The 144,179-nt window shown below is 39.4% G+C and overlaps 4 protein-coding genes across 14 annotated transcripts in view; 1 reads left to right on the top strand and 3 right to left on the bottom strand.

The window, feature by feature from the left end:
- Nucleotides 1-40,069: 40,069 nt before the first annotated feature.
- Nucleotides 40,070-83,479, bottom strand: satb1b (SATB homeobox 1b). Of its 4 annotated transcripts, none has more exons than XM_079470076.1 (13): nucleotides 83,280-83,479; nucleotides 73,363-73,601; nucleotides 71,429-71,605; nucleotides 68,693-68,819; nucleotides 67,316-67,439; nucleotides 62,794-62,905; nucleotides 62,276-62,353; nucleotides 59,756-60,207; nucleotides 57,632-57,844; nucleotides 55,625-55,714; nucleotides 54,830-54,985; nucleotides 43,180-43,386; nucleotides 40,070-40,839 (listed from the first exon to the last, which is right to left on the bottom strand). In XM_079470076.1, the coding sequence occupies exons 2-13, from the start codon at nucleotides 73,571-73,573 to the stop codon at nucleotides 40,279-40,281; spliced, it is 2,508 nt and encodes an 835-aa protein (XP_079326202.1). In that variant the 5' UTR covers nucleotides 73,574-73,601; nucleotides 83,280-83,479; the 3' UTR covers nucleotides 40,070-40,278. The 4 variants fall into 4 exon arrangements, with proteins under 4 accessions (XP_079326202.1, XP_079326203.1, XP_079326204.1 ...); XM_079470077.1 differs by having other exon boundaries at nucleotides 40,146-40,839; nucleotides 67,391-67,439; nucleotides 83,280-83,462; XM_079470078.1 differs by lacking the exon at nucleotides 62,276-62,353 and having other exon boundaries at nucleotides 40,146-40,839.
- Nucleotides 83,480-113,559: 30,080 nt separating this feature from the next.
- efhb (EF-hand domain family, member B) lies at nucleotides 113,560-131,045 on the bottom strand. Of its 6 annotated transcripts, none has more exons than XM_079468941.1 (13): nucleotides 120,782-120,956; nucleotides 120,638-120,700; nucleotides 120,391-120,510; nucleotides 119,775-119,955; nucleotides 119,223-119,333; nucleotides 119,003-119,132; nucleotides 118,674-118,757; nucleotides 118,201-118,268; nucleotides 117,920-118,074; nucleotides 117,476-117,683; nucleotides 116,505-116,723; nucleotides 116,088-116,269; nucleotides 113,560-114,633 (listed from the first exon to the last, which is right to left on the bottom strand). In XM_079468941.1, exons 1-13 carry the CDS (start codon nucleotides 120,854-120,856, stop codon nucleotides 114,487-114,489), a joined length of 1,743 nt encoding a protein of 580 aa, XP_079325067.1. In that variant the 5' UTR covers nucleotides 120,857-120,956; the 3' UTR covers nucleotides 113,560-114,486. The 6 variants fall into 6 exon arrangements, with proteins under 6 accessions (XP_079325067.1, XP_079325069.1, XP_079325071.1 ...); XM_079468943.1 differs by lacking the exon at nucleotides 120,782-120,956 and adding an exon at nucleotides 130,857-131,045 and having other exon boundaries at nucleotides 114,418-114,633; XM_079468945.1 differs by lacking the exon at nucleotides 120,782-120,956 and adding an exon at nucleotides 130,857-130,902 and having other exon boundaries at nucleotides 114,418-114,633; nucleotides 120,415-120,510.
- On the top strand, nucleotides 122,374-129,764 carry rab5ab (RAB5A, member RAS oncogene family, b). Its single transcript, XM_079468881.1, has 6 exons — nucleotides 122,374-122,477; nucleotides 126,348-126,578; nucleotides 126,697-126,848; nucleotides 127,069-127,191; nucleotides 127,349-127,442; nucleotides 127,535-129,764. Exons 2-6 carry the CDS (start codon nucleotides 126,413-126,415, stop codon nucleotides 127,642-127,644), a joined length of 645 nt encoding a protein of 214 aa, XP_079325007.1. The 5' UTR covers nucleotides 122,374-122,477; nucleotides 126,348-126,412; the 3' UTR covers nucleotides 127,645-129,764.
- Nucleotides 131,046-137,067: 6,022 nt separating the features above from the next.
- The window catches only part of znf385d (zinc finger protein 385D), a gene marked incomplete at its 5' end in the record, with an annotated part of 44,075 nt that continues 36,963 nt past the window's right edge, over nucleotides 137,068-144,179 (bottom strand). The window contains 4 exons of one of the 3 annotated variants that reach the window (XM_079468917.1): nucleotides 137,068-139,906; nucleotides 140,010-140,111; nucleotides 140,698-140,879; nucleotides 141,515-141,775. In XM_079468917.1, the coding sequence (XP_079325043.1) occupies nucleotides 139,673-139,906; nucleotides 140,010-140,111; nucleotides 140,698-140,879; nucleotides 141,515-141,775 (779 nt within the window). In that variant the 3' untranslated portion in view covers nucleotides 137,068-139,672. The remainder of the gene's footprint in view (nucleotides 139,907-140,009; nucleotides 140,112-140,697; nucleotides 140,880-141,514; nucleotides 141,776-144,179) is intronic. The other 2 variants (XM_079468918.1, XM_079468919.1) reach the window with 2 other exon arrangements.

The raw sequence follows: 144,179 nt of genomic DNA, 5'->3' as shown, positions 1-144,179 counted from the left end.
CTTTCGTGATCCAGCAAATGAAGATGTAGAACAACACTTTCAAAGCGTTTCGATTTACGCCACTTCTGGCGCTCGTGTCAGGCTGATTTACTGCAAATGACAGAAATCTCACGTTGCTGTGCGATGGGATTTGATCTTTTTTTGTGTGTCATGTTATCTGCGAAATCTCTGGCGTGAATGCATTATCTATTCTACGCGGTTTCCCTTCCTAGGTCGCAGCGCGTGTTGTCAGACACACGGTTCGAGACTTTCAGAGAAAGGGAGGTCAGGACGAGGCTACGCATGCCAGCAGTGGCAACTATGCCCCAGTTCTCCCCTCCTGAGACCGCCGCCACCATCTGGCTGCCATTCTCTGCTTGCATGCACATGCGCGCTCACACGGGCAACATTACTGTCAGGTGCCACGGCAACCGGCCCACCATTCTCTGCTGTAACCATAAAGCTTTACTGGTTATGAGGGAAAGACTGTTTTGTTAAATAACACGGGGAGGGAAATAATAAATAATTCAAGTTTTCAATTGACCGAGATTACATGGGTTACATTCTTACTTTGTAGTACATTTTCATATCATATTGCAGGAAGCATACATTTATATTTATAAGTCAACATTTTTAAAGATGATCAACATATATAATGTACCTTTTATTCATCGAAAAATGAAAATTCTGTCATCGTTTACTTACAGTCTTGTCATTTCAAACCCGCACGACTTTCTTTCTTTCTTTAGCAGAACACAACTGAAGATCCTTTGAAGAATGTTGGTAACCAAACAGCACATTCACTTCTAATGTATGGACACAAAACCAATGCAAGTGTATGAGGCCAGATAACAACATTTCTCAAATATAGAAAATTTTGCATTGGTCATACAGGTTTGAAATGACAAGAGGGTTAGTAAATGATGACAGCATTTTTATTTTTGGGTGAACGATCACTTTAAGAACAACAGAAAACTGTATTATTATATGCTATTACTCTGAAACATTTTCCTTCTGCCTGGTGGATAAACTAACATAAATCTACGTGATAATATCAAAAGATTAAAAAATGAAGTTGAGCTGATGTGCCTGTGTCAACTCGCATTCCCTACCAAAGCAATGCCTAACTTTAGCTCTTTATTTTTATCCTGTTAATTATGTAAATAATTAAGTTACAACTGGTTTAATTGCAACTGGCTAAAGCTTGACCAGAACAGATATTTTCTAAAGTTTGGTCAGCACGTTTATAAAAACACTTCTTAAAATAACAACACAAACATATTCATGATTTAAGAAATCAAAGGATACTGAATAACAGGAACGACTCTCTTTGCCACCGCCTAATCCGTTGTGTGTTCAAGAGCAAAACCGCTTTGAAATAATCCATCATCTCAACATTTGTGTTGTATCCGACAGGATAGTGGAAACAAAAGTAAACACTGATATGATTTATAAATCCTATCCCAGGAAAGCACTCCTTTTTCTACCTCATGCCTCTCCAAATGATCACAAAAAGCAGCCCGGCAGAAAAAACTAAAACATAACAAATAAACACGGGACACAAAGATTAATTAAAAAACAAATGTACAATGGCCACACGAATCGTTTCATTAGCAGCCAGTTTGAGCAGATGCGGAAATGCCAGGGAAATATTTATGAGGCTCCAGGATGGACAGCGCTTAAGATAAAACAGTCAAAAAATGTGCAACAGACAAAACCGGCAGATCTGGGATGGCGAGGAGTCTAATGAAGCCAGCTGGGTCGGATCCAGACAGGCAGAGGAGAGGAGGCGAATGGATGGATGGAAGAGGGGACCCAAGGGGGTGGGTGTAGAGACGGAGAAAGACATGAAGGATGTATGGCTGCCTCCGCTGCTGTATTGTATCAGGGTGCAGCAGTAGCTAGACGTCTTCCAAACTCCAGGAAAGCCCGTTCCATGCCAAACACTCACATCTGCTAATCACACCGCAATTACTTGACTAATAGATGTTTTTTTTCTTGCCGCCATGTTGCGAGGACAGAATTTAGAGTGATTTTCAGGACTGCTTTCAGGGGATGTGGCGACTACCGACTGATGTTCTGTCTGCTGATCTTCACGTTTTTATGGATCATGCTTAAAAAAAAGAGCAACACTCTTAATCTGAACAAATTTAGCCGATATATGATAACATCATATTAGATGATCGTTTCTAATGATTTACATTTATCCAAAGCGACTTACTGTGCAGTGCATTCAAGATATACTGTACCTACATTATTATCAGTATTTGTGGGCAAACGACCCAACAACCTTGAAGCGACGCTTCAACAACCGAGCTACAGGAGGATAATACAGGTAAATAACGGATCTTGGTGGTGTCCACAGGATAAAAATGTAACTAAATTTATGGCAGAAAGCTGAAAATCACTTCATTTACCTACGTAGTCGACATCAGAACATTGTTATTCCTCCCTTCTACTCTTCTACCTCTAAATCTTACACCACAGTGGTCATAATTCAAAAGGTTTGCCTGGAAAAACATCACCTAATGTCTCAAAAGGGCTACAGACACTGACTAAAACGGCCCTCTAAAGGTTGAGGAAATTGAAAATTTTATTTCCCAAAGCCACAGTACATTCTTCAGTTTATTGGGCCGACTGTGAATTTAACTGCCACGTCTAGAACACATCGACACGAAGAAAATGTAAAATCTTGCTGAACAAAATGGTGAAATGTTGTACATGTGTTGAAACACAAAATAATGAATTGGAAACAAATCACGGTCGTTCCTCGGCTGCGAGTCGGGTTTTTGAAAGACTTTTGTACGCCTGCTCGCTTCGCGCAGTCTCAGAATAACACGTCACGCGTCTCTCTTCTTTCTCTTTTAAACTCCCAGAAACATTAACATATGGGCCCGTGTTTTAAAACTCTGATTGGTAAATCAATACAGACGTGTTTTTCATCAATTTATTTGGTGAAGACTGTTCTCTGCGGATTTCATGATAAACATTTGGAAATCAGTATTGGTTTCTCTCATCCAGTTTGTGTGCAGTAAAGTAATACTCAACTTTCTCTTTTCCACCTTCCCTCCACACCCATCATGACTTGTCACTCATCCCAGCTTTGGTCTCCACCGCAGACCTTTTAACACAAGAGGTCTTTAAGATCTGCAGCAGGTCGTTCGTGGACAAACCAGAGCAGGTCAGATTCTAATGACTTTGAGACCATAGAAAGCATTCAATTATGCAAGACATGAAAATACTGACTTTAAACAAAATGTTTCGATCAAGTTCACATGAAAACATCCAGCTATAGGGCAAAATGAGAAAATGCTTTGGCGGCATCACAAATACAATGGCCAATAAAATATTTCCACATGAAGAGTTTGCTTCCAAAATGAGATAACTCCATCATGTTTTTTATTATGTTATCATGTTTTTATTGTGTTAGTTAGCTGTATTTTTTGTTATTATGACTTAAAACAAAACAAACCAACTGCAGTTTGATTGATATTAATTGGAACGCACAATGAAAAACATGATTTATGAAAAAAAGTCATCTCATTTTGAAACCAAACTCTTCACATTTACACCACACTTAAAAATGTCTGAGAGTTCAGAAAGACAAATATTAAAGCAAGTGCAGACATCCAGCTAACATAACTCAAATTATAAAAAATAAATGACTATTAAAGTCAACGGATTTATTTGATTATTATTTGATTAGTATTATTACGTTTATTGTTTTATAAAGACTTGGTGAGCAACCACTAGTGTCCATTTTTTTATAATCCGATGCACACAATATAATTCATATAAACATTAGAAAAAATGTTTCATTAGTATTTCTTACAAGTTAATAAACAGTGCTGCATGTCCGCCGAACAACCAACTAACAAATTAAGTTCTCTCTTAATTCCTTGGAATAAAGAAATGTTTTATTATGAACATTTCTTTTTTGTGCACATTTAAGATGACTTTTAAAATTACAACACACATTCTTTTAGTTTTTTTAAATGCTTAAAAAAGCCATAGTGTAGTAATGCCCACTTACATTTAGCAGATGCTTTTATAACTTAAAGTGCATTCAGGGGTATACTTTTTTTTATCAGAATCAAAACTTTTGCATTGCTAACACATGGAGGTTAAGGAAAACCCAGTTGATTTAGAAAAACGTCATGTTGACTTTAAATCAAATGATGTTATTTTATGATCAGCTCCTCCGATATGTGGCGGCATCATAAAGTAAGTTTTACCAACTGGGTCACTATTGATGTTTTCATGGTGTTCTACTGCAGAACTCGAGCAAGTATAACTATTTCTATTAAAACTTCAGCAAACACTAACAAATCGTGTAAAATAAATAACAATTACATATCTGTTCATCAGCATTTTACTTGTACATATGACACACTGGAAATGTAAGGCAAAGTGAAGCACAAAGCATTGTGGGATGCTCAATTTATATAATGTTTGCTAGGTCAATTCAACAACCAACAAACATTATGAGCTTAATACACATACTGCAGAAATAGTGAAAGTGTACAGTAACGTTATTGTGAATATAGCCATACCAAAACACCCTAAATCTTAGTTTCAAGATGTCAAACATGATTTTCTTAAAAACAGTATCAACGCATTTTCTTTATATTACTTTAAAACAAGCTATGATATTTTTAAAGGCATTCGTTTGAAAGCGTACTGGCAGTTTAACACAATGTTATTTTTATTTTTACAAAAAAGCTTTCAAAAACGTCTTTTGAAAACGTTACTGAGGATGATAATATCAGTCCTTGACACATCATTCTTCATTTGTATTATGAATGAATATTCTGTCAATCTTATTTTTTGTCATTTGAGAACGTCTAATCTAGTATAACAAATTGTTTATATTGTTTAAATTACAACATATAAAGCACAAATCAGGACGCGTAACAGTTTTACAGTGGAGAATTTCCGCAGAAAAAGCAATAAAATACATTTAGTCATTTAGAAGACGCTTTTATCCACAGCGACTTACATAAATACATAAATAATTAGCTCCTTCGTCTAAAAAATTTTCTGTCTTAGGTAGAGAACACAATTATCTTTATTATGATCATTTTTTTGTGTTATCAAACTGTATGTTTTATAATTCAAATCTTTACTGCCATGATGTTTTAGTTGTTTCGTGAGAATGACCATATTATTCTACAAATTACTCGATAACTTGAGGGCCCAGACAGTACTGTTCTCCCCAATGTTGCTGTGCCAGACCGCTCAGGTCACTAAAAACAAACAGAAAAAGTTTGTGTCTACACTAAACTACAAAACTGTTATCTTTGTATATTAAACTGGGATGGCAGAAAGTGTATTAACACATAAAAGTGGCAACCATCAAACTAAACCACTGGTGAATTTCCAGAAAACGTTGATGCAGGATTTCGAATGTACGGTACCGTTTTGCCTCTTCATTAAGTCCGTTTAACTGGCCTCAGAGAGCGAGCTAAATAAACAAAATGCCACCATACTTTATTAAGTGATGTTATTCCCTTTGTCAATAAGTTCCTTGAAAATGTCTCTCTACCTCACCCTAGGTTTCTCCATCTCGTGTCATCAGAGACGCAGAGAGCTCGTTCGACAAAATGATAGCCGCCTCTCTCGGCTGTTTGAACATACGGTAATGACACCCAGCCGTCCATCACACTGTCAGATGGGCATTACCGTTCGTGAGGAGATCTCACATCTATGGCATGTGAAGAAACCCACCGCTGAGAAACCAATGGGCTTCAATGGAGCCATTACTCCATTTTAATCATCACGCTCAACAGAAACAATGTGGGCATAAGACGCTGCGATACGCATATTTGCAGATAGTTAAGAAGGCATTTAGCAGTTATCCCTGCACTTCATTATTTAAATGCAGCACAGGTGTATACTATTGCACGCGTGACAAGAGTAAATGCAGCGGCCTGAGATCAAAGATCATGTGGGAACCGATAAGAACAATCTCCATTTTTTCCATATAATATGCTACAATGCTGCTTTTGCAATGTAATGTATACATTATAAAACGCCTCTAAAAAACCTCCATGACGCTTGAAGACACACAAAAATACCCGAAAAACTATGTGCTTATTGAGAAATACAAATATTGATTTGGTTCATTTAAGCGAATTGATCAAACCAATTGACACTATTTTAGACAGCATACTTTATTTAGTATGTAAGTATGTACTGCACATTGCCGTCTCGTAACCGTATTGCCTCACTGTCATTCTTCACCTGAGGCTGAAAACGTACTAGTTGTAAACCCACGAAACCAATAAAAAGCATCAGACATTGCCGTCTTGGTTTCAGGCTGAACGTCCTATAACGCATAAGCTTTTTGTTGTGTTACAACAGCTCATATCCCGATTTAAATCATCACACTTTTCATCTTTTGTGTTGTCAAATTTATTTAATCTTGTTAGACAAAACAAATTTATGGGGTAAAATGGAAAAACGCTCCCTGCAAAATTGCGCTCCCGCAGAAAACAGTTAGATGAACAAATTACCGCTCTGAATTTCCAGAAGACAACAGCACAAACAATGGCCTTTTCTGAGCGATGTTTCTGTGAAGACAGGCAAACAAAAGAAGAAGGCAGCGACACAGAATACGGAAGGGCTTTATATGATTGTGTGGGGGTGTTAGGATGTATCACAGGTGTCTGTGTGTTTTGAGTGCAAGTACATTAAGACATCAATGACTAAATATCATTGTGAGGTTGAAGGGCTGGAAGGAGAGAATCAAGTCTAGAGGGAGCAACCACAGGTTGCTTTGTGTCAGCTTGGCCCTGGAGACAAAGAACATGTTAGGCCATCGATGATGGGTGAGAGACAGACGCAAGAGGATAGCACACCCGAAAATTCCCTTTGTAGTGTCACCAAAAATATAAAACAAGCACATGAAACTCTGTATTAGATAAAAAAAATCGAACCACAAAGCATCTGTTTTAAAGAATCAACATTTTAATGGTTTCAAATGATACACGGTTTACTGTTCAAAATCCGAGACACGTTCTGGGAAATATAGTGATTTATTATTGTTTTTGAAATAGCAATGTATCGTACATTTATTTATCACTTCCTAATATTATTTTAAATGAGATATTTTTAACAATGAAAGTGATTATAAAAATTGAGGTTTGAGGACTTATGCTTGCATATTGTATTATATGTATTGCATATCACTGCTGTCTTTCTGAAACCTTGAATCTCCATTTTTAGTAGTCACCTTTATGTTTGTCAGGTGTATTTTTGCAAATTACAAAGTAATGTGAAAAAAAGAGAATTTGGACCTCCAAGGTTTTCGGAAAGACGGCGACAACGATTTATTAAAAAGTAAATGCATTAAAACAAGTACTGTGTCCAAAACCTTGCGGGACCCGTCTATACGGAATGTCGAGTGGGGTCCAAATACATAAAAGCACATTAAAATGACTAGATTACCCTTCATTTAAACCTGAATAACAACACAGAATTCGCAAGATTTTGCAGTAACTCTACAGAAAGTCTCGAGTACACGCCGTAGGAAAAAAGAAATTCTGGAACTTTCCAAATTCCACATCACTTAATTTCTTATGCAATTAAGTCTGTCCTATTTTAACATTTAGTATTCAATTCAAAAAGCATTTTCACTAGTTGTCTCAGACCTTTGGAATCCACTGAATATGCAAGACAGAGAGAGAGACAGACAACCATCTCCCAAAAGGTTTGGATGACATATCACACAGAGTTCCACTGCACATATCCAGTATGTTTCATGTACTACTTAACATGCTCAGATATTATATAACAGGAGCTGAAAGCGTCAAAGATGTTCTTCTGCTGTGTAACAACATCTCTATCAGCTCTCCCGCGGGAACGGGGGCCTGTCAGTGTTCGGCTCCGGGGACACAGATCCCTACACAGCCTCTGAGAGAAAGCACTTTATTTGCTTAGTGTAACCAACTCAAATTACACAGTGAGACAGACAGACACGTGTGATACAAAGATCTTCAACCCCTAATAATGTCCAGGACTATTCAACCTGTCGGAGGCAACACAACTACACCCCTCCCCACGCACCCCGGCCGAACGAACGTGTCTAAAACTAAATGATCCCCATTGTTGAGCTGAATACAGTAGCAGGTGTTCGCTTCTCCCGCCCGCCTCCACCCTCTGCATGGTGAGCTCGCATCACGTGCAGATGCTCCCATCAAAGGGCAACTTGGCTCTGCCGCCAGATAACGCCAAACCAAGATAACAGCTTACGGAGTTTGAGGACTGCCTGCATAGGTGTGGCGCCCCGCTGCATTTCCTCACAGCTCTGAACAATGCGCGCTCGAAGAGGAAGTGTTTTTAGGTCACATATGGCCGGCGCGTTCGTCTTGCGAGAGGCGTTCGCGAATTGACAACAAAAAACGATAATGCCATAGCAGGGATGGAGGGAGAGAAAGGGGGGCGGAGGACGAAAAAAAGGGAGTGATTGAATAACAGTAATTAAAGCGGTTATTCGTTCGGCGAACACCTGCGTGAGGGATGATATTACTCCTAAATTCAGCTCAGTTTAACTTCCCTCAACCGCTGCTTTTCAACTACACCTCATTAATCGCTGATTGGCATCGAGCTGTTTGCCGCCACCAAATGTTTACTCTCCTGAAACCTCGTTCGAGAGGGCAACATTCTCTTTATTCTTTACCTTACGCATTATTTAAGGGCCGGAATGATTTTTCCACCCGTTCCTTTAGTTAAAAACGGGACGGAAATCGTTGAAAGTTTCCCAGCGCTGCGTTTGAAACGAAGACGGCAAGATTTGCAGATTTGATTCGGTTGTAGCCATTGATTTTCAATGTGGAACGGAGGCTGGGAGAAATCGTGTTTATTTAGATTATCTTAATAGCGAGAAATGGATCGCATCCTACAACGGAACAGATTTCATAGCGAAAGGCAAAAACGCACTTTTCAAACAAAAAGGAGCACACAGGCCGTGCGTTAAGCTGAAATAATATCAGAAACAATAACAATATCCTGTTCACAACAGACATTTATCTTGACTTTCTTTACACATCACACTGTCATGTTTAATCTCAATTTGACGCCGTTGTCTCCTTGGTAGCTACACTACACTAAGTCTGCCAGGTTTTTAACAATTGAGGAAACGGCTGTGTACAAATCGTTTAACCAACATTAAATTCTCCCCTGGGAAATAAAAGTGTCCTTTACTGAATAACTATTTGAAGAAACACTATAACACCCAGTTTTTTGAGGGCCGGGTACCACAAAATGCTACCATGACGCAAGTATATCACCCGACACAATAATACATACACGGGTGTGTTTGTTAAAGTGACACAGAAACCGAGCCGAAGAGAGAGCAGCTGCACCTTAAACGCTCAGTATTTACTCCTAACCAGCACATGCAGAAACCCCTTAACATGGCATTGAAACGCCTTCAGATAAGAAAAAGACTTCGTTTTCAAATGACACACTTCTTATTTGCGAAAGAATACCTTGTGTCTATTGGATTTTCAGCCTTTTCATTGAGCTCGGTGCGCTTTTAAGGGTGAAAATGAAAAATGGTATTGAGCGGCGCCGGCTCGTGCATCACATTGTGCTTGATGCAATGTAGGTCAGTGTTCTGCAGCGCCGCAGATAAGACACGGGGAACAAGTGTTGTGTGTACTTACAAACAAATATCTGTCAAAATAGCAATTGACAGATCTACAAGAGCGCTTTTGGCTTGGGACGTGTTCCTTCGTCATTAGCATTTTCAAAAAAAAGGGCCAGAGATTTGGGCCTATCAGGCTTGACTCGCTGCAGAGCCGGGCTGGTCCTGCCTGTTATCTGTTCAGCACAGAGGTGCAGCTGTTTAGCGAATGGATTTGCAGATTTTTAAAGGGAGATGAAGGGAAAAAACGAAACAAGAAGAAGAATCAGGTGCTAACAACAAGCATACTGAAACAAACATTCACAATGAATGTGTGTGTGTGTGTGTGTGTGCGCAAATTCTTGCAAACCTTACCTTCTGTCCCTGAAGCCCACAATATGCTTGGAAAAGGCATTAGGGACAAAAAGCATGAAAAATGTTTCCTTTTATTCACTCTCCAGTCTCCTGAGGGGCCACTCCAGCGCTGAGGCCGACACGGGGTCTGGGTGGACTGACGAGGCAGAGGAAGGGGAACAAATGTGTCGCTTTAGGTGGGATAGGCATGTGGCTGGCAAGTGTGCCACCTTTGTCTGAAGCAATCCCAGCGTGGCTTGCACACACACCCGTGGAGGAATTCTGGCCCTAGCCGGGCCAAGGGGGCGGGACGGTAGCCCCTGGCCAGAATGAAAGAGAGGGCGCCTGCCTCTACTGAAGCTTTAAACATGCAAAGACGCATAATCACACTCACCAGTGTGTTCTGCATCAGTATTCATGAGCGAGACTGTGTTACAGATAGATATGTGTGTATTATAGGCCAGGAGGAATTTTCTCTTATAGCTCAGGAGTTTGCTCGAGTTCTCAGCTATGTTGCGTTGAAGTATAAGCTCAGATGTTTCTCCTAAATGCCTGGAAAATTTTAAATAGACAGAGAAACATCATGCGTAAAAAACCTAAATGTATATGTATATTGATTTTAAATTGAAATCTGAAATGTGACTATAAGTGATTACATTTGTAGTTTTCAACATGGCCATTTTTATGACAAATTTGGACGATTATTAAAACTTAATCCAGACTAGATAATCATTTAACAATGTGTGGTTTAACATACCATTTTAAATATATGGATTGTAATAAAAAAACGGTAACACAAAGCATATATGTATAATGCAATATAAAAGTAGTTTTAAAGTTTAATAATGCAACTTATAATGCATTGTAACGTCTCATGAATTAATGCAACTACTGTTAATACATTATAACACTAATCAATACATTGTTACATTTTGCATTTTTTAATTGGTTATAATTCTTCACAACAACATGTATTATGCATAATTTCCTCTAATAACCCTTTATAATGCATTATACATGAGGGATTTAAGTAAAGTGTTACCAAAAAAACATTTGACAGTTATAACAACTCAAAATCAAACGTCGGTTCCTGATTGAACCGGGTCGCTGTAAAAAATAATGTCGTTGATCAAAACATATTTCATTTAAAAATTGAGTGATGTGCTTTTGCTTTTTAAAGTACAGGTGCTTTTTAAATGTATTCATTTTATGCCATTCCCACATAATTCATTTCCATTACTGCTCTTCATTTTGCCTGTCCATCGAGTGGGTGTCCAAACTAACAATTAAACTATTGTTACGAGAACAGAACGCCTGAGGAGTCGCCATTTCAGGAGATAATAATCAAATATCACTCCACTGTAATCACTGTTAAATGGCTTAACCCTCGACTGAACGCACGCACACGCCGCATAAAACCAATGACGAGATCATTCAGAAAGAACTGAAAACTCCTTCAAATCTATTCAAAGTTTGCTGTGAGGACTTCCCGTCATTTTTAAAAGCGTTTAAAAAGTCGATTAAAACAAAGCTCATCACCTGCAGCGCTGGTGGCCCACCGTCGCAACATTCGAGCTTAACAGTTGTAGTTTTTTTTATGCATAGAGCTCGGTGGGAAATGTTTTCTTGGCCTGTGTCGAGGTCTGACAGATGCCGCCCATCCAAAGACTCTTGACTCTTGCCAAAAATATCGGGCAGGAAATTAAGGGAGGCAATCTATTATTTAAAATAACAAGCGACAGTTCATATGCTTCTGCGACTCAGAAGTGCATCGCCGTGTTCGACGGCAGGCGAGCCCGGAGCCATCTGACTTCGCTCAAAGTGGCGAGGAAAAACAACAAACTCGCCTCGCCGCGTTCAGCTCGGCGTAAGCCCCCTTCAACCGCCTAATGACATCTGCGCCGAGACATTTTATAAAATAAACACCTTCAAGCCGGCCTATTAGACAACACTTAAAATCATTCCTCCTTTTTTCGGTCGGGAAGGGGGAAGGGGTGCCGTCTTAATTACTTCCTTGTTGGAGTGAGCTTGAACGCTAACGAGGGATGCTCCTTTCTACTCTCAGGCGAGTGTGTGTAGTTTATTCGTATAATCAGCTAGCTGTCGGAGACTGGATTAGCCCCTCCACGGCGAGTGAAGTGTTTAACATGGCACGCACGATGGGCTCAAACAAGCTCGCTGCCTGCCTTCTCTCCACAAACACTCATTGTCATTAATTTGATTTGCTTATCGCCCCCTTCCCCCCCCCCCCGCCTTAAAAGCTCTCCATTTCGCATTTCCACAGCCTCTCCTTTCAAACACCGAAGCAAATGATCGCACCCGCTGCTAAGAATTACCTGGCAAAAAAAACAGAAGTTAAATTAAGATGAAGAATTGTAAAATGTTTCCAGTTGGATGTGCATTGATTATAAGGGCCCCAGTCCTGCAGGATTACCTGTGATTTATCCTCAAATTTCAGGATGCCTCGCCCTCCGTGTTCGGCGCGTCTCTCCGGGGGCCCGGGAAGCAGCTTGCGTCTACCTCTGCCAAAAGAGTTTATTAGAGCAAATGGTATTGTAAGCCCTATGGAAGGCATACCTTATGTGAAGATTTAAAAGATATTAAGAAGATTGCGGGGCCCAGAACGCAGGTGTGTGGGGTAATAGTCATTGTCTTGTGCGTGTGTGCGCGGGGAAAGGTGCCAGCGAGAGAGGGTAGAGCACACCCCAGGCGGCTCTGTATTTCACACCCAAGTGGAGAGATTCCTCGACATTGCTTTGTGCTGTCGAATCTTTACAACACCCGCTCGGAATCAAAACAGTAACCGACATACTCGTTCATACCTGGAGCGAGAGGTCCGTCCAATATCTCTGAATGCAGCAACTTGCAAAATGAAAAAGTTTTTTAAGGCCTCACCGCCAAGAAAATGAGATCGTTGGTATTCCGCACGGCGTCTAAAATAGAGAGCTTCTAAGTACGGTACAATATCAACATCTTACCCTCATTATGCTAAAACATTATTCCATGTGCAACACCTGCGGAATAAATTTGCCATTCAGATTTGCTAGGGATGATCAAACAAGTCCGAAACACTGTCATTATTTCTACCTCAAACCCGCCGGTGAAAATGACTAGCTTTCCCTAGATTTACGGCATTATCAATTCAACTGGAAGTAAACTTCATTTTATCGGTTTAATTTACTTCAACTCCAAAAAAAACCCCCACCCACATTAGCGAAATCACACCTGAACAAATCCATATTAGCCATTACCTGATTGAGGTGCTCAAATGAGTTTTAAAACAAAGAGAGACACGTTTATTGCGCCCCGAGGAACACAATACTTCTCTAATGTGTCATTGTTGTAGTCCTTTTAACAGAACTTGAAGATCACCGGGAGAGCTTGCCGCTGATCTTGGAAACGAGGAGGGCAAAACCGTCTACGGGATTCAGCCATCTGGAAGGCGAGAACAAACAATATTTATCTCGCTCTGCACCACCGCGCTAACCTTGAACTCAAAAGCTAGATAAAAAGAAATGAGAGCTAATGAACTAAACCTCCACAGATATATTCTGTAATGGCGGTAATCAGGCGCTTGTGAATACACACGCCCAGCCTCAGCCGAAATCCTGTCGGTGGTCAATATTCTTGAAGCCCAGCCAGCGTGGGAATGTTCCGGCTTGGTTCTCCTCCGCTTTAATGTTATCAGGTAACACACACTGGCATTAAATCCACAACATAATAAAAGCCCTTTCTGGAAGCCTTCAGAGCAGACAATGCGGCTCTCACCGAAAGCCCTTTAAGTGTTCCTGTTTAATGTCATTACAGAAGCACGAAGCAAGCGGGCTTCCCAAAGCTCGGCTTGAAAAGGGAAACCCTACACAGGACCTCAAGGTACGTTCGCTCGGAGGAAAGACAAAACGAAAGGAAGAAAGCGAACGGAGGAAACAAACAAGTCGCTTTATTACCACGGGGAGATGAATGGCAAACGACAACTCCAGCCATCTCCTCTGACAGCTTTTAAACCCGCAGATTTCTGCACATTAGTCACACATTTTAGGGAGAAGGTGCTTTAGCGAGCGCATTGATCTGGATTACAGTTCTATCTGTTCCTGTCTTTATTTCCTTCTAAGACCTGTCGTGGATTTCAGGCTTGCCAAGCGCTTCCTTAAGAAAAATAAAATGTGTTTTGCATTAGTAGGTGTAATGGACGATTAATATTTTAATGATTCTAATAAGGACGCCGTTCGGAAGTTGTGCTGTTTATCAGGTTATTAATATGTTCATTTGCATGTCTGAAACGGGAAATAAATGGCACAGACGATTGGGATTACATGCGGGGAGGATTTAAATAAATTTGCTTCATTGTGAAGTGATACAAAAGTGTCAAAGGCAGAAGCATTAATAAAGCACATGTGCATTTAAATTAGATAACCAACCCCTCAATGCTTCGCTGTTGTCTAGAGGACACTCGATATCTCCATTAAATGGACATTTGAACTATTAAATCAACTGGACTTAATAACATAAGAAAATAATACATCTGCCCTTCTGTGACTTCAATACTCAATTTGTTTCTAATGACTATTATCATTACGACAGCTCGCATTATTAGCAAATGTTAATCTGGGACAAATTTCCTCTTCAAACTGCTCTGCAGCTTTAGCCTGAATAATTCATATTAGCGGTCAATTCATTTTAGAGAAAATGACAAAACTATAATCCTGCTTGTTTTTATATTTGCCTTAATCTCCTGAGCCTTGTTTTGTAAAGACGGATGCTGACTTTTGTGGATGGTGAAAATCAATAGTTCTGCCGTAGGGCAGGATCCCATTTATGTCAGAAATGCCAAGAGGCTAATATTAGAATCATAAACAAAAGCTTTGTCTTTTATTCCCTATGAAGCATTCATCGCAGCAGCGGATTAAAGTGTGGATGAAATACTATATACACGAGATTCCCTCGGGACCGGTTCCTCCTCTTCTCCATTCTCTCAGAGGGGAACGAAAGAGAAGCCACTGCACCTAAGTGTTGAAAAAGAGGAGGAGGAATTAATTTCTGCCCTCTGGGAATAACACACGCGGAATCTCGAGAGTTTGAATGAATCTACACATCTAGCTCCGACTGCCACTGAACAGATAAAATAAATAAGTGGGGGAAATAAAGAGAGAGAGTGGAAACTTATCAATGTGCATTGAGGAGCGGTGGTCCCTTCTGTTCATCTTCCCTGGAACGGCCACTAAGGACGTACAGCGGCACGCCAACCTTCACCAGTGATTTTAAAGCTGGCAAATTCATGCATTTAATTCTATCAAGCTGTTCACATCATATACAGTAAAACTGAAACTCATTAGCATTTCATTAAACAACACACACAAAAAAAGTTTCACGAACGGAAATGGAAATTAAAGCGTGGGCGACTGGTAATATATCATCACTTTATACGGTTCAATAGTCGTGACAATCTTAAGAACAATTGCGAACGGGCCTACAGATAACCTGCTTGGCTTTGCCAAAACATCCAACAATAAAACACAGCACACATCTACTCAGGAACAATATACCTGGAAATAAAAGACAAGAGTATGAAATAGGTGATCGCAGAAAGACTTCAGTAATCCACTCTCATTCGCCGGTGTGCGGAGGGAAGCCAGTGGGGTGCGAGATCGTGCGAAGGGATCAGAGAAAATGAGCGACTGTATTGACACACGAATTTCCGCACAAAGTCGTGTGCAACTGCTCGGTTCATGTGTCAACAGCGTTCATTCCACTTAGTCCCTGCACTCACAACGCTTATCTCGCTCATGATCTCATTTCAGCAGTCTGGCCATGTTCCCCAAGAGTCAAGCTGTCACCCAACGCATCCAATTTAATGAAACGGTTGATTCTCAAACCGCTCCAAAGCAGCCTTTAGAACCAGTGACAGGTTACGTCGTTTATGCACACGGTCATTTCTCCGCACCTTACAAAGCAAAGAAAAAGGGGAGCGATTACCTTTCGCATCTTACCTGCTGGACCTCTTCTTGCTCTCCCCTACATCTTCTTCCAACTCCAGAATTGTTGGCTGAAGTGCGCCCAGGTCTCAAACAAAAGCAGAAGAAGAACATTTGACGTAAACCACTATCATCTGTCCTCTCCCTGGCCAATCTACTCCCACCAGGCCATTGTGGGAAGAGTACAACTGTTGCGAGTGGGTGGCACATCTGTTCTCGGAGACATCCCATGCCCTAGGGGTCAACCTGTACCACAGCTATCATTTAACATCCGCCTTTAATAACCGCTCTGATATTCCTGTCGGCTTGAAGACAAAGGCCTCACATAGGGTTGCCTATTGTCTGATCAGAGGCATAGCATTTTTAATAGTGGGTGTATTAAGAGTCATGTTTGTCATGCACTGTTCTATCTTTCCATCTGGTGTGCGTAAGGGGTTACGTGCATTTCAAATGTGCATAAGAATATGTTAAGCGTCGCTATCGTCTTGTTAGAAGCACCATATGTGCATTATTAGCATAACATGCAGCTTATTGTCTAACAGTGTTCAGAAATATTTACACACTATAACTGCATTCAGGCCAGTGGGTGGTGAAAAAAACCAGGAGAAACTTTCTTGAAAACTTACAAGCTTTTCTCCACGCGAATCTGGCCAGTGCAGGCCGGCACATGCGCCGCCGATAACACAAATTCTCTTTCGTAACTGCCCTATATAGACTCCCTTCTGCTTCCACTGCTGCCAAATGAACTTCTTACAGCAGCGTAAGTGCGGATGAGCTGAAGCGAGGAAGCCGAGGTAAGTTCGGGAGCTGAAGGTGCGAACACGCGTAGGGCTTGCGCATCCTGAGTCAAGGCGTTAGCATCAAGGGGGAGCCGGTGGGCTTGGGCAGAAGAGGGTGAGTGAGAGCGTGGAGGATGAAAGATGGAGTCTAATCCTCCACATGTGGCTGCTTTTTTCCCTTTTATTTAAAAGGAAAGCCAACTGGAGCCATTCTTTGGACTGTAGGCCAAGGGCTCCAGGAAAGCACTGCCCCGAGCCAAAGCACACAGTGTGAAATGAGGAGCTGAAGCTTGAATGTGCTTTTGTTTATCAGAAAAATGCACTCTAAGTGGAATTGGCAGTATAAGGCCCAAACTCCATTAGTCATATAGACTGGCATGGGCCGAGACTGGGAATGTTGCAGGATGCAAAAACAACCACGAACGAGGCTTCGCCCGTCAGCTTGCAGAGCGGTTGGCAGCCCCGCTGACGCTTCCTAATCTTTACTCCGGCACAAAGGAGGATCAGCAGGGTCAATCTGAAGTTAAGACGACGTGGTCAAAAGTTGAGTTGGGGAAAATCTACAAATGGGAGAGAAACAGATCTGTTGAAGGATGCTGGATGGCACAAGGCCCCTCCAGAAGTGGGCCAAAGACTGATCAATCTCAAACAAAAGCTGCGTTCCTCCACTCCATGAAGAGATTCCCGCTCCGTGTTCACATCCTCAGCAATCGCTTCTGTGGCATGGGCAGAAATGCGAAGTCAAAAGAAAGTTAGTGAAGCAAGCGGCTTACAAATTGGCCACTCGGTGCGGCACATTATTTTCAATAACATGATTTGGGTATGTCAGATTGAAATACTTTAAGCAATATCCATTATGCAGATGGAATGCCTGGAAAGCCGGAAAAAGCGCCGCTGTGGTTGGTAATGCTTTAAAGGGACCGCGCGCCCCCGAGCATTCGAAGCTATGCTGCATCTGAGAAACAGAGACCATCAATGCATACGTTTTGTTTTTGGTGTTTATACATTCAGAGCAAATACGTTTTTTTAAAAACCCCAACACTTCTGTTCATCGGAACGTAAGAAGCATCCCAACAACCAGTTCAAGTGAATGCTGAAATAATACACGTCGTGGCTGCTGGAGAAACTTCAAGCAGATTGTTAATTTGTCATTCCTCGGCCCTCTGTAGGATCTGGTTCTTTATAAATAAGTATGTGTAAACAATGCAGACACACAAACACACACTCAATGCCTCTCAATGCATCGTTCCATGAAGAGTAGCAGGGCACACTGACAGATGTATGTCTAGACATCGATCTGCACCGCATCAGGGAAGAAGCAGTAAAGTGTTGTGAGACGCTGATCTCTGGTGCCAGCTGCTTGTTTAAATTGCCTTGTTTTACAAACAAACTGACTCTAAGAAGTTTCTCGCAGCTAAATACGAGGCAAGTCCTGCACGGCTGACACGTACAAAGAGACTTTAAATTGGAAGGCAGTGGAATGTGATGCGTTTCGTAAAACAAAGCTGAACAGAAAGGAACGCTTAAACGCAACACACCCTCCGAAAAACACAAATAAGGTCGATGTCGCTGACTGCATCGCCGCAAAACGCATGTGCCAGAGAAAGCGAAAACTCAACTAAGCGACACCAACAAAGTTTCAACTAATGCAGAAAAAATCTACTTCAAAATGATTTAATGAAAGTATGAAAGAATAGTTCTAGAACTGAATGCTATGAAAAGAAACAAGGTATTTTAAAACATTAGGCTTTATAGGCTAATTAACAGAAATCTAATGAGCCAATTATGGCGAACTGATGAGAGAAGTTTGATGGGAAATGTGGAGGGGACTGCAGAGAAAAACATACTTCAGGTTGTATGATGAAAGATAAATGAGAGTTCCAAATTGACAGGGGTGATTAAAAGCAATGCCAAGAAAACGACAATAACGGATATAATCAGGCAAATCTAGTCTCTATTTTAATGACAATTGGAAGTTAAATTTCGGTAAAGATCTATTACCAAAACAAAAAAGATAGTAATGTGTCATTACACTCATGTTGCTATTATGGAGTCATGGGTAATCGGCTGTCTTAAGACCATCGCATTCATTTCAGAGGCTTTGCCCAAGGTAAGCATTTCGGTTTGGTTGGTAACAGCAATGATGGCTTGTGTTGCAATATCAGTCAGTCCAAATGTCTAATCCTTAACTTCCTTAAATTTTCAAACAACTTACTGTATGCCACAGAAAACTAAATCCAAACATTACTTACAGATTTGCATTAAAGGAATTCACAGAAATGAGAAAATTCTCTAATGATTCACTATAATAATAATGTCATTCCAGTGAATATAACTTCATTTCTTTAGATAAACACAATTAGAGGTATATTAAATAAAATCCTGTTTTTATATTTTGGTGAATGATTACCTGAATACGCCCCGGCCAACATGGGTTAGTAAAAACCAGGGGTGGATTCACAAAACATTGGAAAACGTGTGCAAAATGACCCACAGTTCGTGCAGGTCTGAAAAGTTGAAATATTTCCATCTCAGTGTGGCTCGGACGCGGCTAGAAAAATCTGCGAGCCACACCGCACCCTCAAATTGGTCCAAATCTGTATAAATGTATTTGTTCGATAAACACTGAGAAAGACATTGGAAAGATGCGTGTAACCAAACAGTTCTCGGTCACCATTGACTACCATAGTAGGAAAAATAACTTTATAAATTTCTTCTACCTATGACTACCATTGTAATTTTCTTACTTTGACTACCATTGTAATTTTCTTATTTTGAGTCAATTCTTTCAAATATCTGTATGAAAACATTTATGTAAATCCAAATATGCAAAAGTACACTTACTTCTACAAAAATCTGTAAATGTAACCATATTCCCACAATTAATGAAAGAAAGAAACAAATAGCCAAACATTTTAAGTTTTACTCTATGCAAGAACAACTTACAGTATAAATCCATCTGATTAAATAGTCTAGAGCAGAGCAAAACTAAATATATTTCACCATAGCAATTTCCATGACTTCTTAAGATTCTCCCAATTTCAGCGATATTTCAATGCATTGCACATACAGAACGAGAGCACAAATGTACACACACGTACACACAGTAAACGTCATGCATAGAGTGGCCTGCTGGCCAGTTGTGTGCTGGGTCGCCTCCACCTCTCTCTAACTAAGTGCAGCTTTACCCGGCAGGGGGTGGCCATGCGGAGAGCAGGCGGCCCGGGGCAAGACTCTGTGTCAGCAGATAGTGTGGAGGGGCAGGGGGGTGCGCAGGCCGCGGGGAAGATTCAGGAGTGCCGGCCTTCGCCAAGACCCACACTCTCTTGGCATTTTGGCAGGGTGGAGCGGCACAATAATATGATCCAATTTAAGCTGGTTTAGGAGCGCATATTCAAATATGTATTTTTGTCAGAGCACAAAAGAGTTTGCTGCTCTGACGATCACTGCAGATCCAGGTTCCTGCAAGCCTCCGAGACTTCGTGTAGGTAGCCAACTGGCGGACATGTTCTGACCAGTGTGCTGCTGGTTTTGGGTCCCTTTTGGCTTCTCTGTTTAACTTCTCTGAACTTGTACCTTCGCTGTTGTTATCGAACTTCTGATAAACACAACGCCCCTGAGGGTTTTAAGACTGCTGTGAGAATAAAGAAACTGTGTAATGGTGTTTATGACCATTTAAATAAACGGCCAGCTGCATTCCCACATTCGTAAGGGGCAGGAGGCGTCGGGAAGCAACAGCGGGGATGACCACCAGCACCCGATGACTCTGAAATTATAATGAACCACCATGAAAACACAATAATCGTGTCCTTTTTAGTGTCAATTTAACCCAATTCGTAATTTGTGCCCCAGGACTTCATTTCCAGGGGCAATTTTCTCTTTATGGAGCCTTTTCTCCTTATAAAAACACAATTTTTATATCAAATACTTCAATCAACTTAATGTACTAAATGCATAATCTAGAAATAAGACATTAAGAATAAAAAAAAACGTAACTGTAGGACGAATATGCTTTTTTTGTCCAGTGACAGCTAAACACAAGGTTACGTCAAAAGACGACTTAAATTTAAATTCTGTATTTAATTTTGGGGTCATCTTCTAAGTTACTGTGCAGTCCAATTCATCAGACACTAATTTGCTTTGAAGGAAACAAGCATTATTCTATTAAAAAGCAGCTAAATATAACCGGGCCTTAAAATTTTTTTATTGATGTTCCATGTTGTGTTCTTCACAAACACTTTAAAAACTGTAATAATCAATAAATGACTAAAATGGACAACAATAGTTTGAGATCAAAAAATTTGCGATATAAAGATAGCTGGGGTCAGACTGACCCCATTACTACATTGCTAAACATAAATATAAAAACACAGAGCATGAGTGTTAAAAACCCTAAAAAGCCAACAACCATTTGAAACACAGATACATAAACCAACCATTAAAAACTAGTTCAGACTAATGCCCGATCATCTGTTGAGGTCTGGACAAAAATGTCCATATTTAACCAACAGTGCAGCGATCAATAACGGTAAAGAAGACCTCTCATTTCTCAAGCCTTTTCTCCTGTTTACCCCCATCCACAATTCTCCTCCAATTTAATTCACTCTATAAATGACTAATGCCCAGTGTGCTGTACACTTTGACATTATTGATGTAGATGATGATGAGGATCACTGTAATAATTGCCTTTAATGCGGTTATTGCTATTACTGTTATTATTACGGCTAATGAAGGAAACGCTGGCCCACATCGCCTCAGCAGAAATTTCACCATGGAAATAAATGAAAAAATGTCTTTATTGGATTACACTAAAAGCAATTCCAAATAAATGGGCCTTGAATACGTCTCTGTGAGATGAACATCACAAACATGTAATTTCATTGCGGTGGGAGCAGGGGCACAGATCTCAGCAAGACACGACGAGACGGTTCAGCTTGGAACGCGGCTGCCGTCACGTAACGCCTGGCAGAAAGCCACGTCGCCCGCATGCATGATCACACACATATGCTAGACGCCGCGTTATTTCCCCTTTTTCATTGTGTAAGTACAGTTAACGTGTTGTCAATAAATAAGAGCTTGACAAGTGGAACAAACCCCGGTAGACGATGCTTATCGGACAGTGACGGAGTGGCTCGTCAACTAGACTTGACATACTTCTGCGACATTGATGGAAATGAATTGATGTATGAGCTTTATTTTCAGGTCTATAAAAACTTGTGTGGCCTAATTTATTGCTATTCACAGGTGGTCTATGGGACTAATTTTGTTGTGTTAGTCATTTCACTTATAAAGAAGAGAATCTCAGCCCCTAGATATCACAGTAATAACTGAAATTGAGTTCTGCGAGATAGGAATAAACAAGCCGACATGAGTGAACGAAGGATATTATCTACAAAGGTGGAAAAAATACCAAGAGTTAACAGCCATCAGCCTGCTTTTATAGAGCTCCATACAACATCGTTTAAAGGCAATTTCCAATTCTGTACATTTCAAGTTTCTATCTATATAGGCTAGTTGTACAAGATGGCGGCGTTGATTTTTTTAGGATCTGCCGCCTGCACTTGATTTTTAAATTCTAGGTATTACCAACTGACCGGATGCCTGAGAGCGTAGTGCACGTGAAGGAATATAATTTAAGAAGTTCTCTCAAGTAGCGAGGAGCTAAACCATGTAGGGCTTTATAGGCAATAAGCAAGATTTTATAGTTAATGCGATGCTTTATAGGTAACCAGTGCAAGGTTTACAGAACCGGGCTAGTATGCTCATACTTTTATGTATGTGTAAGAACTCAAGCTACCACCTTCTAGACCAGTTGGAGTTTTTGTAATAAGCATGCAGCGCAACCACCTAGTAGTGCATTACAGTTATCTGGTCTTGATGTCATGAATGCATGAATTAACTTCTCTGATATATTTATAAGTCGGAAAACGCAATTTTATAGGTGTTGGCGACATGGTTCTCAAATGACAGAGTACTATCGTGTAAAACGCCAAGATTATTTGCTGATGAGGAGGGTTTTTTTTTTTGGAATATCCGTCAATAGTTAAGCAATATGTTTGGTTGTTACGTATATCGGTTTTTGGTCCAATAAGTAACACTTCTGTTTTGTCTGAGTTCAGTAATTAAAATTGTTACTCATCCATTTATTTATATCGACTATGCATTCTATTATTCAATGGAATTGTTGTGTGTCATGAGGCTTCGAGGAAATATAAAGTTGCGTATCATCTACATAACAGTGAAAGCTAACTCTGTGTTGCTTTATAATATCTCCTATAGGTAGCATGTATAATGTGAAGAGCATAGGCCCTAAGACTGAGCCCTGTGGTACACCAAACTGGACTTGCGATTTGCGTGACGCCTCGTTTATTGTTACATATTGGAAACAGTCGGATTAATAAGATCTAAACCATTTCAAAAGCTATTCCCTTAATGCCGACATAATTTTCGAGTCTTTGTAGGAGCGTGCTGTGGTCAATGGTGTCGAATGCAGCACTAAGATCTAGCAGCACCAATAAGGAGATACAACCTCGGTCAGACGCCAAAAGCTCTAAATCCAGACTGGAAATCTTCATCGATGTCATTCCTTTGGAGAATAATTGAGTTGAGACTACTTTTTCCAGAGCTTTAGATATGTGTGTTTGTTTGAGCTAATCAGTCACCTGATCTAAAAATGCCTTTTCACAGATCACTATATAAGTACACTTACAGTAGCAGCCAACGGTTAAAACACATTTCAAAGTAAAGTTTAAAACAAATTAAAAAAAAGAAAGAAAAATGTTATTTGTCTGCTCTCCAATGAGAACATATATAAGGTTTATTAGAATAGAAAAATCCCAGAATAAGAAAATAATATAAAAAAATTGAGGTAGCTTTACTGCGTGGCAACTACATAAAACAAAGACATCATCTGCTATAATCTACACAATGAATTATGCTTATAGCGCTGTCAATTTATACAACATGCAAAGCTATTTTTCCCACTCATCTAACAGAAAGTGAATGGTGAATCATACATTAATTTACAATTAACAGTCAGTAAATAGGAACATGGTAATGACATTAATGTTGCACAATAGATGTAAAAATAGAGAACTTTTGATGTCACTGCTCAATAGACAGATTCAGCTAGACAAATGATAATAAATTAACCCGCAGGTTATTCAGCTCACAGTTGTTTAAATTTATATATATATTTAATTAAATGCCTAATATGTGCATTATTTCATATATAACTTACGGTTACTGTTTTGTGGATTTAAGACAAGAAACAGAATTTAAGACAATGTTTTCCAAATCTGTTCTATGTCACTGATTATAAAAACCTTCAAATTTACCAATTATAAAAGTCAATCATACGTTATTGTGAAAAATATAGATAAGGTAGTTCAAATATGGTAACAAAATATTTAAGGAAAGGTTGCAGAAAATTCCAATTTCGATTGAAATGGCTGCAGTCCTTCAACTTGGTCAACTTTGGGTCTGATTTAATCTAGCAGTTGCATATAGTTTGATCAAATATGAAGACTAACTTGTTTCCTAGTGACAAAATAAACTAGCATTGTTTACAAATAAGCATGACTCATAAGATAATGTGCAGTTTTGGTCAATATAACGGGTCATTTCTGTCACGGGTTCGAAACACCACAGTCAGGAAACCTTTTTCTTTGAAAATCTCTCACATGCTCGGTGTGTTGATATGTTCTCATCCAGTCAAAATGTTATTCTGTCAGAAATCTCATAATTCAGTTCGTACAATCTAGACTGTCCTGACATATGAGCAATTACCGACTTTCACAGCATATCTTCATAAAAAATGAGTGAAGTAGGTGTCTGTTTATGAGGATGTGTCAAAAAAAATCTGTGGATTTGCCATAACATCATGCCATTCCATTTGCACGTGTACACATACCAATCACACATTTTAACATGCAAATCACATGAACGATGCCAACAAATGTGTTTGCGGCCTATAATAAGTTTCTTTGCAGTTTACCTGTCTTTTGTAATGACGCTGGTACTCTCGTGCAATTAAACTAAAGGCAAAGAAAATTTTAGAAAAGCATTTTAGTAAGCATCTGTTGTTAGGGACATCCTCTCTTAAACAGTGCATTCTTAACACCAATGAGTGTTTCTGTGTTGTATAAATGATAATAAGTCAAGTCAAGTCAGCTTTATTTATATAGCGCTTTTTAAAATTTTCATTGTTACAAAGCAGCTGTACAAGAAAACATTGACTATAAATAAAACATAAAAGGTTATGGAAGTCAAAACACAGGTCAAATATCAGACACACAATAAATTCCTATATGCAGTGTTAATTAAATAAGACTATCAAATTCTAGCAGCCCCCCGGCCAGGCAAACGGTATGCAAATCGTGGCGAGGAACCCAAAACTCCATTGGAGGAGAAAAAAAACCTCAGAGGGAAACCAGGCCTAACCAGGGGATTCCAGTTCCCCTCTGACAAAAACTGCTGCCTCTGCACAAGCTCGACAGTGAGCTAGTCTTGATGTCATAAAGGCATGTATAAGCTTCTCTGCATCTGATGGTGACAGCATATGACGTAGTTTAGATATATTTTTAAGATGGAAAAAACGCAATTTTACAGGTGTTGGCGACCTGGTTCTCAAATGACAGGGTACTATCGAATATAAAGCCAAGATTCTTAGCTGAAGATGAGGGTTTTATGGAAGATCCATCAATAGTTAAGCAGTATTCTTGGTTGTTACGTAGGGCGGTTTTCGGTCCGATAAGTAACACTTCAGTTTTGTCCGAGTTCAGTAATAAAAAATTGCTACTCATCCACTTTTTTATATCGACTATGCATTCCACTATTCGATGGAATTGCTGTGTTTCATGAGGCTTTGAGGAAATATAAAGTTGAGTATTATCAGAATAACAGTGAAAGCTTACTCCGTGATGCTTTATTATATCTCCTCGAGGTAGCATGTATAATGCAAAGAGCATAGGCCCTAAATCTGAGCCCTGTGGTACACCGTACTGGACTTGCGATTTGCGTGATACCTCATTGTTTATTGCTACATATTGAAAACGGTCGCATAAATAAGATCTAAGCCATTTCAAAGCTATTTCCTTAATACCGACATCATTTTCGAGACTATGTAGGAGCGTGCTGTGGTCAATGGTGTCGAATGCAGCACTAAGATCTAGCAGCACCAATAAGGAGATACAACCTCGGTCGGACGCCATAAGCTGATCATTTGTAACTCTAATCAGAGCAGTCTCTGTACTGTGATGTGCTCTAAATCCAGACTGGAAATCTTCATTAATCTCATTCCTATGGAGGAAGGAGCATATTTGAATTGAGACTACTTTTTCCAGAACTTTAGATAAGAAAGGTAGATTCGAAATAGGTCTGTAGTTAACTAGTTCTCCAGGGTCCAGATGGGGTTTTTTGACATGGGGCCTTATAACAGCCACCTTATATGCTTTAGGCACATGTCCTAATGTCAGAGATGAGTTAATAATGCTAAGTAGAGGATCTTTAATTTCTGGGAGCATCTCTTTCAGTAGATTTGTAGGTATAGGGTCTAAAAATTTCTCCTCGTAATTTCTCCTTATAGGCGCTGTAGTTAGTCGTTTGTTCAGCGGGATTCACTTCTGGTTGCATAGTTATAATTTTTTTAACAACTAGAGCCTTTAGATAAGTTTAGAGATTTTAATTTATGCTTTTATTAATACCACTGTACAATGGAAGTACAGTAAGTAAAGCATTTTTGCGCAGAAAGAAGATTTACATAGAAAGATTTACATAGAAAAAAAGTGCAAATGAGATCTTTTTAATATCAGAGTGATTTCTACTAGACAGCAATGAGTAGAGAGCACATTAGCTCTCATGCTGCTTAAAATGATTTTCCAAAGAAAAAGACTCACAATTTCTGCTCTAGAATTTCAAGAAAGTCCTCAACAATGTCTCAAAGTGTGGTGAATTTAAAGTCCCCCTGAACCGGAAGTTGCAATCATTTTTACTTTCATATTTTGATGCATTTCTGAGTGAAATTGAATTTCTAATGAGAAAATAATGGACATTTTTGAGGTATAAAAACCGCCGTTGCATTTTGAAATGGAACTGGCAGCAGACTGACAGTTGAAGGGGAGGAGTAAACGGATGCTCCGCCCAATCCATCTAACATAATTAGTCATTACAGGACGGAGGAACATTATCAGATTTAAACTAAAGATTATGAGGGCACACACATTTTAAAACGAGAATGACACACATTGATAAACTATTTACAAAAAACGTCGCAATATTTCATTAATAAATATTTTTCATTTAACTTTTTGCAGAAAACACATTTCAACGAGTTCTCCGCTATGCTATCCAGGATACGTCTTCTATTTTTTTAAAGAAACATCCGAGACAAAGTTCTGTTTCATGAAACGCAACTCACGATATCATTCATTACGCTTTGGAGCTATAAAAGAGCAACTGCAATCCCTCACACCACACAGGTGCACGCAATATTTTCTATATAAAAAATTCAAAATATATATATGCAAACAATATATGCAAACTACATTTCATCTGATTATACAAAGTAAAATCTTTAAAAGCAGCGCGACACGCATCACCTGCAGCATAAATCAAGCTGTTAAAAGAAACTTTTTCCCTCTTTTGGAGATTCTTTTAACAAACATCCGAACACCAAACCCCTTCATCTCCATTAATGGTGCTCTTAGAATCCATTTGCTACCTGAGAATCTGGCACGGCGTAACACCTGTGTGTTAGTGAAACAAGAGGCCTCGTCACCCCCCCATTCACCGGCACAAAGATAACAGCAAGTTGCGTGTCTGCGACGATTCAGGGAGCGTTAACTATGAGGAATGATGTCGATTTATCATGATATTACAGCCCTGACAGGGAAACACACCTGTACTTTTTTGATGTAATTTATTGACTGGTTGTGGATGCTGAGCGAGAGAGGAAAAAATTAGCGCCGCTTTAATTACTGCTGCTGCTGGTTAAAATATTAATGGGGCACAGAGTGTTGCATGCTCATTTCTGTTGATTTTTAATTAGCAGTAATTCATTTCGCACAAAGCATGTTGATGCCTGTGCTGTAGACATTAGTGAGGAGGCTGAATAAAGATGTTTTTCAGGAGAGGCCGGGTGCATGCTGGGAGACATGAGCGTGCTGGAGGGCTCTCAGGACAGGGGAAGCGAGGACAGCCAGCCACCAGCTCCACACCTCTCTGTAACCACCAGGGGTCCTGGCTCTGAAACGGCACGCTACCTCACACATGGCCAAAAAAACAGCCTATGAGAAATGCAATGCAATGGAAAACAACATTGACATAAGCAGATATGCAAGTTTAGTTAAGGCATTGGTCTGATTAGGTCAATGTTGTTTCACATCAAGAATAGGGATGCACAGTATATTATCCGCCATATCGGTATTGGCTAATAAATGGTCAATTTTATTGTTATCTGTACTGATACGATTATACAATAAGGCCAATTTATTAAAACCGATAAATTACGAATCACTTCTTTTGGTTAAAATACAGTACATTACTGTCTTTCTGTCCTGATCATTCACTTTGGGTTTCACTGGAAGAACATCTATAATCAAAGAAACATTGTAACTGAAAAGTTAACGTTTGTGCAATCAATGTTTAAAAATAAAACCAGTTGCCCACTATATTTTTTTTATTAATATTTAGATACTGTATATCGGTACAGTATATTGGTCACCGGCTTCCAACTTTAAATAATGAGCACTTATAGAAATGTATATACTGGTGCATCTCCAACCAAGAATGATAAATATGAAGAAACTATTTTTTAAAGAATATTGAAACCTAAAACCATCTATAATGATAACTACTGTATAGGTATAGAGCAATTTTGTCATTATCCAGGAAGGGCTGTCCAATTAATCGAAAATTAATTTGTAATCGTCAAAAAATCGTGTAATTTTGGCAATTACAAAAACAAAATAATAGAGGCGAACGATTATTGTGCCGCAATCCATTTTGCAAGGATCCTCTCTGTTCTTGAAGTATAACTCCCCAGCAAACCCTTTTCTGTACAGTGGTTTAGCAGTGCTATTTTTAAAATTTTCACAGTTTAAAAGCAAAGTTGTTTTATTTTCTACGTTGTTTTAAGGGTTAATGAGATATCGTGTTAAATAATCGGGCTCTCAATATTGGCAAAAATAATCGCGATTATGTTTTTATGTAAACTTATGGCGCACCACTATTTATTTTGGTTTATATTTAGTTTTTGCGATTACAACTTATTTTCCGGCTGCATTTTCTAGAGTCCTGATCTGCGCAAGTGAAATTCTACTACTTAAATATGTCATCTGCTTGTTCTGCGTGTGTAGGAGTGAATGAGTTGCACAGTTTAAAAATGCAAGCTTGACAGAACAACTTTGGGGATGAAGTTAAAGTGTTCATAATGAGATACATACTGAGTTCATTTTATAAACGTTTCACTGTTTGAGGTGAAGCCACTGTCAAACAGACTGAATCTCAGTTGTCGTCGCGACGACCTGCCAAAATAAAAGTCAGCTTAATTTGAACCAAATGAAAAAAAGATTTACTTTAATATTTACTATAATAAGGTTAAACAATACTGTAGTTCCCAAGAAATTCACTTTAGGAAAATATTTATTTTATTATTAATACTACAGTATACTTCAGTAAAAAAAAATATTTGGGAAAAACTCAAAATGATCTATATGCACCTATATGAGTTATGGTGCTTCCTCTGTGGTCTATATTTGGAGTCTCTGTGTGAGAGCGCCCAGTGTTTAACCGTACTTCACTGCCAAATCTGGTGCAGGTTTTTTCGCTTTATCGTGCACTAGTCATTAGTCGAATCATTTTAAAACTACAGAATGAAGCTAAACAATCTGATATACATATATAATTTAGTTTATCATGAATTATTGGCCATTATAACATTTACATTAAATTGATATCAGAATGAACCTCATATCATAGTTGATATCAGGCAGAACATCTATGCTGGTGCATCCTTACTTAAAAGCTCAAAAGTTTTGTGCTTTCATTTGGCAGATTTTTCGTAGAGAACTGCTCCTTTCGGGGGCTGCGTTAACTGTATGTGCCTCGGAGAGAAGCAATTTGCGTCTTAGCGACAGATGTGGGCATGTACAGTAGGCCTATTATAACTCTGCCGCGATTATAGTGCCTCTGGAATAAACAGCACAAATCAATAATGGGTTTTTCCATAAGCTGGATAACAGTCCTTGGATTCCACACCAATACTGTTTGTGCAGGTGTCATCGATGGCATAACACGGGCACACGCTGCCAAAACCGAGGCACTACACCCCTGGTTATATCCATACCATACACACGCCCCCTCCCCCTGTGCACGCTCCTCGGCGGCGTCCGGGTGGCATCTGGGATGCTGTGATTGAGAAGTGTAAATAAATAATAATCCCTGGAAAGAGAACCGGCACACCAGCATCTGCCGACTCCCCTGCTAATAGTTTTATTGTGGCACCATCAATTTAACACTCTTTTGTTTCAATGGATCCCTCATTCAGGAAGAGATATTTCCTCTTTTAATTGAACCGAACAGCTTTGTTTGAGAATCTTTTTCCTCCGGCCCTAAACATTTGACGTGAAAACAAAAGGATGGCGCAGCCACATGTCAGAGCGCCTTTTGGGTTTAGAAAACACAAAACCGCACCTTTGTAAGACCATGTGCCACGTACCTTTATTGTCTTTTAAACTATACAATACAGCGTTCCAGGATGTACTCGGATGACATGCTGTTTTAGCTGAAGTACACTCGGTGTTTGGTCAGGAAACCAGATATGAAGTCAAATATTTCAGGGGAACGTGTCAGGGTTTGTGAACACACGGGGGCTTAGAAACAATGACACAATTTCACACCTGTCAATCGCCGTGTATAACATCTTCAACATCAGACTTTCTAAAAAGAAAGAGAAGTTGCTCTGACAACTTTCCCAACAACTGTTTACCAGCTCAAAGTTTGTTCAAATTCTTTAATCAAAGGTAGCGGTGACCACAGACTATACTTAACAATACACTGTTTTTACATTAGTATCCAACCACGTCGGGGTTATGCATTCGTCAATAAGACTGCTAACAAAACACAAAGAATTACAGGACGTGTTCCACGTGTTAAAATAGACTCAGCGTGGAAAGAAAATTGTGAAAAGTGTTTTCGTGGACATCATAAGATAGCTGATGGCAGTATAAATAAAGCATGCCGGAACATCTGGTCTTTGTTGTGCGTTCAGCTTTTTAATGCCTTCAAAGAGCACCTCTGACGCTTCACTGACTACCACTCCTGCTCCCTGCTTCATTTTAGCATGGAATAATAAACCATCTTTGGGGAATTGAGGCAGCCCGCGCCACTCGTTCAGCTATGCCACTTCCATGTTCCCTCCTCGTTTATAGAAACTTTCTTTTTTACTTAGTAGATTTTAAATTTGTATACCTCTGGGAATGCAAGCGTGTCACTATGTGGTTTTGAGCGCAATTAAAATTAATATAGCTTTGTCCTCTTCTACCGTGCCGCCTCTGTAGATGGTTCTGGCATAGAAAGTTATGCATCTCTACGCAGGATTTGTGACGCGTTGGAAGAACTTTCTAAAACTCGATGGGACTGTGCAGTAAACACACAAGTTTAAACATCTGAATGATTAGAGCGGATTTGCTTGGCCGGATGGCCATGTTCAACAGCCAGCGTTGACATCGGTGCCGGAAACAGAAAAAGACAGGCGACGCAATTTTAGTACCAGTGTTCAGGGATAGATGACACAACATCTCTACAGACTTCAACTTAAAATCAATATCAAGCCTCCAAGCCAACATTTATTTGGTCCTGTAAAACTGGTCTTTAGATTTGACAGTTTCCATTGTAAAACATATTTTCTTTAATCAACTTCATTTATGATACCTCTTATACAATCAGTAAAGGGTAAACGGTTGTTCGGTTATTTTTGCTGGAAAACAAAGCAAAAAAAACCCTGATCAAGAGAGAATTACATCTTGCGGTGTATAGTGTGTTTTAGTAAACGCTTAAAAGCAAACAAAAAACATGGTCTCTTGAATAATGAGGTCATAAAAACGTCATGTATACTAATTATAAAAGAATGAGTCAGAAATTGTTCAAAGTGGACTAAAGCATCTCACACAGCAAGAAATAAAAACTGGCATGTAAACTACCCATAACTCTCAAAGACGTTGAAACATGATGGTGTGTATAAAGCGCATTATTTTGGGAGTTTATTGACTTTCACAAAAAGTATTTGTAAAAACATGACAGATCCTGTTCCCATGAGAATGATCATTTTGCTTAGGTTGAATTGTGGGAAACGCTGGGGAACAAAGGGCATTTTACAGTCCCGTAGAAATCAACACTGTGAATATCTCTGATAGGTTTGTGACAGACTTTTATTATTAAAGCACTTCCTCTCTATTTGTATCGCTCAGCTATTTTCATGCGAATTTCAGCGTGTGAGAATTACTCGGAAATGACGTGTGTGAGAAATGAGAGAATGCACTTTGGATGAATTGTGGTGCTGTCTGGTTGGGGAAATGATGATGTTGTATAGCATCATTTAACAATTCGGTGGGACGAGAGACTGATGAGTGTGTTAGTGGCATTTAATGACTGTGAGCTTTTGTGCTGTCAGTCTCAACGCTGAGCATGAACTATTGGTCGAGGATGGATATAAACTTACACATACATCAAAAAACAAATACAACTTAACGTTAGACTTCCTGTGACGACGCTGAAGCAGTGCTCAGATTTCCAGAACCACACATAAGACCATAGCACCTGTACGAACAGAGTGTAATGTCACGTCAACAAGTTAGTAGCTAGAGAAGAATTATTTTTACAGCAAATATTTAGACATCTTTTTAAAAAATTATTACTGTAATATTAGGACTTACATATTCATTTGTTTGTAGGAAATGGAGATGTGAGTCAATTCCAACGTCGCTAGATTGAAGCTCGTCTGTTGAATGTCCTTGAATCCCGTCGCTGAGAGAACGTTTGTTATCGCGATAAAAAAAGAGATCAATGTTATTTTATTTTTTGAGGGCATTGGTGTGCTAAAAGTATAATCATTAAAAAAAATAACACCGATTGGATTTAAAAGTCAGCCTCAGATGTGCTGTTTAAAACCCAGATTATTTTTCGGAAACGACTGTGTTTGGCTAATCTTGAATAGGAGGAAAGTATTACTTTTACTTTTAAATTACCTTTAAAAACTACAACCTTTTTTAGATAACTTATTTCAATATGTTAAAAAGGAAATACTTTCCATCACATATCAAAAATAAATCTCACTGGATATTTGCTGATCAAAATATTTTTCTAATGACACACAACGCTTTTTCATTGTTGAAGTAATTTAATATGGATCAAATGTATCCACATTTAAATAATAAAATCGGTATGTGCGTATATGTAAATTTTGGCCGATAACAATAAACGATATTTCTTAAACATCCTAAACCGATAATGGATATATTGGCCGATAAACATTATAATACAAACAACATTTTCTGAGACTTAAACAAAAGGCAAAAAGTGGCCAATTGCTTTATTTGAAAACATTCACTGCAGAAAACAAAGTATTCATTCATTCTCTTTTTTTTACCTGAAAATCATGTACCAAGCTTACTTTGCACTAGTTCAAGAACTTTTATAATGTTTATTTAATAAACAAATTAAAGATGTTCTTCCGGAGTAACCCAGAAAACAGTTCTTAATAGCCACACGCAGATCTCAAGACAGAAAGCATATAGACAGCAATCTGCCTTAAACAAAACGCGTTTGTTCATAAATATCTACATACTGTACATACATCAACAATGTTTTGCTAATAATAGTAAGTGAATGATCATGACAGAAAGACAGAACTGTACTGGGTTTTAACTGTGAGCATCGTGAAGCTGAAGTGGTTTAACCAGAGGAAATTATTCACAATTTATCAGCTTTAATTTATCGGCTTAAATTGTATTATCGGCAACATAAAAATGACCATATATCGGCCGATGATTTATCGTGCATCCCTATTATAGTGTTTATTGCAACAATGACGCAATAATCAAACGCGAACTGAAATGCATTATTATGGCTATAATCCTACTTTAAAGCCACTCAAGTTTTAAGGCAGAATATCGAGCAAAGTGGACATGTATTTCATAACAACTCTTAGATGAGCGAAATACTTTTTAAAGCAAGAACGAGTCCACCACTTCCCGAGCAATTATTTCAAATTGAGCTGGAAACAAATCAAGGTAAATCAGTGGCAAAATAGAGATGCGTTCCGTTAGCATCCGTTAGCTGGCGTTCAATTAATGCAACAGCCCCACCCATAGCTGGTGAATTAGTCCTATTCATCTCAGTTAAAGCGTTGAGAGGTGATGCTTCACTTTAACTGCACCACACCATGGTTCATTTTCCTGCTAATCAGCATTTAGTGCTGTGAACATCCAGGTGTGAGACTACTGTTGCAAGTTAAAGCTGTTCCAAGTTTTCTACTTTCTCCCCTGAAATCAACCATTAATTAGTCACAAACATTTCCCCTCCATTTCTAATTGGCTTGTATTTGTCAAGATACAGTTAAAGACAACGTTTAATTAATTAAACATGAAAGTCACACCTTTCGGAGTGCTGAAGAATACAGATGTAACAGATTCTTTTATCCCTCCCAAATCCTGCGCCACCATCGGATTTGCTCAACTCTTTATCACATTAATTAGCACCTCAATCCTGTCCTTTTTGCAAATGAGGGTTAGGTGAGAGGTGCGAGTATAATGGCTTAAAATGCACACAGCTAACGAGTTATTCATCCTTCCACAGCTGTTTGCCTCATTCGCACACTTTTTTTGCTCTTTATTTATTTCATTTTGGGGGGGGGGCTTCCCGCTTTTACGTTCTTTTTCAATGTGGTTAGCTAGGTGTAAGTCGCTTACGGTCGGACCAAAACTGGTTCGCAGGCCGAAGTTGATTCAGGTGGGAGTTTGATTTGCTAAAACAGGTGCGAGATGCCTTGAAGTGTTACTTCAGTTGTCACATTAACCGAGTTAAAGAAGCAGAAAGAGTCGTTGGGCTTAAATGCTGTTTGATGCTATCGGCTTGCCTGTCGAGTTCCTCATTGTGTTAAAACACAGATCAGCGAATGTTTTTCTTAAGTAAAGCACTAATAAACAATCTCTAATGATTATTGAAGAGAATTAACTCACTTTTTTGGTGTAAGCTAAACGGGATTTTGACATAGACTTTAAAACGTATACCAGACGGTTGCATACATGGGAGCAAAAATGTTGAATGTACAAGAACGGCCAATATGTCTCTTGAATTTGAATGATTTCGCCTCCTTGAAAGGCAAACTCACTGGCAAGTTAACCAATGCAGTGCTAGTGCCGTTTAACCTGAAATTTTTGTCTTTAAAAACTGAGATCATCTCACAGGAATTCGTAAAAATTTTACGAGGTGGCTTATTCCTCGGAATTGTAACGTTGTGAATCGTACAAAAGTGTACGATTACTAGAAAACAAATCTGAAGCCCCGCCCCTGACACCAAATGGCACTAAATGTACAAATGACATCGTACAAATTCACGTCGTAAACTAGTAACGTTGTTGCCGTGATATTGTTTTGCATGTATCGTGTCCATGTCTAATGTGGCTGCATTTGATTTTTTTCAAGCGTTTGGAGGAAAACGGCACTTCACAACAGTGCTGACGGTAATTCAATTGTGTAACATGTCAGATTGTTGGAGGCGCTGCTGTTTTGGTCAAAAATAAGTGGAACCATCGATGTAAGTGCTTGCCAATGAGTGGTGTTGTTCATCCACGAGTTATTGCTTTAAAATGAATGCAGGTAGACAGGTATAGAAAAGGAAAATCAGTTCAATTAGTACTCCAGATAATAAGAGGCCCCTTCAGCTAAATTTCGTGAAAAGGAATAAGTGGACGCCTAGTGTTGTTTGGAGTATTTTACACGGCCTGAACCATTCCTGCTGAAAAATAATAAACCCGCGTTGGATCTTCGCCTTTGCTGAACGCACATGCTTTTGCACAGAGGGGTGCAGAATTGTCAGAGGAAGGAAAGATCGGATTTTTAACAAACTTCAAAAACTCACTAACACTTTCTACAGACATTTGTCTTTTTGGTTTTATTCGTCTGTGTAAAACACGCTGCCATAATGCCTGACGGGTGTTTGCTAGGGTGTTGCTATGCAGGACTTTTTTAAATCTCTAACCTTGAGCATGAGATACAGTGACGCTTGCTTTATCTAACACACCGAAACAACACTGCACACTTCTGTCATCTCAATGGACAGCATCATACATTCAGTTATTCACAGGAAAAGGCAAAGACAGCGTACAGTGTTTCTGAGAGATTAAAGACACAACTGGGGACACTGTAAAGCGGCTCCTGGCACTATACCATGCGGTTGCTTGGCAACATCTCAATTTAGCCGCAAAGTGGAGGTGTTTGAGATTGGCACTGATAAACATTGTGCATGATGATATCTTGATCTGCACCGACCTGCTTTGTAGAGGGTCATCTGCGCTTTGTTCCTGTTTTAATCCATCACCGAGGTTTACCACGGGATAAAACGCTGCCTTGCTGTACAATGACACCATTAAATTCAATTATTTTTTGTAAGGCGCTGAGTCTGGCCTGTGTTCATTGACCTGAGCAATGCTTGTTCAGTTAAGAGACCACAGGCTTGGAAATACAGAACCTGATCAGGAAACTACAGATATTATTTAGACATCAGACCACGGACTTGAATCTGTTTCACAGTGTTCATCTGAATCTGTTAAACGTCACATCTATCAACTTTGTTTGGCTTACAAATATTAATGTGCTTGCTGCATTGTGTGTGTAATAGTTTTATTGTGTCTATAATTACAAGTCAATTCAACGACTAAACTACCTTAGACATCTGGGAATACAGTGTCAAATAAAAAGCTTCAGAAGAACAAAAATCAATACTTTCATACAGGATTTAACAAAAGTGATGGTAACATCTCCTTCAGAGCTCATAAAATGAAGATCTGCGTTTCATTCTTTCAAATGTTATCTGGGGTAAAGTCAATGCATCATTCTTGAACGTCACTGAAAATGAGTTTAACAATGATACCGGAGAGATAACTTTACATAACGTAAGATAGAAAGCCACGTTTAAAGAATGAGGAAAGAAAAGAGGAAAACATGATTATCCATAAGGTCGTTCAAAGAAGTCACAGCCGAACCTGTAGACGGATGATTTCAGAATGTCTCATTCCCACACATTTTGATGCCAACAATTGATAACAACAGGGTTCATTTATGTAGCATTATAGCAGTCTTCTCAAGATGGAGTTTACGCTGACAGCTAAATGGCACAGAAAGGATTTTACCACGTTCCCGGTCAGGTTGACATTCTATGGCTCTGTTCCAAAATCTAGTAAGCTCCTGATTTAGCAGTGGTTCTCAACGGGGGGCTGTGGCCCAAAGGGGCCCCCGCTGACTTCCAAGGGGGCCTCAAAATGACTAATATTTTAAAATGAGACAAAATGAGCATTGAAAATCAAATAAAACAATATTTTTTATAATGAATACACATTTTCCGGTTAATGTCAAGCTCTAACATATTTTATCGAGTAGAAATTTTGAATTTTTACCAGTGGGAGGGGCGTTTGAAAACTGTTGAATACAATGAGGGCCTTTTAAGACAATTTTAAGACAAACGCAGTCCCTTAAGAAGATTTTGCTATTAAGGTCATTAATGATTATAAATAGGTTCAATATAAAACTCACGACCCCGTCCGAGGTCAGTTTTCGAAGAGATCGCTGTCATAATACAAATGTATTAGTGGTTCGACTGCGTTTTCGAGTCCTGAGTTATTCTTTAAGTACTAAATGAAGTATTCTTAAGTGTGACTTTGTTTAGAATGGCATACTACCCACATCTGTGTATCTATTCATTCAGCAGATGCTTTAATTCAAAGCGACCTACTAATAAGGGTTCATTGAATATTTACCTGAAAGCATATGTAAAGCAAACTCTTTCAATGCCGTATCCCACAATGCAATGCGCTCGACTTGCTCTTCAAAGGGCAGCAAATGACTCCGGACACCACCTGATAGCAAACATTCGAGTCGAGGGCCTGGATGTTATAAGGAATTTTATTAAACATTTTCATGAAGTTTTGATACCTGTCTGTGTACACATTGAAATATTAAACATCACAAACGTCTAAAGAAAAAAAACGTTTCACGTTATTTTCCGTCTCGACCGCCGTCAGTGCGACAGCAAAAGGTTGTGCTTAAATCAGCAAACAAATGGCAGAATTACATTAATGTATTTTAATGTGTTTCATATTTTACAGTTATGTACATGCTTGCAGTCTCTCTCCTGTCTCACTGTACAGCGTCTGCTTGAAAAGCAATGGCCTTTGTAGAAAACACAATTGATCTGCTTTTAAACAAAAGATGTCATACAACTTACCCTCATCCTGACGTCGGCTGTTTCGTCCCTTAAAATATTATTTTATCATCAGGCCTAAAAAACGCCCGTGGGATGATTCGGGTCACTAACGTTCTGCCTCCATATGGGCTTAAAGTCTGCGAGACGGATTTCCACATGTGGCTCTGAGCATCACCTGGAGTTCACCGAGAAGTCAACACACCTTCACAGCTTTGCACCTCCAATCCCTGCAGATCAGCTCGGCATCAGAGCATTAACACCTGCTGTCTATTTACCCTTAAACACGCTTATAATATGACTCCATCCAGCCTGGCACCCAGGAGAGATTCACTTATTAAGTACGTGAAGAAGCTCCCGGGTCGCCACGCCGTCATATTAACGCCAAGATTCCAGAGTACAATACAAACAGTTTAATTGTGTCATTAACAATCAGTAACCACTCCTAGTTAGAACATTTCTGCATAAAGAAACCAAGAAACACTTATAAAACAGTCAGTCGTAACAAAATATCTGGTGTTCTCATTGCAATAAACTCATAAAAAAAGAAACACTTCTTTTTATACATCATCTTTTTACAGGAATAGCTTTGAGTTGGATTGTTAACCGAAGGAAGACACATCGCAAACATCGATTTCACACAAATTGCATATGTTTTCATCTCTCTAAGGTGGTCTATAGGTTAGTCGCTTATTTGCATGATAGTAAAAATTGCATACAACATTAATTGTGAAGCTTGTAGCGTGAGTTGCTCGACAGAACAGCACTTTTTTAGGCAACTGTTAAAGCACATTTTTCCATTTAAAACGTTAAGACACTTCTGATTTTACTGCCCATCAAAATGACATTTATAAATAGAAAAAGATCGGTAAAATGAAAAGCGCCCCGTGACGGAACGCCATTCCATCAGGACCCCAAATAAATAATGCAGGACGATGGGCGTGATTCACATTTTCAGCTGTGGAAATCCGAGATATTACAGTGACCAAAGTTCTGCAAAGTAATCTAACATCGGCAGTGCCATATATAGTACAAGGCATTTGTTGGCATAGTTTCTTTAAGACTGTATAATTTTTTACAATTAATATATGTCTATATATATATATTTATATTTCCTCAAACCAAATAATAAGCTTGAGCCGCTTTTCCGGGTTCTACCTGGAGGTTATAGACATCCGGAGACGGAGCGAATCCTCTTTATTTCTGAGAGAATCTCTCATTAGCCAGCAGTGCTCGACTCGCTGCTTCACCATTAAGGCCTTTGTCATCTCCTCTTCCCAAATTCATGCATTTATAACAAAATCCAGTTAACATCACATACGTAAACATCAAAGTCTATCAAACGCCATTGACTTTCCTTTTTTTTTTAAATCAGTAGCTCGAAATCAGTGTAAAAACAACAGACAAGAAGTGCAGTCAGCAATGGTCCACAGCAACGTACTGCTGATTTAAAGGAATAGTTACCAAAATAAAATTCACTCACGATTTACTGACCTTCGTGTCATTCTAAACACTCTCTTCTTCTACAACAAAAGGTAATTTTTAAAGAATATCGTGGCTGTTTTTTGTACACTTAAAGTGAATGGGGACTGGGGCTGTCATGCTGCAAATAGAAAAGACTATAAACTAATCATGAAACAGTCAACGCAGCTTGTGTGCTATAAACTTACAAAAGCTTTTATGGACCGCCTTTGATGTCTTTTGGGGTTTCCAGTAGAGGTCGTTGTCCCCGGTCCCCATTCACTTTCATTATATGAAAAAACAGCTATTTTCTATGTTGCTCCACAAAAGAAAGCAAGTCTGGTTTAGAAAAACAAGGGTGAGTAAATGATGAGGAAATTTTCATGTTTCTGTAAACTGTTCCTTCTGCAAAGTTTTTTTTACATGGTTTAGTTGTGCAGATTATTGAAATGATGCATGAGTCTTTACAGTGAAATAATACACGCTTTACAAAACTGTGGGAGTGAATTACCTTTGTATTATTCAGTCTTGTGTAAAAAGTCTTACAGTTTCGCCCATGGCACACACACAGAGTCAAAGAGAACAAGAGAGAGATACTAGAATCAAATTCGAAGGTCCGCGAGGCCAGTTTTACTCTTTAGCCTCCTGCTCAGTTTGGGCCTGACAGGGAACGTGCGCTTGGGCCGCCATGTGCTCTTCGATTTTAATGGAGAACATGGTGCTGTTGGTCTGCACGCTTTCATCCAGCTCCGTGAGAAGCTCGCCCTCTTTGAAGTCCGTTAGGCCCTCGTCCTTGTTGTTGTTGTTGGAGGGGAAGCCGATGGGCGGCTCTTTCAGCTTGCCGGCGTGGTTGACGTAGAAACGCTGGTTCTGGAAGAACTTAATGATGGTGTGTTTGGGCAGGTCGAGCTGTGCGGAGAGAGTGTGGATGGCCTCCTCGTCCGGATACATCCCAACGTCCTGGATGAAGCTCTGCAGGATGCCCAGCGCCTCCATGGAGATGCGGTTGCCCTGGCGACTCTTGCTCCGGTTGTCGTCCTCGGTCTCTGCGGGCGAGGCTGTGGAGGGCTGTCTCGGGGGCAGCCGTGGTCCTGTCTGCTGCTGTTGCAAGGGCTGCTGGGATAGAGGAGTCTGAGAGAGGTGTGGAAGGGACAGAGGAGTCTGGAGCTGAGAGGTGGGCTGTTGATGAGTCTGACAGAAGCAGAAAAAGAGAAACATACTGCATGTCAAAAATATATCAAAGCTTAATATTCAGAAATATTCAGTTCCTCTGAAAAGCTATAAAAATACTGATTAGTAAATTTGACTGATGCTATAAATTTGCTCAGGACCATCAGTTTGTCCAACTGAGGAAAGATGCTAATAGCCTTGCAATTAAAAGTCAATTTTAAGTTTGAATGTATATGTCATTTTTATAATCAAGACTTGTGTCTCTGATGTTTGTTTTAATACATATTAACTGTATCGCAAAACATCTGTAAAATATTTATACAGAAATGCATTTGAATTGAATTAATTTCCAGATTAGGGCTGTCAAATGAATAATAGTGATAAATCGCATCCAGAATAAAAGTTTGTGTTTACATAATACAAGTCTGTGTACTGTGCATATTATTTTCTATTTATGAAAAACATACACGTGCATGCATATGTTTAAGAAAAATATAAAACTGAATAAACATTTATATAGTGCATCATTTGAATGAGTGGTAAATATAAATAAATACATGCAAATATTTCCTAAATGTGTGTTTATGAATATAAAATCAATATGCACAGCTCACAGACGTACTGTTTATTATATAAACACAAACTTTTATCCTGGAAGCCATTAATCACGATTATTCATTTGACAGCTTGTAGTTAATATGATATTTTACATATGTTTCACCATTTAAGATTTTAACTTGCATGTAAGAGAATGTAAAGTGGCTTTGGCACTGAAGCCAGACTTATTTCTAGTTTTTTGTTTGTGCCCATCAAGTTTCAAAAAGAGGAAAATAAATCATTCAAAAATAAAAAGACAACCATTCAATCTGCTTTAATAATTTGCAAATATAATCTCATGTATATAACTAAATAGGCATATCATATTTTATTTATTCATTAACTTATTACAATCAAGATGAGTCGCAGTACTTGGATGAGCGGTGTGTTATCAGTTTCCGGGGGTTGTTATTGACGAACAACATTCCTCACAGTGTTGCCCGATCAGAATCAAGTATTCCAGAGTGTATTTAATTCACTGAATTACCCACCAACAATAAGTACCATATGACTATTTGCAATTGAGTTCTTTGCTAAATAACTAGTGTGATAAATTTCGTTACGAAATTAAAAGCGATGCATATAATATCATTTATAAAAAAGATTTGGGGTTATCCGGAGACGTCAGAGCCTCACCTGCTTAATGCAGGAAGGTTTCATCAGAATATTCGCACAGAAAACACAGGTCTGATGATTGCTTATCAAGCTCTATTCAAATACCATCACTCGACGGAGTAAATAAAAACTGCGAGAGATTCATTCTGAGCGCTATCGGTGTCTGCGTGCCGACCACTTTCACATCGCTGTAAACATAGGACACATTAGCTCTGAAATGTGCCATTGTTTGTGAGTTTAGGGCATTGTAGCAAACGCAATGTTTTTTCCTGGGACATTCCCAATAGAACCAGCATCTCATGATAACATTTCAGCATTCGGTTTCCAGATAACATTTCAAAGACGCTGGAACACAATAGACAGACTGAAACCAAACATGAGCATGTTATTTATGTGTGCTTTAAATGAAAATGAACTACACTTATTGATTTAAAGGGTTGACCCTGAATCTGTTCCCGTCAAAACATTGATGTTGAACGCTGAACATTGATGTTGAACGCTCACAAGGTTTTTAAAAACATAACAGTTTAACTCTGATGTTCATGCTAGCCTTTAACCATAGTAAAGTGACTGTATGGCAAGGCTTCCTTTGGCAATTGCTTTATTATTCCAAACTAGTTCGCGTTTGAGACTCAGATCTTTCAAGCGTCCCCAGCCGTGAGCAGATCTCATTGCCTTAAGTGGTGAAAATATAAGCGACACAATGTTTTTCCTCACCGCATGCTATTTTCTTGGATTGACCATATGTTTGCGAGTAAACAAAATAATATACGATCAAATATGCATCTGTAACCGGAAGAACTTGGGGGATTTTTATGATTAAATATGGATTCTGAATAGTGACGAATTTATCGAAATAGCCAGATGTCCGTAATATCTAAACACAGACGAATGATGCTGCTAATGACTGTTTCGCTCACGCAGCGAGAGACAGAGGCGTTAAGAGAGACATTTACAAAGTCACACAACGCCCCAAAACCTCAAATGATCGAGATTTCGTTTGCGAAAAACAATTGCACAAGTTTGATAATTTTAACTGTGTTTAAAAGATCAGAGTCGTTACTATTCATTACATGATTAGTTTGAAAGGTTTTTGTTTTTAATCATTCCGTTCGTTCATATTTTTATGGTCGTGTGTGCGACACTGACCTGCAGAGGGTCCGTGGGCACGTGCATCAGGTGCGGGGGTCTGTCCATGTGATGCTGGTGTCCTCCGTTGCTTTCCTGCTCGTATATGGTGTCACGTTCCGACTGCGACAAACTGAGGAATCGGCGGATCATGGAGAGGTTCTCCCAGAGCGTCCGGTTCTCCGGAGATGGATCTTCTTTCCAGCGCAGGAGTTCACAAAGCCAACCCTGCAAGACACATGCTAGTCAGATAAAGAACGTACACTGTACAAAACCGGTTTTAGAGTACATTCAGTCTAATACACCGGTCACTGTTATAAACATTTTGTCATCGTTTGATCATCCTGAAGTCATTTATAAACGGAACATAAATGGACTCTTTTATCAGAAGAAGATATTTTGAGAAATGTCCCGGTGGTTTAGTGTTCATACAATAGAAATCGAGTCAACGTTCTTCAGAATATCTTCTTTTGTGTTCTGCAGACGAAGTCATTCGTACAGGTTTCGGAATGACATGAGGATGAATGAATGATGAAACCATTTCTATTTCTGGGTAAACTATCCCTTTAATTTACTGTTTGCTGGAATAATTATATGTAAATTTGTAAAATAACATAAATTGAAATTTTTGAGAAATACTTGAATGCCAGCATATTAAAGGTTTTAAATAAAGCAGGGCGTTTTACAGATCCTACCGCATACGGTCTTCACGAGAAGCGCGAAACCAAAAACAGACTTTATTTCTCAAGATAGGTGTCTGCCTGAACATCTCGCAGCTTTTTCACAGCTCTTTACCAATGATCTCATTGTCAGGTAGATCATTAAAACCTTACCACAATCATTTAACTAACTTGCCTTCCCTTCTTAAAACAGGGCTTCCCACAGTAGGGCTCAGGACCCCCCAGGCCACGAGGGTGGGGTCCCAAGATGATTTCCAGAAATCGTTTTTTTAATTAGGAATAGCGTGTTTAATCAATAAGTTTAACAAAAATGCGATCATTTAAAAATAAAAACATGCAAATAAAAAGCCATTGAAATGTCCTCCCCCTCGATTGTGACCCCTGAGGTGATTACATCACATTGGCAACCGCATTAGGTTAGATGCAGAAAGTCAATGTTTGTATACTTTACCCACCTCCGAGGATAGCGGGGTCCAATAATGTGGGAGGTCTTGTCTCAACAGAACGGGCTTCAATGATCAAAATATTTCATAAATGCACCATATATGAAGAAATGCTATATAAAAACACCATAACACTATACAGTAATGCTGTAGTATCAAAATTGGCAACACTAGTATGAAACTTAACTTGTATTGGTGTTTTTAGACATTACAGGAAAGTTTTCGGGGAAAAAACAGACAGAAAGAGTCAATAAAGCCGAGCTGTGAGCTCTACTGTGTGTTCCTGGCACACTTACAAAAGAGATGCTGTAATCTCCAGACCAGTGTGTGGCAGCACCTTTCCACAGGATTACACAACACACACGCACACAAAACACACACACACACAGAGCAGGAGCCAGAGCGCTGCATGACAGAGATAACTCAGCGTTTCTCTCGTCCCTCGTCTCTGCTCCTCCCAAAAGCCACGTAAAGCCCAGGAGAGAGAGAGAGACAGACAAACTCATCACAGCTCACCTTGTTCTTCTGCCACCTTTATTGTCGCTCTGTTTTATTTGCATGTGTGGGGATTTGAGTCTCGCTCCCGCTATGATGTCTGCAGTTCAAACACACACACACACATACACCTTATCATAGCCATTAACCACACTATCACAAAATAATCCTCAATCAAACATCTGCAAACGCAGAGCGGATAAAACCACAAACAAATCCCACCGCACGCCAAACACACGCATCCACAACACAACGTCAACGTGCGGCCCAACTCGTATGAAGTCAACAGAGGTATTAGCGTTAATGCATTATACAACAAAATAAAACAATAAACTATTTTGGGTTGCTCACGAAGCGCATCAGAAACAATGTTCTCAGACAGTGCAATGCTCTCTGGGCCTGGAGGACCTGAAAACGCATTTGTCCAATTGCATTTCTTCCACTGTCTTGTCATGCACAGAACGCGTTAGGAGACTGTCGGCCGGGATGTGAGGATGCTCCTGGATTCTTTAGACAAATTTACTACACAAGGATCGTACCGATGTTCATAAAACCTACGCAGTACTGTTACAGTAACGTAACGTTTTATTGCTTTTTATTCATTTTCTCATGTAGGTTTCATCATTATTGGTAAATTAAGTGCAATTTGTTTCACTTAAAAAAACTCTTCTTTAGGTACTATTATACATCTTAAAAATAAATGTTATTGTCAAGAATGAGTCACGTTGTAGCGTTTTTTAAAAGATGAAAGCCATAACTTTTGCCTCTCTATGGGCATCTCCGTGAAACATTTATATACATGAAAATACTTACAGAGCAATAATATTGACATTGACAGCCATATGATTATATCGGGCTTAAAAAGACACTGATTGTTTATGTACTCGCTCGAGTATATCTTTAACCAAAAGTTTACAGATTGCAACTTTGTCTCATTTCTTTTCTTTTGATGTTAAGATGAAATCCGCCCCAACCATGTAAGATTCACCCTGATTCAAGTCCAACAAGGCAATCAAACCCATTTGTTTGGTCGGTGGCCGGGTCGAAAGGTCCCGGACGAGAGTGCCCACCAGAGCATCATTGTGTCACGAGTATTAATAGCGTTGGGCATTCTGATAAAAATATTTCTCTTGCGCACAATGCCTGAATTCATGCGTGAGATGCGCTCAAGTAAGCTGGACAGCGTGTGTCTATGAGCGCGAGGGCCGAACGGTCACAAGCTGCCAATGAGAGCATCACAGGACGTTACTGTGAGAGAACAGTGTGTTGTTTATGCCCCTCGCCCTGACCGAGATGCCAGCAAGCACATTCATAAACTTGAGATTGAGTTCACATACAAGCAATCACGTGGCACCTTCTACACCTCTCGTTCGGTTCTTTAGGGCCCTCTGGTCACCATCATAACATACGGCTTCATTACCTTACAGTTCACTTTTAAGATAAAACATTTTTTAATAAAAGGTTGAACGAGAAGTGCCCCAACTTTCACAGATCATAGGATGTGGGCAGTGTTGCAGTAACGAAAATCCATCTACGTCATTCGAACACTTGACAGACTTGATTTTCTTAATCTTGCATGTAAAGTGAGACGCAGAATGTTATCAGATGAGCCGCCGCGGTTTCCAGGTCAGCGCTCTGCCCTCTACACAACGCCTGTTTGCTTATCAGTCATCACATCACCGGCTGCGTGTCTCAAACAAGTCAGCAAGTTTCTCGACAGATACGGCCCTCATAGACCTGCATAAAACCAACACGCAAACTCTCGGTCCGTCGCTCGCCCGTCAAAACCCAAGCCTGGGGTCAGCTGTTAATGCACGATTCTTTCCATTTCCCCCTTTTGGATTGTGTTTACATAAAGATGCTAATCCATTGTTATGGCTTCGGTCTTGAGCGAATCGAAGTGTAACACAAAAGCTAGAAACAAACATCTTGATGTCAGGCAGAGGGCTGCGGCGTTTCACAAACAAAAGCATCATTGTTCGCCGCTCCACCGCCCCTTCTGAAACTGGCACGGAGTCAGCTCTGGCAGACAGTGTCACGCAGATCAATTCAAAAGATAATACAGTATGTTCAAACCTGTTTTTCGCCTGCGAGCGGGGCCTTCGAACAAACGTGTGTGGATGTACGAGCAAAGGAATTGGAGCCGCCACGTGCGCGTCAAGTCCATCTGTCGGCTGAAATATATTAATGCGCTCGTGCAGCATATGTGAATCTTCTGCAACAATAAGCAAAAAAAAAAAAGGGGGCCAAAAATAGGCAGAGAACGGACTGCCTTTTTGGATATCTTGCTATGCAAATAAAGCAGCTCCCAGTATTATTCAAATGCTCTTGGCAGGCCAGAAGAGAAAAGCAGGCCAGTGCCCCAGATGAACCTTTCCCAAACATGTGAGAGACCCACAGATGCCGTCAAGCAAACAAAAATCTACCGCCTCAACCAGCATCATCTGATAGACATGACGGCCGATCTTCCATCCTTACTAGAGCATTAAAACAAGATTCTCTGCTGAAGCTTATTTTTGTACTTACCAACTATTTGAGTAAATTGATTCCTAAATGATTAAACAATTACTTTGCATCATTATTTGAAATATTAATAGAAATCTCTCTGACATGCCTACAGTATTTTATAAACATAACAAAGTATTTCTTCCATGTACAAATATGTATCTACTTGACATCCTGTATATTTTATGAAAACATTTTAACGAATGAAAGACTTCTATTAACATGTCTGAGTGATGCTGCAAATTAATCGTTGAAGCAATTTATCAGCCTTTAAATGCCTTAGAAAAGTCTAATTCGGTAAAAAGGAAGAATGATATAAGGACGAATATTAGGTGTTCGATATTGTGAATATTAGATCAGTCCTATAGAGAGGGAAGTTATAAATATTGCTTACGTGTGTGATGTGTTTGGTCTTGTCTCGTGTCATTGCAACGTGAATGTACATCGCTGTTTAGGCCTCAGGGACTAATAACGTCTGTCTGTTATCTATTTATCTATCTATGTAGAAATCTCGCTGTTCAGAGAGCTGCTCTGCGTAGAACCTGATAAGCAACATAAATGATTCACACCATCTCTATGTGGCCTGTGAACATTTCGGTCATCAGACAATGGCGTCAACAAGTAAAGTAAAGTTTAAATAGAGCAAACCACTGCTTGTATAACAAACACATTTGGTACATCACCTAAAAATAGGACTTAGTTTGAATTGTCACGGTGAAATATTAAAAAATATTATAGATATTTACTAAATATCTTTATCAGAGCTTAACCGACAACATCTGTGGCAAAACAAAACACATCGTTGTATGACATCAACTCTAGAAAGAAGCGGAAGAACCGGATTTATTTCATGGCCTGTAGCTGGGTCAACATTTTCAATAAAGCTGAGAAAAGAAACGGGATGCAACGGAGCAGAATGCAGTAAGGTTTAAGTAGGTTGATCCTAACATAATTCAAACAATGAGCAGCGAGACTGCGAGGGGCCCGGCGCACACGCGCAAACCTATGAGAAGCGCTAGTCCATCAATTACAAGCGTGTGATTGAGATTTAATTCAAAGCTGGGGTTTAATTGCTAATATCAGAGAGTAATTAAGCAGATAAATCATGCCTGATCTTATTGAATTATAGATTAAAACTGCATAAAACCTGCAAATTGTACATGTCAGCTCCAACAGCACTCCGAATTAACACACAAGTTTGTTTTGAAACGGTGAAAATATATCAAGTCATTAACTTTAATGACAGAGACTTTCACGCAGGGAGAAAAGTTTTGACGGATGTTCGGCGAATGCAACGCAGGGGTCAGAGTTTGATTCAGGTTGATTCTAATAACTGAAGAGTGGGCGGATGTTATTTTTGGGATACAAAACCATTTAATTACAGGGATCGAGACACACTTTGCTCTGAAGTTAATAACACATTTTTATACATTTAAACATTTACCAGAAATGTACTGAAGCTATTAAAACAAGAGATTTATTTTGATATGCCTATTCAATGTTCCTAATTGATATTCAATGTCCTTATCTTCATCAGCGAGCAGGTGTCCCAATTAAAAAAAATCTAGTCTGTAAATACCCTTTTATTAACTTTAATATTAAATGTACGATTCATGCATTAACTTAAGTTACCAGCTATATTAAGATGGAAGCTATAGACGGTTTCAACGGCAACAACTTTAACAAACCGGTATGTGGCCCCAACATAATATAATTTCATTATAATTATATTATTTTATATTATAGTGTTATATTATAACCAAAAATAGACCGGAAGTTAACTTCGGGCCAGTCGCATGCCCTTTGAACCGTTTGTCAAATGATCTTTGTTGTCTTGAGCAATAAAGTTTCGATGGTTGGCATCTTAAGCTCAAGTGATTTCTTTCTAAGGTAGATGAGATCAGGTCAGGATGTGATTTATGGTTACCCGTGGAATAGCATTTAAAACACAATTGAAAAATGTTTTCAGAACTCAATTCTTAGCCTTATCTGTCTTTAAACAGTGATTTTCTTTTTATCTCCTTTTGGCCCGCCACCATTATTTCATTATTTCCCGATCTTCTATCTAATCGTGGCACAAGCACAGCTGTACTATTTAAAAAAAAAAAGATTAAACATTTTATTTATGGCTATTCAATAACACTTCCCGAATACTTTAGTTAATAAAAGAATCGAATAAAATTGAAGTTAATAAAAGCGTGACTGCAGACTTCATTCTTCTTGGATACATGCGTGATGTTATATGTTAGGTGACAGTTAAGTTCTTGAATATACTGTACATGCTAAACATACTTTGTTGATATCCTAAAAGTTGAAATGAAAAAACGTTGAAACTACGAGTCTGTTTGATGGTCACGTGCCTGAATACGGGACGTAGCGCGTCTGCCGTGGGGTGGCGGAGTGGCGTCTGTGGCAGCCATTGGCAGCAATTTAATTGAAATATTCCGCAGCGAGTGTCAGATACAAGCAGAATGGTAATTATGACAGATCTGATTAAACGGGCGAGTCGGGGGCCGGGCGAGGCGGCTCCGGGCTGCAGGTGCGACCTTGTGCATTCCTGCGTGTGTAAATAAAATTAATTACAAGCATGGGGGCGCGCGGCGCGTGACACTGCTACGTGCGGGGAGTCCCGCGGGGGGGACCCTAATGGAATATTTTCCCGGAGTCTAATAATACAGTTGGTATTGACTTGAGGTAATTAGGGGGATCATTAAAGCTGCTTTTCCCGGAGTATTTGCCTGCCTGATCAGATTAGCGAGAATGGGCCTCAGAACAAGCCCTGTGTGGTCTGATCGAGCAGAGAGCGAGAGTACGGGCCACCTCTAACAATACCTCACCAAACACCAGAGCGAGAGAGACACCGCGAGACAGAGAGAGAGTGTGTATAACCCTCCTCTAGCAACAACAGACAGAAAGAAAAAGGGAGAGTGTGTCTGATGTGAGTGAGAGAGGACAACCTCTAACAAACAATACCGTAACAACACAAGAGTGAGAGAGACAGAGAGAGAGAGAGAGAGAGATTGTACAGACAACCCCTAGCAATAAAGAACAGCCCAAAAGTGAATGTGAGTGAGAGACACATAGTGAATGAGTGTGAGAGAGAGACATAGTGAGTGAGTGAGTGAGTGAGTGAGTGAGTGAGTGAGTGAGAGAGAGAGAGAGAGAGAGAGAGAGAGAGAGAGAGAGACTTACTGTAGTGAGTGAGAGAGTGAGTGACACATAGTGAGTTAGTGAGAGAGAGAGAGAGAGAGAGAGAGACAGAGAGAGAGAGAGAGAGAGAGAGAGAGAGAGAGAGATACTGTAGTGAGTGAGAGAGTGAGTGACACATAGTGAGTTAGTGAGAGAGAGAGAGAGAGAGAGAGAGAGAGAGAGAGAGAGAGAGGAGAGAGAGAGAGAGAGAGAGAGAGAGAGAGAGAGAGAGAGAGAGAGAGAGAGAGTGAGTGAGTGACATACTGTAGTGAGTGAGAGAGTGAGTGACACATAGTGAGTTAGTGAGAGAGAGAGAGAGAGAGAGAGAGTGAGTGAAAGAGTTACACGTAGTTAGTGAGTGAGTGACACATAGTGAGTTAGTGAGAGAGAGAAACATACTGTAGTGAGTGAGAGAGTGAGTGACACATAGTGAGTTAGTGAGAGAGAGAGAGAGAGAGAGAGAGAGAGAGAGAGACATACTGTAGTGAGTGAGAGAGTGAGTGAGACATAGTGAGTTAGTGAGAGAGAGACAGAGAGAGAGAGAGAGAGAGAGAGAGACATACTGTAGTGAGTGAGAGAGTGAGTGAGACATAGTGAGTTAGTGAGAGAGAGAGAGAGAGAGAGAGAGAGAGAGAGAGAGAGAGAGAGAGAGAGAGAGAGTGAGTGACTTATTTACATGAGAAAGTGAAAGAGAGAGAGTACAGACCACCTCTAATATTACCTAAGCAACATAAGACAGAAGGAGAGAAAAGATTAATGGATGAAGAGCGAGAGATGATGTCAAGTGTGTTGTGGTCATTGGGGTGGGGGTGTAACAACAAACAAGAAGCGAATTCCTCTGTCCATTAAACGACAAGAAAAAGCGTTCTTCTCTGAGAGAGCTCTGGCTGTTGTGTGATAAATCAAACGCAAAATTAATTTCTCAGACATCTGGGTCTCCGGTTCAGGAATATTGTGTCTTTAATAATACAGGGGAACTGCAGCTGTTTCCCAGGCAACCTAATAACCCGGCAGCCAGATAAATAAATAAATCAATTAATAAACAGTCATGGCCTTATTTCTGCTCTCAGAGGCACGGTGCTCCCATCTGCCTCGCTCGAGCCCCTGGGAGGCGGACGAATTTATAACCATAAACAAACAACTTTTCAAAATGAAGCGCCATAATGAAAAATATATATTCTGTGTAAAATTATAGGGGTGCTGGCATACCAAGCAAGGAATGGATCGTCCCTATACAGTAGAAGCGTAATTTCATTTGCATCCAGCTTTGGGGTTCACGTTTCTTAATGAAAGCAAATACAGATGCGCGGCAGACGATACGTCTAGACCTGCCCGGTAAATACAGGCCAAATAAATGCAATTTAGGTGCGGAGGGGGAACACAACGAGACCACACCTGCTACTCAAACACGCTGATGCTGCGATAAGCCCTATTAAAATGATTCAGTGATGCATTTCCTGTTAAAACAGGAAATTAAGGCGGGTTGGGTATTAGGACAGTAAAATGTTGATGCCCTTGGGGTACGAGATCCAATTGTGCTTTAAAAAGTTTACATAGGCCTTGTGGGAATCCACGAGCGTTTATTTCGCGTTCTGGGAAATATGCGATGTATTATGTGTAACTTCTGAAGGGCAAGTGAGATGTTTACAATATTTCCCAAAAGGCAAAATTACAACAATTTACGCACATATCATCCTGTTGAAAAGTTTACATTCCCTTAATGCTCTTAAATGTATCGTGTTGCCTTCTCGAGCTTTGAAAAATGTTCTGCAGGCTTTTGTTAAAGCTGCGAGTTCCTCAGTTGTCATCGGTGATAAAAGCTGCACACTGATATCACACACTGATATCACGTCACTGTTCTCCGGACTGTCAAATAACATACAAACAGTCATCCACACATTACTTAGATTATATTTTCGGTGCATTAAATGAAGCAAGCGGATGTTTATGTGCCCAGACATATTCCCTCATAAAATCAAAAATCTAAAACAGAAACTTTAATCTCCAAATGTCAAATATCAGCCATCGCTTGGTCAATATCGGTTTATCGACACATCAAATGTTACAATTTCTTATCGATTTGATATCCGTTTTCTTACACCTTACTCGTTTTTAATCTCTCCTTCATTCTTCTCAACTCACTGTTACCCCCCCAGAGATGGACGAGCCAGGCACTCGGTGACAGATGCGTGCATCCTCCTCTACCCCCTCTCATACACACACCGGCCTATCGCCTGCCCCCCCTCTACTGCTGCAGATCACCGACATTCTGTCTCATTAGAGCCCTGCTAATTACCACAGCCTCTTCCAGGAGAGAGAGAGCGAGAGAGAGACAGAGAGAGAGGGAGAGATAGAAAGACAGGGAGAGAGAGAGAGGGGGTCAAACTGAGGGAATTGCTCCGAGATCTAAGGTGCTTGTCATTTGACAGCAGGGGCCGTGATTGTTTTCACCATCAGAGGATGTCAACACAGCTCCCATAACCTCTCTCTCTCTCTCTCTCTCTCTCTCTCTCTCTCGCTCAGTACCAGCAGTGCTCTCTGAATGCCAATTCAGTGCTGTCATGTCTTCATTAGGGTCTTTGGTAAGGCAAGCATCACTATTACTATTTCTACACGTTATTCCAAATCCGGAGACACAAAATTCCCAAGTGTGCACATTACATGCACTGTGTCCTTTTAACATCCGTAGCAACGCCCTGACAACGCGATAGCATTTTAGTGGTGCAACTCGACAGCTTGCGTTCACCCGAACGGGCAGCACAAACGGAAGAATAACCAGTCGATGCGTTCTTTCTCACTTCACAAGCTGCAATCCAGTGTAGAAATAGGAGTGTTTCAGTGGTGCTGGAGGAGAAATTAATTGAAATGCTACTCAGAATATGAAAGTGCCACCAAACAGATAAAGCCTGGCACTCGTGTCCTGTATGGATTCATGCCCAGAGAGGGGGACGTATGGCTCGGATCCAGTACCCATCCCCCAGCACACACACACACACACACACACGTACGAACACAACTGCAAGCAGGTACACACGCTCGAACACACGTGACAATTCTCTTTAACCCCCTCGAACCCGTGTTTACGGCTTTTAAAGCCCGGGGGACGACAAACGAGGTTGAGCCTATAGCCCCATGGTTACGGAAGCCGATTCTTTCCGCCACGACCACACATTCCTGCTCGGACGGCAGAGGCTCTGTGCCAATTAATCCGGTGTGGCACGTGACCGATAACCGTACGGTAAAACGCCTCCCAGGACTCACAGTCCAGGACCCCCGAGAGCCTTTAGACAGACGGGGGGTGAAAGGATCCGTCATTCATGCAAGGAAACACATGCTGCTTCTCAAGTGAGACACCAAAGTTACAGATCGCATCTTTAGGTTCGACGAGCTTATCGCCGGTAATTACGACACACGCGTTCATCTCGTAACCACAATCAATTGGACGACAATTCAAAAACGTCGCCACCCGGATCCGCACCGCCAGGCGCTCAGCACCGGCCGGACATTCAGCCGGCGGCCCCCACGGAGGGGGCTGGGAAAGAGAACGAGGGGCGCGCCAGCTGCCCGGGGAGCGCACATTACGAGATGGAGCCGGAGATAAGTGCTCTCCCAGGCCCCTTTTTCAGCGCCGTAATTAGCAGAGTTCTTATCTGCAGCTCAATTCGCATTCACACCAGCCATGAATGGAGCACGCAGGCTCCGGCAGGGCGAGAGAGACAGAGACGGGGGTCTTTTCTCTCCAACCATCGTTTCATAAGAAAATATAAACGCCCTGGCTTTTCTGTTCTCTCCCCCACCCACCTCGGCTTTGAACTCTTCAACAAAAACAGTGGTTTGTGCATCCAACTGTAATTTGGTCAAAACAAAAGTATCTGGCACTATAATCAGCGCAATCAGCGAAAACCTGCTGATATTTCCAGATAATTTAGGGCTTTTATTCGCTTTTCTCCCTCCGTCAGATGTAATTCTGGAAGATCTTTAAGTGTGCACGTAGATATGCGAAACCTTTAATAACGGGGCTTGCCTCGCGTTTCTTTAATTAGTTTTAATAGACTGAAGGAGCACGTAATGTCTCTGAAAGAGGCCTGTGTTCAGCGCTTGCTCACCGCTTTGTGAGATAACAGCGGCGTCTTTACGTTCTCGAATTATATAAACACATTTGTTTTATGTTGCAACACCGCCCAACGTTCACGAACCCAAAACAACGCAGCATAAGTCATTACGCCGGTGCGACGAGCCGGAGGCTTAACAAACCTCTGCTTTTTTATCTCACTATCTGTCTCGCTCAGACTGTACGGAAGCAAAGACTGAACTGTTTTATCGATGTCACGTTTTGCATCTTTGTTACGTGATCTTTACCTGACTCTTCGAAGCAGCGACCTTGGCAAACATGGCCTGGGACACTTTGGCCCTCTTCATCTCCTGCTGGATCTCATCATAGATGGAGGAGTTGATGTTTAACACGCAGCTTTCAGACTTTCCATTCCACTCGGATGACAGAGCGTTGGGCTTTACCTGTACACAAAAAAAAATGTATTACACATTTCTGTGCACAATTTGAGCATGCTATGTTGTTTTATACTGTCTCTAAAATATTCAAATCATAAATTTAATTGTGAATACAAACATTTAGAATGAGTATAGACCATTTTGAAGTATATAAACTACACTGGTCAAGAAGCACTTCCTTTCAAATATTTTTGATTTCTCATATATAATTACGTCTTAAAGATATTCAGTTAACAGTTCGCTTTATTCTATAAATGTTCCTTTGGTTGTATTTTCTTATACGTGTTGCTTATTTCTTGCAAAGTGGTCCATACAGGCAGACAGTTATGACATCACAGATATTTGCATGTCATATAAAATAAAGACATTCATTGAATAGCTCAAAAACAAAGATGCATGAAGTACATTCAATTTCATTTCTATCCATATCTATTGGTAAAATAAGGTTTCACTTGCTAACGTTTGTAAAATAATTTGTTGAACGTGAACTAACAACAAACAATACTTTTTATAGCATTTATATATCCGTATTTATGGCCTTTACTGAGACATTTAAGTTGTAACTTTTAATGTACATGAATGCATTTTTTTGCAGAAGATTATGTAAACAATACTGTGACTATTTTGATAAATGTTGTACTGTACCATGCTGTATACACTCACAGGAGAGATACCCACTGGAATTCTGGGATTCCAGTCCTCTGGTCTTATATTGTTACACTCCTCTCTCCTGGGCTGTGGACACAAAGAGACACACACGAAAGCATGAGACAAAACACTAAAATATAATATATTCAAACAATATAAATCAAACGTCCACTTAAATCCTCTAGTAATACCATGAGTGAAAGCCATGACATGTGATTTCTGCTGAGCAACTTCACGCTTTAACTTTTAAAGCTCCCAAAGAATCCCAAAACACAACCAGCAAATAAACATTCAACAAAACCTTTAGCATTCATTTACACGTGAAGCATCAACGTCCATGTTGAATTATTCTTTGACCATATCTAATTATAAAAGAATGAGGATGTGCAGACCCGCACGCGCTCAGACGATCCATTACCGTATGTGAGAGACATACTGTACCTGCACATCTGTTTTTATAGGCATCATAAAAGCCACGCAGCGCCGCCAGACGTGCCACCCTGCTGATTTACAGCCAACAATCCTGTGAACGTCTCACACGTATCTGCCAGTTTCATCCCGGCATGTATCAAAATACCTTCCTTTATGTTCTTTGCTGGTCATCTTTTACCCCTATGTGACTGATGGACAAATGATGAGCCGTGATGTTATGTTAGCCGGGCTGATGTTCAACAGAAAACCTGAATCTCTCATCGTTTATTTATCTTCGTGACTCTTTCTTCAATGGAACACAAAAGAAGATATTTTGAAAAATGACTTTGTTGTTCGGTTACCAACGTTCTTCAAAATATCTTTTGTGTTCTGCAGAAGAAAGAAAGTCATACACGAGGGTGAATGAAGGATAATGGGATTTTAATTTCTGGCTAAACTGTCCCTTCAAAATGTGTACAAAAATCACCTGATAACAGAGATTTTTGTAGAGCGTGTAAGGCTGAAGACTCAGTTGCTGAATAATCAGGTTACGGAAGCATCTGATAATGGGATCTTAACAGGAAAACAGCATCTGTTTCTTGCACACACACACACGATGCACGCATGCGTGAACACACACAGTAATACGCGCACACTCGAGTGAATGCTGATGACATTTGGGTCTTTACACACTCCGTGTACGAGTGTGCTGTGTGTGTGTGAGGGAGTTTGTAAGAGCTCGTCTCAGTCCATCACACACAGGAAGGCTTTGTGTCCCATCCACTATGATACACTCAGCTGCGTTTGAAGGGGCCGCGGTGGAGACCGTTCTGCATACCTTCCGGCCCTTCTTTGAGATTTCTGAGCCGGATAAGTGGCTGGGTGTGAAAGAAACTTTTCCTGGACTCTATCCTGCACTAAACGTTTCCTCTCGGGACATCAGGGACAAACAGCTTCCGCCAGAGAGACCCACAACTCATAGACACAGCAGTTCTGACATGTGGTGCGAGGTCGTAAATTGTGATGGACTGACATGGTATTTATGCGATTATTTATGTTTGACGTCTATTCGATAAAACGGATGTATTGCGATCGGTAAAGGCTTTTCGGTGGATTCATTTTGGTCACACAGAAAAAGTACAGCATGACGTCTCAAAGAATCTTCGAAATACCTCTTTGTATATAATAACTTTAAATGATTGGACCCCATCGTCCAATTAGAAATGAGAGCCAAAGTGATTCATTTTCTAATATCAGTTCTACAGTTTTCAGCTCAAATTGAGCATACCGTGAAATAAGATGCGGATACCGCCCACCCCAATCTTTACACCTTTCGGGGAAATCAACCTACATATGGATTACATATAGTTTATCTCTGCACATTAAACTGGGACAGGAGAAAATATTTTACCATCATAAAAATGTAAAAAAAACAATTTCCAGCAGCTGGAACTTCACTCTGACATGAGTGATGCAAAGATAAGTGGAAGACCATCAAAACTCACTCCCTTTCATCGCATCTTCTGTTCTACGCAGGGATCATGGGCTTTATTGTCTGTCAGGGTTGTCGTAGTGTGATTCTGAGTGTGTTACCTGTACAGGGCGTGTGGGTGGGGTGCTAATAAGGGGGGCGGGACCCATGGCAGAGGCAGCGGTCAAACTACGCTCCCTCTCGTCCTGGTAGATGCGATCGCGCTCTGCCTCTGGCAGCTGCAGGAAGTTCTGCATTGCTCGCAGGTTGACCAGGAGAGACTGAGATGCGGTCTTGGGGTCCTCCTCTTTTCTGAGAATCTCTGAGAGAAGGCCCTGGAAGTGGAAAAAACAAGTTCATTTAACGCTACGGTTCACTTAAAAACTGAAACTTTAAAGCATGGTGTCCACTGTGCAAATCACTTCGACTTTTGTGAGTAATTTGTTGAAGAATATTGCAGCGGCTTATTTCCAGATGATGAATGTGAATGGGGACTGAGGCTGTCAAACATGGCAGAAGTAGTCTGTGACTAGAGCGCTATATCTCAAGTCTATATATATATATATATCAAAAGAATTTGGCACTGGTAGACATGCTACGATTATATAGATGGCACATAAAATCACACAGAGCACTTCAATGAAACTTGACAAAGCTGAGCCTGTCCCCATTCACTTCCATTATATAGAAAAGAGCGACTAGGATGTTCTTCAGAGAGTCATACATGGGGGTAAAAGATAAAGACAGAATTATCATTTTTTCACTAAACTTCTTTAAAACTGGAATCCATAAATCATAACTTTCTGTCGCCATCTCTTTTTGAAACCGAAACTGAACGTTACTTTTTTGTTTACACTTCCAGCTAAATTGTATTTAACAGGTTAAAATATAAATCTTTATCATAAGCCTACTAGTACAGCTTAATTCACTCAATAACCTGTTTTTGTTCATTTTTAAAGTTGCCGTTTAAATACCCAGTCATCTAAGTCTAAGATCAATCAGTGCAAAATGCAACAAGTGACAACGCGATTCACATCAAGCAAGCGCCATCATTAGGTGCCTTGCAATGTTTCACAGACCTTTAAGGTGTGATTTAGTCCCTATAATCTCTCAAACCCACATAAACATTCTGACTCACAGACGCCACGACATGCCATCACAAGCATCCATCACTCGCATGAGGAAAAGAATGCACAATAAATATTTAAGGCCTCTAACAAAAACATGTTGGAAATTCTTCGATGTGCAACTGCAAAGCGCACAAAACATCTCAAGGTTGTCTCTGAATGCTATAGATTCCTATCGCTCAAACATGACGTCAAAGCTACAATGTGTTTATATGGCGAATGTCCCGACACAATATCTCTCCATCGTCTCAACAGCAACACTCGCTGTGGTGGACGTCTGTGACCGAGCAGGGCCCAGCCCCCTCGCTGGCAGGGGTCAAGGTACGTCTCTCTTTGTCTCACCCCCCAAAAAAGCTCAACCCCCCCACAAAAAAAATCTGTCATCATTTATTCATCCTCATATGACTCTTTCTTGTGTGAAACACAAAAGAAGATATTTTGAGAAATGTCTCTGTTGTTCTGTGTTCATAACGGGAATCAATGCAGTTCAATGTTGTTTTACTGCCGACATTCTTCAAAATATCTTCTTTCGTGTTCAGCAGAAATATGAAAGTCAAACAGGTTTGGAATCACATAAGAAATGTAACGGAATTCTGCACTGGGTGATACAAACAATAAATCTCGCCCTAGCATGCGTGGTATTTCCTCGGCCCGTCTATCGCAGCACGCCGGTCCCAGCTCTGCGCAGCCGACAGATTACATGCAGTGACGAAGGTCATAGCGATGGGCGTGCGAACAAGAAGCTGTGAGTCAGCACTGATGGTTTGTAAGGTTTTTGAGGTAGAACATCTGTGAGAAAATGACATGGGAAGTACCGGCTTACTTGTCCTGATAACCCCTAATTTCCAGGACGACAGAAGATAAACCAACTGCTAGCATTCAACAGTTGTCGCTGCTCAACAGCAGGCATCGCACGGATGCGTCACAGCTGATGTGTAAAGCTGGGTGGAGCTGGAGATATGACTAAGCATTCATGATGGTCTACCAAATCATTTGCCAGGCATAAACTAACACAACACAGCGAATGCAACGTCATGCTGTCTACTGCATGGCAGCATCATACGTGACCGGACATCATTGCACTTTATATTTGATACTCTCTTTCAATGGATTCTGTACCTGTGTCCTGTTGAAGGCCACACGGGCGAACACCGCCTGAGAGATGCCGGCCCTCTTCAGCTCGTCTCTCACCCACTGGTAGATCTCCATAGAGACCTCGGCATTGGTGGACAACTGCGCCTCCAGGGGCTTGTTGAGCGCGCGGTTGACGGGTGGGTGGTTCAGGTACTGCTGGCTCAGGGATTGCTGGGCGAGCAGGCGGTTGACGGCGTACTGCTGGTTGAGGATCTGAGCCATCACGATCTGCTGGTTCACCAGCTGGGGGCTGATGGGTGTAGACACCAGGCCAGGGTGGAGGCCGGGCAGCTGGGCTCTGCCGGGGGCCTGACTGCTGTGGGACAGGGGCACTGGAGAGGGCGGCTGCTCGGCCGTGCTGCCCGGGATGGGCTGCTGGCTGAAGCTGAGGTGGTTGGTCCCGGGTGGAGAAAGATCAGGCAGACCGTCCATTTCGGCTGCGGGAGAGGTGGACAAAGAGAAGATGCATTTACATTGAATCCAAGATGCTCAAATGGACTTTTTTCTATTAATGCACGCCAAAAATGGCCGGCAAAAATACAACAGTAAAAGTTCAATATTAATGTAAATGTATATAAAATGCAATTTAGCCTTCAAGCAATGTTGACAAGTTTCCATTTAAGCAAACATTGCATTGAGTAATAAATCAAGTAAATCAGTAATGCAAAGAAACGAAACAGACATTGATACATTTACATTAGTACATCGAGCAGCTTGGATTTGGTTTTATGAGGTGACGGATTCGTATAAATTTGTATGATGTGAAAAACAAAAATGTACGATTTAAAAAAGCCACTTTAAAAAATAGTTAAGAATTATCACAGGACTGTGTTGATTTAATAATATCAAATGTTTCAATTGAGAGTGTATATTTTTTGTAAATTACAAAATAAAAACTAATTCTTAATACGTAGTACAAATCTGTAACTCGGGCATGAAAATAAGCAGAACTATTAAACAGGCACAAAAACATGCATTCTGGAAAAAATCGGAAATATAAAAAAAACACAGATTAAGTGTAAATTATGCAAAGAGAGTCTGTTCGAGAGCATCAGTAAGTCTGTAGGGTCTCTGTAATATAATAGAACTCAGTGTGTGACCTGTATCTGCATTAATTGGCAGCAGCAGAAATGAGTTTATAATGTCCATGGCCAGATCATGTGAGCAATGAAATCAAGCCAGAAAGTGTCACACTTTGTCCTTTATGCTCTTAATTCTAAAACAAGGTACACAAGCTGACTAATGTGCAATTTTGGGAAAGTCTAAATATAAACTGCCCGAGAAGGCCGACTCTGAGCACGAAGAGCAACAATTTAGGTTATAAACAACTTCAAATTTGTTAACTGATACGTATGAGGTTCTGAATAGGTGAATTTTAAAGAGAAAAGGTTCGTCCAAAAATGTAATCTGTGTTATCAGCTTCGTGTCATTCCGAATGTGCCCATATGTTGTTTTGAAACACGAAAAGGAAAAAGATCATATTTCACAGTTTGTTAAGCTCCTTTGGAATAAAACAAAACCAAAAAACAAAGGTTGTCGACAGTATATGAATATTTGCCATATTTACTGTCATTACAAAAATGAATCGTGGCTTAAAAAAAGCATGAAATCACAAACACTAATTACTGTAGCGAAATCATGGTAGACTGTAATTATTGGTTTATTTTTTATATCATATTATGGTCACTAAAATGCAAATCGAATGTTCAAATCCTTTCCTTTTGTGAACCAAAGAAATAATGGTAATGAATAAAAGTGGCAAGAAAAAAATTTAAACTATTAAGATTTCATCACAACTTGAAGCAAATACAAAGACAAACTCCATCACAATCTTACAGGTTTTGTGAAGCACAAAAGAAGCGTTATGGCGAATCCCCAAAAATATAAATAGAAAAAAAACATAGAAAGCAGATTAAGCGTGTGGAAACTCTCCAGAGACACGCACAATAACCGCAAGGACGCAAACATGTGTCTAACTGACAGTGCGCACAAAGCCACGGCTGTTCTTTTCAAAAATCGCCAAAAAGTGAGAGAAACAAACAAACAAAAAATTGGGTAATAATCAAAGCCCTCCCCGTAATCCCTCTCATTCCTGTGCTCGCGGTTGTGTTATTGGTGTTCAGGACTGCTGGGGGCGGTCCCCAAGGTTTGAAGAAAGTGTTCTGCGAGCGCAGAGAGAACCAGAGTCCCTCCTCTGGAATTCGGCACAAAGCGGGCTGGGATTAGGAGCACAATGGGAGAGAGAATGTGTGTTGGGGGGAGGGAGGTAACGCCGGGCCTCTTCACCGCTTTGCCGAGAGACAGCTCGCCGCACTCCGAATGATCGACTTCTTAAAGGTTTACTTACAAAACATGACACCTAAACCCGCAATAACCATTAACATGACAGACTAACGCAACAAATATTGCACGGTGCATTTCAAATTTCGGTGTGGACAGATACGTCTTGTGTCAGACCTCATAAGAAATAAACACTGAGGAGGTGCGGTGCGTCACATGACCTACCTAACGTGGTGGCACGTGGACTGTCGTGGAGGACACATGTCCCCAGGTAACCCTCCAGCTGCGAGGGCTGGCGCACGACTGCGCAGACACGCATTCACGGGGTTGGAGAGAGAGAGAAACCGTTAGTGTGTCGAAACGTGAGCAACGTGCGAAGGGAAACAAGAGGCAGAAAGTGAAGCAAAACAACTGACAGGTGAAGGTCTGAACCATTGAAAATGTTTTAACATAGAACGACTGCATTGCAACTGAATCAACTGACGGCCGTATGTGTGGAAGTACAATGGCGCGTGACGGATCTACACTGCATACGTGTTGCTCTACGCACCGCATACCGCACATGGAGTGTGTGAATCGGGCGTAAAGACTCAAATGTGCAAATATAAGCAAGTGTTTATTATTAGAGTAAGCCGGCTTTGTCAAACCAATTTAATTACAAAGTTAATGTAAAATATTAAACAACAAAGGACAACAAAAGCGTAATTTTAACAGTTTTGACAGTCTGGTGTGATTATGCTTACCTATCATATCTTTTGCCTTTTTGAAGTGTTTATACCAGCGTCCGAATTCTTGACACTTCGCGGCAGACACATTTGCATAGTAAGTGCTGTTAACAATTGATGAAATCATACTCTGCAAGACAGAGACAGCCAACAATGACATTTCAATTCACTTCTACACACAGCATTGTCATAACATTGTGCACACATTATACGCTGGCATCTTGACGTCAAAATAAAAAAACGAAGAAATGCAAATCATGCACAAATATCTCTACTCTCTGCAAAAAGGCAAACCAAAAGAATGCATGTCCCTTTCTACCAAATGCCACAGAGTATGAAAGTCAAGTGGAACGAGCCAGAAAAACACAGCAGCAGTGTATATACGGCGGAATCTGTAATGCAGATAAAGCAGATGTTGCTTTGGGGATATCTGCTGTACAGTCTATGAACGCAACTCATATTCACAATCTGTTTTCAGAGCTGCAGGTTGAGATCTCTGCGCGCTGCCCCCGACGCCACGTTCTTCTCTTGTCTTTTCTTCTGTTTTAATACATCCTGCTCAAATAAGAAAAGCTGAGACTCCATTTCATTAAGCCCAACACTTAACACATTAATGGCCCGAGGCTATGAAGCGCAGAAAGTGTTTTGATTGTTATAAATATTCAAAAGACAAAACCATCTGTTTTAAAATTACAGGTACGCCAGCTTTCATCATTTTTATAACGCAAGTAGCACTTGGGGACGCGGAGGGTGGGGACGAGGGCGCAAATATCCAAAACGTGGAACGCGGCACCTTTACGGATAAGTTTAGCTTTCCTTTTTTCAATTCAGGACTCTCAAGTTGAAACATTAAACTATATTAATATAGCTGACATTTCAAACAAAGAAGTGACGACCAATTCTCACATGAATCTCATTTGCTAGTTTTAGTACGATCTGGTTAGGTTTAAGGGAGTTGCACCTTACCTAAAAATCTTGCATTCTTGTATGATTAACACTGAATAAATTAATAAAAATTAGCCACCTTGTGAAATTGTAAAAGATCCAGCTGGAGTACTCCTACTTGTTCCCCTACAGCATAGTAAGAACCTATAATGCTACTGCTATGGCATCACAGAACGAAAAAAACATAAAAATTGTTTACCTAAAGCATCACAGAGAAATGTATTCAAATTGATCCATGTGGAACATACAGATTTCCATATGACATCAAATGGGCTCAAAATCAGGAAGTTGCGATTGTTTTTACTTTTACTTAGTTTAAGATTATGCTCATAATCTTTAGTTAAATCTGAAAATGCACTTCCGTCCTGTAAATGACGTACTGTATGTTAGACGGCTTGGGCGTACCATCCGCTAGCTCCTCCCCCTCGACTGTCTACGGCTGTTTATATACATCAAATGTATATATTTTGAATTTTAAAAGGAGAGTGACCCACATAGATAAACTATTTACAATAAACGCTGCAATATTTCATGAAAAAATCGGCACTGTCACTTTTTATTCACGTGGACTTTAAAAATGTTGTTTTGGCATGGCTTTGGATAAATGACTATTTAAAGTAACTGCTAAATAACTAAATGTAAATGTATGGATTGTGAAAGATCTCGAGCCATAAAAGCCTTTCTGAACTGTTGTTTTAGGAATGCACATCAATGACAGGTGCACACTTCAGCAGGAAAAGGCAAAACAGTCTGCTCTAGAAGGACTATTAACCTTTACTGCCAAAACTCACGCTGCTACAGAAATGAAAAGTGAATAACAGTATCTAAGATGAAGACCCTCCAAAGCGAGAATGGAATATGAAACCACAGTCTGCTCTCTGAGACCGTCGCCGGCAGCTGCACTTCTGAAGGCCAACTGGTGCTTTAAATGTCACCCATAGCCCTTCTCATCACTGATCTCAGAGCAACAATCATTAGATATATCTGCTACAAGGGCGGTAATGTAAACAAGCAAATGACAACAGCAGAGAAATAAAGAATTACCCATAATTCCATGTGTCAAATATGCGCTTTGATATCTACAAATCTGTGCCGGTCACGTCGCGGTCCCATAGCCTTGTACAGTTCTCCACGCTGACACAGATGTTGGGAAAATCAATGTTCCTTGATCCCCGTACATCACGTCATATGAGCCGGCGACTTCACACAAAGACCAGGGAACCGTGCCGTAACGAGCGCCAGATATCACCAACAGGTAAAAGAATGAGACCCTTTAAATGATAAAAATCTTATCGGTGTGGCCAGGAAGTCTGTCACGCATCTGATTTTCCGTCATGGAGAGGTGCTCTAGATCTAGCCATGCACTCCCTGTTAATACTTCCGTGCATCTTTCTCTCCCGGGGAGCGACTATTTGCATTGTGTAGAAGCGCCATCACTGTTTCACTAATAAAAATACACATCTTAATTACGTATTTTTTTGTGCATTCAATGAAGGAAGAGAAAGAGGCCCATGTCAAATCCTGAGCTCAGCCCACAAAGATGGCATTTGATGTCTATTTGCTGCTATGCAACTACACAGCTGCTCCTCCGGGGCCACCGGGTGGGTGGGAAGATCTTTTGTTTCAGTCGTCCGAGGGGACACAGGGGTTAAGTTTGCTCAAAGAGAAACATGCGTGTGCTGAATGACAGCTGATGAGAGGGAGAGGACCGCAACACTTGGGTAGCAAACCTGACGGAGCGTTTTAATTTCCTTCTTTTTTTCATTCAACAGTCGTCAGATGCTCGAATGATTTTCTGCAAACTAGAACATGTATGTTTTCTTTGTAAGGCATCTTTAAGACAAACATGTCAACTTTATAAGCCAATAGACGTCCGTGCAGACTCTTAAAAAGCAACATTAATGATACAGAATTTTGTCCACATGCAGATGAACAGGTATACCTTCTTAAAGGGACAGTTCACCCAAAATTGAAAATTTGAAACCCTATTGAAGACAAAACCACCGAAAAATATTTTCAAGCCTTCAACATCATGAGGGTGAATCCAAGATAAAAAATTGTCATTTTAGGTCGGTGTCTGGTAGACATCCCCCTAAAGATACGTGACTTACGCACTATTAACAACTCCCCACTTATAATCCAACACGTAATAATTCTCCGTCTCCATTTATGAACCTTTTCATGATTACTTTGGAGTATTAAGAAGACACTTATCCTATAAAGATCAGCTCTTTCGGTTCAACAGCACAGCTGTACGGCACAAATAACATCAGTCACCAGGAGCGGCCCACCTACCGAAAACAACTCCAACACGTTTCTAAGTGGCAGACGATGTCTCATGTTCTTAGCCGAGACGTAACTAAAATTAGACGACGACAACTCCCACTTTCATGCCAGGGAGAGAATCTAAAACAACAAAAGCGGAAACTCCCCCCTCCCCCGAAAAACTGCAGCACTTGCGGGCCGGCGGGCCTGCAGCGCGCGAGCGGGCTCTAATTCAGTGTAAGTACCGGGCGGGCGCTCGGTGGGAATAGCTCACATATGGACTGTAAACAGAGTGATTAGAGAGATGTGGAGCGGCCCAGCCCCTGTGCTGGCTGAACAGCACCCTGGGACTCTTTACATCACTACACTCCACACATCCTCAAAACACACACACACACACACACCTGCAAGTGAAGAATGAGCTTTCCTGAGCTGAAAAATATCTACAGTCTTCGGCTGCATAAACGTGTCCCAGGTCACATTTCACCCAAAATCAAGAGAAATTCAACCAGTTTTTGGAAATGCACAAACAAAAATCGGCCAATTTCTATATCGGTCGATAAAAGCAATTTAACAGGTCCGATAAGTACTGTCAATCAATTGTGGAATGTTAAAAAAACATCCATATTAATAGTCATTATATGACTTAATAACTTTCAGAAAGTAATGAAACATTCATTTAAGTTTCAGAATTTACTTAATGCAATTTAATGTAACTGTCAAACTATCGGTATCTGCAGATACCACACCTTATAATCGGCTATCGGTATCGGTGTAGAAATTTAGTGTCGGTGCATCTCTGCTTTTTTGGATTTTAACAATTTTCCAGAAAATGCCTTTCTTGTTATTCACAATGGCTGCTCTCATTTCATTCTCATTGCGATAAAGTAACATAGGACATATAAATCGGTTGTATTTGTTTGTAATTTCCAATTAGAATATGTAACAGTAATGAGAACTGGAGGCAGAAATTGTGCTCAACCCTCACGAAAATAAAAACATTTTCCAATCCTAAAATTAGATCTTTTGATTTTGGGGTCGAAATACGACGCGTCCACATCGGGAGATTCGCCTGCAGCGTTCTGCAACTTGCAATGCATTATCAAGATCATTGTGGTTCCTCCATTGTTTACCCAACAATACCTCACATTCACAACTACAAGCGCCGCTACAGCGGCAGCAAAATCAAGTGCATGAATCTACAGGGATGACAATGGCTATTGATTTGGATTTCTATGGCGATTCTGTCCATTTCCACTCGATCAAACTCTGGGCATTTGAAAAGGGACACTCGCAATCCTGGCAACTAGGAGGTGGAAAGCTCCAGCACCTGTGATAAGGGACATTCTTTTGCCAAAGAGCTCTGGTTCATGTCTTTGAGTAACTCCTTGAGGGCATTTCTTACTGTAGAGTGGGTCCACTGCTCTGGTGGAAGGTCTTCCAGTTTAGGACAACTGCAGAGAGGGAAAGGTTGAGAGACAAAGAGGGAAAGAAAAAAGAGAGAAATTAAGAACTGGGCTATGCGTCCCTGCTGCAAGCGTCCCTGCAAGACAGACAGATTTCATTTGGCGCACGCAGCAGATGCATCTGGAGTCTCTCTCGCTCTCTTTCTCTCTCTCTCCTGATTGTTCTGATTAGTTAATTACTTTATACAACACATCTGCTGTATTGATGCATGAATTATACATCAGCTGCATGTGGCGACTATAATTTCACGTTACCTCCACCTTCCCGCCTTGATGTGCTCGCTGCAACGATTTGAGGTGTTTCTAGCATGATTTAAAAGCAGGATGCATTAAAAATGACCATCTAAATACTTTATTATTAAAAAACCTGCATTTAAAGCATTTCATGCATGTTTGAATAAAGGGCGGTGGCGAATCAACGGTGAAAACACAGCTGCATGCAGGGCGTCATTAATGAATGCTTGTTCAAGAGGACGTAATAAACGGCACGCTGCCAAGAAAATATCACAATACCCAATGCAAAGAACACGCAGAGATGTTCGACGGCCTTATGCGTCACTAATGACAATGTGACACGTGTCGTTTCTTCAATGTTAACGTGAACGTTGACCTTATTTTGCATGCTCCTGCACTAAATGTCAAAAATGAATTGGAGCATTTTATTCCCAATACGTCTATTCCTCATAAACTTTTATCCAACGTATAATAACGTCCTGAGAAATGAGCCATAAAGCTTTACGCATCGTATCAGACATATATTTCTAGTTAAAAATTAAAGTCAGAAGGAAATAACAAGAAAAATCTAATTCTAAAAGTAAAATAGGTTGCCAGGTTTCACTTTATCAAAACATTGCTCCGCAAACGAATGCAATCGGTTGAGTAATGGCAAACTGGCGGAGTAAAACTTGTTTGAAAACAGTCATTCTATTAACAATGCCATTTGGTGGAGTTCACGAAAATTCTGAAATAAAGAACTAATACTCTTAATTTAAATATCCAAATTAAAACCAACTTCCAGCACAGAGAAGAAACCCCTTAAATGGAGATAAAGCTGGTCTGCGGGGCTTTTGGGAACGGAAGAGAAATATACAAATGAAGAGGCCGACTGCATGGATGGAGAGCGAGAGAAAGGAAGAGGTGTTGTCTATATGTGCCCACAGCAGTGGCTTGTGGGAAAACAGCACTGTTTGTTGTGGCGGTGCTCTGCTGTGTTGTGGCTTCAGTCTACGGGAAACACTGACCTGTGAAGCTGGATTTTCAGTGTGACCACATGGTACACATCCTGTAACATGTCTGCCACTGTGGCGTCGGGCGCATCTGTCACGTAGGAAAGGGGTACGGGGTTCCACTTGCCCACCTGAATCAGACCTGCGGTCAGGGAAAATTCACACAGGTAAACCACAGATTAGGTACAGCTGGCAATATTATGGCACTTTGACATATACAGTATAGCACGGAAGCAATAGTTTACAAAATCTAACCCTCAAGAATTTCCTAACCTGTCTTAAGTGTTTTGTATCGAAACACACTTAATTGCATCAAGTGTGCTATCTGCATGAGATGCTGCCTATGTAGGCAAACTTTGGACCAGAGCTAAGATATTCTCATAGTATCTTCCTTTGTAAACGCACAGTACATTCTGCATTGGCTTTGAGAGTTTTGCTTATGAAAAACCTCTCATTCTCATCTTCTCTTTCGACTGACACTATATGAGTGATAGGAAATAAGAGATCCAGAAGATCCGAGGAAAAATATGATGGACAGCCAGCAATAAATTACAGGCTGAAGGCTACGGCTCTTAAAATAGCCCCCAGCTCCATTAAGAGAGCAATTATAAACTGCAGGCCCACCTCCACACTTGTTCCCAGTGAGAAAAGTGTGATTACAGAGAGCAGAGGAAACGGAGGTGCACCTGTGTGTGCCTGTCTCTACCCACAATCCCCTCTGCCGTCTGCATCGGGTCAGCTCGGGCAGAACCGTGCATGAACTACCTGAACGTAGCCAAGAAATCGCTCCAAAAATATCTCTCTTTAGCCTCCAAAAATATCTGTGAGCATCTGCCCGACGTTTTATGACTCATGGTTCTGATCAAGAGCAAAATGTTTGTATGATGGCTCGGGAGAAACGGGTATGATGAATGCTGTTCCTAAGGATGGGTAAACGTGTGCGTTTTTATGATCGACTAGTCTGAATAACTAGTTGAGTACGGAAGCACTTTGTAATTGTGCTGATTAAGGGCTCGTTCACACCAAGAACGATTACTTTGATAGCGTCCACACCAACTGAGGGTAAAGTTATGTTTGTATAAACATTGTGAACATTTTAAATGTGCTAGCCCATGGGTCTTCAACCGGAGGTCCGGAACTGCAAGGGGTCCGCTTATTACGGTTTACCCACAGGTAACTTTTTGTTAAAAATGTAAAGCATGGGAACAGAAATATTACAACCAATGAACACTTTAAGCTGCGCACAGACTCATTGTATTCTCATATATTTATACATTTTCGTTCAAATTTGTTAAGGCTAATTTGTTAAGGCTAAAGTGCTAATTTGACAGGCAAAAGACACCACCTTCGGCATTGTAAACTCTGACTAAAAAACTATCTTAGGCCTGCGTGTTAAAAATCTACAAAACGCGCACTGTGTACTGATGGTGCACGTCAAACAAGTTGCCCCCAAAAATAACACAGACTCGTTGCATGTTGCTCTCCTTAGCCTGATATGATGCTCTACAGAAAAACTTGTGAATTACAACAGAATGCATAACGTCATCTGCACGGATTTCTTTTGCATCCAGAGACGACCCCTAGAATAGTCTTTGTGCCATTAACCAGGGTCAGCCATCTCATTGAAGCCTTAATAAAAACTAAGGTTCAGGACAAGTAAATGTTTAACTGTCCATCTCACAATAAAGTGAAAATGTATGATGCTGCGCAAATCCCTCAGAATAATCAAACAATCTATACACAATAATACACAGAAAATGTGTATGTGCAACCATTAAGTGTAGATGTAATGTCTTAACATAATATTGCAGTGACAATAAGGGTTGTTTCTATTTATTAGCTCTGTTTACACATTTAGTATAAAGGGGTCCCTATTCCATGCATCTCTCACCTAAGGGATCCTTGCTCCGAAAACGTTGAAGACCCCTGTGTTAGCCCTTTAAATTGGCGTAGATTTTGAATGGCTGTTAATGCTTTATTGTTCATCAGCAAGAGGGGGATTCTGAAACATCCCTCCAAAACGCTCCTCTGTATAGTCATAGTTATAGTTTTGGTGTGGACTCTATTCTCTTACATTTAATGATTATCATTATGGCCTTTGATGTGAACAGCATTAGGTTAAAAAAAACGATGGGGCTTTATGTAAATACAGCACATGACAGGCACTGAAATATGTTTACGCAATTGGTCACCTTGGAATTATAAGGTTCTATCTGACATTTTTAACAAAACAGAATTATTCACAATTCTTATTAAGTCAAATGGAATGCAAAAACTTTGAAGCTTGTTATCTCAAAACTGCCCAGAACGCTGATAACCTTAAAATTCCAGGGCGACGAAAATGTGAATATTGAGATTTATAAAAAGTGTAGTTTTATATGAAGTTAATATGTGCCCATCGTACGGACACTCTTGACTATATGTAAGCACAATTTAAGTATGAAATTTACTCAAAGTTTAGGACGAAATAGAACGCAACCACCTTGGGTCATATTTTTCAGTTCCTAAACTTGACGAGGCGTCTTAAAACCTACAGCACTTAGAAACAACAAAGAGCACAATATGCAACAACACAGACCCTTGGAAAATGTCTATACATTTTACTGCACAAAACTATGGATTGTATAAGACTTGACTATGATTTGGAGGCGTTTTAATTGCTGTAACAGTATTGCTTTACGGAAAATGAATTCAGTATAATTTGATAAATTCTTGGAGAGAGTTTACCACTGTGATGCTAAAAAAAATTACCTTTCGCCTGTGCGGCAGAACTGTGTGAGTAACCCAGCGAGAGCAGGGCCATCTCGATGAGCTGGTTGAAAAGCATGTCCTTCCTGACCAGCACGAACTCGGCATGTTCCTCTTTGCTGTCAAACTCAATTGGGCTCTCGTAGTGCTCCACCACACAAAACACTGGCAGCATGTTACCTAGAGAAAATAACAGTTTACAGTATGTGAAACGTCCCCCCTTATAGACAGAGAGCGCAACACAAGAAAACATCAGGTGTGAACCACAGTATTATTGCTGTATGTTTCAATGTAAAAACAATAAAATGCACTCGTTTATTTACAAAAGAAGCATTATGCCATTAGGATGATCTCATGCTAGGGTATTTCCCCTAAGTCTCTATGATATTCTAATTCTTAGACATGGCTCTAGTCACATCTTTTTATTTAAGTCTATCGAAATGTTAAGTCCAAGCACATAAAGCTAATAGCAGGCTTTTGACACAAACCAAAGTATTGGCTATCCATTAAGCATTCTAAAACAAACCCCAACCCCTATTGTGAGCAATACATACAGTAGCAAGAGTATCTCATTATCAAATAACTGTAATCTGTTAATTTAACGCTATAATGTCCTTACAATAAAGCAGCGCTGTAACGTATATAATAAGATCAGAACAGAGGAGAGGCTGAGAAGGCGGTGTCAATGAAACAGCTCCGTTTTTAAACATGTTATCACACTGAAAGGTTACAGCTCTTCAGGGTTTAGCGGTTTATTTTATTGTTGAGGTGCTCAAATCACATTAGAACATTTCTTCAGGCACATCCCAGAAGCATTCCCACGATGCCACGCTACGTCTCCCCATGTACCTTATAGCCTTGAGGTTTTACGAGTCTGTGCAAACAGCTCGCTGCTATCGGGAGAAAGCGAGAATCTCCGTCCAAAGCCGTCATGTGTTCTGGTTTACTGTGCAAATATCACATAATACCAGCCAGCTGCAACACTTCAGTGTTAAAATTTTGAGAATTTCTTGATCTTTCTGACCCGGGAACTTTGTGTTTGCGAGGTTTACAGGGGTTATATCAACGGACTCCGTCTGGCCATCCGTAATAGATCATATTTCTGATCCTCACGGTCGCGGCTGCTTAGGAGTGCGACCGTTTTCTGGAAAACAATCGATAAATTGGGTAAATCATAAGCAGATGCCAAGGAATGTGCTGAACTGAAGCTTTTCCATTTTTAATAGATAAAGATCTAACAATAAAGACTGCTGTGTCGGTTCATTTCGGGATCAATATGCGCTTTGTTTCCACGGAGCTCATGGTAAATATTATTCAGCTGAAACAATGAATACTCTAGCATAGAAAGTTCAGTAAGTACGAAGCAAATTTCTGTGTTTACCATAAATAATAATAGTTGTTGCCCGGAGAGCTATAGAACGCATTGCAGGACCATCCATAGCTGATTCTGTCTCTTATAGAGAGAATGTTCTTTTAAACATAAACTGCAGATAATTGATGCAGAAAAAATATATTACATCAAATCCAAAACAAGAAATAATCAGCGTGGCAAATTTAAAAAAATGTATGCGATGTGTTAAAGAGTGAGACAATAGAACAGCGACTGCTTCTCAACTCTGTATGTGAACACATGAAATGCTAAATGGACAGAATTATGTGTTAAACAAGAAATGTGATAATATCTACAGACCAGTACCACTCATGATCGATTACAATCTTTGTATCTTGTCCGAGCAAGACACCTGGCTTCAACTTTGTGCCGGATAGCCCCAACCACCATTGGTCCACGATTCCCCTTTACACGCGTGTTAAACATAGAATATTTTCAGATTTTTTGTAACTGATTTTTTTCTGCGGACACACAAAGTGTGCCTGTCTTGTCGCTCAAAATAATATCGCTCATATCCTGGCTCATAAAAAACAAAAAGCAAACTCACCCCTCTTGTGGCAGGTCTTCAGGTGATGCCCGGAGGGTTTAAAGGGCATGCCCGAGAGTTTACCGCCAGCGCTCCCCAGACGGGACCGCCCTAGCGGGCTTCCGTTCTGTTCCAAACGGGCCATCTTAGCGGGAGGGGCCTTAGTGTCATTCATGCTGTTGACCATCTCGCAGTTCTCCTTCCCCAGGCAAGTTTCGCTGAGATGCTCCATGGTTCTCAGCACCACTACTCACGGTCACCTGAAAAGAAAATCCAACAAGAGCTTTAGGTGAGGGCTGCGGGAAGAAGCTCACTGAACTAAACATTATGAATATTTATGTAATAAACCAAATAAATATTCATTGTAACTATCTTCAAACTAAACTGTAAGTGCCATGTAACATTAGGCCTGATTTGACATTTCAATGTTTCATGCAATGATCATGTTGCCATTCTTCAGAGCATGAATTATGTATGTCGAACTTGCTTCAGAATCCCTTGTGCACAGCAAACAAGCTAGTTTTTGTGCAATGGCATTAATGTGCAGAAGAGTGCACTTTAGTGATCACCACAGAGCCTTCCACAGAGAATCAAAACAGGCGGGCGTCAAATATTTTCCTGCTATTAAAACTGTTGAAAAGACCATAAGTTCCTCATGGAAGTGAAGCCTGCACATCAAAGCGCGTTACGCAGTCAAAATGTTTGATATCTTTGGTTGCATGTTACTGACAGCTGTTTGTATTCACTGGCATCTTTTTAAAGCTTTCTTTACAATGACAACAATAGAGTTTGTATAATCCAGGATTACAAGAAAAGGGAAGTACACCTCGTCTCAACGTCGCATTTACAGCGATAAGAGAACGCTGCAGCAGACAGAATGACAGACAGGGTCATATTTCATCAAACAGGCCAAACAAGACATCAGACATGCAACAACAAATTTCGTGACTTCATATAAGGACCCATATAAGGACCCTGACTCCAGTGAACTTCATACACTGATCTGTGGATTTACCTTTAAAGCACATAATAGAAAAAAACATAACATATTTGTCTATATACTACATGGCAAGAAATAATTCTATTGTGCAGGTATACTTTCTTCCCTAGCGATTAGATATTCTTGTTTTCATTTCTAGACTGAAAAGCAAGGGTGTTTTGTCATTCAATCAGGGAAAAATGTGCAAAAAAATGCCACAGTAGAAATAATAAATCAAAGCAATAACTCACCACTTTGAGACGAGCATATAAGGAGTTCTGGATGAACAGCGCCTTCAAGTTTTGTCAGGAGGAGTAAAAACTTCGCGTGGATTTACTCTAATATAAGTCTTACGACAACGCACTCCAAGATCCTCAAACTGACCGAAATAAAAACGATTCTGATCTTAAACACAAAACATCAAGTTTCCCACGCCGATACCCTAATATCATAGATGTCATTAATTAATTTGAGCAGATTTACAACTGATCTAAATCTATTCGGACTACTTTCAAATCTAAAGAAATGTGCAGCAAAACGCAGATGCGCGAAATGAACCTTTCCTTGTCTCCCACAAGTCTGCAGAGTTCAATAGAGTTTACAAGCGACCGCGGGGAACATCCACCGGGACCCGGCCGCCCGTTCTGCGCGCAAAATAAGCCTTATAAATAAAAGTAACCGCCAGCGTTCCCTACGCATCCCATTCCGCTTAAACGACGCAAGCATACGGGGAAACACAACGCGTACGATCTCCTCTCATCTGTCCGAACAGCAACACGATGCCGCGGCGACCTGCAGTCTCATCTCAAGCCGATGCTCGATATGCGGATCCCCGAAAGCAGCTTTAAAAGTCCGCGATACACTTTCGCGCGTCGAATGTAACATCAAAGCGTTCCGAACATTCCGCACAACGTCTCATTGTATCTTCCGCTCGTTACATTTGTAACATTCGCAACATTCGGGTTCGGTCCGTTTCTTTCTCTTTCCCTTCTGTTCTCTCTCTCTCTCTTGCTCGCTCTGTATGTGTGTGTGAGTCTCTCTCGCTCTCTCTCTCTTTTTCTCTCGCTCTGTCCCCATTAAATTATTAGTTGCATTGACTCATCCCTCCCCTCGCCGAGCTGCCTGCCGCGTTCCTCATCTCTACAGGCGAATGAACCTCATAAACGACGCGATTTAAGGCGGATCTCGAGTCCTCCCGCGTCGGCCGATGTCCTGAAGGAGGACAGACGCGAAAATAAAGTAAAAGTGCCGGCGAAAGGGACACGCGAGATGATGATGATGATGGTGGATTTCAGCCTGTAAGCGCGCAGGCATTTTTAATAAGCTTGATTGGAGTGAGGCGGTTCTGCATTTATTATTGAAGAATAATAGCGCACGCATCTATACACGCATCGAGAACAACGCGCAGAATTGTTGATGGAATAAAGATCGAACGGGTGTGTTTGGCGTATTGGAGCTGATGCGTTCAGTTGCACACAAGAAAAAACTGCAATAACGACAATACCATGCATATCTGCATTTTAGAAGATAGAAAATAAAGCACGCGCACTGTGGATTTCGATCCCAAAGGAACGCACGTAGATGTTAATGATGAGTTTATCATGAAAAGCAAATAAACGCGCGCTTATATTTTCGATTGAACGGATCGTATCCATAAGTCAGATCAAACCGTGACAGTTTATTAACACGTTTGTGTTTTTAAAAGTTGCGAAAAGCCTCTAAGAGTCGTATCATTCTTATTGCAAAAGGACGCGCCATCTGTCAGTGATGCTGGTGCACAACACACACACACACTCGCAGGTGATAGAAAACGTCCAAATGTACTGCAAGCACGCAGATATCATTTCTTTAAATATGAAAATTGAGAATTATAATAAAATGTATTCATAAAGCAACCGTTAAAACAAGGTTTACATAAAGCATATGTACAGTATATTTTGGTTAAAAATGTTCAGATGCTATTTGATCTAACACATGGTACAACATACTAGTAAGTGATATTTACCCTTTCATTGAATACATTTAGAAAAAGTTATTTTACGATTTTCTTTAAATTAATCAGAATTATTCCTTTATGGAGAGCAACACTACTGCAATGGGAGATGATTCCGAGGTACTTGCTGCATCACAATAAAGATGACAGTCATAGAATTATCAGTAAGGGTCAAAGGTCAATCAACCACGGTGGTCCGGATCACATCCCAACCCATATGGTAAAACAGACTTTTAACCCAGCCTATATTTTAGAAACGTTAACAAAACCAACCCAACCAAGCAAAACATGTTTACATTCAGTGATCCATTCAAATACATGTGTTTAAAATAACATGAAGTTAAAATTGCTTTTGGCTTCTCCCATTGTATGAGATTAAACCTTGCATATATCACAGATTCAGTGAACTTGGGTCTGGTTAAATGGTAACCAAGCACATGTCCATGCCAGCATCAACAATTATAATGACTAATAGGCCCAATAATTAATAACAGTGGAGCCAGTTAAGGTTTTTGTTTTTAATAGTAGGGTGTGTAACGTGTAAAGACACGAATTTGAGGGTAATAAAGCTATATGAAGTCAGCAGAGGCGTCGAACCACAAAGCAAGTTATGAAAAACAGGAAATGTAAATGGGGTGATGACAAAAATGGACGTGTCCTTTAAGGGGCTGCTGACAACATACCATTCTGTAAATAGTTCTCAAATTAAAAACTCAAGTAATGTTCTAGTTTTTGGGGATTTCTTGTGTTGGCCCACTCAATGCTACATATCGCAGGCGTTACACACGCTTCCGGCATTGATGTGTACTTGCACAAAGGTTGCTTCTGCTGTTTTTTTAGATCTTAGCCCTTGCACAACACAGTGGATGGCGTAACAGCTACAATGTAGCTCTTCGGTCCAAACTAATACGGCCAGCTTTATATTGACATTTAACACTAGGGGTAATCTGTTGGAAATTTGTCCTGGAGTTATCTTAACAAAATTCTCAAAAACTACATTTATTTTACAACCTGATGTCAAGTTCATCATTCAATAACATTTGAATGAATTTGTGTCATCTTGTCTTTAATAATTTCATTTAATTTACTGCACTCTGAATATGTTGATGGCAGATGCTTTGATCCTAAGTGACTCAAAGCACCTTTAAGATTTACAATTTGTGGAAATCAAACCCACGTTGCCATTGTTTGCTGCACGCTCGAACAGCGGAGCTACACGAACACGCAGCTCACCAAAGCCAAACCGTTGGTTTCAGCATCAAACACATCACAAATGCATTGTGCAGCTACAACGTTCCCTCTTTTCTCTTCGCCTCGGAATGGAAACGCTGGACGACCGCAGCGGTCAGCGGAGCGTGGCCGCCATGTTGCCGTGCTGTGGCAGCAATCTCCTTTGCACTTGTACAAGAGCATCACACAATTTTTGCCGGTCCTGCCAGGAGGGTCCTGCCTGCTGCCAACAGGTGCAGTCACTGCCAAGAGCCCTGGCACAAACACACACGCCGCCCAACAACACCCAGTCTAACTTCCAGAAGGGCATGCAGATTCACAGAGCAGAAATGATTTGATCAACTGTGGTTATCATTCAGCTCGCGCCTATTTAAAGAAGGGTAAACACCAGAGTTTAAAAAGCCAATACTTTCAGCACGCTCAAGGGAATATATAATGAACATTATAAATGAATGAAACACACAAACGCATGATATTCAAACAAGATAAACAAATGCAAATACTTCAACCATTCCACGGAACCTTCCTGAAGAGTGTTATTCAAATTTAACGTAAACTTTATGAATTTATTAAGAAAGAAAGACACATTTTAGGTTACCTATAAAAATATTTCATAATGCATCGGAACGTATGCAAGTACTTATTTTAAAATGAGAGAAGACAGATATCTAAATAATTTTATTAACACATCTTTGTGTCAAGCAATTTCTTATCTTACATTTTCTTTTATATATTTTAACGGTGATGGATTTATTCAGGATTAACAATGTTGGTATTACAATGTCTCGTAATGTTTCCATTTCATTATCACCTATTTGCCCAGGAATAGCACAACACCGGTAAGCATACGTCCAAACTTAGAAAGCCAGACAGTGAGACAGTAAGTAAAATCTTCCTCATTTTAGCGGCACTGGAGACATTTCATCACCCCGCACATTTCAACAGCCCCATTCTGAACGCCTGCACGCGTAGGTGTTGTTTAGCCTATGTGCTTGCCACTTCCGCAATGTTAAATGTGCATTAACAAGATTATTTCAGGTAGTGTTATAAATCAGAGCCAAGAGCATCTCGGCAGTTTGATAACACAAACAGCATGGGGTAAAATCATCAGTGCCCACCACATACTGATGAGAAAGAGCGAATCAATGCGGAGGCAAATGGGCAGTACACAAACCTATTAAAACGTGAAGATGGCTGCGTTCAAAACAAAGATTTCCTGGAAATATGAAAACATGGATCTCATTACAGTCTCTAAATATTGCTTGGTGAATATTTGCGAATGCAGGAACTGTATTTTAGTTGATTATTTATAAATCACATTGTGTGCTGAATAAAAGCCAAAAGGGCACCAGGGGTCAAAATCTTCAACGCTTATTCAAACCAACATCATTTATCGTGTAACCACAAGGACTGTGTCGAAAAAATAGCAGACTCACGCAGCCTAGTCATTTCTCTCTAGTGCGCACCGTGTCGTCTGTAGTGTACAGTATGAAGTTCCCCTGTGGCTTCTCTGTGCATCTGAACGGCAGTCAGATTATGTGTGCAAGACTTTCAAATCGGTGCCTGAGTCTTTGTGCTATTTTCAGCGAGATGAATTCTAAAGTCCGGCCAATGATGACTGAAACACGCACAAAACAGATCCTGCTCCATTCAGACTCCCAAAGGGACGTCTATTAATTATTAAAAAACAATTATTTCCTCTCAGAGCGCGAGAGAGGCTCTTTATCGGCTCATCACTTGTTTATTTCTGGCTTTTATCGAATTATAAAACAAATCCGTCATCTAACGATCAAGTAAGATCAGTTTCAATGCCGGGGAAATTACTTTTGTGTCACTGGAGGAGGCCGGCGTCGCATGATCAAATAATTACCTCTCTAATTTCTGCCTCGTGGATTGCGATGCATCAACAATTAATAGAGTTAAAGCAACAGAGAGAGAGAAAACACAGTGTGGATGTTTGTCCAAGCATTTGTTGAGGTTTCAAACAGACAGGCCCACGCGGAATCTGCGACCGCAGAACTTTTGGTAGAACCGCAACGGCCATTATTCAACTGCATTTTCCATTTTGGTTGATCTGAATGTTGCAGTGACCAACACTTTACGTTTAAATCAACATCTTTTATCCACAACAACATCTCGTCTGCAAGATCAACCGGAGACAGGTTGTGGTGGACAAGGGAGAAATTTAGCATGTAAACAAAATGGAAATGCATGGTGCTAGCAATGATAAGGTCACGAGGTCAATTCCCAGACAAAGAATACTCTGTCTGCAAACCAATATACAAAAGTGAATAAATATAATTGTAAACATGACCTGAAACATCAAACACCCTTTTCAATTTTTTGTTTTAAGCAAATCAAACCAAATCAAAAGCCATAAACGAAAGCCCTTTGCTTCTTTTGGGTGTTCAACACAGCAAAGGAAAAGATGTGTGTAGCGTTGACTGCAAGTTAATCTGCGTCTCTTCAAATCTCTATAAGTGTGTGTGTGTGTGTGTGTATCTGCAGTAAAAGAGTATCTTTTTTAATTGTTTCTTCGGAGTATGTGGGTGGGTATTAAAACCCTGATCTTTTGCAGTATGTGCATTCCTCTGATACATACGGCTTTCTTTGTGCCGCCTTACCAGAACAAAGGACTCGAGAAAACCTACACAGATCGGATAACGACAAGCATAGAAATACAAGACAATAACAGCAGATCAAAACATGTGGGGTGTCTAAATTTAGGTTAGACCAAATGTAGAAAAGGTTTAAGGTAGCTCCGAGTGCCTATTTCAAATTCTATTAGTAATGGTGCTGCCGAGAAGGATAATATTGCTGTCGCGATTTTACACGAATGTCATTTAGCCGAGCTGTGACCAAATCGACATGACGCACTTCTGACACTTTGTTTTCTGAAAGGATCCGCCGACGATTCTTAAAACCAGATAAAAGGAGGCGAATAAAGAGAGTTTGCGCTTTAGGAATTAAAGATGCAGATTTTCACACGACGATCAAATTAAGACGTATGCAAATCAATTGCCTTCAAAAAAGTTTCGAAATAAGGCTAAATTATTCTTAAGTCTCGAGTTCGGCATGCATGTAGTTGTCTGCCTGTTCTGCATGCTTGACTCGCAGCCCAAGTATGCAGATACAGTCCTTCGTTTTTCTTTCTCTCATTTTTCCCCAAACTGGTTCGAGCTTGTCATCAAAAGTCTCTGAATCATTGTTACCTTTCCTAACTATTAGAAATCATAACAGTTCTTTCCCAACAGGGTGGAATCTCTAAGAAGCCGCATATTAAAAAACGAGACAGACCTCTTATTTGCTGGCGACAGTCTAATAAATGCATACGCTGGCAGCTAAACAGGTATTTACCTCGCTCAAACCACAAGTATAATTCTTCTCCTTGCTGAGCTGTTATTTTAGCCTGCTGTTCATGATACCACCGTGCTAAAGACGATTAATGGTTTCACCCTAGATATCACTTTTGATGCCCTACAAGTCTGAGGCGATCTCACATCCCGCTGGGGGGTGAGGAATTTAAGATTTCCAAAGTCGTTGCGGTTCTGTTCTTCTTAAGCGATGGAAACACGAATGGGTGTGTACTTTGATTGCTTTCACTTATAACATGACAAATCATGCAAGACGGAGTGGAGATAATTCATCAAGGACAAGTTGCCTTGATTATGCTCTCAGGTGCATTTTCCCCAGCGCTGAAAATAACTGATGCACCGTGCCGGATAATTGGTCTCGAAGGGTCACGGGGCAAATGCTGTGCGTTCTGTCCCTGACAATGATGCCGCCTCTACTCGGAGAGACTCTCTGGCTTCTGAATTTTTGGTGATCGTCACAAGTGGTCTGACAAATTGGAGGTCAATTAGGCAGGAATGTATAGCGCGAGGGGTTGAAGAATATCACCTTGTTTCTGCTCTGAACCAAACGTGACTGACTTCCTGTAGTTATTTGCAGGATGTGCAACACGTTCAGTTTAGGGCCCTAACCCAGCATTCATCTAAAAAAACACGTTTTTTTCATAGCAGCGTCCCATGGCCCGTGTGATAGAAACAATGCCAAAGATTTAGGGCACAGATATCTTCACGACTGATCAATCAGACTGCTCAGTTGCCATATTAGAGAGAGCGCTTCGACAACAACCTGCCGTGGAAATGAGGTTAAATCATGCCAATAAAAATGGTTAACAACTTTCAGTACGAGATCAAGAGAGCCCACACGGTTTCACATTAGCAGACTGTACGTTTCAAACTGACACCACGGGTACAAATGAGAAACCTTGATAAAAGCAACAGCTTTCATGTTGAACAGCACTTACAAGAAGCAAACCTGACACTGGCAGGAAAATTCACAAGATCTATTCTGAGAAACACTGACCAGAACAACCGCACTAATTCTACCCTAGATAACTAGATGGGTTGAAAGTAATCTCAAGAAGAATAACCTCAATTTCTACCGCATTGACCTGTTAATAAGAGATTGCTTTGTAGTGCAATGCAAATGAAAAGTGAGTCAGACACACGACAAATATTTCAGGCATGTACCTTTACGCAATTTAAATGGTTACATTTTATTGCAATGCATTAATTGCACCCACATCTAATTGTATTTTACACATCTCGTATCTCACAGTATCAGCTGCACTGCAATAGTCACGTTTTGACATATAACTTGTGGGCCGCACTTTAACCACGACTAACAGCTAACAGTGAGGGGTGAGGGTTTAGATCTTCCTTAAATCATGCACTTGCTAAAACTCTTCTTAGCTTGCCGTTCTTTACCAATGTACCATAACTGTAGCATAGTCAACCTTAACAGTACCGTACGTACATTTCAATGCAACACCTAATGAAACAGGTTCTATTGTAATTTATTCCATAACACCCCATATGATTGCCAAATAATTTCATTAGCTCCACATTCAAACACACACATGCAAATGCATCCGTTCTATTTGTTAAAAATGTCTAAATTATGGAAAAATAATCAAAAGCACTGAGCAATTATTTTTAGTATGGAAAAAAAACAATGATCTCTCTGAATTCTTAATGCTTTCTGAAAAAATATTGTCTGTCTGTTAAACAGATTCTGATGAAGACGTAATCACAATTAGGATGCAAGAAGAATGCAGTTGAATATAAAAAATATATATGATTACATCGCATTGATTTCTGCACTAATTCTCCTGAAATATTATTACTCTTTAAACTCCCATTGCTTGCATTTTTGTCTTTGCACATTAATGCATTTCTTTAAAACATTTCACAACTTGTGGTTCTCATGGGTTATACGGAGTCCTGACCACCAGACTGTTACATAAAAACTCATCTGCTGTCATAATCTGGACAAGCACCGTTATACACAACACATGCTCTGAGACAGAGACGCCGGTACTGTTAAGAATGTTTCTTTAGCACGTGTTAAGACAGTATCAAAATGTACTTTTGCAAACATTTATAATCTACATTTAAACACGGAACAATATATTTAGAAAAATATATAGCCTACGCTTGAAACAGTTCAGTATAAAAATAACAAGGCATCTAAAAGTATGCGTGCGATGATTTTTTTTCTCGATTTATCAATACTTTATCACGCATTCTATTGATAAGAGAAAGCGGCAAAGACATCTGACTGTGCGTTAAAAATACAGCAGCTTTGCGCTCGGAGCAGATGTTCTTTCACTCGAATGTGACACGCTCAAAGACATCAGAGGATTAAAGCAAGCCATCAGAACAATACCTTAAAGAAGTTAGCAGTCTCCACGAAATCTCTCGTTTTCCATCAAAAAGTTCAGAATGCTCGTTTAACTTCGTCCCCACCTTGAGAGATCCACAGCCGGAAAGCGTCCACGGCACCGAGCGCTGATGGAGATGCAACTGTCACTGAGCGTAAACGCTGAAGTTGGGAGCACACGGTGTGTACGCAACGTGGGCTGCGGTGCGGGATAGTGGCGCTATAGGAGGAGGAGATGGAGGAGGAGGGTTTGAGCTGTGTGAGAGGGGTGTCAGGTAAACGAACCGCCCCTCCCCGTTTCCATAAGACATTCTGCCAGCTGTGGCGCAGCGCGTCTTCATGCCCCACTTTGGTTTTTTTTTGGAGAGGCGCGTCTCCGTGCGCGGCTCTCCGGGGACTTATCCACTCTGGCACTCAACCATTCCCATATTTACACATCACATGTTAAAAATGTCAGAAAAAAGGACCGCACGAAATTATTTAAAACTCCGCCATCCACACCCACGAGTGCGTTTACACTTCCAGTCGCTTTATTTCATACAAGGCATCGTATGTGTTTTCACACACATTTACAGCTCTGACACCGAAGCTCATCTAAATACAAGATTTCTTATTTTAAAGCACATTTACCTGCTCATTTTTATATCAACTCGAGTTTTTTTCATGTAAACTCGTGCGTATTGATTAACGAGTTTGAAATTATAGTTAAATATATTTAAGAGAGAGAAATACTCTAAATTTTGTAAAGATGAAACCCTCCATAAAAGTTTGTCATGATGCGCATTTGATGCGGATGCTATGAGCGCGCCTTTGTCCATTCAAGATATTCATATTATTAATATCTTTTATCGTAAATATATACCAATTGTTCAATACCTTGCTTTTAGTTTTTTGACGATTTATATTGTATTTCATTTAAAAAATATAACTCTTTTCGGAGTGTTGATTTATGATATTTATCTTAGATTTTGTCATCTTAAAGAATTCAAATTTAGCCACAAACAAACGACATTCTAAAAAATATAGTAAATTACACCACAAATCGAATGTGTTTTAAATACCTTATTTATTCAATAGCTGTCCTTGAGTCCTCCACCACCAGTGGAAGACATTGATTCAATGCTAGACTTAACTCTTCATCACGTGTTAACTTATCACAAAAAACAGCGGTCACATTGATTTTATTTTTCTCTCAATACGGGGAAAAAGACAGTGAGATGAAACTGTAGCCTAAATTATCATGCATGGTTTTACGCACAGGTTGTTGTCACGTAAGATGAGGTTGAATTCTTTCAAATATGACTCATCCGTGCCAGACGCACTTGCGTACTGTAGTGACTCGCATTGTTAGAAGGTTCACAGTTTCTTCACACGATAAATAATCTCTATAGGTTCATCTGCTTCGGACATTTATCCGACAATAAAGACGCAACCCCGAAAACATTCCCAGCATACGATTTTTAAACTGCGAAGAGAGGAAACTAAGTGTTTTCTATTAATATTTCATATTATAACGTTTTTAATTTTGACATTTTATTTTAAATTAAGAAATGTGAGGCCAGTGTTTTTTAACTCGTCTCAATTTGAAGTTTAAATATTCTCTCTGAGTCAAGACACATTAATTTAACCAAATGCATTTGAATGTCGGCGTGCTTATTCATTCCTGTAAACCTGTGCTGTTATGTATAGAAATCGCATCATGAGGCAAAAGGTATATGAATGCACTGCAGCAATCTGACCTTTGAGAGAGAAGCCGGCCATGCATCACCTGTTGCAATAGCGCAAGGTATGTTGCGTCCGCATGTTTGCGCATTGATCTGCATGTTGCGGTGTGATTTTCACAGGAACGGAAATTGTGCTGCGTTGTTTACTTTACATCATGGAAACAAACTTTCTGTACATTTCCAAATACATTAACACCTCGGACTTGTTAACTAGGCCGGCGTATATAGAAACTCGTTCACAATGTATTGATGCATCATACTTGTAGGATGCCACTCAAAATAATAAAAACATCAACAAGTCCTCGCATTTGAAACTGACAATTTCTGAATACCTTTTTATGATTTTGGTCAAATATTAATTAAATGAGCCCCTATGGCTGCTGCTAATCGTTAGAGCCGTTTCTTGTCACCATTACAGTGTGAGTGTTTCTCAGAAAACTCGCCCAAATAGTGACTTCGGGACTCCACAAAAGCCAAGCTGGTTTCATTTATCAGTGGCATTCATAATTTTCAACGTCTCTGTATGAATCATAGTCACGCAGAAGTTTCAGTGGAGAAATCTCGTGTGGGAGAGACAGAGAGCGAATGGGGTGAAGTCCTTAAGTCTGACATATATATATATATATATGAAAATATTTTCAAAGAGAATATTTAACTGTGGGACAGACGTGGATTTCAATCACAGAGAGTACCGGGGATGAAGGGACCAGACTTTGATGTGCTACTTCCCCGAATGACCACAAGAGGGCTCAGTGGTGCTCCAGTGGTGGAGAGAAGACCCTGCCGAGTGATGATCTTTCATTCGGTTTCAGCTTTCAAATAATCCAAAACATTTAAGAACAAACTATAAATACATAGCCTATAAAATCTATAATCTGGAAACACAAACATATCTGTATAGTTCCTGCCTTAGATGCTGTCACTGCAGCCGTTCATGGATGTTAATTCGTCATAGGCTACGTTGCGCTGACAAGTTTCCGGAAACCCATTTGACCTGAAACAAAAATAAGTGCACTTTGAGCGAACTAGGCAGATATTTGGTTACATGGGGTTAACAATGGCGTCGTAAGTTCTAAAAACATAAAACTTTCAATGAATTTACCATTTATGACCGCTCTTCCTGACGAGACAGCTAATCGTTTAAATTCAACCAGGCGCTGTTGGTAAAGACTAGAAGGGACGCAGCTACTGGGCATGCGCGCTCCAATTCCACATGATTTTTGTCAGGCTCAACAACAGTTAATTACAGTTTTTATTGTTATTGTAAGGTTATGTCTAGTTTAATTTATCATAATTTAATTGTGATATTTCATCACTTCCGGCCGTAGCTGTATCCCTTCTTTTTTCAAAGAGCAGCAAGAAGTGGATTAGAAACAAGTCTCCAACGTCAATGTAGGCTATACAGACTTAACACCACCGGGGTCACTAGCTGTAAGCGCAACGGCTAATGCTAACCTGTCTTAAACGGAACACAGGAAATGAGACCGGAAGCTAGATTTTTGAACACGAATTTCCCTCTTTTTTCGTGTCAATCACAACGACTTTCATTACACAGACTACGTGTGTAGTTACATTTATAACCTGATATCTAAAGAAGTCATACATATCTTAAGATGTGGCTAACCAACATCTATCTTCACCCACACCCTAAAATCAGAGCCGCAAAGGCTAATTTAGCTAATAACTCTCCACTAACCCCGCCGCTAAACCTGAGGGAAAAGTCAAAACATGCGAATAAGCCACCCTGTAAAATGGGTATGAATTGCCATCAGATTGCTTTGATATATATTTATACAAATGAAAGATAGCGCGTATCAAGATACATTAAACTGAAAGTCGTGCTGATTTGACACGAAAAAGGGGGAAGGAAACGCGGATTGATAGATCAAATTTCGTGACTATATCACGAATTCCTGTGAGGGGAAATATAAATATGGTAGGTCGATCTTGCTGTGTTAAAAACCGCAATTGCGTGAGGCAGAGTAGTTCAGGAAATCAAACAAACAAGTAAAGGTAGCCTACATATCAAAACAATAGTAACGGTGTTAACCTCCAAAGATGGCGGCGCCACTGCATTATAGGGTGTGACGTCAGATTCACATTCTCTATAGCCACGCGGTTGCACGATATTTGTAGCTAGCCGGCGTTATCAAGGTTTATCAATGCTTGATTCTGATTGGACAGTCGCGACATTTGCTGGTTCTTTATTCCCAGATAACCTCTCAAAAATCATTATTATTAAATAATTAAAAATAATTATATCTTTTTTTTCTCATGTGGGCAGTATAATAAGCCCCTTCAAGTGTGGTCGAGACTCTTAGTCAGAAAGTGTTAGAGATTTAAAGCTGTTTTGTCCATGCACTCAAAATTGCAGCCATTAATAAAGCAAAGTAAATCTCAAACTATATTTGTATATGTGTGTATTACTCTGCAATACAATTTTTTGTGTTTAGTCAAATAGTTTAATCAATGACTGCAAGTCAATAGTTTTATTTTGTGCCATCAGTTTATTTGATTACATCACACTTCATTGAATGGATAAATCAATCTCTCATAAGAGTTTAAGTTGTTTACGTTTCTGCTTTGAATCAATGGTTTTAATGTCGGCCAGAAAAGACACTATTCCAAAGACATTTATTTATAAGAAACAGTGTCACAGATAAATAATGCACAATAAGAGCGGGAAGAAAGTAAAAAAATAATTTACTTCTCTTCTATGTCATTCCACTTTCTTCTTCGGCACACAAAATGAGCTAAACCTTGGATTCAATAGAATGAGCGTACATTATGACTCACTTTGACACTTAATAAAAGCACAAAAGAGTTCCAGTGAGAAAGTAAAGCTCTCGGATCATTTTCTAAGTTTTGGTAAAATAATTAAACATTTAAGCAACATTCCTAAATTACTGTGGATGTAGTTTAAACAACGCAAGGGACATCAGCGGCCTGCACAGGCGTCTTTGAACAACATAAGCTCCTTTAAGAAATAAAATAAGGTCAATTTTGATTTCATCTCAACACAAATATTTCAAGCTGTCTTCCATGACTGCCATAACAGCTGAACGTGTGTGTTGAAGTCGCTAACGGTGCAGTATTAGCCGTGCTGGGGTGGATCCGCACACTAACAGTAGGTGTGAAAGTGGCGGCGGGGGTGTCTGACACAGGAAGTGAGCTTAATTGTGTTGACAGAGTCGTATGTTTTCTGCCAGCCGAATCTAATGGTGGGTAAAATGAAAACGTGAGATTGAAAAAAAGAACACAGGAGTTAAAGAAAAATAAATAAAAATCAGGCCTGTGGCAGGATGATGCAGAGCCCTCCAGTAGACGACATGGTTCTCATATGTTGACAACAAAACGTTGCAGATTTTAAGGGCACAACAGCCTAACTTGAATGTTTAGAGCTAACATTAACAGAATAAGAAGCAAGACCGCTGTTGGTTTTGGTACATTTTAATTACAGACCACATTTACAACTCTTGAAATAAACCAAACATCAGACGCTTGTCTAATTTTACAATATGTAATTATTTTTCATTTCCCGTTGAACAATTTATTGTTTTTAGAGTATGAACTGTGTAGTTATCATCATTATTTTAGATGCACACTTCTGAAAAGTAAAAGGTGAGTTTTATTCCAGGCTGGCGTCGCCAGGTTTATGATACTGTTTGTGTGGTTACAAAAAGATTTTATATCAACAGTTCTTATTGATAGTGTTCAAAGCTGAATCCAAACAATAAAAGCCCACATTAACTAATTCTACAGTACAGTATACGGTATTTACCTTAGAAAGTTCCAAGAAACTGCAATGCTTACTAAACCTTAAAGTAGTAAATACTACTACAGTGTTTACAACTGTTTATCCATTTAGTATTAAAAGTAATAAAACTATATTTTTTAAATATTATGTTGTATTTTGTCTTAAAGGTGGGGTGCTACAGTGTTTCATGCATTCTGACTTCTTTACACTGTTAAACGCGCTGCCTTCTCATGCTTGACATGGTCAACTGAACATATGACGTAGTATTTCTGTGCTCGATACACTCCTCCAGCGTTCGTGATGGTATCGGAAAGTTTTTTTCCATTTACAGATTTTTAATGTCTTTTTTGAAAAAGCTTATTTACAAGAAAAACAGGGGGAGAGTGTAATTTTACAGGAAAAAACAGTTATTTTAAAGTTTATTTCTGGCAGGCCGGCTGGGTACCAGCTGCCTGAAAGTTTCCAGGATTTCAGCATTTCTTTTTTATACAGTTTATTTTTTAAATATGGTCAAAAACAAAAAATTTAATAACAAAACAACACATACAAGAAAATTGGGAAAACTATTTAAGGTGTTGTATGTTTTTGCAGTTTACAGAAGATTTCTTGGTTTTTTTCGCCTGTTTTTGGAAATAATCGTACAGCTGAATCTGTCTTTTATAAATGTAATCAAAGTAAAGACTCGAACATACGACGTATGTGATACTACTCTATAGGTACACAAGATTCATATTAGATTGGCAGGAACTGCAAGTGTTATATCCGCTTTAAACTGATTTGCCATTTAGTAGACACAGGTTTAGTAGATGCCAACAAGCAAAGTGACATGCACTCGCACTTGAACACTTTTCACGTGATTGTTTTTGCAGAAAAATCTAGCGATCCAGCATTTTATTTAAATCAGCAAAATGATTTCCAAGTCTTTGTATGCTTTGCTCTTTACACCTTCCAGACATTAAAGCAGTTTGGTTTTAGATTCTGATAGCCCAGATAACCGTGGCAGGATGTTGATTTGAAGATCTGTCAAGATAAAAAAAATGGTTTTATAAAGTGTAACAGATGAACAGGCATTTTGAATAAATCTTGCTTTTATTAACACAAACAAAAAAAGAAAAGCGACTACATTTAGTCATTTAGCAGACGCTTTTATGTAAAGCGACCTACAAAGAGTTCAGGGAGCAATAAGCGATATGTCATAAAAGAGCAATAGTACAATAGGTGCTAATACAAAGTTAATAGTTTCAACAAAAGCTAGACCACTACCTGTTGAGAGAAGTGTATGTTTTTTTTTCTCATTTGTCTGTCACAAAAGCTGACTACAAAAGCTTATGTTGCATCTTAAACAATTTATCGACAGCCAAAACTACAGAAAATGTTATCAAAAGCAACATGGTCTAAAAAGTGCAAACTCTGCATGTGAGTCTCTCAGCTGAGATAATATCTGTATGTTAAATAAACGGGCTGGGGGTGTAAAAGAAGAACTTCATCTCTTTCACTTCACTAGCAAATTACTGACATGAATCTGATGGCAATGTCTGAGTCCCAGCAGGACTCTAGTCACAGCAAGTCCATTACTCCTGCTTAATTAAACAGCAAATCTGAAGTGAAATAAGCTCAGCTTGTATGAAGAATTCTCTGTGAGAACTGTTAGTTTTGGCTGCCTGGACGTCATTAACCGTGCATATTAAAAAAAGATGTGGGAAAATCTAAAAGAGAGACATGTTAAAAGGACAGTTCACCCTCATGTCATTACATCTATGATGTTATTTTGTCTGTGGAACAAAAATGCTGAATTCATGATCGATTCGTGATCAAGCCCCACAAATAATATTCAATGCAATCTTATAGGCTGTATTCCAGGTGTTCTTAAAGGGACAGTGCACACAAAAATAAAAAATTTTCACATTTTATTCATCCTCATGTCAATACAAACCTGTGTGAGTTTGCTTCTTCTCCTGAACACAAAAGGAGATATTTTGAAGAATGTTGACAATCTAACAACATTGATCCCCATTGACTTTCCTGTATGAAGACATCTCACAATATCTTCTTATGTGTTCCCCTGCCATTGAACATTTGAACTAAAGAACAAACCAAAACATTTTACATTATTGTCTTTGTAGTTTAACAGATTATTGTGAACTGACAACATGCTCTCTTAGATTTCCACTTGTCAGAATAGATTCTGTTCACATGTTGAAGTGTTACTTTTACAAGCCCTTGAATTTTTCCTCTTTGCCCACACTGATGTTGTCTGATGCACATCTATAACTTTCACACCACTCGGGACATAACAAGTCCACAATTTGTTTTGGGAGGGATTTTCCTGCGAGTCGTCTCCTTACTTGAGCTTCAAAATAAATGTGACTATTACAGTAATTTAAACCGCACATTGATTCCTAAAATTCCACAGAGTTTGAACTTCGGAGCCGACAAACAATTGCCTGCCATTAAATGCGCTCGACTTACAAGCATGAACATATCTCTTGGCAAAACGTTTTTTATGAGGGAAACTTGCTACCTTTGGTGAAAAGCAGAAGGTTACCATGGCAACATCTTTAAGCATCAAAGCACACCTGTGCGTCAATCATACTGTATCGGGGCAGAGGTGATTTTGTGACAAACTTGCACACGAGTGTCGGATTCATTACGTCCACGTGATTCCTTTAACATTCATCAAAGAAAATACTTTTTTACATCATTTTCAATATTCAAAATTCCCCATGTATGACATCAAGGAGAGCTACATGTTTTTTTCCTATTCTTTTTAATAAAGCTGCAAACTGTTGACAAATAAAACGGACATAAACATCAGCGAGTACATCTGTCAAATTAATCCATGAGCCTTCTAAAGACACACAACTGCTCGAGGGATGAAATCAAGATGGAGGTTTTTCACGTCGGTTAGCCACTGAACATCTTCCCTCATCTCATTCTCCGTCCCACATATTTGAACCGGCATTGTGCAAGAACCACAGCTTTTGTTTCTGTACCTGAAGGCATAGAAAAAGAACATTTTTGAGATATTCAATTTTATTTATATAGCACCTTTTACAATGTGCATTGTTCCAAAGCAGCTTTATAGGTGAAAATAAGAAAAACAGAAAAACACAGCACAGTGCATGGTGTTTATTGAACATGCAAGATCATTCTAGCAAATAATATCTAATAAATGCAGTTTCCCGGTGAGCAAGCAAACCCTATGCAGCGAGGAACCCAAACTCCAATGATAAATAAATGGAGAAAAAAACCTTGAGAAAAACCAGACTCGGCAGGACTCCTCTGAGGTGTCACAGCTGCACTCAGTGACATTGAATAAAAGTTACTGAGTAAATGTTAATGAAAAGTAGGGAGAGTTAGTTGTGATTTAGGAAATTATATTTGTTGAAACTGTTTAGGTCAAATTTTGTTTTATTAAGTGAGGAATGTCATGAGCAGGGAAAATAGCTTTCAGTGGTAAGAGCATTGCATTAACAATGCAAGGTTGTGGGTTTGATCCCAGGGGATTGCAGATACCTATGTATAAATGTATAGGATAATGCAATGTAAGTCGCTTTGGATAAAAGCGTCTGCCAATTGCCTAAATGTAATGTAAATGTAAATAGTAATGGCATAATGTAACAGAAACCAGCTACTTCAAACTGCTGTCATGTGATGTAAATTTAGCATTAATGTATTAATGTGACAAGTGGTCCATCTTTGCTCTTGGTTGGGGATGTCATCGCCTGAGCTAGGATGGTCAGTCAGTCAGGAAGGCTCTCGCAGGTGGATGGAACTGGATTTTCAGATGGAGTTTGAGTAATCTCTAGTTAGGGATGGGCATATAACGTTCATCATTTATCATTCTGGGATGGGCATCCCGAGGCGGGGGAGGAAGGCAAAAGAGAGTAGTTAGCAAAGTTGCTGTTCATTAATTAATTTATTATTATTTATTTAGCACATAATGCATTAAGTGAATGCTTGGCTGAAAAGAAGTGTCTTTAATCTAGATTAACTGGGAGAGTGTCTGACCCTCGAATACTGTCGGGAAGGCTATTCCAGAGTTTAGGTGCTACGTAAGAGAAAGCTCAACCCCCTTTGGTGGATTTAGTTACTTTAGGTGTTATCAAAAGTCCTGAGCTTTTTCTAAGAGAGCGTGATGGGTTATAGTGTGATAGAAGCTCTGTTATGTAGGTAGGGGCTAAACCATTTAAGGCTTTATAAGTAAATAAGATTTAAGCTTATAAGCTTTTCTGCATCAGCAACACATAGAATATTTTTTGATTTGGCAATATTTCTGAGGTGGAAATGGAAGATGGCGATTTTTGTGACGTTTGAGGTGTGATTTCCAAATGACAGGTCTAATATAACGCCTAGATCCTTTACTGTATTTGTTGGAGAAACAGTGCAGCCTTCAACTTGCAGGTTACAATCCGAAATATTCTTTCTTTGGTCCGATAACTCATATTTCTGATTTATTAGAATTTAAAAGAACGAAATCACTAGTCATCCAATGTTTTATATCTTCGATGGACTCTGCCAATTTGGATAGCCGGAAGAAATGATCTGGTCTTCAGGAGATAGCTGAGTATGATAGTATGACAAAACAAATGGCCCCCAAAGGCTATGCAAACGTCATACACAAATATAGTTTTTTACATATAAAATGTATTCTCAACTAGGGTCCCCGAAGAGAATCTTGGCCATTTCCATCACTGAAAACACCTGCAGCCCAATATAAAATGTGTGCTAACCTGGTTACTATCAGACAACAGAATTGGGCACAACGCTGGTTTGATGACACAGAGAATTAAATGAGTTTCAATTACGCTCTCTCGACAGAGATTTTCCGCTTTTCCTCTTCGACCAATTAATCCTCTGATATTCCATGTTGCTTTTGACAAGCACTCTACATCAACTCCGTTGAAAGCAATGGGGGATCCCTCAACCAAAGAGAACGCTTCTCCCAAACCTCGTTGCCCCCGGTGATAGTGACAGAAGTCAGTAATTGCCGCTGCCTCAGACGACTTCATTAACAACAGGATTGTCTGCGCCTGGGCTGATCCGAGAACGGCAGAGACGCAATTACGGTCGAGCTGTGACATGTGGGGCCGGCATCCTCCGCATCGACGGGCTCCACCGTTTTGGGGACCTGGCGAATGTCTACATCATCCGTCACGCCGCTGTCATTAGCTGGTAATGATTTGATTATTTTGCAGATGAATCCAGATATAAATCTCTTTCACAAGCATTTCCTGTCTGAATTAATCAAAACCATTTGGGCAGAGCTGACAGAAAGGAGGCAGGAAATGTTATGTGTCTGAATTAAGAATTACAGCAATCTGTCATTGATCTGAACGCGTTGCCAGTACAAAAGCCATTAAAGGGGTCACAGCGTACCATTTAAAATGTAAATTTTCCCAGAGGTCCACTTATGATATCAGGTGCATGTGCCGAAACGTTTTTAGATGTCAAAAAGTTAAGGATGTACAAGCTTTTTGTTACAGTGGCAGTTTCAATAAATTGTATCATTGAGAAGACGACAAGGAGAAGTTTATAAAGTTTGCTTTCATAAATCAAGTTGTCAAAGTACAATGAAGTACTTTTATCTCAAAGTAGAATTTGGTTCCTCGTGTGACCCCTTAAAACACTGGTTTTCAAACTTTTTCATTGTAAGGCCCCCTTTGTGTAGGGTGCATTGGTTTGTGGGCCCCAAATTGAGACTTATAATCATACATTTAAAATATGAATTACACAAAAAACATGTACAATTATGCAATGGTGAAACATCCTTTTTTGGGGTTGGTGGTCTTATTTTTCTGACGTTTGATTGCACAAAATGATGATAAGTTTCATACTTTATATAATGCCACAAAAGCTGTGGCCCCCCTGGATTCATCTCGGGCCCCCAGTTTAAGAACCACTGCCAAAAAAAACGTAGTTTCACGATTTAGGCAGAAAATTACATAGAGGTTTAACGTCGTACATAGCGGAAGGGGGGACTTGACCCCATCGGATTCATAGTGACCCGATCCGTCCCCTTCACGGTCCCTCCAAAAGGTAACAAACATCAGTAAAACTGAGGATTAATCAGGGTTTCCGCTATGTACCTTAGCCTTAGTAGTGGCGGACAGGCCTGAAGCTACCTAACTATTTTGCCATCACTGGAGCTGTTAGCTGCCTCAATTGTGCCTATAGTAGCGGTAACAGTAGTGATCAAATGTCATCATCTATGACTGAGATAGTGATTTCTCTGGACTGAAAAATTTTGACTGCATAAATGCCTGTTTTCCTGCGGCTCAGTGGTTAGAGCATGACGCTGTCAACGCCAATGTCATGGGTTTGATCCCAAGGATTGCACATAGCCAGAAACAAATGTATAGTACAATGCAAAGTAAGTCGTTTTGGATAAAAGCGCTTGACAAATGCCTAAATGTAAATTTTGACTTTTTCCAGGTGTGGCAGATTTGTTTTGTTATTTATTATATTATTTTAAATTTGAAGCAAAACGTGGATAGCATGAGGTGAGTAGAGGCAAATAGAGAATTAACACAAAAAGAATAATTGGATAAATCAAAAAATGTATTGTCAGGAAAAATAATTTATCTGGACTTGCAAGACTAAATTAGGGTACTGGCCAATGTAGGGTTATGTAACCCAATGTACTGTATAAGTTGATTGAGGTAAATTATCGGAAAGACTGATTTATGTTTAACATGACTGATTAACATATTTTGCAGAAGTTTTGATTGGTGATTGGCATACTAGACAAATAACAGTTTGTACATTCATTGCTAGTGATGATAGGTAGGCCCCTGTTCATTGTTGTTTGTCCATGATTTCAAATAAGAGTCCTCCAATGGCTTTTTAGTGCAAACCATTAACAAAGTAACTACTTGAGCTCTAGTTAAAGCCCAAATTGAGCAAAATAACTAACCAATTTAAATCATTTGCTGACAGCTTGGTCCCCCCAGTTAAGAAATCCAATCTGCGTCCCTGACTGCAACGTTATTCCACACAAATCAACAGGCAAACAATGAAACACAGAAGCACACGGTCACTCACTCCCTCACTAAAACACATTTAACTCTCCCCAAACTTAGCAGCGTGCATGCGAATACAAAAAGGTCCAACTTTCAGCCAACTCGCCTCTTTCATTCCTTTCAGAATTCAGCGCAATGCAAAACGGACTCTTGTGGAAGGCATATCATACCCATCCACCTCTCAGATTTCACTCCAGGGCTGCCGGCGTTTCCGAGTTGGCCATGATTTCCAGGGACAAAGGGGGTTTAAGCCTCCGCGGTCCAGCACACCCAGAGGCCTGCAGCCTTGTGAGAACCTCGGCTTGGTCTCCCCTATGCCTTTAGGTCTGCCTCCGCTAAAAAACAAGTTAAATATTGCCCAAATGGGACGCAAGCGGGCCCAGACATTCAGGGGGAGCGTGTCTTTGAGTTCATCTGGATTGGCGTCGATAAGGGATGGCGTTCTTCTAAAACGGCATATCGCCGCCTGACACCGCACCTAAGCTGGAGCCACTGGGGCAGATGGCGATTTCGGGTGTACAAGTGCCGGAGGCGAATCCGTCACGTGCCAACGCCGGACACTTCCATACCGACACAGCATTTCATTCTTGAACACAACAGCTGGAACTTGCGACGCATTTGGAAACCCAGCTTTTTGTTCAGCTTGGGGAACGGCTGCTTCGACAGGGTTTTGGGTGCCAACGGCACACTGAACTATATCAGTTAAAACATAAGGTCTGTGCTTTGAAGATTAAGTCGGGCTGTGAATTCAGGATATGGGATGCAGGTGACACATTGTTCACAAAGCATTTTAGCAGGTTGAGGTGAGATAAAATGTTAACAACCAAAACCAAATTTACCTCTGATATTGACTGCGCACCGTTTCAGAAAAGCTCATCTTCGCCATACTGACTATTTTCATTGGTTGGAAATACCCATACGAGCGTGAAAGGGGAGTGGTTCTGAAACCACAAAAATACAAAAGCAGAGAAATATAAAAAGTAAGGTCAAACATTTCCTATCACACCTTCATTCTTTTAAACGTCTGTTGTTTTTTATAAAGGGAAACACCTTTGTGTTGTGTTGGACTTTAATTTACCGTACTATTATCAGACACATCACAGAAGGTTGATCCATTGAAAAGAAATGTCTACCCATGTAGATTATATTATTTTATAACCATTTAGATAATTTAAAAATTTTACTATCTCGCTCTTTTGAATATATAATGTAATGCAACCATTCGATTTCATCAGAAACCTGTCAACAACTTCTGAGCGAGACGCTGGAGTAAATATATATTCACTGTGAACAAATAAGGTCGCAGTTTTTGCGCTTCACACGACTTTCACTTTTGGCATGCTAATTTCTGGCATGCAAATTACGTTCATTTTATATTTTTTAAGTCTCACAATAAATCTGTTAAAAATAAAGGCACAAAACAACACGAGGAAACAGAGATCTCTGCAGAGCCCAACGCTGCAGGAGTGCTGTCAGGCTTGTTGTGGAAAGACCAGCAATGATTTGCTTCAAGTAAGCCGTAGGAGTTTTGAAACGAAAAGTGCCACAACAAAGAGAGAAAACACAAGGTCCTGTCAAATACGGTGAGTAATGGTGAGTCAAATCAAAAGTGTGGAATTCATTGTAGTGGTGCGAAGATTCAAAATGACATTTATGATTATTTCCCGAATTACAGTAAAACTGATTGATTTCTGAATCTGTCGTGAGTTTCGTGCCGTGGGAATACTGTACAGAGACAGTGTGTCATCTTAAGCCTTTTCTGAATGAATTTTTGTCAAAGGTTTGAATACTATGTGTCGGATTTCTCAACTGCAAAATTGATCATCTTCATTCCGGGGTCTTAAATAGATATGGTGAGTAATTTAAAGACACGCATAAGTATATATGCAAATATGCGGATTTTTTTACATATTACATAAATGTAGAAAAAGCATCAACAACTTGTTTCCATAGAGAATCAAGAATCCGTAACAAAGAATGTGATCTGCATCACTGCATCGACCTGAACTAAAAAAATAAGCGAAATCCACCCACATTCATTTCCACCAGGTGATTGACAAGCAGCACAAGATCTTCAAAGCAATTAAAAATATGTGTGTCAAGATTTTTCTTCATCGTGGTATAAACATATCAGAAGCTACTAATGTACTATATGAATATTAAGGACAAAATAACTCATTGTTTAAGGTAAATTATATACAGTACATCTGAAATAGAGAAAGTCTGTGAGCACTGTATTCATTGTTGAAGACTGACCTTCAAAATGTTTTTCAACAGGTGAAGAGGCACCGGAGGTCATGAGTTCCATTGACATGGCGTATACGGTCCATCGTGGTGTCCAGAAGTGCCTGCCAAATAAATCATTAACCTTTACATAATTTACAATAGAAAACAGTTTAGGAACCAGCTGCCTTGCACCCTCACTCTTTGTTTTTATCCAAACTAAGGCTGTAAACGATTAATCGCGATTAATTGCATGCAGAATAAAAGTTTGTGTTTACATAATATATGTCTGTATACTGTGCATATTCATTTTGTATTTAGGAAGACACACACCTTAACGTATTTAGGACATATTTAGATGTATTCTTTTATACTTACCAATATCTGAAATTATAACTAAACATTTATTAATATTTATATTTTGCTTAAATATGTATACATGTATGTGTATTTGTTTATAAATACAAAATTAATATGCACCGTACATAGACATATTTTATCAACACAGACTTTTATTCTGTACGTGATCAATCGTTTGACAGCCCTAATCCAAACTAAAAACTTGTACATTACAAAATATTTATTCTTGCGTTTGAGTTGTTTGTTGTTGTTGTTATTTTATTCCATTAATTTTGCTGTGTAATGTTACTTGTGTTCAGCACTTTGATCTGCTTCAATGTGTTGAATGTGCTTTCTTTATATTTTTAAGACCACGGGTGTCTCAAATGAAAAACAGGAGACGCTGGAGCGTAATGGAAAGTTTGATTGTGTTAGCTGGAGCAGCGTGAAAAAAACCCTACGTGATTTAATGCTGCGTACAGTCCTGCTAATTCGGCTTCAATTAAACGGCGAGCTATAAATGGTCTCTTCAGTGATCAAACGTTCACATTCAACAAAACGTAAGGTCCCAAGCCATCAGGACCAGAAGAACGTTGGTCCCCGGGGAGGACGGCGGTTTCTGATCCTAGTAAGTGACAGCTGATGGTTTCAGAAGATAATTAACTTTTCAATTAGAGGTGCATCTGACATTACAATTGTATCTACTTGAAAAACTAAGGAGCGACTGGAGGATATGCAGATGCATTATTACTTAAAACAAACAACGTGCCTTCCAAACAGATGTCATCATTTCTGATGCCTCGGCGTGACAGATACATCAAAAAGAGAAAAACAACTACGTGCTGAAATATGAATCAGGCGGACTGCAATCTCTCAAAAGGGAGACTACTTCCTTAAACATCTTTCTTTTTAAGTTAGAGAATTGAAGATGAATATTCAAATAAATCATCCACATGTAAATAAAATCAAAATCAAACGTGCATTGTATAGATTCTACTTGGAAATGGTGGCAAAATCTTTGTTAGCCGTGTGTTTGCCCAGAAGATATACTACCCACAGAATCTGATAGATTCAATTAGTGAGCATCTATTAATTTTGTGTTAATATAAGAGCACGTTCTGTGTTTTTAATTGAGCTGCGTTTAAAGAGAAGAAGAGACAGTGTCTGCTCATTAGACTCGCCGGCTCTACACCTGCGCTTCATCCGAACTCCCGGCTCAAGGCTGTGGAAACACAGGCCGTAATTACAGACAAAGATACTATAGAATCATTTATGTTAATGCAATCACAATGAATGTCGTGGGGAAAACTGAATAAAAATGACTTCCAAAGGCACAATACTCTTTAAGACTGACAGGTCTCTAAACGTCCTTGCCGACCACGCTACACATAACTTGTGATCTCCATCGCGGTGACTCTAAAATCAAGAAACGAGTCATCTGTTTATAGTCGTATTTAACATATTGTATGCAGCTAAAAGGCCCCAAATCTGTCTCCCGAAATGTGTCAGGAATTACAATTTTCCCCTCCAAATCCAAAAACGTGCATTATAACCCCCTCCTCGGGAAGTGGCGTGGTTCTTTTCTGGTGCGAGCTAAATATCGCAGCGAAACACGGCTGTTTGAGGCAGCAACCTGGCAGCCGGGCGAGCGCAGCCCAGCGCGGGAAGAAAGCATCCATGTTATCATGCGCACACATGTGGCCTGTGTAAGATTAAGCTGTATTCATCTTTCTCTTCTGCCTCAGTCCATCACAGATATGGCACTGATTCAGCCAGGAATGCAGGAGAGGTGCCACGGATTTCACACGCACCCTAAATCTGCGGGACTGGAGAAGCTGAGTTGCGGTGCTCTGGTATTGCCTCCCTCCCCCCGGTCGGGAAACCTCGCTTGCGAGAACATCGTGGAAGCCGCATCGACGCGCGCTCCCAATACTAATAATTTTTGGAATTCCCCGAATTCATCTCTGACTGGAAATGTTGGTCTTTGATTTTATTATCAAAAGCATCAGTTAAACTCTCGATGCAGACAGTCGATAAGAATGGGCTTGAATGTTTCCTAGCGTTGGAAAAGAAAGGACAGCTTTGGGGTTTGGAAGAGGCTTATAGCGTCGCAGGCTCGCTGGGACCCTCTACGTGCTAAGCCGCTAATAATTCCCGCTGTTCGGTTCAAAAGGAGAAACACAAAGACCAGACAAAGTGAGGAATGCCATGTATATTGCGCGTGTTGGCCGTGCGAACAATAAACAAGTCGTACTAACAAAGAAGGCCTTACTGATGGGAGCAGATATTAGTCATCCTGAATTAAGTCCTGAATTTCTGACTAGGTGCGAAACCGGGTCGTAACCACAAAAGATGTTGGAGTCATCAGACACCAATTGTTCCAGGCTCACTAGACTAAACAAAACTGGAGAAAGACAAACTTGAAATAATTTCAAGACTTGTGATGCAGACAGGGCTGTGAAGCGATTAATCGCGATTGATCCACATCTAAAAGTTTGTTTTTACGTTAAATATGTCTGTGTACTGGGCATATAAATGATGTATTTATAAACACAAACGCATGCATGCATATATAAAAATATATATACCATAAAAACATCATAAACATTTAGATATAATTTAAATAGTTGGTATATATAAATAAATACATGTAAATATTTTCCTAATATGTATCTGTATATCTGTTTATAAATACAAAATTAATATATACAGTACTCAGATATATATTATGTAAACTCAAACTTATATTCTGGATGTGATTAATCGCGATTAATCGTTTGACAGCCCTAGTTGCAGAAAATATATGATTGTTTATGACATTTGTTTTTCATTTTAATAGTAACTTTAAAACATCATGCAGTATATTGCACGTTTTCTGTCTTAAGTTGAAATGTTCTGACATAACAACAAGGTTCTGAAGAAATATTGTTTTGATTTAAACAGAACTGTTCATCAACGGCGCCGCCATGTTGGACAGGGAAAGACTGCTATATAAACACAAGTAAACAGGGAAGCGGCAGTAAAATAATGTAAAATAACATTTACATGAAACTATTTATAATACAGCGTTGCTCTAGCGCTAATTTCACTTTTCTTACTTGAGCATATCCTCTCAGTCGACCGGTTGGCCAAACGTCCTGCTACATGGACGAAAGCCGGAGTAAAAAGAATGATTATCTGCTATAAAGACACACCTGGACTTGACAGTAATCTGAATAAGTGACGGGGTTACAAAAAACACATCAAATAAGAAAAATTGTTGTGTAATTAGGTGAAATAAATTATACGTTAGATAGAAAATAGGCTGCATAATATTACCTTCATGAGAAGTCAATACTATCAAATTCAACACACCTGACACAAAATGCCAACTTCAAATCTACATGCATTTCTGGATTCCAGCTGTTCCTGCAAACTCCAGCAATCCATTTGCTCTAAATTTCTGTAGCTTTCAGCAATCTGTAAAAACAATTCTTGATTAATCTAGAATTCAATCTAGGGTTGAATAAAAATATAACCTATTAAAACAATTGTTTATAGAAATCAAATATAATATTGAGCTAAATAATATTTGAAAAATGTAATCTAAACAAAAATGTTAAACGTTGCAGGTTGGTATAGCTGAAATAGGTTTGAGACCCTAAAACTATTCATTGGAAATAAGTAAAAACTAAATTAAATTAGAAAGTGAGAAACCTTAACTTAAATTAACACGAAATCTCAAATATCCCTCCACTAGTGTAACTATGGACATATTTAGGCTGGTTGCTGCGATACATCAACCTGTCCGCCATGTTGGACTGGGCAACACTGCCCTATCAACTCTTACAAAGAAACAGTAGAGCTGCAGATTCACAATAACATTTATATTTTAATTTCAAGGGTTCACAAAAATGTGTCTCTAGACACTTCGAATCTTTGTAGTTATAAAATTGGGAAATATTTTTTTGCCGTAAGGAATGGTAAAAAAACACGCTTGTTAATTGATTTGGTGTATTTTAATTAATTTGAAGACGTCCCCAACGTAATAATCCTTTACATCCTCGAGGTTATTGACGCACTTGAGAGACATCTCCATCAAATCGCAAAAGGCAAGCTGGAGTAAAAAAAATCACATTTTCACCTGATCTGCATGTCATGTGATCATGTTTCACAGCTTTCCCCTTCTCGTTCATTTGCACCTAAGTTCATAAATGACAAAAATACACCAGCGCAGCATTGGGAAAAACATACTGTTACCAGAAGGCTTTTCACCAGTTATAATGTGCGGCTTGATCAAATTAAGATACGAACACAAACAAGCCAAAGTGTAGATTGCACAGCGACTCTAAAACAAATCTACTTCTGAAGTGTAAAGTTTTAAAAGTGCTCCTAATCAAATAAGAGTATTCGCACACTTTGTTTGTATGCGAGTACGTCGCAGGTGTACAAAACATGTTGTAAGTTATCAAATTTGTGTGCCCAGGCATGAGCAATGGCGTAACCTCTTAGAGTTGCGAAAGTGAAGTGTTGTTTGTGGGCGTTGTGCATTTCGTGGCGCGCATCCGTGAAGGGCTGTTGCCGTGCCACGGCTGCAGTTTTCTGTGTCAGCAGCAGCAGCAACGTTTTACTTTATAAAAACCACTGGTGCAGTATATTAACTATCATTTATATTTATCCTCCCTTGTACCTCTGCTGACTCTAACAAACCGTTTAACACTTTAGTCCTGCGTGTGGCCCCTTAATAGTTATTATGCTTGAAGGAGCTTTAAAGATTTCAAATCATTTCTTTGGGCAAACACTAATGAATTATGTCAACGTAACTGCTATCCAAAAGGGCCAGCGAACCAGTGGTAATTATGGCCCGAGAGAAAGTCATTTGTGTGCACGTGTAACGCATGGCGTTTCACGCTGTGATTTATTATAAAGATGCTCTCGTATGAAACGCTACGGTACGGCTGTAATGCACTAAATCAACATCTGGAAGAATTTAAACTAGGGGTCGACTGATGTGGGTCGGATTGTTCACATAAATATCTCAATTCTGTCATCGTCTAATCACACTCATATAGAACCCGTACGATCTTCTTTCTTCTGCGGAACACAAAAGAAGATATTTTGAGAAATGTCTCAGTGGATTTTTTTTTGTTCATGCTGTAAAAGTCAATGTGGTTTAATGTTGTTTGGTTATCAACATTCTTCAAAATATCTTCTTTTGTGCTCTGCGGAAAAAAGAAAGTCACACAGAATGACATGAGGGTGAATAAATGATGACAGAATGATCGGAGTTGTTCAAAGCTTTAATGTGATGTTAATGTGATATCACAGATAGGTGCTGATGATGTCTAGAGAGAAGAGTGACCGATGTAATACAATTAAATACCAATAAAAATGGAATTGTAGATTAAATTCAACCTGTCTTGCTTATATATCATTTTCAATTAAAAAAAATATTAAAAAAATATGTACAGGTATACATAACATCACACTACATGCAACGTATTTTAAATAAACAGATTTTAAATTAAAACAATGTGTGCATAATTGTCCTGAAAACTGTATGGAAAAGAGCAGAGTCAAAATCGTTGATGCTCCACAGGAAAAAACATTTTTTTCACTCATTTTATGCAATTATTTAATGTTTCCTATGTGAGGGTCAGTGGCATTTTAAACACGCTTTTACCCCATCTCACGTGTAAACTTTTGTTGCAATATTTTGCAAAATGAAACATATTAGTAGTAAATTCAGTTAAATGGACATAAAGGCTTTAACGTGTTCGAGGACACCAGTAGGAAAAACCCACTCAAAGCAGGAATTCAGCCTCTGCCCTTCTAAACCATGTGAAGGTGGACTAAATTTAATTACAGCCTCTATAAAATCCATTTGGCAAATATATCAAGGTACAACACAAGCCCAGAAATTGCAAACAGGACTGGCAAGAGCTCACAGCAGCTGACGAAGAGTGACAGTAATCCGTGTAGAGAAGCAGCAAATTACTGCGTTTATTCCCAACACCAGGCCCTATTCTGTTTCTTCATTTATTTATTTAAAAAAGAGAAAAACATCTGCTGAGAAAATATTTCAAATAATGCCCGTTTTATGATTGTGTCCTTGCTCAGGAATGGATGCCGTGAAGCCGTGCCAATAACACAACAGTCAGTCTTTATGATTTGTCACTTATTTGGGTGTGAATTCGAACCAACAATACCAAAATAAGGAGAAAAAAGCGAGAAAGAATGAAAGAAAAGAAAAAGAAAAGAGAGGTCGCTTTTTGTCCACAGTGTAAAGCTGCTCACAATTGAAATGAAGATGGTTTGTGACATGTGGACACTTTGTGATTCTTCAACCGTTTGACAGGAACGAAGTCTATATATGCTGTGTTAACAGTATTGCGATGACTCATGAACATTCTATCCTTCGTTGGAGGCGTCACGCTAGTGATGACGTCGCGTGCACTTCCGTTTACATGCGTGTGCAAGCGCTGGAGAATGGGAATGCAAGCAGAAGTTTTTGCAAAAGTTTTCTATTTTTCTACATATCTGCAGCTTTGCATGGTTTGCGTTTTTCAGGAAACTCAATTGCATGGTGCACTTTGACTTTTTGCATTTACGATTATTTATCGATCTAAACAGAGCGTGGCTAATTTTACAGAAATGCAAACGAAAAACATTTCTAAACAGTTTCTTATACAAATTCGGCTGTCTGCCATTGGTTGAAAATGGCTCATGCTATTGGTTAATTCTGTGTTGCTCTAACCGGATGTTTTTGGTAAGTAAACTACACATGGCTAACTGCGTGTCGTCCCTGAACATTATTCTTAAAAAGGAAAACGTTTCTGAACATCCAGAAAACTGCACAAATTACTTTAAGGGGCTACTGTGACTGCACGTTAAGTTGGTCGCATCTTTTCACACTTCATATTGTTTTGCCACATTTTCCATTATGCGAAAACTCTTGAACACACAGAAGACACGTGCCGAGTCGAGACGAATGCGGCAAAACAAATCTCCCACATTTGCAGACCCGACGCACCGTTTCCCCTTCTGTGATATCACAGCCAGGTGAGGACAGACAGCACGCTTCCTCAGAAACATCACAGCTTGGCCTACTTTCTGCAAGGCGTGTTTGTCTGTGTCGTCGATGTAATCTTCACACGGGGGCCGCGTTCCACTGCCATTCTGCGAATACAGAGAGAGGAAGACCACACAGACGAACCCGGCTAAACATTTACGCTTCCAGCGTGAGATTACATCGGCCTCACCCACACTCCTGCAGCGAGGGGATGCATTAAACACACTTTGGCTGAGATTCAGGTAGCGGCATTATTTTACATCTTGGAAGCCGGTGTGCTATTATTAAACTGCCACATGCAGGAAGTACACAAGTGAACCTGTGTCGGCCTATATTATCGTATGCAATACCGATGCCACAAACCCAGTTTGAGTTCCTGCCCCGCTTTGCTGTGCATCTTTTGTTGCACCTCACCTCAATGCCATTGTTCTTACAAGCATCGTCTCTGAACACCTGACATTCAACTTCGACATTTAAAGCAGTGAGTTTAAAATGAGAGCATAAATTTGCGTGTTTATATATTACCTACACATGTATATCTTTCGACACATTTAAAAGGAAAGGTTATTGAAACTAACAGTATGCTGCTAAGAATCTCTGGGCAAGAAAATATGGGAAACGGTCACACAGTCTGAATCACAAATGACTCACAAAAAAACAATCCACATACACATTTCTAAACCTGATCTGTACATTCATGACATTTGGCTCGAGAGGAAAAAAAGCTAATATCTGCACACTAATGTTGATCATCCAAATGTTAAACTCGGTGTGAAAGTAAAGCATAAATATCATTGTCTTGCACTGTATTCCACACCTGCGCTCAACTCCGGTCAGTTGTTCCTCATCTTTACTTTAAGAGAAAGTTCACCCAAACTAAAAATTCCATATCATTAGAATCTCTAATATTTCTCCCGTGAAAAACACCCAGAAATATGAAAAAATGTCCCGTAGAGTCTCAAAAGAGATGTCAACGGGGTCTCAAACTGAGCTCAGATGCGTCAAGTCAATATTATTGAAGATCTCAATATGAACTAAAACATTTCTCATCAAATTTACTTGACTCCTGTTTACCTCTACAATCTACATTTATTTTACACATCCGTACTCTCCGTGCATTTCAACAATACTTAAATGAAACTCCATTCAATCTCCTCCTGTGCTAAGAAAGAGAAACCTCTTCTGGTGTATCGTTATAATCTCAACTCAAGATCTCTTAAAAGCCCAAAACAGTATTCATTTAGTATTAGTTTGCCTGTTCTGCAAATATCTGTCTGTATCAATGGCCTGCTGACTGACATCACCCATTAAAAACGTATAGGACGGTGTGACGCATGCCAGATTCGCACCTACGGTCCCTCGGGCACGTGCACTACCCACCGCACCGCGGCTCGGTTCCTTTATCTCTAAGCGTAAAAGAGATTACGCATATACATTTCAGCACTCCATCGCCTCTATTTCACGTATCAGTCAGAACATCAGATATCTGCAGGATCTGAGGGCTGCGGGTGAGTTAAGCCCCTCGAGCGTGGAGTAATGGGTAAGTGGGGAGCAGTGGGCAGCCCGTGCACCGTGCCATGCGCTAATAGGCAAAGCCCTGAGCGGAATTCCTCTAATCAGCCGGGCTGGGAGGGATAAAGAGCGAGTTTTGCCACGGGGCGTTTAGCGTTCCTGAAGAGGCAAAGACTGGGGCTGGTGGGAGGGGGGATTGTGCGCCACGGCTGCGCGTTATAGGATTGAGCTCAAGTTTCCATTGTGCGTCGATTTTTGTTGAGGGATTACGCTCTTTGAGAGAGTTGTGCGGGCAAGAGGACGGCGCGGAGGCGGCGGAGCCGAGGGAGGGAGGAAGGGCGGGTGAGGAGCCAACGTCTTTGTTCGGAGGAAGAGAGGGAGAGAGGGAATATACGGGGAGAAAAGAAAAGGCGTCGCTCAATGAGCGAGCATCTGTGTTATAATGTCATTGGGCTAGATGTCAAGCAAGTCATGTAACCGGCATTGTAACAATTCAAAATCAATTTACCTCCCAAGAAGGAGCTGATCTCGATTTATGTTAATCACCCAGGAAAGTTTGACATTACATTTCTTTTTTTCTCTCTCTACGCTTTGACATCTGTGTTTGGGAAGGAGGACCATGAGCAAAGTTTCAAACTTGAGTGCACGAGTTCAAGATACGAGGTTCGTCGAAGTTGTCACAACAATGCACAGATGTTTCACATTTCTCAGGCATCTACACGCGCATTAAAAGTTCGCCCCAGACAAGGGCAGCAAAATAATGAAATGCGACAGAATCCGCCCCGCGCGTCTGTCACGTAGCAGTTGTTTAATCGCACGTTCGCCGCTCCCAACTTGTTAAAGCGTCGCATTTGCATCGGATAACCAACATATAGCACATCATTTGCATGCCTGAAAGTACACTTGAGTAACCGTAATTACACGTGACACCAATTACTCTGTTACTTTGTATTAAATTATAATGGAAAATTCCACTAGAGAATTGGAGCCTAATTGCATCTTAATTTGCATAATTTTGCATATTAATCACATCTCAGATGAATAATAAATTTCAGGAGATTTTTTAATTTATGCATAGATACAAAAACAAGTATGGAAAATAATCCGTTGGGGAAAAAATCCGAAACTATTACTTTCGCGTTTGCACCGATTTCGCTCATTATCAGCGGGCGGTGATATTTTCAACAGGAACCGCCGAATATCTCTCATATTTTCTCCAGTGTGAATGAGTGTCTTTCCATGCCAGGGTTTCATGCATCAAATATCATAATTCATTAGAGGATTGTAAACCGACAGCATATCACAACCTTACAGGTGTCGAACGGACACTTAAAAGCAAACAAGCTATATGTGTGTGATGACAGCGGTGCTTTTCAGTCCTGTCCTCGCATTCCTTTGGATTGATTTATTTCTGTGCGATGTAGATGATCTCATCTTTATGTCCAACACAATAAAACCCATGGGATTGCCCTATATGCTACTCGTGAGCTCATCATAATAGAGCAGAAACAACAGCAAAAGATCTAAGTGAATTCAACTTTTTCCCCTAGACTGCGTTTATATAGACTTGTAATTGTATGGAGAGACTTTGTTATGAGTTTCTTACCGCTATAAAATCACAGCCCAGAGTTTGGAATCACTCCGGCGAAGCAATTAATTGAAATGGGAACTGCGAGATTTTTATTATTCCGTTCATTCAGCCCACAGATGTAAAATCATTTCAGACTGACAGATATAATTACTATAATACATCTTAGAAAGGTTTTATATCTGAGCGCAAATTCAATAATGACGAGCTGCAATAGCAATTATTTATCAATAAAAATAGTCACAGAATTTGGAGAGGCGGATAAAATGCGCAGGTGTCTGTCATCTTCGTTTTTTGTGCTCAACCCTGAATGAATAATCATCGTTTTGAAAAGAAAACACAGATAGCGGGCAAATACAAAAGCTTATGACCTGTAATCAGCGGAAACAGCAGGATTTTAATGATGTTGTGGTCTGCTGATCACATTTAAGCTTGTGAAACAATAATGTTGTGCACCTGTGAGGTGTGTTTGGGTGACGCTGCTAGATTAAGGGAGGGGGCACGTTTTAAACTGCCAGCCCACCTACGTCACTCATTTGCATTATATAATTCAACACCAAAACTTGATTCACCTATTGAAATCGCCCTTATTTCGATAAACGGTTCTACACATACTCATTGTAGTTTCAACATTTGTATTAAAGAAAGTGATTTCTTTTAAATGATTAAAACGATATGCTGCTATGTAGTTGAACATAATGAATTTGTTATACTTTGGTTACTCTGTCACCTCATGTGACTTCATACAAATCTCATTGACACCAGACAGGGGAAGATGTTTTATAGTAACAGCCAAAAAATGGCTACAGTGCCACAACACTAGGTCTGGCTGCATTTTTTTTCTTCAAACAGCAATAAACGCTTTCAAATCTAAATTGTACAAATTAAAATGACGATGATGATAATAATAATAAAATACAGTGTCATAATGTTAACACGTCAATTCAATAGCATAAATGTCCATTAAAAGCATCATCAATATGGCAAGATGATACATGAATTGCATAAAATGACAACCTAACATTTTGTGAAAACTGGCCCCGACATAAAATCCCTGCGTAATGAGAACATTTAAAGTTGAGTCCTGTCTGCATGTGTTTACAGTGTTCGCTTGTTCACAGGAGATGCAACAAAAATACGATGTAAACGTTTTGTCATAAAACAATTCTGCTTGAACACTATATATTCTGAACCAGGAATCAACGAAACAAAGCGTTACAGGAGAACGCGTTTGCGTAACTGGATGTTATAGGCTACTCTAAAATAGTGACTGTAATACAACTCTTGTGACAACTATCCCCAGCCTTCCTCGCATATATTCTTCTGTAAAACGGTTTGCATCAGCAGGCAACGACCTGCTAGCGTGTAATAAATGGTGCTTACAATTGCGATCGTTCCCAAAGCGTCTGCGCTCATGGAAACCGCTGGTGCTCGGACGAAAATCACCAGCCTTTGCCTCCATCTACTGGTGAAATGTCTCAAGTCATAAACGAGAGCATTATGGGTAGATGGTGGGCTTGTTTGATACTTTGAAAAGCGTAATAGGCAGGACGACTGTTTTAAGAACATAAAAAACAAATCAGCTTGCGCAATTGCAGAAAGTGCGCATTGGTGATGCAACGACGCAAATGTTTGGAGGCAAGATTTGGATGCATATTCAAGCTTATTGCCCTACAGACCGCGTTGCGTGATATTATAGTGAATATATTATAGTAAAATTGACAGTAAACATAGCAATAATCCTGCCATCACACTGGTAAGTACACCTGATAAATGAAGTGGAGCAGGAATAAGTTTGGGGTGTTGAGTGAACAGGTAAAGTACAGCACCCCTTAAAGGACAATGTGCTATTTACGCTTCGTCCCCTTTTGACCCAAAACTCTAACTGCCTCTTTTGTAAGTCGCTTAAGATGCACGATTAACTATAAAATGTAAAGGTAACGTATTCCAGTTTAATTTAGCATACTGTACATGCTGATAAATATATACTGTGTATGCAGAAATGACCCTTTACGTCTTTCAGGTTCTGCAGGCAGGACTTATGTTACAGGTTTTGGTTTCTCTCCAGAGCTGATGTCCCAGGGTAGGGGACCCCGAGATCTTCAAGATTCCTCTGAAGATGATAATGACCATCAAAAGAAGGTCCCAACTGAGCAAGGTGTGCTGTACCTCAATGCGAGAGCTCACAGGTGAATGTTTGAAACTTCATAAAATCACCAGTTCAACACAAAATTAAAAGAAAAACTGTACATATTTTGCTTAAATCAGTTTTGGTCTAAATGTTTTTGTTACATTATAGTTATTACATGACTGCCAGCCAAACATTTTGAGTCACTTGACTTTTGATCTAAAGACGTATGCTTGGAAATTATTTTGTAGATAAAAATGTAAGTGTGCACAAACACATTGTATTAAATAAAAAGCATTTTTTTATTAAACAAGCCAGTGAGCTCAAGATGTGAACTCCTTCATAAAGCTGCTTGATAAAACGACAAGAAAACATTTCTGTGAATTCTAGTCGAAGGGTTTACACTGAAGATGATCAAAGAAAACCTGTTTTCTGTTTTCTGTTTTCACTTTTTATTTTTTAAGATACAGCTACCTTTACATTTGTTATATTCCATTAATATTTATAAATATTCATTTAAATAAAAAATAGAACGAGTATGTATTTTATAACTGTTATGGATATTTTAGTTGTTGTTTTATTTGGAAATTCCTATTATTAGTTGTTTACTTATGTTAAAAAAAAGAATACATTTCAATTTCTTTTCGATTTTGAGGGATAAATGTGACGGATACATTTGTGAGTTTCAGCTTCACATTTCATTTGTTTCGTTTATGTATAAACGCCGCTCATCAGACTTAATCGCTACTTTGAAGAAGAAGAATACAACTGCTGCCTGTCATCCAAGGAAATTTCCTACAACCCTACAATTTTTCATGGCGGGGTTAGTTTTCATTCCAAATACTCATGGCTTGTGTATGTTTGCCACCCTAGGGTACATTTCATATACTGTACCGCTCTTTGAAAGAGTGGCAAACAAAACATAATTAGAAGGCAAACTGTCTTCATTTGATGGCACTTGTAAACTCAGAGACATCCCCTCATTTGACAAATCTTCCTCCCCATAGACACAGATTCTGCCGAGCGTCTCTGTAAACTACACAGCCATAAGTCTGACTGATAAATGCTGGAGCGGCTTCAAATGATCTAAAGTGTACTTAATGGATTCTTCTCTTATGACAGACATTTATTTTCTGCACTGCTTTGATGGATATATAGACGCTAATAGGTTCTTTCTCAGCTGTTTGCGTACTCGTGTTTCAAAACATCTTTCCATCTGTCACATTAGCATCTTTGACTCGGATGTCGCTCAACGAGAAAGTGCCGTTTTTAAGTTAACTTTGGGAAACTGGCGTACTTCGAATCGCTCAACAGAGGGTGTGATGCGATGCTGCTTATCACACCAAAGCTTAGAGGGTCTTTTGACCTGCGTGACAGCCAGTTTGAGTTATAAGCAACAATTTCCATTGTCACTTATATTTTCATCATTTTCGTAATATTTGGTGATCTCATTTGCTTTCAAAAAACAATTTGCATTTTCCAAAAATATAATTACTGTGTCAAATATGAAAATACAGAGACTATGACACTCGTCTAAGTGGACTGTTATCGCAACTTAACAGTGTACACGTGTGAAAGCTTTTTCAGATCAGACATGCTGTGAACGAGCTTGCGGTGTTTCCAACGAGATAAATGACATTTAATAATGACACGGATCGTACGGAATCACAGATGGGGTCCTGAGACCAATTATCACCCAATTCAGATATTAAAGTCTGTCCTCTGTTAAAGTGACAGTGACCTGTTTCTCTGTGGAGATAAAACTCTGATGTCTCTTCATTGTTCACGTATTCATGGCTTTACGGGCGTTATCATTGACTGAAATTCATTAAATCATTTCGAAATATGTGGTGGTGGGATTATCATTTTTGCAGGCAGTAATGGATTGTTCGGTTCAACTCGTGTAGGCGTCTTGTCACGTGTGCAGACAAGTCATAATATGATTTACAATGGATATCGTACCTCCCGTTTTCATTGAAATAAATATGTTCAGACCATATTAGGCGACTAATCACGCCGGCGTCGACTACAACTGAACAAAAGAAAAGAAAAGAAAAACATGAACGTGCTTGATTTTGCATTCCTCTAGGCGTTTATTATGGATTAGTGACTATTTGATTGTATTAATCTGTTTAATGTACCAAACATTAACTCATATTACTGAATAAAGCAGATCCGTCGCTAGCTGTGTCTGAATTTGCCCCCATCTCCTATATAGTGCACTATATCGGGTGTCCGCACTTTTGTATTGTTGTCCGAATTCTGAGTAAACAACTCATTGCCTACATTTGTTCAGTACTTTTTACCCACGATGCATTCTGATTTTGAGTGTACATCTGATGTACGTAATGCCACGAATGTACGTTTATACACTTGTTTTTTCTTGTTTGAGAATATACAGATTAAATTAATGTCATGTATAGCAGTGTTTCATTTGAAATATATTAAGGTATTCCATTAAACGTAATAAATGTAATAGTAAATAAACGTAGTAAATATTTGTTTTGTTTTCTTTATTTGCAACGAATATAATAAACCTGACAAATAGTGAAAAAAGTAACTTTACCATTTTACAAAACAACCCATAAAGCCACACAGGTGTTATGATGAATTATGACACATTATACAGCACTGGCAGACGCAGGATATATTACGTCAGCTTCCGAAATGGTTCACTCGTTTTCATTCCCTTTTTACCCTTATAGTGGACTATTTAGTATTCTCTATATAGGAATAGTGAAGGAGTGAACAAGTGAGCGAATGCAGACGGAGCTTATATATTTAAAGATGTAGCTCAGCCAAAAAGATAATTTGCGTTAATATGATGCGTTATTTGATCAGCAGGAAAGCAAAAGAAGACATTTTGAAGAATTTGTACAACCAAACAACACTGACCCCTAATGACTGCCATTATATGAATACAAAACCAAAGACACATTTCTCAAAATATCTTGTATTTATTTTGCACAGGAGTTATATACAGGTTTTATAGAAGACATTTTACTGGTTGACTTTAAAACAACATTCAAATCTAGACAGACTGCGTTTATAGAACAGATGTCTTTTGACCATCATTTATAATAGATGACAACGTTTGCCCAAACAATATTTGAGCAAGTGCACGCACACAGACTGTGTGATACGGTCTTATGGGAGTATATGGTAATTGACAGCAATCTCTCTGTAACTCTAAATGCAGCATACATCTTCCAAGTAAACTCAATAATGTCATCCTGGGAGGCAAAAATTCATTACTAAGCTGAACTATTATTATGCTACATGAGGGCACTTTTTATTGCAGACGGGCCCCCTCGCATCATTTGACAGGAGCCTCAATTAAACAAATAACAGGGCGGAAATTACCGCTGACCCAATAATGGATGTGAACTAATAACAGACAGAAGTCAGAAGGCTTTAAACCTCCATCTTCCTCAGAATAAACACTGCTGCAGTAATTATTATTACTTCCACACGTTGGTTACATTGAATATCGTTTCTTTCCGCAGTCTAAAGGCTGTAACAACTGCAATTAAAGGAATCATAAGATCACTTCGCTTGATCGATGACAAGTGTAAGTATACTTTCTTTTGGATGTTTTAACATCCAATCGCATGAAATTAGGACAGGACTGCCTGGTGAAAACAATCATTTTTCAATTATTTCCTTCGCCGGCACAGAAATCACATCATTCATTCCTTAATGAATATGAATGTATTTTGACGCATTTTCCGTCATTTGTCTTTTTTATTTTCTTTGGGACTTTAAGGTGAACGTTCAGTTTTTTAAGAATCACACTGTTGAAATCCTTGAAGCGTTTATTCACCAGTAAATAATCAATAAATAAACAGAAAAATACGGACGTGTTGAGTTTAACATGCCTGTAGTTCACAGAGAACGTTTCGAAAGCTCTCCACACATACATCACCGGTGGGATGTTTCATTGACGCCAGCTTCCAGGCCTCCTCAAAGGTCTCATCCGAAAACTTCACACCTACTTTTTGGAATATCTGTGCTATCTGTAAATAAATATTATAGCTTTGGTAAGCATAGTGGCACTTGTGATTCATTATTTAATTCTGACGTCACGTTTCACCATCAGAAGCCATAGGCAAACGACACAAAATGCTAATACTACGGTGGCCGGGAAGTGAAAAACAAAACAACAAATCGCTTAAACTAAAAACAAATCTAAAAGCTAAATATAAACCCCAAAATCAAAATGACAAATCTGAAAACACAAAATCAAATCTAAAAACAAAATAGCAAATCATAAAAACCAACAACAATTCGGGAAAAAAAATAAGTCCAGAAACCACATCTACAAGTCAGAAAACACAAAGACAAATCAATTAAACCGGAAAAGGTAGGTATTTTGTTGAAAATTTATAGCTTCTGCTGATTACATGAAACTCCTGTCAATCAAGATATCCAGGACGCACAGTGTTACTATGAGAAAGGACATGCATATGTGATACAGCGCATATTCATTGATAAAGGTTCATGGACCCCGTTTCAACTTTATTCGCAAAATGTGGCTTTTGAACGTTGATTGTAACATCGAACGTCCTGGATATCTTGATTGACAGGAGTTTCGTCCAATCAGCAGTAGCTATACCATTCCAAAAAGTGCCCACCTTTTCCGGTTTCCAATTTTGTTTTTAGATTTGATATTGCGTTTTCAGATTTGTCATTTTGATTTTTGATTTTGCTTCTAGATTTGCTTTTAGTTTTGCAACTTGTTGTTTTGTTTTGCGCCTCTCGGCCACCGTACAATACACTTAATAGTTTGCTGTAAAACTATAGAAAAAGTGCTAACCTTTATTTCCATAACCTTTATTAACATTACACGACATTGATTATTAAATATCGTTGTCAGATTCTGTGAGACTTGTGCGTAAAGGTTGTGCGTTAATGTGTGATATGAATAATAAATGCTCATAAATGTCTGTTTAAATATTCGATTGAAACAAGTGGAAGATTGGACCAGGAATCATTTCCCTTACATCACGACTTAAATGGATAGTTCACCCAAAAATTAAAATTCTGATACCATTTACACTCTTAAAAACAAAGGTGCTTAAAAGGTTTTTCACAGCGATGCCACAGAAGAGCAATTTTTGGTTCCACAAAAAAAAGAACCATCCATTTTTTTAAGGAAATCTCAGTTTTTTAGTCAAATTCAAAGCTATGGTTGCAAACTGATGTCCCATGCATTAAATGTGTGATCACTGATCGCATGTGACTTTCAGCATTTTTTGAAATACATCTCATCCAAAACTGAATTTAGAGAAAAAAAAGTAACTTGGTATTAACACCAATTGTATTATTGCTTCTGCATGACATATCGCTTTATTGCTTCCTGAACTCTCTGTAGGTCTCTTTGTATAAAAGCGTCTGCTAAATGTAATGTAAATGTAGAGCATTAACGATCCATGTTATAATGAGGAGTGAGTCATGACGAAAAACTGACCTCATCTTTTTCACGAGGACCAAAAAGCTGTTCTTCATGCACTCCGTAAAGGGAATAGATGGGTGGGTGCAGCAGATCATACACTGTTGATTCATCACCGTAGTTTGTCCTATCGTTGATGCGTTTGATACGAGGGGCGGGTAGATCTTTCCGAACTGACGGAACTCCACATGTCTGATAATCTATCACAGAAAAATCTAGACCTGTAGTTGATGTAGAAGCTTACTAGGTAGGTTGCTAATGTGTGTATATGTAGTTGCTAGGACAGACAAACAGATCCTAAACTTTAGAGCCAGATTCTAAACATTCATGAAACATTCCAATACATTAGGAAAAAATGCATTCAATGAATGTGTTGGGATAAACAAAGAAACACTTATTTGTGGTCGTAGACATTGTGAAGTGTGTCTGACTCACTGATAGGAGGATGTTCACCCACGACAGCATTGATGAGAGAAGAGGAGGTGATGAAACTGTCCTTCACCGATCTCGGCCTGGGTAGGGTTTTAGGGGTCTTCCTGGTGCACCCCACCTCAACAGGCTCCAGGTCCTCAGGTCTCACAAAGACATTAACAGCATCAGATACCTGAAGGTCTTTTCTGGGCATGTTGGCTGGGGCTCTGCATGCCATTCGCTCTGCAACATACAAGTGATTCATTCACAATTGGCACAAACATCCATCACTCCCGCTCTGACACAATAACAGAAAGCCACAGTCACACAGAACAACAAATATTTCCATAGATTGTTTAAAATTTCAATGTACTGGACTTTTACAGGTAGATTTGGAGATGTCACTGTATTATTCGTCTGATCTGTCTGTCGTAACCCCTTCCCACCACACGGGGGCAGACGTCTGACTTCCATTCATATTAATGGATCATTAATGTATGAAAAGCCATAAACTGTGTCCCCAAGTTCTATATAGTGCACCATTCATTTAAATTAATCAGACTGAATCAATTTAAAATATAGAATAGTACATATATGAAATTACATATAATATATTTAATAAATATAAAGTACATAATAGTAAATGAACATGACATTTGTTTTTGTTTTTAGATGTATATTATGGTATTTATGCCAGCGAATGAAACTGCGGACGCTCACTTCTTTTATATAGTCATATAATGGACTTCAATGTTATTCTATGTACAGAAAATAATGAAGAACTGAGTGGTTTCAGATACAGCACCGGTGTCCCACTCTGACTGGTTTATACTTGTAGGATATCCTTGTTTTTGACCCCTTAATGCATCTTTTGTCTACTTCTATTAAACTTTGCATCTGTACTAGAGTCCTTCATGTTACATGAATCTACAACTCCATCCCTAAAACTCTCCAACATACAGATCATAAAACATCTCATGCAGACTTCAGCTTACCTCCTGTGAGAATCTTCTGCTCCGTACTGTTTATCTCCATTTTGTCTTTCCAATTTAGAAAATTGGAAAACTCCAAAAAGTCGATCAGTCCATCTTTATCGACGTCACAGTGATCCATGAGGTCATCGAGCACCGGTTCACTGATGATCATGTTAAAGTGGCGGCAGGCCTCCTTCAGGTCCTCCTTATCTATTTTCCCCCGCTTCTTCTGTGGTGCATACAGACCCAAGAAAACATAAATATAAATATAATCAAACGCATGCTGCCAATAACAACAAGTGGATTGCAGGAAATCGCATCGCTTGCCATTTAGCGAATTGTGAATAAAAAAGCAAAACATACGGTTACAGTGCAATCAATAAGCTAGTGATAGTTCGAAATAGTCTGCAAGGAAGAGTCCACAGTTCAGCACAGATTACAGAACATTCTTTCGCTGTTTTTGACCTTGTCATAGAATCTGAACGCCTCCAGTAGTGAGCTGAAGTTCTGGTAGTTGGACTTCTTCAGATGCTGGCGAACAGCGTTAAGCAGTGTTCTCCGTCTGTCTTTACCTTTCAGATACTCGTCGGGAGGAGTCTGATGAAGGAGGTCACCTGCACCTGAGAAGAGATGGAAAACTCTCAGATTCAGACAGACCGTACGTCACACAAAGAAAGCAAGACCATCAATTCTGTACGATACAAGCTGCTGACATCAAATTCAGAATGTGAGATGATTCAAATTACCAAAGCCGTCAGGTTTCATCAAGACTCCAAATGTGTGATCCTTGGGAACGTTTAATGTCTCCGCAATTCTAGAAATGAATGCAGAGAGAGGAAGCAGAAACTACAGTATAAATAACGTTTACATTTAAAGGGATAGATCATCCAAAAATGAAGATCTGGCATCATTTACTCATCCTCGGGTTGTTTTAAACCTGTTTAAATTTCTTTGTTTCAACGAACACAGAGAAAGATATTTGGAAGAATGTTAGCATTTTTCAGTTCTGGGACATCATCCACTACCATAGTAGTTTTTGTTCTGTTGAACACAGATATTTTAAAGAATTAAGGAAAACAAAGAGTTCTCGGACACCTTTGATAGCATTTAATTCATCCTTCCATTGTAGTTATACGGGTATGAAATTAAATGAGCGCGAGTAAATGATGACATATGTTTCATTTTTATTAACAATATTCTTATTGTTATTCTGACTTACGGGTCATGAACTTTGCCTGTCTTCGGCTGAGTCTTCTCTCTGAAGTCATCACATTGTTTGGAAACTAATGATGCACTGTTGTTTCTTTAAAACACGAAGATGAGCACTTCTGATAACGTTGTCATTGCCACGTTACATTATCATTAGGAAAACTCTTAATGGAATATAGATGCCATCATAACTCGAATATTGAAAATGACACGTATTTATAAGAATGCATGTTCATTAAACACAGTTTATGTGTGATTACCGCATGTCATTGTGCCACATTGAAAATGTATGACTTTAGATCTTATGCTATGGTGTATTTTGTATGTGTAAGAATTTACGGTTGTGCGTTACAAAGCCAGTCGAGACATCTGGAGGTGTTCCTGCCGTCATTGCGATGAGGTGTTGGGACACCAAAATAGCTTTCTCTGTCAAAGTGATCGCAGTTATATTTTCGGTCCAAACGCTCGCCTGCAGCAAAAGAAAATGTTCTGAATTAAAGCCAAATCAAAGTCTTTAGAATCAACGACCGATTTTCAGAAATTAGTCTTTTTGACTGACCAACAAAGTAGGAGCCATGTGAGCGAATGTAGAGTTGATGTTTGTCTTCAGCCTCCATCTGCACCTGATGTGCAGTTTTGGGTGGATTGATGATCTCACCAGCATTAGAAACTGTGTGAAAATCCCCCCCCCCCAAAAAAAGTGTTATGCCTGTCGAACAAATTGTACATAATTCTCTTAAAGTTAACCTGTGTGACTTGCTTCCTTCCACAGAACACAAAAGAAGATATTTTGAAGAAAGTTGGTAATCCAACTCCGGCACCCATTCACTTCTCTTGTATGGATGGATACAAATCCGATGCAAGTGAATGGGTGCCAAATGGGTTTTTCCAAAATATCTTCTTTCCTGTACTGTGGAAGAAAGACACAGGTTTGAAATGATAAGAAGCTCAGTAAAGGATGATAGAATTTTCATTTGTTTGGTTGAATGATCCCTTTAAGAGAATTCTTTAGACTTATTAGGCCGCGTTAGTACATTTAACTGTATTTATACTTCGTGCTATTGAATGTTTAATCTTCACGGGGCTAATGAGGTTTTATAAACACGTTTACATTTGAGGGTTGTGACACCAAAAGTTGTTTTCTCAGGATCAATCCAACTTGGCAGACCGGGCCCTTGAACTTGTGACCTCCCAAGAGGAGCCTTCCGATTGGTGGCATAATTGATTTCTTGGATATGTCGCAGGCTTTCTTGAAAGCGTGTCTTTGGTGCAGGGTTGATGACTGATCCGGCCTAAAAATCCATGTACACAAATAATACAATTACTGCTCGGAGTATTACCGAGTAGTACGGTATTATAATTGAGCACATTTCCCCCAGAAATACTCATTACTGCGATGCATCTAAAAGCTGTAGCCTACTCTTGAGGTTGTATATGTTAATTTTTTGCAGTTATCATTATTCTCAATGGTATGGTTCACATTAGATTCTCATTACTGTAATCCAGTCATTTCTGTGCATCACGGTAATAAGAATTGTGGAGGAAACGTGTTTAATTGTCACGACATTAATAGAAATGATATTCCCCTTAAGGAAAATGAAGCATAACTTTTAAAGTAAAACACAAACATAGAGAAAATATCAGTATGACATCTTATTTATTTCGGGTTGAAAAATGACCCATGCATATTAAAAACATATCATCCAATAATAACCGGCTGTACTCACAGTTATGGATGATTTAGTACTCACACCATGAACTATAGCACTGGGGTAATCTGGATCATTCGCCTTTGAGACCCCAACAGCCGAACGGACAACCTTTCTGCCTACACGTGCAGTTACACACTGAGGGAAATAAGAAAAAGACTCACACAACATGTACGTGGTATATTAAAATATGTGTATGCAGTCACAGTGAAATACATAGCACAGTGTTTTAAAATAGTTTTTTCAGATGTTTCAAATGACCCACCCCGGGTGTTATCTCCTGCAAACAAGTCTTTGCTCTGTCACCCACTGGAATGAGCTTTCCTGCCTTTAAATGGAAATCATATTGAGAACAGCACGTCATGAGATTTCAGTATAATCGATGGAAAGATGAAAGCGAAGCGATTACCGCACGGATACTTGGAAACGTGTCTCCGCGTCTCCGCGTGCGTGAATACCGCTCAGACTCATACACGAGACTCATGTCTGCACGCTTTTAATACACTTTATATACACTACACTCTTAACTTTTGCGCAGACGTGTTTTCATACGCAGTCCGCGTCCCGTTACCTGGCAACGATCTAAAGGAAATGACGTCAGCCGGTTGTGGTTAGGAACGATACACCTACGGCCGGTGACAACCAAAAAAATGTTAACTTGTTAAAATTTATGCAGACGTTTTTTTCAATTTAATATCCCGTCTATTTTTATGGATGGTCTTTTGTTTAAATATTTATATATATATATATATATATATAAGTTTTTTGTGTCTGTATTTATTTATTTTCATTGTTTTCTTTATTATTTATTATTATTTATTAATCCTTTTTTCCCTCTTTGTGTGATATGTATAATATTGCTTCTTTCAGAGATTTCTTTGAATAAAAAAAATAAAAAAACACCTACGGCCGGCGTATAAATGACAAAGTTAAAGAAATGCATTTTAAAATTCTACACAATTTACCCTTGCAATTTATCTTTATATAAATGTATGTACATTGGTGATACGTGTTCTTTTTGTAATATGCAGGAGGAAAACTTGGCTCATTTATTTTATAACTGTAACCCTTCAAATCTGGTCTGATGTTAAGCCCCTTTTTATTTGCCCATAAAACTATTGTTTATATGTTATCTCTTACAGATATTATATGTTCATATACCAATTAATGTAAAATGTTATATTATGTAGTGAATTTCTATATTTTACATGGCAAATATTATATTCATAAACAAAAGTTTGTAAAATCTGCACTTAACTGCAATTTATTTTTGTTTGACTTGGAGAACTTAAACTTAAATTTGTTTTTATTATATATATATATAATTTTTTGTGGATTTAGAATGTGTCCATAGGAAAGAGGAGAAATACTTGCTATTGTTTTCTGTATTTATTTATTTTTATTTTTTCTTCATTATTTAACAATACTTTTTTTCTCTTCCTCTTTGTGTGCTCTATTGTATGATCTGTATAATATTGTTACTTTCAAAGATTTCTTTGAATAAAATAAATAAATAAAACAGCTACGTCCGTAAGTGGTGCGAAATCTCGCCATAAAATTACCATAAATTACATCAGCTAACGACAAACCCATCCCTAGACATAACCTTACAATAATAAAAACTCTTTTCAGCGTGACAATTATGCGGTATTGAAGTGCGCATGCCCAGTGGGGGCCGCAGCATCCTTCCAGCCATGATGACCATCTTAGCCAGGTTAAGAAAGTAGTTCTTATTTCATTAATATTTTAATCTGAATTACATTAAAGCATTTTATTACATGATATTAACATTATTTGTGCCATGCTTGATGTGTGGCGTCAGTAAAAACAAATTGGGGATTGAATAAAAGGAAACAATAATCGTTAGTTTAAAAGCCTACAGAATGACACAATACAAGAAGATCGTGTGTAATTAAAATAGACTAATACGTATGTGACAAATTAATCTGTTGTTGTATAAAAAACAAAACAAAGAAATCTGCGTACGTAACGCTTCAAATTAACGTTTTCTGATTGGTCGATTTCTTCCGGACTTGCGCCGACGCCGGATCACGTCATCGTCAGTTTTGATGCGAAGGGGAAGTTTGGGAGGAACCGAGAAGAAGGTACGAGTGTCTGGGCTTTAAATATTTCTCCCGTTTTCGCCGTTTCAATTGTGTCGGTCTTGTTTTAAATAAACAACGCGTTGTTCAATAACCTCCGCTGTTCTCGCTTCGCAACGGTTCGTTCGTCAGGTGTGGGGCGCTATGTTTTCCGAGCGCGCGGCCTGTTTTTCTGTTAGCATTAGCAACATTAGCTTGAATTTTCGGGAGTCGTTTGAACCGCGGCAGGAGGGAAACACATCGGCGCCGGATCACACACACCTGACACGATTAAGCCACGACAGCACGAGTGTGTGAGAGAATAAACGTGTGATTTAGAAAGAGAACGACAGAGAAATGGCTGCACTAGCTCGGTTACCATCAGAGGCTAACGCAACTAGCTCGAGCGTCAAACCTGACTGTCATATTATGATTCTCAAATACGTTTACTTCTACTTGTAGTTCCTTGTAAACAACTGTGATTGATTTTATTACTTTATTTTCAATAGAAGTCGAGTTTTACTCTAGTGGTCTGTATGGTTAAAGGTGGCGTGGTTTGTTTTGAAAGATCAGTTTGTGCTAACTGGCCAACAAGTCGTTTATTATTGGTTTCTACATAAATCGAGCCCCTGTTATTAGGACGGATCTAAACGCGATGTAAAGATAAAATAAGGAGAATCAATCTATTTTTAATGTCTACCTACGTTGAGTGTTGTCTGATCATCACTGTTTTCTCTAATGTGATTTGCACTGTCACTTTGTACATGTCAAATCGCTTTATATATATATATATATATATCAAAATATATGATAGACTTTACATGTTTCATAATAGATATGCACTGTGTAGAACAGAGCCGCGTACTGTATCAGTACCATTCTGATATTATTGTATGTAGTTGGTATATCACACACACAATATTTGGAAATGTCAAGTTGTGTTACCCTTCTATTTATAAAGACTGTATGTTTAGTAGCTGTAAGCTGGTATTCCATGTTAAGCAAGGCTTTAGTTTTGTTTGTTGGCTGTCTTGGGACATGGCACTGACGTCACTGTTTTTTGGGTCAAGCACAAAAGATATTCACAGTCTGCCGTTTGTGAACAGTGTCTGTTGTTCATGGTTTAGTCACTGGCATTGGTATGGATGTAATAGATGCGATGACGTACTGCCCCATCTGAAAATGTTGTTACATAAAATCATAATTGGAGGTTCTGGTTGTCTTATTAATTAATCTAAACAGTGTTGGTATACACACATCAATGTGTGACGTTTTTCTTTGATAAGATCTCTAGATAAACTTAGTTTATACACAGGAAGGCATTTCTCAAGACTCATTGGCAGGCGAAATGTTGCTGTAGATATGGCATATTTATGGCCAGGTATGGTTCTGGTCAACCAAGTAAGCCACACGTTTAGTTTCAAACCGACCTGTCATTTGAAAGGAAACCCGAACGGACAAAGGTGTTAAATCTGGAGCCATCGGCAAATTTGCACATTTTCTTTCAGGCTTGTCGCAAGTCACCTAGGGTTGGGCCGATCGACGATGCCATCGCCATGGCACTGTTGAGCAAGTGTCATGATGAGGATAGGGACGGGCAGATACAAAAACAAATATTTGTTTAAAAATGACGTCTTTATGAACTTAATTTAAATAAAGTTTTTTTTCCGTCACAATTTCACATCAAACTTATAATTATCTTGAAATATTCATAACGCATTAATATTACATCGTGTATATAGGTTTTGTTGAAATTAGCATCACTATATGTATAACTATCACTAATATATTTTTAACGAACGAATGAATTTACAAAGAACAACCGTTCCGAACAAGTTATGTTAATAAATGAATGAATGTTAATAATTTTATATTACATTGGGATTTTTATACCCAATGTAAGTCATGTTAACGAGTTCTGTAGCTCACCAGTTTTTAACATTTTAATATAGCGATGAGAGCGGTTTGTAAACTTAAAATATTTAAACTAGCTTGCGAACAAAGATTTAGGAACACAAACAAATGTTATTATGTTTTCTGCATATTATAAAATCATTACAGATAAAGTGAAGCCATTTTTTATTTTCGAATAGTTATTGCGGATCGAATATTCGGACGTCCCTGCACATCCATAATCGTGATTCTAACAAATGTTTCACTTTCGTCACGTGACGCTGTCTGCTCTGTGCTACAGTCTGCAAAAGGCTTTATTTGATTATAATATATTTCTGTTTGGTTGAATAAAAGTTATGTTTTATGTAACTAAATAGTTGTCATTTTCATCTTTATATGTTTTAATATGGAAAGTGTTTGGTAAAGCCACTTAAAGGTCTGGTAGGCCTACACATGTGTGTGTACAAGATAAGGATGGCACCGCCTCATTTTGAGCTGGGAAAACCCTGATTTCCGGCACTGTTAAATCATGTGAACTAGGCCCCAAAATGCAGAAGTTAATAAATAAGAGCCCAAAATACATGTAAAAAAAGCTAAACATTTGGTAGCCAAATGGAGCTGGCTGTTAATTTACTCAATCTCAAGCCATTTAAGATGTATGCAACATAATTATTTGGACGAACGCCGCATTGGGCTTGCCCCTATTGTACGCCAGCGCTCGGACTCACAATACGGAAGTGCAACTCTGTGTTTACATGCGGACGCACGCTGTATATATGCTGATCTTCGCAAAATGTCTAATGATTTCGATATTGAGGAAGACTTGCAGTTTTTGCAAGCCCCATGCGAGAAACTGAATGTTATTTACAATATTATAACTGGTTATTTAAAGTTTGCTAAACTGCTTGAAACTTTGGGCACCTTCCAATCGCATGCATGTTCCCTGCTCACTTATAAGGGTGGAACACTTGAGGGATAGACACTGGAGAGAGATCTACATTTACATTTAGCAGACGCTTTTATCCAAAGTGACTTACAAAAAGTTCGGGGAGCAATAAGCGATATGTCATAAAAGAGCAATAGTACATTTGTTGCTAATACAAAGTTACTAGAGATGGGCCATTTTACCTCATAGAATAGCCATTTGGATGACAGTTGGCAAACGTAGTAATGCAGAAACACATTTTTTCTTATATCTCAGATGACAGTTTGTATTGTGCCCCTTTCTTGCAGTGACTCAAGCGTGCAAAACCATTGTTTAAAACGCGCCCTGCCTCCCGCGCTACTGAAACATAAGCAGATTGCTACACGTTACCGGTTGACAAAACTCGCGATTTCAGATTTTGTTACCGTTGTACTTTAGCAAAAATGTCATCTACATCTTGGATGGCACGAGGGGGGTTAATGAACAACAGTCCAGTGTCTCCGTGTCATTTTTGCTGTATTTAACGTTGCTGTCTTGGGTATTATGTGCTTGTTTCTCCAAACCTATTTGTCTAAAAAAAGCATTTTTGCTGCGCACCCGGGTTCGATAAACGTCAGAGTTCGGTTCTTTTGGGGGATGTGAACGCTGTCTTCCGAACCCGGGTGCGCACCTGCGAACTGTACCCGAGTCCGCTTAAAAAGGTGGTCTGGGGTGCGGGTCATGTGAACTCCAGTACGCTTCACTGCTGATATGAACGCAATCGTACCAAATCGCGGAAGTGAACCGCGCTTGTGTATGTTTCACTACTTTTCTGACGAGCATGACTGACATGTAGTATTAGCTTAATTTGTAACGAAGTATTTTTACATCTGTAATTATATACTCATGAAAGTACACGTATAAAAAACGACTAAATTACCATAACGCGAGTAGTTGCATCAACTACTTTCACCCCTGGCTACTTTTTCTTTGTGGGTGCTTTTATAAAACTCTTTGAAGTATTGTTAGTTAAGTATATATTGGCGAGATTAATAATAAAATCTAGGAACTAATTGTTATCATGTTTGTTTGTGCAGATCTGGGAGCGGCCGTTTGAGAGAGACACTTTTGATTTCAGTACAGGAGATTGGTGTTTAGGGTCATGGCAGGAAGAGCCGGAGCAACGAGACCTAACGGGCCAAACGCCGGCAACAAGATCTGTCAGTTCAAACTAGTCCTTCTGGGCGAATCTGCCGTGGGAAAATCCAGTCTAGTCCTCCGCTTCGTAAAAGGACAGTTTCACGAGTTTCAGGAAAGCACAATAGGAGGTACTTTCATTGTCTTTGTAAACTGTAATCCTCAAATCTGATGTGATGATCATTTCTGGTGTATTACTAGCAATGAACTTATTCAGATCTGACCCTTTCTCTGTCCTCTCACCAACAGCGGCCTTCTTGACTCAGACGGTATGTTTGGATGACACAACAGTGAAGTTTGAAATTTGGGATACAGCCGGCCAGGAGCGCTACCACAGTTTGGCCCCGATGTACTACAGAGGAGCACAGGCGGCCATAGTGGTGTATGACATCACGAATGAAGTGAGTCTTCACGTGCTAGATTAGCTGTACTTTAAAGAGAAATTCAATTCATTGTATGCTTTGGTCAATTCCAAGGGTCATAGAGAGACAGGTTGTTTCCCCAATGGTATAATGCACTTTACAGAGAAAGCTAAAACCCTTTAGGCAAAGCACAAAAAAGAGAGTATTTTGAATCTTCAGATGTAGATGTTTTAAAGGAACTCGTGCTTTTTCCCTTCAGGAATCGTTTGCACGTGCAAAAAACTGGGTGAAAGAGCTTCAAAGACAAGCCAGTCCAAATATTGTAATAGCTTTGGCTGGAAACAAGGCGGATCTTGCCAACAAGAGAGCATTGGACTTTCAGGTTCGTAATGTTTTCACAGAGGAGCCGGGTCCTGATCATCTTACAAATGAGCCGTGGAACTGTTTATAAACACACAAACAGACTTCCAGACATTTACAACTGTCTGTTTACAAGAATCCGTCTAGTTTCCTCAACCCTGACTTTTGTTTGTTCGCAGGATGCGCAGTCATACGCAGACGACAACAGTTTGCTTTTCATGGAGACGTCAGCAAAGACGTCAATGAACGTGAATGAAATTTTTATGGCTATCGGTAAGTTGCCATTTACTTTTCCCATCAGATACTTTAAAATTAAGGCACATATTTACGAATTTTCATTCTGGTTTTCAATCTTCCCACCATAGCAAAGAAACTACCCAAGAGTGAGCCGCAACCTGCCAACACAGGACGCAACAGAGGTGTGGATCTAACAGAAACAGCACAGCCGGCGAAAGCTTCCTGCTGTAGCAATTGAAGGGCAGCGCTCATCACCTCCTAACAGCATCACATCTGGACATGGGGCTCCTCCTTCCAAACCTCGCTCCTTGGATTAGCTAAAGACTCTGTATAGCTGTGTTTCTAATACCTTTTTTACTTTTTGTTTTTAAGGAAATGTGTAAATCAGCAGTCTACTGGATGCATGTATCACTACAAAAAGCTAAATACACATTTTTAACTTAATTCAGCAGGAGAACAAACCCGAGAGAGAGAGAATGTTGGGTGTGTGTTTGATATGTGGAAGTGACTGGCCATGCAAGAACACGATCTGAGGTTAAGACCAGACCCAGTTGGAATCTGCAGACATTTTCAGTGCAGAATAGGGAGGGAAAATCTGTAGATTTTGACCAAAATAAAATGCATTCAACTGAGCTGTGAGTAAACAAACAGGGTTTTGCTCTGTGTTTGCAGATTCCACGCAGGCCTTCTCATGACCTTGGTCAGATTGAATCGGCTAGGCTTTTAATACGACTGCTGTTTTTAACAGAAATCATCCAGATACTCCATCAGCTGGTCTATGTTATGGGCTTTCATTTGGGATGTGGGACCTTCTCGTTTCTCTATACATCTGATGCTCCCTGTACAGCCTCTCCTACCACTGTCTGATCTTAATAACTCCCATATTGCCATTGGCCTTGTTTGTGGAACGGGCCATTGAGTTCTGATGAGATTGTGAAAATAATGGGCCTGTTGACTTCAGGTGCATCTATTACTGGATGTGATGATTCCACTGGTGAACCGATAAAAGATCAAATCTGGGAAGACAGTCAGTGAAACACGTTAACCTGCTGTATGAATTACTTTCATTGTTATTATTCATTTAGACCGTAATCTCATCTCTGTGTTTTTCTTACAGTTTTTGTTTTGCATTGGACAAGCAATGGTCAGGCCCAGATGAAATCAGCATTTTCTGCAAAATTCGGTGGAATCAATTTACACATTTCGTGGAGTAGAGTACTACATTTGTGATTAGCGATGATAAATCAGCCAAAATAATAGTTGAAATATTCAAGTCAATGTGCAGTCACAATTCACCCCATTTACTTTCCTAGTGTCTGGGTTCAGTACACTACATGTTATTAAAAAATATTTTTAGCAACGAGTTGTAAGCAAAGTTGCTTAATTGACATGAGATATTACATAGCGTACAATCTTCATTATTCAATTCCAGACAAAAATACAGCTTCTATCTTGGATAAATTTGAAAAATATTTAATGTTGACTTCATTAATCAGACATGCAAAGGATGATCATCACATTTGTTTCACAAAAAGTCTGAAGCTGCAAATTTCATGCGGGCCTGATAATAAAATTGAGACGTCAAACAAAAAACTATTTCAGCATTTCTTGGACATGTCCAGGAGTTTTCTTACTGGAAATCACAGGCAACTCATGTAACTGCATTATTTGTGTCAGTGCGGTCTTGCATTTTCAGATGTCTTTGGCGCTTGTCTTGGCATGTTTGCAGGCAAATGTAAATGATTACGTGTCAAGATGTGCTGTACGACTAAAGCAAACCTCTCAAAATAAAAGAGGGTGTTTGTTTGTTAAAGCGGTCTCTTGAAAATTTATTTAAGAACTTTAAAATATGAAAAATGCATGTCTTTAAAAACAGCCATTTTCATTTGCCTGTGTATTAAAGCTCTTGACAGACGGTAAATTTGCACACTGTACAGCTTCCCGTAAAAATCGTACTACCAGATTGAAATTTATTTTCACGGAAAATCACGTTGAAATGGTCTTTTTAATGTATGTAGTGTTATTAACAAATGAACTTGACTTTTAGTCAGTGGTCTCTCGAAACGCTCTCAATGTTTTTATTTCTAAGAAACGATTAAATTGCACAATTTTGAGTTGCGTTTCTTTTAGTTATAAAACTGTGGCTGCCTGTTGTATCCAAAATGATGGACCACAGTGGACTTATAAACAACACTCCTGAAGGACCACAGGTATCTAAGGTCAACTAACCGCCAGGTGTTCAAACCAAATTGATTCATCAATGTAATGCATTAACACTGTTTGAGGGACTGATTGATTTTTAATGTCCAGGTACAAGAATATTTCCAATAAAGGGGGTGAATTGTATATATCCATGAATTGACCGCATTTCAGTTTTCTTCATGTGGATGAATCCTGGATCCTTTATTTGGTTCAAATCCCTTACCCTTTTTACAAATGTCTTCTAAGGTCTTAAGGGTGCTAAAACTAAGATGTTCTGAAGACATTTAGCACAGTATGCCTGTACAATGTTTCCTAAAATAAGTGTTGAATGAAGACTTAAAGGGAATAATCTGATAGCGTTATGATTGAAACTTTGGCAAAAATCTAACTAAACTCTTCTTGTGAAATCCACGAAGAATTGCTATAACATTTTGTTTTGAAGTAATGCACAATGATTAACACCATCGACTCTTTCCTCTATTTTACTTTGCAAGACACTTAAAGGAATAGTTTACCCTGAAAATAAAAATTCTGTCATATTTACTCACCCTGTTGAGATTGTGAACCTGTAATCTTATTCTCCAAAACACAAAGAAATATATTTAAAAAAAAAATGCTGCGAACCAAAAACTGTTATTATGGATTCAAAACCAATGCAAGTCAATCGGGACCGACAGTTTTCTGTTATCAACATTTTTACAAATATCTTCAGTTGTGTTCTGTAGAAGAACGTGAAATGACAATATTTTCATTTTAAAAGGTAAACTATTCCTTTAAATGCTCCACTTGGACACATTATCTCTCTATTTTAGTTTCTTGAGAAATAGTCTCATGGAAACTGTTTCTATGACCCAGCACATGTCTATGCAAATGTGTTTAAACAGGCCAGGAAAGTTTTCCCTTCATTATAAATCACTTTGCATGCCTGCTTGGAAGTGGCAAATGTCCCAAGTATTATTACACTCAAGTAACACTTAATGTCACTAAAATATAAAAGCAAGAGACATCTACACACAAATATGAGCTCATTTCATTTGTCTAATACGTGTTTGCTTTGACTTACTGACTGTAGAAGTCACTTCTATTCAAAGATAATCATCTATATACACACGTTTCACTAAATCCATATATTTTAAGTACAATACTTTATTTAATAATATCTTTTTCACGGAATTGAATATAAATGATTTAGCAAAATCCCACTTGCTTTGATATTTTTAGTGATAAGGGCTTCTAGTTTCCTCTTACCTGCATGTGCACTTTCTGTTCAGCAGATGGCAGTATAACGCTTCCCATCTGCGCTCCATGTTGTGCGTGTTTCTACTTGTAGAGAAAAAAACTATCATTTAACTCTGTAAAAGAAGTTGAAATGAGAATGATATGAACATGTTGTCTCATGTCTCCGAGCACGAGATCTCTCCGAGACTTTCTTGCTGCAGCTCTTCAGATTGAATCAGGGCAATTTAGCTTGCAGGTGGTGCAAATTACCCAGAGGCCATTGTGGTTTGCGTGAACCCAAATCAAAATGCATGCAAATTGGACATGACCCAATTCATTTGGGCCCACATGGCACATTCTTACCCAGACACTCACACCGGCATGCCACACAACTGAAAAATAAAGGTCATATATTTTGCTTCGTGAAACATCTCCAGATATGTTTTGCTATTTTCCTTTCCTCATAAAATAAAATGTCGCCATCATCATACAAAACTTCAATTGTTTGTATGGTGCTGTCAATGGTTGACTACGATATCAACTTGAATTGAAAACACAGCATCGTCTATTTCAAGAAGGTTTGACTGTTGACACCAGTGAATAAAATCACATTTAGCATTTTACACACATTTATGTATTAAATGAAAAAAAAACACTAACAGATCGTTGACACCGACACAATATACAAGTGCAATTATTTACACTGATAAACATAGAGACAAACAAAAACACAACGTGAACTGAGCATGTGTCCTCATTGACCTCATAGCAAAAATGAAGGATAAATGTCGACATTGATATTATTTGATTTAAGATTTGTTCAAAAGAAAGAGATTTAAAAATATTTTATGAACAAAATTGCATATTTAACCTAAACATATTTCTGTCTTAAATAATTAAAGCAGGTGTGCTGTTTTGTGTTGTGCATCAGGCATCTGTGCCAAAGTTAATTCAGGGTTCATGTGAACGCTCGGACATGGAAACGACAAGGTGACGCGCTTGACGTCTGTGTTGTTTTCCACATCTTCTGTTGCGCTTGTCATCCTCTGCCCTGAGAGGACACTACGCCGACAGTCCTATTAAAATGATAACTGTGCTCGCCGCATACATTACTGTCACCTCACACACTTTCTGAATGAAGGAAGCGAGGGATGGTTTTCTGCTCCGGTATGTTCAGACCGACCAGAAAATGCTCACTCACTTCTGAATAAAATTGCGCTTGGACTGCGCTCGAAATATGAAGTTTGTGTCAGTAAAATAAGAGAAAATTGCTTTAAGTGTTCAGTGCGTGTTTGTGCTGAATCTGTATAGATTGAATAACAAAAATACTGTAGATTTGTGAAGGTTTATGTCTGAAAAACACTACGTTTTACAGGTTCTGTGGTCGTACAAAGAAAATCAATTTCTTTTGGGCTGACGTCACTAATCCATCATGTGTTTCCTGTTTAAACAGGTTGTGAATGCCGTGCGACCTGATCAGGATAAAAAAGCCTTTAACAGCACGTGGAGTTTTGTGCTGTAGTTTAGTTAAAGCTTCACATGTAGTGGAACTGGTCTTGATCTGCGTGGATACAGTCAAACTCTCTGAAGCAAACCAGCAAAAAAGCCCCTAGCAACAGTTCACGTGTAATGCCTCGGATAAAATGAACACATTACATCACTCTTGTTCAAACAGACTTTATCTCCTGTGGAAATAAACTGAAAAGATTTGGACTTTCCTTCCCCAAACCCTTGAGATGTCTACTTAATGATCAATTTGATGCGTTTTCCCTTCCGCCATATTCTTTAATAAACCCTCAAGGCAAACACTATAAAGTTTAATGGAAACGCATATGAATTTTGAGGTATTGAAACTGAAAACGTTTGGTGGGTTTCGTATTCGCTTCTAAGCTCTATTTTTCATCCTTTACTAGCCGTCATATTATTCAAAACCTGCATGACTTTCTTCGGCAGAAAACTAAATACATATTGTGTAGAACGTTTACAACCAAAACTGGACCCGGTTGACTTGAATGTGAATATCCCAAAATATCAAAATATTTCCACAGACAAAGAGTCAGATAACTGTAAAAATCTTGTTTTTTGTTGGTTTAAAATTGTAAGTTAATTAAACTTAATTAAACTAAATATTTGTTAACTTTCTCGTTGAATTGACTCAAAAATTGAAAGCAACCAGGTAACTTATTTTTTCGCAGTGAATTGAAACGTCATGTTGTTTTTTGTTAGTCTTTGTAAGTGTGCCTCTTGTTCTCTAAAACAGTGTTTAAAAAGTCGTGTTATTATTTGGAAAAGTGCTATACAAGCACAGTTACATTTATGCCTTTGGAGGACGATTTTATTCTGTAATTTCCAGTGCATTCAAGTCATGCATTTTACGAGTATATGACCTCCCGGGAAACTCTTCAGCATCCGTTACACTACAGCTCCAGGAAACCCAATAAAACCCACTGGATTCTTTTTGTGTCTTTTTGGACCTCTTGGCAGTTTAAATCACCATCCACTTTCAGCGTATAGAAAACTGCAGCTCACACAACAGCCATCGGTTCGTGTTTTACAGAAGAAAGAAAATCATATGGATTTGGAATGACATAAGGGTGAGTAAATGACGACAGGAATCTTCTAGCAGACGTGAATGGTTCCCTTAAGTGCTCTGGTTGGGGTTGTTTAGCTGATGTATTTTAGACGACCTCTCTCGTTCTCTTTAAAGAAACACTGTGGTTTAACAAGTCTTAAAGCCGTCTGTTTGAGCTCAGGAGGTTAACAGAACAAGGTATCATTTCTGTCATGGCTTTGGTCCTGGAGTCGCAGGCAGCTGTTAAACTTCACCATAATGTTCTGTTTCTCTCCACTTCACAACAGCTTTTATTGTGTTTCAACTCATGATCTGCCTAAAAGTGTACTTCATGCTCAGTGATATACAGACACTATATACTGTACATGTTTCCAGCTATATAACATACTGTATATAGAAAGCGGCAATGACTTACTGTCACCAGTGACTGACGGATGCACGAGTCAAAATGACCCGTATCCAGGTATGTACTGTATTTCAAAGGAAACTATAGATCTAAAACCATATATCATTCATGAGAATGTGAAATGACAACCCGTTCATTTTCTGTTGGTTTCTTCCCTTACAAATAACAAATAACTGAAGTTTATTCAAGTGTGCTATTAGTATACTTTATCCCTATATATATACTTTAAGTGTACGTTATGCACTTCTCGTGTGCTATACAATGGCACACAAGTATACTTGACTTATACTGTCAGAAAAATCTCAATATATTTGGTCTATACTTATACTTTAAGTATAAATATTTAAATGGAGATATGATTCGAAGTATAAGGAAGTATTCAAAGTACACGAGGATCTGTAGTCGTGTCTACTCTTTTACAGTTGAAAGATAACTTAAGCGTAAAATTGATAATAGGTACGCAAATGAAAAAAATTATAATTAAATAAATAATGATTTAAAAAGTCTCTAGTTGAAACTAGTCCCTTTGTATTAGCATCTATCGTACCGTTGCTCTTGTATGGCATATCGCTTATTGCTCCCTGAATTCTTTGGATAAAAGCGCTAAATGACTAAATGTAAAAATGCAAATATAGCATATAAATAGTGAACTATTGCTAATTCCACTCAAAGGTCAAGTCATTTCTATTGACAGAAATGCAATATAATATACATAACTATGTGTTTAAGGGTTTATTCAGACCTTGCACAATGAAGCGCTATGTCTTTATTACCTTAGAATGAGCTGTTTCTATCTACGTCCACCGCGGGTCCCCTTGCATGAAATTTGTTGTTTCTACAGTAGCCTTAAAGGGACAAACTGCTCTACGGAGCGCGTTTCATGAACACATTATCTCCTTCAGCAAAGAAGCGAAAAGGTGACGACGTCTTTGTTCTGTGTCAGCCACCGTAGTGCTTCGAAAGGGAGGGCTGGAGTTAGCCGTCCGTCGCAATTTATCCTTGTAGATGCTCACCAGTAGATGCTGCTGAATTTCAAACACTCACAAGTACATTTGCGGTGAACTTGAGGTGATCGGCCTAAAAAATTACCTGCAGATACAGTTCACATTCTGCGTACACCTGAAATTCTTTCAGATATTCTTACTTCTGGTATTCAAATTGCACGAATATACATCTATGACCAAAAGTACATTTTCCCTCCAGTTAGATTTGATTCCCAAAATATAAACGGCATAAAAAATGAAATCTAGCGACCACATTTCAATGATAATGGAATGGTTGACAGAGTAAATAGTTCCACCCCCATCCATTTTCATTCGATAAATACTGCTGCACGCTACATTACCTCCAAACCCACATTAATGAGTTGCATATTAATGACTGTTGCCCTCACTCGGCCTGAAGCCTTCTCTCTCTCTCTCCAGAGAACACAGGCCTCCCACCTTCTTCAGTGAAATAGATTATCTCCATTCTTCTTCCTTAAAAGTAAAGTTAAGCAGTCTTCGAGGACATCAAAGATGTCACTTTGAAGGATGAAGGTCAGAATTAGCTGTCCGATGTTTCACGTTTTGACTATAATCCATTAAAAAAGGCACGTTACCCATGATGCATCACGCCGGGTCGGGTCTTCCTCTGTGCGTCCGCGGGCCTCGCTGTATTTAGCAGGTTACTGTAGAAGCCTGCAGGAATAAGATCTCCTTCCTCTCAGACCAGAACGCTAATAACTGCATTTGTCACGATCAGAAATCAAGGACGACCGGAGCGCAGGAATTCACTGGCTCGTCCTCTGAGGGTTTCAGCAATAGTCATGTTCTATTAGTCTTCTTTAGATCTTCTCCCAGGCACAGAGGCGATTTTTCAAGCGCAGAGACGCTGCGCTGGCACGATTTCATTTTGTTATTTTGAATATGCATTTACCACCCCAAGTCCCAAAGACACAGCGCTCTCAAAATATCCCGTCATTCATATGCGTTAGAGCAGTGAAATTGAAACTGAAGCAATTTCTACATGAGATAATCCAACAATGTTAGAAAAAAAATATTTAATATATGTTTTACTAATCCTTGCATGTGTCGTTCCAAAACCGTACGACCAAATCAGTTGTCAATTCGTCACTATGTTACGATGAAGCAAATGCAATTGAATTTATACGATCTCATTTGTCACATTGTCACAAATTGACATCCGCAAACAATCAATAACTGTTAAGTAGTTTTAATTTAACATAATGAATATACAATACAATAATGTGAATTAATATAACTACATCAAATATGGGCAGTAATGCTTGCTTTCCACAAGTAACATCAGCTCTCTGATGCATTATCCTGCTATTATTCATTACGTTCTTAATAGACAGCAACTTAAGTAACGTTTTTTAGGGTGACCTGTCCCTTTAGAACAGGAACACTGTTCGGTATACATGTAAACTCTACTGTGTGTGTATAACCTGTCCCAGTACTCTTTGGTCGGTTAATTCAGTGAAATACAAATCAAAAGATAAACTAAATCTGATTTGGCTCCTGGCTCAACTAAAAAAAAACATGCATCTATCAGAAAACAGATTTTTCTCTCAAACACAACAATGTAGACTCCCACATACAGATGTTCAGCATTAGCGCTCGGAGACTGACAGACAACGGCCAGCGTTTCGTTCTGCTAGCCTCTCTGTTCATTACAGAACTTACGCAAGAGCATCCAGAAAGTTCACGAGAAGGTCCTCGGAGAGGACGGTCGCTCGGCTCCCCGGCTGCTTGACTTACGAGCATCTGACAAATATGAGTCATACTGGATGTCAGAGAATAAAATTGATGACAGGAGTGTTTTGTGCAGCACGCAACACCTGGAAAGGCACACTTGATCAAGAACAATGTTTAGCTTGGCTTTTTATAGACACTTTAGTTGTGGTTGAGCAGAAGTACGATCGTAGATCGCAGGGATTATTGATGCCCGTATGACTCACTTTTACCGTCTCGTGAACCAACACAAGCAAAGTCGAGATCATTTCACTCGCAAACCATACAAGGAATGGCTCTCGCTGAAACAATAACTCTGTCAAACTTTACTCATCCTCATGTCGCTCCGAACCGTAATCATTTTCAATCGACTGTGAAATATAAAAGAAAAGAAAACTTTTCAGAAACGATACCGTGCTTTGTTACAGGAACCTTAAGCTGTTTTCTGCTACTGTGTAAAAAAAGGCACGATGTGTCATATATGAATATCTATACGGGAGTGAATTAATTTGACGTACAAACGGGTTTACAAAGCAGGATTCTTTATTATGAAGTTGTTTGTTGGTTTTCACATTGCAAGAAGAGACAGACAAGCGTCGTGACCCCGCAGCAGCTAATGTTATATTCATTAGATTTTTCCCAGGGACATCTTCCGGTGAAAGGCCTTTTATAACACAAACAAACACACTCCTACAAATTTACATATTCATCTGTTTTGCATACATTCCACTATATTTTTTAACCTTGCTGTGACATGAATCAGTAGGATTTTACTTTGGAAATCAAGCATCTTCCCCTGCGTCCTGCCTGCCACACACACACACACACACACACTCGCACGCACGCACACAAATCACACACACACACACACTACAGCAGGGCTTAATGTGAGCTGGAACAAATTTCTTAAGCTTTACTTTGGATCGGCATCTATTACAGTTCTCCATATCATGCATCTCTCAAAGACACGAATTCTAACACATTTCATGAAAAATCCAACAGAATTATATTCATGTTGTCAATAACACACAGGATGAACATGTCAGACCACACATTAAATCAATGTGGTATATGAAACATCTCATCGTGGAACACACAAACACAAGACCTGGAATCTGCTCTGGGAAGAACACGTGAACTCTTCTTTAATGACCTGATTGAATGGAGTGTTTCATTCCTGTACTGCAAGTGACACCAAATGGAGCTGACGAAACACTGACCGTTAAAACAAAGATTTGAAACAGGTTTGCCAAACATACATTTTTCATTGGTTGGATAAACTGCTAACCTTGCACCAAAATAGTCCTCGAGATGCTTAAACACAGCGTAGCAGTGTTTACAGTTTTCAGGAAGATCAATCTGTGAATGGTTTACATATAGCTCAACATTAAGCCAACTTTTGCCTCTCTATCGCCAACTCAGTCTGAAATATAAAGCTGCAGTTATATCTTTACACTTCTGCCAAATTCTTCCCAACGTATAAATCATTATTATGATTCAATCTTATTGTTGTGAATTGGGGTGAGATAAGCAGACCGTGTTTTACGTAAATGCTCGTTTATTTTAAACCTAAAAGTTACAAATTGTACAGTATCTTTAAGATGAACAAGATAGATTGAAGATACGAGACCCTGGACCACAAGAATAAGGGTCAATTATTTTAAATTAAGATTAATCATCTGAAAGCTAAATAAATACGATTTCCATTGATGGTTGGTTAGCATAGGACAACATTTGGCCTAGATACAACTATTGTAAAAAATGTCATTTTAAACTAAACTAAAAAAGCAATTAGAATTCGGAGAAAATCGTCTTTAAAGTCCTTCAGAGGAGCCGTGGCAGGCCGTTGCTAAGAAGAAACAGGTTTTTTTTAATGCTCACTATTGGCGTACCGCTGTAATGATGTTGCCGAAAGCAGAAATTCGAAGCTTTACATACGTAGACACCGAACTTGAGGGAAGTTTGTAGATGTGTTTCTGGCCATTTTTGTTTGCGATTTGGCACAAAAAAATTTGATATATTTACGTGCAAAATATCTCCTTGGAACATGATCTTTACTTAAAGGAGTAGTTCACCTAAAAAAAGTCCCCATTGACTTTCCATAGTAGCAATAAGAATGACTTATTTTGAGGTGAGCTACTTTTGGCATAAAATAAATATGGATAATTTTGACCCATACAATGTTTTGTTGGCTATTGCTACAAATATACCGGTGCTACTTATGACTGGTTTTGTGGTCCAGGGTCACGTCTGTGTGCTTTCACATAGATTTCACTTTGCAATTTTCAGAAAGTTATACGTCTCTTCTATGCCCTTGCAATGTGGTTCTTATTGATATGAATGCAGTTTTCTCTAGGGCGGAGCGTAAATGTCCAAACATGTGACGCGCCGAGATCAATCCTGTCCCACATTATTTACGTTATCATTACGTATGAAGCAGTGATCATCTCATTCATTACACAGCTGAAACCAGGATGGTTCTAGTCATCTAAAGCAGTGAACATCTACAACAACAACAGCTTAAAGTGCAACAGCAGTCAAATATAACCCTCTCCGTAACATTTTTGTTTACAATTATATCTTAAATGTAAAATTACAATTTGCCTTCTCACCGGCATCATATTATTTTATTGCCTCAGTAAACACAAAACACAATGTCCAAGCTGTTCTTTTTTTACAATGAATGAGCTATGAAATGAAAACACATCAGTTTTGTGTTACGAACAGAAAATGCATATCCAATACAAACATTTCTCATTGGCGCATGGCTTGAAATATAGCACACTGGATTAGGAATCGCTTAGTTTCGTTGTACTAAAAACAGCTCGGACATTCTGTCCAACATCAATTCTTGCGTTTCACCGAAGACGGAAAATAATGCAGCCTGGAGTGACAGCGAGTCAATTATTACGACATTTCCTTTGATGTTGTACACGTCGTACCATGACGATAACGAAACACAACTCACTGGAACATTTATAGCTTCAGTGTGTCGCATAAAAAGGACAATGCATAGTTACATGGCTCTCGAATTATTGCGATGTGTCACATTTGATGCGGGTGTGGCACCCGCCGTGAGGTTTTATGGAGGACAGAAGCGGTGATCCAAGCATGTGAGGTCAGAGTTCAAAGGTCAATAAGGGGCGAACAGTACAGGCGTGTGAGCAGTCCTGATTGGCCCCGGGGCCGGGCGGAGCAGCGTGGCTGGGAGGGTCTGAGTCTGAAAGAGGGCGGGATTATGGCAGGCACGCAGGGGAAAGGCGGAGCTTACAGCGGCGACCGCCGCAGCGACAGCTGCCAGGTGTGATGGCATTATCCTGCCTGTCAGAGGTGGACACAAGTCTTTTCCTACTGCCATCTTCACCTGCTGGGTAGAGGATAGGTGGGGTTTATTCTTTTATATTCAATATTCTATGAATATCATACGAGGTGTGTTTATTTTAAAGCTTTAAAGTGAAGCAGGGACTGACCGTCTGTTTGGTTTGTCCTCTTTGGGTTTTGCTGTAAGGACCGTACTTGGGTTTGTCTGGCTTTCCCGCTGCTCTGTCTTTGTGGCGTCTGCTGCTAATGTGCTAAACAAAAGACAAACGTTTTTTAGACACGAATCAAGATCCAAGTACAACATTGATTTTACAATTTCAAGAGATTCTGCATTATGTCTCTGAGACATCAATGAGATTAAATGGAGAGCAAATGGAAACTTTTGCGTCTCTGAATAACACCCATCTACACCGGATGCGGCGCGACAAGAGACAACAGAAAGCATTAGAACCCATTATAATTCAAACTTTTGTCCGGACCTGGTGCTGTAGACACGGTGTCAGAGTCAGAAATCTCAGAACTCTCTCTATTAGAGTTTGAGAAGAGATGTCAACAATGTGTCAAACTGAGCTCAGATTTGTCTAAACTACCATCAAAAGTCAAAATTATTGACGATTATTGAAACATTTCTCATCGAATTGACCAAAATCCACATTATTTTACTACATTGATTTTACACCTCCGTACTCTTCATGCATTTCAACTATTACACTGTCATTAGTTTTAGGAGAACCATCTGACACTAAGATGATACTTAAATGAATCACAACTTTGAACTCCATCAAATCTCATGAGCTATGAAAGTTGCGTTTTCTGACAAATGTGCAGTCAGGACACCTGTTTGAGTTGCGTCTCTGAATTGACGTGCACGTCGCAGGTTTCACAGTGAAAGATCTTGTTCTGCAGGCCCATCTCTGTCTTGGTGGGCATCGTCAGCTTGCTTTTTAGCCCCGGTCTGGGAAAAGATTTGATGGAACCGTTTCCACTGCGAGCCTCCAGCATGGTCTTGTGCTTGGTGCCTGAGGAACAGAACATGGCAGCTTCAAAACATTTATCATCTTAATGAGACACCTTTGCCAGAGAAAACAATCCCATACGCACCGGGCTGTACATCTAGTCTTTAGGACTGCTGCGTTTCATTTATCAAAGCAATATTTTTTGTGGCACGCCGCAAGTTGTTTCACTGTATCAGTCCTCGGTATAAATGAACATATTTTGCGCGGTGCTGTGTTAAGTTATGTGCTGCCTTTATTTTAATACGCCCAGAGTTATAAAAGGGCATAAAAGTGCCTCTCTGTGTGCATTAATAAAAGATGCTTTAATAAGGAAAATAATTTAAAATAAAATTCTGTCATCATTTATTCACTCTCGTGTGGTTGTAAACCGGTATGCGACTCTTTCTGCTGTCGAACCCAAAAGAAGTTTGGTGGTTTTGCATTCATACAATGGAAGTCGATGGAGATCGACGCTCATCAAAATATCTTCATAAGAAAGAAAGTCAGACAGGTTTGAAATGACACAAGAATGAGTAAAGCATCTTTAAAACAACATCTGAGCACACGGTGGGTTTATCCTGAAGTTTCTTGCCAAATTAAAGTACTGAAAGGGCTTTTACAGATTATGGTGGTGTATGGCACATAGAGATGTTCCTCACCGCTGTTGTGCGCCTCCAGCTGGGATGCGGAGTTGGCGGCCACCTTACAGAGAGAGCAGTAGAGCAGACGCATGGCTTTCTCCTCCTCTGACTCCATCTCTGATGTCACTTCACTCTCTTGTTCTGTCGGATGCGGTGGGCTGGGTGCGAGGGAGGGTCCGTCCTCACCTCCTGACACTGAAGTAGACTCCGCCTCCGTGGGGCTCAAGTTGGGGGTGCATGAGGGAGATGATGGAGCCGCGAGCTCTCCAGGACCTTCATCTACAGAAGAGGAGGGACATTGAGTGTGGGAAGTGTGCGAATCCAATTGACTAAAATTGAAAACAATCCCATCGACGGAATGTCAATCAATTAACGTCTATTAACTAAATCACGTCTTAACAAATTGTGCAATTGTTCGAAAGACGAGACTGTAAGTGCAGATGTTGTCATCGCAGTTTTTAAGGATTTAGTTTCAGTTTTTCAATCATGTACAATAATTCCAGACTGATCTGATTAAGGTGAGATCACATCTTTGTGTTCATACAAGAAATCTATTTTGTTACTAGAGTTAATGGCAAAGAATGCATGGAAATCTATATTGATGTTTCCTACACACTGAACACAATAAACAAAAGATATCATTAAACATCCTAAAGGTTTTTATTTATTTAATGTGCCCATCTATAGGAAAAATGACAAATGAGATCCCATAAATCTCTCCATTATTTCAAGACATCAATGAGAAATGCAAATGGAAACTTTCTATGTCTCATGTGCGTCTCAGATATTTCTACTCAAAAAGAGTCAGAAATCTTACAAATGTCTCTGTCATTAGTTTCAAAAGAGATTTCAGATTTAGCAATCAAAAGTCAATATGATTGAAGATCTCTATATGACTGTAAAAATGTTACCTAGTTGCCGGTAACTTATTGTAGATTTATATTTATTGGCAACAGTTTGTTCAAAGATAAATGAACATTAAACATTAACAAGTATTTATCTTTACAGAAAAAAAAACGATAAAATAACCGCCTCATGCAAAGCATTCTGGGATCCAAAAATCCACATAAATGTCATTTCTTTTTCTAATTTTGGTTCCCAGAATGCTTTGCATGCTACTGTTATCTATAGTTTTTTTCTGTAAGGATAAATGTTTCTGTTTAATGTTCATTTATCTTTGAGCAAACTGCCCATAAATATAATAAATAAATATAAATCTACAGTAAGTTATTGGCAACTAGCTGGATAACATTTTTACAGTGTAGTCATATTGAGATCTTCAATAATATTGACTTTTGATTGCAAAATCTGAGCTTGGTTTGAGACATTGTTGTAAATCTACAGTAATACTATAATATCTACAGAAATTCTTTTCAGTGAACTTAAACGTTTCTCATCAGATTGACTCAACTCCAAAATACTATACATTCATTTTACCCCCGCGTTCCATTAATTACACTTTCATTTCTTTCTTTTTATATTTCTCCTCACAGCATTTTAGTAGAAACATCTGGAACTAAATCGATACTTCCGTAAACGAAAGATTTTAAATCTATTGATGCGCACAACCTATAAGAATCCCAAACACATAACAGCATCTATTCGATGGTTGAGTATTGGATTGTTCTGTCAATGAGTAAGTACACAGCAGATACACATAAATGCAAAATCCATGATGTCACTGAAGACTTCTCAACCTCTGGAACCATCACGTCTGTCAACAACACATAAATACGTTATTCCATCAAATGTCTCTCTCGTGTCCAGGTTTTCCACTGCTGAAGAATTCCTTTCATCCACGCGAGAAGATAACGTCTGGAAAATAACTGTGTCAAATACTGAGATCGATAACCTTAAACAGTTGACATACAAATTATTTACCCAGAATGAGATTAACCGGCCTCAGATGAGCTCTGGATTTGGCAGCTCGCACTGATCAATGTCTGAAGGGGTCTGGACTCCTTGTACAGTAATACCACAGAGGAGGCACATGCGGGGACTCGATCGATACTGAATTACGTCCTTCTATTTTGGAGAGTCTCTTATTTACCCCGTCCTGACCGTGGCTCTAAAAGAAGACGGGCACGGACGCACGGCACATCCCGCCGCCGTCGAACAGAATCATACGCATTTGGAGCCCAGGCCCGGAGTACCTCATCCATGTTAAAAGGCTCGCCAGCTGGCTAAAAGAGATTAACTTGTTGAGCCATGCAGTGGGACGGAAGCGCCAGCGGCGAATGAAGCCATTTCTCCAGCGCCAGAAAAGCATCATTGACCACGACGCCTCAGCACACTGAGACTTTCATTTACACTCCAGTTTCCATTAAATCTGCACTGGCATGGAAACTTCAGCCGAGTTTGACCGCTGTAAGTGAGAGGACACTCAACTAAAGACTGGAGACTGCGAGGACACACACGGACATTCAATTACTCTTCTGAAATTTATCAGATGAAAGTTCAGTTCTCTGGAGAAATGATGGGGCTTCTGTCAACCACTATGATGTTATGCGCTCCATTATTTACCCTTATGTACTGTGGTTCAACTATAGTGACCATGTTTATTGCTTTTATTACCGCAAATGTCCTACGGTCCCACCACAATGGTTTCACCACGGTATTTGTAGTAAAACTACAGTTTGTCGAGACAAGTCATATTTATTTTTGTAGCACTTTTTACAATTTG

The sequence above is a fragment of the Barbatula barbatula genome, assembly GCF_947034865.1.
Source record: "Barbatula barbatula genome assembly, chromosome: 12".
In the NCBI taxonomy this organism is placed as follows: domain Eukaryota; kingdom Metazoa; phylum Chordata; class Actinopteri; order Cypriniformes; family Nemacheilidae; genus Barbatula; species Barbatula barbatula.
This window is presented reverse-complemented; position numbering and strand designations above follow the sequence as displayed.

Coding starts and splice junctions, on each gene's coding strand:
- rab5ab (XM_079468881.1), top strand. CDS start 126,413: ATGGCAGGAAGAGCCGGAGCAACGAGACCTAACGGGCCAAACGCCGGC. Junction 126,579..126,696: donor TCAGGAAAGCACAATAGGAG/GTACTTTCATTG, acceptor TCTCACCAACAG/CGGCCTTCTTGACTCAGACG. Junction 127,443..127,534: donor TGAAATTTTTATGGCTATCG/GTAAGTTGCCAT, acceptor TTCCCACCATAG/CAAAGAAACTACCCAAGAGT.
- satb1b (XM_079470076.1), bottom strand. CDS start 73,573: ATGGAGCATCTCAGCGAAACTTGCCTGGGGAAGGAGAACTGCGAGATG. Junction 71,606..73,362: donor GAAGACCTGCCACAAGAGGG/GTGAGTTTGCTT, acceptor TATTTTCTCTAG/GTAACATGCTGCCAGTGTTT. Junction 57,845..59,755: donor TGGCCTTCAACAGGACACAG/GTACAGAATCCA, acceptor TTCCACTTCCAG/GGCCTTCTCTCAGAGATTCT.
- efhb (XM_079468941.1), bottom strand. CDS start 120,856: ATGAGTCTCGTGTATGAGTCTGAGCGGTATTCACGCACGCGGAGACGC. Junction 118,075..118,200: donor GATGAAACCTGACGGCTTTG/GTAATTTGAATC, acceptor ATCTCTTCTCAG/GTGCAGGTGACCTCCTTCAT. Junction 117,684..117,919: donor CGTTCAGATTCTATGACAAG/GTCAAAAACAGC, acceptor TATGCACCACAG/AAGAAGCGGGGGAAAATAGA.